The sequence below is a fragment of the Carassius carassius genome, chromosome 1 (assembly GCF_963082965.1).
Source record: "Carassius carassius chromosome 1, fCarCar2.1, whole genome shotgun sequence".
NCBI lineage: Eukaryota > Metazoa > Chordata > Actinopteri > Cypriniformes > Cyprinidae > Carassius > Carassius carassius.
This window is the reverse complement of record NC_081755.1, coordinates 52,820,405-52,964,583: the sequence shown is the minus strand read 5'-3', so window position 1 is coordinate 52,964,583 and position 144,179 is coordinate 52,820,405. Positions and strand designations below refer to the sequence as shown.

The following is a 144,179-nucleotide window of genomic DNA, read 5'->3' as shown; positions in this document are numbered from 1 at the left end:
AAAGATTTCAGTCTTTATTTATTATTTTTTTAAGGAAACAAATCAAATAAAAAAACTAATCTAATTCTACAGTTTCTAATATTCTGTATGTTGCTCAAAAACAAAATATATTGTCTCCAGTGTGAAAAAAAAAAATATTTTTACCCAGTCTTAAAAAAAATGAAAAAATAAAAATCATAAAATTTCAGAGCTGTAACAACAATACTTCAATATTTCTTCAAAAGCAGATTGTGGATAACATTTCGGTCACACACTTCAGGTATTCAGCCAAACACAATGCACTGAATAAAAAATATCATATAAAAAGTGGACTGTGAGTCTGTGTGTTATCTCTTTGCACACAGTATCAAGCTCTGTGTAAACCAGATCATTTTCTGCAGAGAATTAACGCAATACAAAGACAAAACTCTGTTTTGTTTTTCATTCTCCGTCTCTTAAATTGTTATTGAATTAGAATTTCCACGACACTTGTTAAAGTGCAATGAAATACTGTATATCTGCAGACGATGTACATCTGTTTGTGGATGGAGACTTTATAACGGCCAATTTGATGTATTTTGCATGCATCACATTATAGTACAGTGTGCCCTTTAAGAGACTGATCATTTAAATTCTAACGCACACTTAGAAGGACTACGTGAGAACCACAATGGATGATAACTTTGCTCTGCTGCCTTATTATTTTGTCTTTCCTTTATTTGTAATGCCAAGAAAGAGTTAATCTCTCTTGTATGAGAAGAGCGCATTGCTGTGTAGCAGCCATTAAATGTGTGGGACACCAACTCCTCGTTTTCTATTTCTTTCATTTCGTAGATTTAACAAGTCATCTGAGTCAAAGCGTTACAACTTATTCAGCTACTACAGGATCTAATACTATTTTACACGCACAAATTGTGTGTGTGTGAGTGTGTGTGTTTGTGTGTGTGTGTGTGTGTGTGTGTGTGTGTGTGTGTGTGTGTGTGTGTGTGTGTGTGTGTGTGTGTGTGTGTGTGTGTGTGTGTGAAATTTGGTGCTGAAGTGAAATAGCTGGGCATTTTGATAGCCGAATTATAATAGGCTGCCTATATGATTATAATTTAATACATTAATAGGAGAATTAGACTATTTCATCTTGACTAACGACAGAGACATCTGTATTATTACTAGGGATGGCCCGATACCGATACTGGCATCGGGTATCGGGTCGATACTGTCCTCATATACTCGTACTCGTACTCATAAAAATGAGCCGATACCACGCACCGATACCACGTGCGTTTTGTGAAACGAAACTGGCCGCTGCGAGCCGCCGCTTTATCTAGGTGAACGCCATATGAACGGAAAATGTCGGCGGTTTGGGCTCATTTCCAGATAAGGGATGATGGCAGCAGCAAGGCAGACTGTAAGTTATGTTCAGCTAAAGTGTCGAGAGGAGGAAAAGAAAGTACATCGTTTAACACCAGCAATCTAATTAAACATCTGAAGACGCATCATAGTGCTGAATACACACAGTTTAGTCAAGCTAAACAAGTAACTCAGCAGCCAACATTAACACAGGTTTTACAGAAGCGCGAGAAGATGTCCAGAGATAATCCATGGGCACTAAAAATAACAGAGGGAATTGCATACTTTATTGCACTTGATGACCAGCTATTGTCGGCTGTTGAAAATATAGGATTTCGACATCTTCTTGGCATACTGGAGCCGCGATACGAAATTCCGAGTCGCCATCACATTACAACCGCTATGCTACCGAAAGTGTTTCATGACGTGAAAAAGCACGTCAGTGGCCTGTTGCGTGACATTTCGACCGTCAGTTTTACAACAGATATTTGGTCAAGCAGTGTCTGCCCAATGTCGCTGCTTAGTTTAACTGTACAGTGGATTGATGACAACTTTACTCTTCGCCACGCCACCTTACAAGCAAAGCCGTTTCGGGGTTCACACACCAGCAAAGCCATAGCAGACGCGTTCGATGGGATGCTTCAGACCTGGTGCATTCCGAAAACCTCTGTCCACATTGTGCTACGAGACAACGCTAAAAATATGATTAAGGGCATGAATGATGCTGGACTCCCTAGCCTACCTTGTGCCGCTCACACTCTCCAGCTGGTGGTCCACGAAGGACTTTTGTCACAGAGAAGTGTTACTGATGCATTGGCTATCGGACGCACAATCGTTGGCCATTTTAAACATTCTCCCCTAGCCTACTCCTGCCTCGAAGACATTCAGTTAGAGATCGGTCAGCCTGCAAAACGACTACAGCAGGACGTACAGACCCGCTGAAACAGTACATTTTACATGATCCAGTCCCTGATTGAGCAGAAACGGGCACTAGGAGTTTTTGTGTCCGAACATGAACTCCCTGATAATCTCACGGCTCACCAGTGGGCACTGCTGGAGAAGGTTGTAACGGTTCTGGGTCCGTTTGAGGAGTTAACACGAAAAGTTAGCTCTTCTGAAGCCATGGCAGAAGATGTGATTCCTGCTGTCACTGTATTGCAGCGATTTCTGTCTAGAGAGACTGACGATGACCATGTCATCAAATCTATGAAAGTGACTTTAGCTGCAGCTGTCAGGAGGCGATTTTCTGATGTGGAAGAACAACCCCTCTACAGCAACGCTACTCTACTCGACCCCAGGTAGGTGTGTGTGTGTGTGTGTGTGTGTGTGTGTGTGCGTGCGTGTTTGTTTCTGTGTGTGTGTGTGTCTGTCTGTCTGTCTGTGTGCGTCTGTGTGTGTATCTGTGTCTGTGTGCGTGTGTGTGCTACACAGTAAATTCTGCAGTGTTGCATTAACTCTTTAAGAGTAAATTTTAACACTATTTCTGAGCATATATGGTCCCATTCAATTTAGTGTTAAAATTACTCTATTAACAGTAGGGGAGCTGACTGTCTTCTGAAAAGTTTACATGGTATATTTTCACAAAGCTTGTCTTAACATTCTGATTTAGGTTAAATAAAGATTTCAGTCTTTATTTATTATTTTTTTAAGGAAACAAATCAAATAAAAAAACTAATCTAATTCTACAGTTTCTAATATTCTGTATGTTGCTCAAAAACAAAATATATTGTCTCCAGTGTGAAAAAAAAAAATATTTTTACCCAGTCTTAAAAAAAATGAAAAAATAAAAATCATAAAATTTCAGAGCTGTAACAACAATACTTCAATATTTCTTCAAAAGCAGATTGTGGATAACATTTCGGTCACACACTTCAGGTATTCAGCCAAACACAATGCACTGAATAAAAAATATCATATAAAAAGTGGACTGTGAGTCTGTGTGTTATCTCTTTGCACACAGTATCAAGCTCTGTGTAAACCAGATCATTTTCTGCAGAGAATTAACGCAATACAAAGACAAAACTCTGTTTTGTTTTTCATTCTCCGTCTCTTAAATTGTTATTGAATTAGAATTTCCACGACACTTGTTAAAGTGCAATGAAATACTGTATATCTGCAGACGATGTACATCTGTTTGTGGATGGAGACTTTATAACGGCCAATTTGATGTATTTTGCATGCATCACATTATAGTACAGTGTGCCCTTTAAGAGACTGATCATTTAAATTCTAACGCACACTTAGAAGGACTACGTGAGAACCACAATGGATGATAACTTTGCTCTGCTGCCTTATTATTTTGTCTTTCCTTTATTTGTAATGCCAAGAAAGAGTTAATCTCTCTTGTATGAGAAGAGCGCATTGCTGTGTAGCAGCCATTAAATGTGTGGGACACCAACTCCTCGTTTTCTATTTCTTTCATTTCGTAGATTTAACAAGTCATCTGAGTCAAAGCGTTACAACTTATTCAGCTACTACAGGATCTAATACTATTTTACACGCACAAATTGTGTGTGTGTGAGTGTGTGTGTTTGTGTGTGTGTGTGTGTGTGTGTGTGTGTGTGTGTGTGTGTGTGTGTGTGTGTGAAATTTGGTGCTGAAGTGAAATAGCTGGGCATTTTGATAGCCGAATTATAATAGGCTGCCTATATGATTATAATTTAATACATTAATAGGAGAATTAGACTATTTCATCTTGACTAACGACAGAGACATCTGTATTATTACTAGGGATGGCCCGATACCGATACTGGCATCGGGTATCGGGTCGATACTGTCCTTATATACTCGTACTCGTACTCATAAAAATGAGCCGATACCACGCACCGATACCACGTGCGTTTTGTGAAACGAAACTGGCCGCTGCGAGCCGCCGCTTTATCTAGGTGAACGCCATATGAACGGAAAATGTCGGCGGTTTGGGCTCATTTCCAGATAAGGGATGATGGCAGCAGCAAGGCAGACTGTAAGTTATGTTCAGCTAAAGTGTCGAGAGGAGGAAAAGAAAGTACATCGTTTAACACCAGCAATCTAATTAAACATCTGAAGACGCATCATAGTGCTGAATACACACAGTTTAGTCAAGCTAAACAAGTAACTCAGCAGCCAACATTAACACAGGTTTTACAGAAGCGCGAGAAGATGTCCAGAGATAATCCATGGGCACTAAAAATAACAGAGGGAATTGCATACTTTATTGCACTTGATGACCAGCTATTGTCGGCTGTTGAAAATATAGGATTTCGACATCTTCTTGGCATACTGGAGCCGCGATACGAAATTCCGAGTCGCCATCACATTACAACCGCTATGCTACCGAAAGTGTTTCATGACGTGAAAAAGCACGTCAGTGGCCTGTTGCGTGACATTTCGACCGTCAGTTTTACAACAGATATTTGGTCAAGCAGTGTCTGCCCAATGTCGCTGCTTAGTTTAACTGTACAGTGGATTGATGACAACTTTACTCTTCGCCACGCCACCTTACAAGCAAAGCCGTTTCGGGGTTCACACACCAGCAAAGCCATAGCAGACGCGTTCGATGGGATGCTTCAGACCTGGTGCATTCCGAAAACCTCTGTCCACATTGTGCTACGAGACAACGCTAAAAATATGATTAAGGGCATGAATGATGCTGGACTCCCTAGCCTACCTTGTGCCGCTCACACTCTCCAGCTGGTGGTCCACGAAGGACTTTTGTCACAGAGAAGTGTTACTGATGCATTGGCTATCGGACGCACAATCGTTGGCCATTTTAAACATTCTCCCCTAGCCTACTCCTGCCTCGAAGACATTCAGTTAGAGATCGGTCAGCCTGCAAAACGACTACAGCAGGACGTACAGACCCGCTGAAACAGTACATTTTACATGATCCAGTCCCTGATTGAGCAGAAACGGGCACTAGGAGTTTTTGTGTCCGAACATGAACTCCCTGATAATCTCACGGCTCACCAGTGGGCACTGCTGGAGAAGGTTGTAACGGTTCTGGGTCCGTTTGAGGAGTTAACACGAAAAGTTAGCTCTTCTGAAGCCATGGCAGAAGATGTGATTCCTGCTGTCACTGTATTGCAGCGATTTCTGTCTAGAGAGACTGACGATGACCATGTCATCAAATCTATGAAAGTGACTTTAGCTGCAGCTGTCAGGAGGCGATTTTCTGATGTGGAAGAACAACCCCTCTACAGCAACGCTACTCTACTCGACCCCAGGTAGGTGTGTGTGTGTGTGTGTGTGTGTGTGTGTGTGTGTGTGTGCGTGCGTGTTTGTTTCTGTGTGTGTGTGTGTCTGTCTGTCTGTCTGTGTGCGTCTGTGTGTGTATCTGTGTCTGTGTGCGTGTGTGTGCTACACAGTAAATTCTGCAGTGTTGCATTAACTCTTTAAGAGTAAATTTTAACACTATTTCTGAGCATATATGGTCCCATTCAATTTAGTGTTAAAATTACTCTATTAACAGTGTTGAATGTGTAGTGTTATTTTTACACTGAAAAGTGTAAGAAAATTACACTACTAGTGTAAACAATTGCACTCTATATTGTTGATTTTATTTAACACTACTGCTATTTAACACTATTTTTGCCATTTTTAACTTTCCTAAGTGTAACACATTAAATGCTCTTACCAGTGTTGGTTTGCTTTGTGCACATGCTTACAGCAATTTAATGCCCACTATATTCTTCTTTATTCTAATACAATGCAATTCTTTGATTAAATAAGAAATTAATACACACACATACACATAAGTAGATGTCTTTCATCGTTTATTTATCAAATCATTACACAATATGGTACAACAAATAGCTGATGATCAGTTTTATCATAACTCATCTGAATATCAAAAGCTCTATAATAGATCAAATCACAAACTTCAACAACTTGTAATTTACAGGGTTTCGTCATGGTAGTAACCTTAAATGCATTAAAATGGCTGTCAAAACAAACTGTCTCCATGTTTTGCCCAAGAAAAAACACTCTTTCATTTTGAACAAGAATATCTTTGATCTGGTAAAATAAAGGTAAATCAGTATCCACTTTGACACAAACAAGAAAGTCTAAACGGTACTCAATGCCCTGGTGCTTGACCCATTTCACAGAGAGGACATTTGTATTCTCAAAATCTGTTAAATTCAGTTTGGCAGCAATGTCGGAGCCTTCTGCAAAGTCATCTAATGTTATCATCCTTCCTGGACCCATGGTTAAATTGGAAGAGCTTATCGATTCCCAACTATATGCCATAAACCTTTGGTGTTTTTTAGCTAGAGTCTTTGTGATATTTTTGAAACTTTTAAGTTGTCTTTTAAAATAGTTATGTTTCCCTTCGTAACGCATGCACCACATATGAATGACAGGCCCAATGTGTCTAATAGATCGAGGGTAATGTGTTAACAAATGGTGTTTTGGCAACAGAGACCTTTCTGGGAACAAAAGCTTGAATAGTCTATGATGCTCACCTATCAAATATTTCAGGTAGACTGTTAGGCCTTCAGTTAACACAGGGGAAAATACAATATTCACTATCTGTATCAACAATAAAAGAAGGGACCAATGTTTATTTCCGTCTGGGACAATGTCACCAAACATGAGTGGCAGATTGCGAAGTAAACACCAACATTGAATAGCATTTATACCCAAATCATTACGATCATCATCCAATTTAATAACAGGTGGGCGGTTTTTCCTTTCTGTGTAACCATAGTTGAAATGCTGTACTCTCAACCCAATTTCTCTGGAAGTAACAAAGTTTGCCTTCAAATACTGCAAAACAAGCTTAATCTCAAGCTGACCTATTCCCTCCAAAATGTCGTGCATAACATCGACAGAGAAATTTTCAGAGGTATTAAAGTACTGTAAAGTATTCAGTAAACAATGCCGCTTTACACCACAGACATGAGATAACATAGGATTTGATTGTGCTGAATTACAATGTTGTAAATGTTCGTCTTTTGTCCTGAACTTAACTGACGAGTCATCATCATAAAACACTCTTTGAAATTCTTGTTTTTCTAAAAGGCAGAAACGGCAGCAATAGGCGCAACTAAACGATTCAACCAATCCAAATAAACAGTTTAAGCCAAGGTTATCACCCACAACCTGAACAATGCTAACACGCACACGGCGAGATAGAGTGGGAATCTCAATACCCTCAGTCTCAAGCATCTTCAAATCTTGAACGAGTGGTTCAAGGATGGCATTAAATCCATATGTCTTAATGTCTTGTGAGTGGAAGAGTGCACATAAGTGAATGTTTGTTAAGGAAGAGTTAAATTTTGGTGGAAAGTTTCGTAATGTAAAATATATTGCCCCTAATTTGTAAATACCCTTCTTCGACCCTAATGGATTAGCCGTTTCAAAATCATCATAAAATAACTGAATTTGAAGTGCATGTTTGTCAGTGGAAAAAAGAGGGTGGTTCTTAATGTACAATCCATCATCTAAATCTGAATAAACACCATCTTTGGAGACATGGCCTGATTTCAGTAGAGAGAACACATGTGGATTACTAAAAATAGACTTTAGTGTTTCTAAAATGGGGACGTAGGAAAATTTATCAGTGACCACAACCTGATCATATGTCCCTGTACTCCTATTTTTCCTATTTTCAAACCTGGTACCTAGCACTTTATCCACAGGGTCAACAATACTCCATTTCTTTTTAAAGTACAAATCTCTTTTGGAAACTGAATTAAGTGAAGAGAAAGGGTTTTCGATTTCATTAAAGGATTGTTTAAGTTTTGAAACAGTTTCTGTATCATCAGAAGAAAGACATTTAAAAGCAACCTCCATTACTTGCGCTTGAATTTCATGGACAGCTTCTTCCATTGTATTGACAAATGAATTTACAACACATTGACCCACACCTGCCGTCTGTAACTGAGCTACAGCAGACCCACATAAATCAAAAGCTGACTGGTTTGTAATTGGTAAGTCACAGGAACTTGTACTAGGGCATGTAGCCAAATCAGTTGGCTGATCATCATCATCAGAATATTGCTGTCTACTAACGCACAAACAACTGTCTGCACATTATTTGGAATTTCACCGTGTACTCTGTTTAAATGTTTTCTGTACCCTGAAAAAGACCCAAATTCAAGGATACAGTCTGATTGACCACAACGAATACTTAAATTTCTGTCAGAGCACAAACCATGGGCCAATTTAAGGTGCCTAATCAGGAGATTTGAGTTGTCAAAAGTAGAGCCACAAACATAGCACAACATCTTTTTTGTATTGTTCCTCAATTGAGTAACCTTGCTCTTAGTTCTGCTACCCTAGGTGTTTCCTTGACCTGGCCGACGTCTATTTCGTAGATTGTTGTTTGGATAAAGGTGTACATATTGTGAAGTACTTTGTTGTAGGACGTACCGAACACAAAATGAATCTTGAACAGTTCATCAAAGGCGCCAACTGCACTTGCTGACATGCATGGGATGGCGTACTTGTCGAGAACAATGTAGTATGCATGGATGGTGTTCTTCTTGGGTCCAGCTGCAAGGAGGTATGGCTGCTTGCTCTCCTGTATGGCATCCAGATGTTCTTGTACACTGTTTCCAGTCTGTAAATGAATTGTTTCACATTAATGCAGGGCTTAAAGTGCCATATCAGATGATGAAAAAGACATTCAGAACATGTTCCATTGACAGTGGAGGTTATTATCCAATGTTTCTATGACAATATCAATAGTATGGTTCAAGAGTGTTGATGAGTGTAGCCTACTGTAAATCTGGATACAAGTGTAAATCTGGACAATGTAGTGTGATTTCAGAATGTTAAAAGTTGCATAAACTCTATTAGGAGGTGTATAAACTTAACTAGCTTAAACAAGGAAAAATTATGAGCCGTTAGTACTTTGAGAACATCTCAATACAAGCACCATGCACTGGTAGGCAAGTGGAGAAAATATTTTGACCAACACCGATTTTGGTTAAATTTCATTGTTTGAATGCTAGAAAGAAACAATGCAACAGAAGGCAACACTTTGACATGGGCCTAATCTAAAAGGCGACACATAGGGCTGGGCGATATATATCGCATGCGATTGTTATGCGCATCTCATCAGTATCGCCTGAGATAATTAATGCGATATGGCTCAGCTTGTCAGTTAACTAAGGCACTGTGTTGTAAATGCCGCTCCATCTGAAAGCAGGTGATGGCGATTTACTACTAATCAAGGAACTGGCTTTACTGACGAGATGCGCATAACAATCGCATGCGATATATATCGCCCAGCCCTAGCGGCACATATGCATAACTGATGGCGACAAGAATCATCCACCAACCTTTAAGAACATGACAACATGTTTCTCTGCCATGGATGCAGACATCTTCCCGGGTCTTTTGCGGCCTTGTGCAACCGGTGGAATGAGGTGGAGTAAGAGAAGTATCCCTGCAAGTTCATGATCCCATGCTATATGAAAAAGAGGCACAAAGATATGATTAGCAGCTTAGTCAAACTTCAATATTTCAACTGAGAGAAAATCTTTCAATTGTTTTTAAGTATCTGACCTGTGTCATTTTCTTCATCATCATTCCCCACACTCTCTGCTGCATCAATCAGCTCCTGAAGATCTCGTGACGGATGCAAGCCCTTGCTCTGGGCTATGGTCTTGTGCTTGAACGCAGTTGGCCACTTCTCCAAAAACTTGGCAGATACAACCCCGCCAAACAGCCGAGTAAAGTCTTGTTCAATCTTGCAACACAACAAACACAATTTTTTTCCTTGAGCACAATGTTTGACATAATGAACACTTTAAATTTTGCGCTATTGACTGCATTACAGTTCTGTTTACTTGTATGAAATAGTAAGGTATAGATAAACATTGTTCAGCTTCAACAACTTACAAGTCCTTTCATGTCTTTGAAACGTGGGAACTCCAACAGAACATCTCCATATTTGTTTGGGTCTTCAATCAAACGACGCCGGTACTGAAAAGTAGCTTGCATCTTCTGCTTGACTGTAGTCTCATCAGAGCAATGCTTCATGAAAGAGATGGCGTCTTTACACTCTTCTTCAGAAAGGTCATCAGAAATGTTGGATGCTCTTCTTTCAGCTGTTGGCCCTCCACAAAATGACTGGCTTGATTGACCCCGTTTCTGTGAGCAGTTTCTCTGGATATTCTTTATTTTCCAAGACAGATACCCTTCTCCACTTTGCGGATCAAAGTAATGCTCCTTCAGAAAGAGAAACGAGTAAGTTGTAGGCCACATTTCAACTGCCTGCACTAGAGAATGATAATACACCAGGGAAAGGTATGCGTTGTTCAATTACAATAGTAACAATATAAAGTACTCAAAATGATAGTTTATCACTTAACTATGTAAGTTGTTTAACAATACTTTGGAAAACATGTACCATCTTCATGACTTCATGACCGTACTTACATATCCTTTTTTGGAGAACGGGTCTCTCAAGCAGGGAAACAGGGCAATGATTCCTTCTGCATATCTCTCCCTGATATGCCTTGGTGGGGACGTCCTTAAAGAGATATCAAGAAGATTACAGTCGTCTTCAGAATTTCCCTGCAGTGCGTACATGTTTACATTAATCTGAATGCTCTTTCTTCTAATAGGTTGTTCTGTTTGCTTGTGAAATTTACCCATGCCTCTCCGTCATGTCTGCAACAAGAATTGTTATCATTTTCCTCCTTGTGCTGTCTGTCAAATATTTTGTTTTCCGGTATTCTTTGGAGATAATGTCTCCCCCTGGCTTTTTCTCCAATATGCTTTGGACCAACTGTGGAAAATGTTTTAATGTAATGCTCATGTATGAAGTTAACGCTAGACCACTATTAGTGGAGGAACTAACAGTTGACTAGTACAATTCAAATGATAAATCTTCTTTTACATAATACATTTAACTTTTCAGATTAGCTGTATCAACAGCAAGCATGTGACAGTGACTTACAGCTTTGGCATCCTCTCCAGGATGTTGTCTAGAGCATGGTGGACTTTCTATGACAATAGAGTCAGATGATCTATTGAAACTGCTGTTAGATGGTTCTTCGCTTTCAAATTCTAGGACAAAAGTACAGTAATTTGGTCTTTAGTGTGCACTTAATCTAATCAGTAGTTAAATGCAGGGTTCCCACTTTAAACCAAATGTCAAATTCCCTGACTTTTTCCTGACTTTCACTGACTAAAAAGATGAATTTTTAGACCTATAATGAACGGCAAAACACGCTGCTGTTTTGCGGAGCACCGAGCTGTTTTGTATTGTAGAAAGCCTTTCTTTAAAGTGAATTTCGTTTTGTATAAATTGTATCTTAATTTTAATAATTTTTTCATCAGCCAATTGCCTGTATTTAATAAATGAGAAGCAAATATATAGCAGACAATATAATCATGGAGGCGCCGGCGCGGTCACTTGCATTGCACGTGAACTGGAGTGCATCTCATCATAAATTAACCGAAACTCTGTGTGTGCCTCACATATAGGGCTGTAGTCAACCAAAGAAATGCTTAGTCGACCAAAGTCCTGTCCTACACAACGATTAGTCGACTAAAAAAAAAAAAAAACGCTATGTTTTGCATTTTTGACTGAACATTTATTAAACAATTGTCATAGAGCATTTATAAAACAACAACGAAAAAACGTTTTTTTTTATTTTTTTATTGACACCTGGGATCCCCGCAAAACGGTTCTCATTCGCGCTTGAATAAGGCCGGCGACACACTGGCTGTGTTGGGTGTCTGTTTTTATTTCGGCTCCCATGTTAACAGGTTGGAGTTCGCACACTGCCTGCTTGAGACACGCGTCTCAGGCACGGCTTGAGCCACGCGGAAAACGCGTACATGCTAGAAATAGAACCGAGGCCTGAGTGTTCCAGCAACGGGAGTGTTCTCTGGCTAGAACAGCGGAGTTTGTATGGACCAAAGTGCATGTCTGAGCTTGTATTGCTGCTGTTGCTTTGACATTGTGGAAAATAGAATAATAAAAACTAAATGTATTAAGACTTTTTACCTGTTATTATCAATCTAAATTAATTTCGTTTTTCTTTATTTAAATTTCGTTTTTTCTTTATTTAAATTTCATTTTTCTTTATTTAAATTATTTTTTTCTGTATTTAAATGTCGTGTTTTTATTTAAATTTCGTTTTTCTTTATTTAAATTTCGTTTTTCTTTATTTAAATATACCCTTTACTGTGTCAGTAATTTGTTAGTCAGAAAAATATTAGACTACCTTAAAAGTATTGCTTAAGTTAACAGACTGTGTGCGTTTTATATCACTAGTGCAGTGTCCGTTCTCGGAGAATATAAGCCCTGCTCGCGTGAGGTGCGCCGCTTCCCGCTCGCGCCGTTCTGTAGTTTACTATTAATTCTGAGCGTGTCGCGTCTCGCGTGTCTGTCTATATTGCACCAAATGCGACACTGCACTCCCTTGTGAAGTCGATTGGATGAACGGTTCTCGAAATAATCAAAATGCAAACGGACAGACAGACACATAGAGATTACTACCTATATTCCTTACTGAGCGCGAAGCAGCAGTGCAGCCAGCCACAGGTGTGGTTCCCGAGTGTTCTAGCCTACGTGGTGCGCTAAACTGAGGCGCTGTTACAAAATAGCCTAAATTAAAGCATTTAAAGTTGGGGATAAATATAGGCTAATTATATTTAGAATACAGTAATATATAACTGCATATAAAGGAATAAATATCAAGGAGTAAATCAATGAAAATTTCTTTATTGGTGAAAAAAAAAAAAAATTATGCGACTGGTCGACCAATGATAATGTCAGTCGACCAAGACGGCATCGACCGATTAGTCGACTAAACGAACGAATTATAAAAACGAACAAATAATGACACTATAACCAAACCGGAAATTGTAATGCGTGCGCACGCGAAACTTTCTCGTGAGCACGCAATAGTTTCGCATGCACACGTGAAAGTCCGTATTATTAATTTTTTTGCAAAGGTCCCTTCAGGGGCTCCTTAGAAAGATGTGTGAAACAGCGCGATAAAAAAAGCGGTATAGAAAAATTACATTTTGATAAATGGAAACTAAAATTTAAAGCAACAAACTAAATTCCCTGATATACCATGACTTGGACAAAAAATATATAAAATTCCCTGACTTTCAATGCCTGGAATAGACCTTTTAAAATTCCATGACATTCCAGAAATTCCATGACCCGTGGGAACCCTGTAAATAATATTACACAGAGCCACATTTACCTTGTCCATCAGCATCCAACTTCAGTAAGAGGACACCAACATCTGGCTGCTTCAGTACCTCCTCAAACACATCTTCATCCAATTCTGTGCCTGTTTGGTCGAGCAATTTTGCCATATGGCAAGGAGCGTCATTAATTCCAAACTTCAGGAAAGCTGAAACCAAAAGGAAATGCAAGAATCATTATTGCAACAAGAAGATAAATCAGCTCAATCATTTAATTCTACATGTCAGTCTGCAACCTTAAGTGCCAATTACGAACTGGGTAAAATGTTAAACTTGTCCATTTAGCTTTCCATCTACCCTACAAGGAGCGTTATATGTTGATGCACCTTGCGAATTTCGTCCATTGTCGTCTAATTGACCCTTCGCAAAGACGAAGACCCTTCGCCCACCTTAGTTACTGTCGCTATGTCCGACAAGCTACGCTGCTCGAGTCTCACGCCACACCATGTTCTCACGCAGTGAAAAATACATAGCGGAGCAGAGAGGAGACTGACAACACGCTAACAGACAGGACAGACCAGGTTACTTTTCGGTTACTTTTGATATTAAACATATTAAACAAAGTGTCACCTTTCAAATTTGGTCATTTTTTAAAAGAAATTGAAACGATACATACCGATTTGTGGCTCTTAAATGTGTCTGACAGATCGCTGTAGTGTAGAGCATCAGTTAAAGCTGCTCGTCAAACGATTATCTCTTCCTTCTAGTTCATTTATAGCATCAAATAAACATGAATGAACATAAGGAATGTTTTAAACCGCGGGAAGGCGTCAGTACACTGCGTTTTTCAAGTTAAAATCCTCCCATGTTAAATCTGCTATCTCTCCTGCCTGCTTTTTCGGACAAAATGGCGGATTATGATTGGTTAGATCGCCTGTCAATCAAGTTCCCTGCGAAGGGTCAATGATACGTGTGTGTGGACTAAATAAGCCATTCTAATCTAAAGTTGAGTAAGTTAACGTTATAACGTCCGCATACATTGAAGAACGATACAACGTCTACGTTTAAGAAATTAATCAATTAACGTTACTCGGAACCGTGCCTACACACAACATTAAGTATGCGCATCAAGGATTTATAGTTAAACACATACCATCATTCAGAAAAATTCTAAGCTTCGGCTCTGTAACACGAACAAACTTTTGTTCAGTCTTGAATCTGACTTTTATCAGCATCCTCTTGGGTTAGTCCTGTAGAGCAAATCAAATGATACACAATTAGGCAATGTGTTTGTAAGCCTATGCCTCACCTTGACCTTAACGTTACGTGACATCTTGCAACCATGATTGGTTTAAAAATGGTTTACTTTAACGTTATCGACGGACATCTCTTATTATTTTGGCAGCCCGTTTGCTTTCGAAATAAGTTCCGTCACACTAAAGAGTATAGAAAGTTAATGACGTTTGCTAACATTCGCGCCTAAAGTAGGTGCTTTTTAACGTTATCATGGACTAGCCAAGCTATTGCTAGCTAACTATTTTAAGCGCGAACAAAACCTAAGAACTAAATTATTAACAACGTAATCCAACCATTTTTTTAAATAAATCATGCCTTGTGGTCAATTTTCCAAACAACAATTGGCTTACACAAAATATTTTCATCAAACTCACCGTAACTCCCGTGCGACTGTAACTCCGTGGCAGACAGAAAATCCAACAGGAAAATTTGAAAGCAGTAGACTCGCGCGCAGAGCCGTTGGCCGTTTTTGGAGGCGTGGTTACCAACATACTTTCTTCAGAGCAAAGTGGCTGGTACACTGATGATCTACTCTTACTCTTTGGGTTATTTTACACTTGCATGATTAAAAGAAACTCTTTAAGTGCATATGTCATTTTACACTCCAAATTTTACACTGCTGATTTTACTGTGTAGATAGCGAGTTAAAAGTTGCCAATGTCTTGATGAAAAGTACATTTTAGTATTTCATTTTCATTAATAAATTATTTGATTAGGCTATGTTATTTTAATAAATACCTATTGTCAGATGCCTCATGTTTTTATTCCTCTGTTATAGGTATAAAAATCTTTTTTTCTCTAACACGAACACTGCTGCAAATGCCAAGGAGATGCTGATGCGTGAGCTGTTGAGGTTGTCTAGAGAAGAGGAGAATCATGACCTGCACGAACCTCCTGCCAGAAAACCACGCAGGGACCAGGCAAGCAGCAGCCTGGACAGTATATTTGATGAAATAGCAGATGAGCAAGCACCAGTCTCTCTAAACAGAGCTCAAGTAGGTTCTACTGCACAATTAGAGACATACCTAGGGGAGACCACAATTTCTCGAGAAGACAAACCACTACAATACTGGGCAGTTAACAAAGTGCGGTTCCCTACTCTGGCCAAAATGGCATCAGATACCTCTAAGCACCATGCAGTAGTGTTGACAGTGAAAGGCTGTTCAGCTCAGTGTCACATATTGTGAATGACGACAGAAACGGAATCACAGCTGATCATCCAGAGATGATTTTGTTCATCAAAAAGAACCTGCCTCTCTTTCTCCCAAAAAGTACCTAAGCTAGTTCAGATCACATTGCTGACTGAAATGTTTGTTTACAAGGGAGCTGTCACTGTGCCACATAGTTTAATTGTTGTTTAATTGAAATATGCAGTAGTTTAATTTAGACTTGCAATAGTTACATTGATGTTTTGTTTAATTGAAATATGTAAGTGTTTCATTGAGACTACACAATAGTTACATTGAAATTGAATTAAATTGAAAGCTGGAGACGTTGTCAAACATTTCATTGATATATTGTTGAGTTGACGGTGCTGACTGTACAAAACGTTTTATTTATATTTTGTCAGTTGTGAAGACAGTGCCAGTATTGAGGCTTTTTGTTTACACAGAAATATATATAATTTATTTTTTATTTGAAATTGCCTACATTTATTATTTTACTCATTATTTATTTTAGACTTGTTAAAACAAGCAGAGAACATAAAAACAGTCTTCTAACCTGTGTTCTAAAATAGTCTTCTGTCTTCTTTTCTGGTAGCCTGTAATTACTTTTGCGGTAGAAATATCGGTATCGGTACTCGGTATCGGCAAGTACACGAATGTTAATACTCGTACTCGTATCGGTTTGGAAAAAAATGGTATCGGGCCGTCCCTAATTATTACATTGAGCATGTTTGGGATGCTCTGGATTGGCGTATATGACAGCGTGATCCAACCTATCTATAATCTTTATATTTAAGTATGATTCAAATATTACTCGATATTGGTAGACCTATGAATTTTCTGATTCTCTACTGGAGATAATTATAAGCAATTCCAGGACCTATCTATCATGAATCAAGTAAAATAAATATTTTGGTGAGCTCATCAAAGGACTGCAGGTGGAAGAGAGCCCAAAAGTCAAGTGGAGCAAAAGTGGATTGGCGCCGCCAAACAAAGAAGAGACCTGGAAGAACCCAGCAGAACATGATTTTAAGATGAGAATTATAATAAAGTTGATGCGAAAACAGGAAACTTTGAATTAAAAAAATACTGAAACTCTTAAGAGAAATGGTTGAATACAATAAGTAAAAACTTGAGTTGCAAGCATTGGCTAGTGACTTAAAGCTCCAGAACTGAAAATACAGAAGTTACAGATGTATGTTTGATCACACATTCTGTTCCCCAAATCTATACGTGTTGATGGCTTGTGGTTTAAATTGCTATATGTATGCTTTGTTTTCTGAGATAGTGGAAAGAAAGGGGCTTCATCTTAGAACAAATTTGTGAGAATCTCTATCTGGCCGTACCAAATTTTTATGTGTCTGTATATGAGTGTGACTTGAGTCGTTGAGACCATATAAACTTATACAATGCATTTAAGGATGTTATAGATATTTTTGTGGGCTTAAATAAAGATGAGCATCTTCATGTTTTACTTAAAACCCCCTACAATTCTTCCATTTGAACTTTTGATACTCTGTGCTAGTATGATAAAGGTCACGTACCCTGTCTGTGAAGGAATGAAGAATACAGGGAGGATTCTGAGGAAGTGACGGTAAATGTTATCCAAGGCAATAAAATGCCAAGGAGAGGTTCAGGCGCTGCCGCACTCCGATGGTGAAGACTTATGGTGTTTTTGTGTAGTTTTCAGTCCAAAATGGTGGCAGCACAGTCACGTCATGGGCACAGCTGTTGCTGTGGAGCGTTCTATTGAGTTTTGCCTCTTGGGCTTCTTTTCTATATTTGCTACTACTACTACTAATAAAATGAAACATATTATTTTGTAAGATATCACACAACATTTATTCTTCAGGTTTAAACTTTAATAGTAAACCCCCTTTGTTTGCCAAAAAAATTAAGTTAGCTTAATTTTCAATAGTTAAAGGATGATTTAAATTCATATTTTATGCCTTTAACTGATAACCAGAAAAATGTAAATACACAATTTGTGAGAAAAAAAAATATCATTAGGCTACTTTAGGAACAAAGGATAAATTAAGTTGTTTTATGCATTCAAATAATTAGTCATGCTAAAACAATAAACATATATCATTTTTGAATTGTAACAATAAAAAAATATAAGAAAAAATTATTTGTTTGTGCCCTCATTTCCATGAGCTGAACTCAAAGATTTTAGACTTTTTCTATGTACACAAAAGGCATATTTCTGTCAAATACTGTTAACAAATCTAAGGAATGAATGGTGCTAAGCTAAACGCTAGTATAGTGGCGCCGTGTAGTGTGCTACAGCGATTGATTCCATGCACTGAGACAGGAGATTGGAGTTGAGGGAAGGACAGTGGAATATGGAAAAACAGTGGCGTGTTCCTTTCAACACTTTCAAGAACCTGTTTTTTTTTTTTTCAATTAGTACTTTACAGGCGTTGAATCCATATATCTGAAATTCAATTCAATACGAACGGCACGGACTAACCTCACAAGCGCAGCTGATTAGTTCAAAATATTTAATATGCGCGCACACAAATGATGTGACGTTACACTGCGAGAGAGTGAAAACGGCAGGTCTGGTAAGACTGATTTGATTTAAAGGGCATTAAAAAATGAGCAGTGGGTGGATTTTTATCATTGTAGTGTGGTTGTGCTTACATAAACACATTTAAGTCCAAAATGGATTTTGCATAATAGGTGCCCTTTTAAAGCAACTGTCTAATAGTTTATAGGCAAAATTAGGAAGTGATATTTCTCTTTGTGTTTTGCCCTTTTATTAATATAAAAGGAATAGTTCTCCCAAAAATATAAATTCTGTCATCTATCTGTCAGTTCTGTCACAGTGTTTTATTTTCATTCTTTTCATTTACTCACACAAAGCTGTTTAAAACCTGGATAAGTTTATTTCTTCTGCTGAACATAAATGCTGTTTTGAAGAATGTAAGAAAACTGAACAGTTACTGGTCCACAGTGACTTCCTATAGTGAAAAAAGAAAGAAACTGGAGGTTGCTGCTGATTTATTTCAGTGTAGTGACGTATTTCAACCTGAAACGGAATGGTGATTATTCACCTTATTTTCCCCGGGGAATGATGGCCTTACAGGTGAATTTTACAAGGTATTTCAAGGTTATATTTCTGAATTCTTATTATTAGTTTTTAAGGAGGCTTTGGAAACCTGTAGGCTTCCCCCAACAATGTGTCAAGGTTTAATTACATTGTTACCTAAATCCAATAAGGATTGTTTGCTTCTTGACAATTGGAGGCCCATGACCCTAATTAATAATGATGCAAAATTATTGGCTCATATTTTTGCGCAAAGAATAAAATTGTGTTTAGATACAATTATAGATGATAGCCAGTCTGGCTTTATGCAAGGACGGCATATTAGCAATAATATTCGATTAATCTTAGATTTAATTGATTATAAGGATTACATAACTGATAATAGTTACATTCTATTTATAGATATATACAAAGCCTTTGATACTGTGAAACATGATTTTTTATTTGATGTACTAGATGTTTTTGGTTTTGGTCAATATTTTAAAAGGGCAATACAAACTTTATATAGTGACTGCAATAGCTCAGTTAAACTTCCTTGCGGAACTACTCGTAGATTTAGCATCTCCCGGGGCATAAAACAAGGAGATCCAGCGGCTCCGTTCCTATTTCTTCTGGTCATGCAAACAATGGCTCTATATATACACATAATGATTCTTTTCAAGGCATCAAAATTATGGAAAAAGAAATTAAATGCTGTCAGCTTGCTGATGATACAGCTTTTTTTTTAAAAGATATATTACAGGTAAAAAAGGTTATATATTGTCTCAATATCTTTTCCAAAGCTTCAGGTTTATCTTTAAATGTAAAAAAATGTACTCTTTTTCCACTTAAAGAGAATGATACTCATTTAACCGAATTTGAAGGTATTCCAATTAGGGAGCAAGTTACATATCTTGGTATCAATATATGTAAAAATCAATCGGACAGAGTGCAATCCAATTTCCAACCCCTTATGGGAAAAATTAAAAAGAAATTTGATATGTGGCTCATGAGGGATTTGTCACTCAAAGGTAGAGTTCTTTTGTCCAAAACTGAGGGGTTGTCTCGTTTAGTCTATCCTGCAAAAGTATTAGATGTACCAAAATCTTTTAAAAAAAAAATTGATTCCACTTTATTTAACTTCATATGGAAAAACAAGTCACACTATTTAAATAAAAATATTTTATGTAATTCTTATAATCAAGGAGGTTTGAATGTGCTTGATTTTGGTACTTCTAATACAATTTTCAAGATGAATTGGATAAAAAATTATATTAAGAATACAGACAAACTATGGTACATAATTCCTAATCTTATTTTTGAAAAAGTTGGTGGTATAGAGTTCCTTTTAAAATGTGACTTTGAGGTTAACAAGCTCCCAATACAGCTATCCAATTTTCATAGACAGGCTCTTTTATGTTGGCTTCTTATATACAAACACAACTTTTCCCCCCACAAACAGTTTGTGACGAGTGGGGCGGGGCCGAGGGACATGGGAGCGAGGCCGGGGGAGTGATTGGAGATGAACTACACCTGTTCGTCCCACCGGTCTCGAGGCCCATGGAGGAGATGGAAGGATATAAAACTGGAGCGACGACAGTGAAGGACGAGAGAGGACCAGGCCTGGGCTTTTAGTTGTGTTTTGGGTTTTATTTTATGCGCACCAGTCGTCCGTGAGGGGCTGGTGCGCTGTTTTGTGTTTATTTTGTTATTAAAATGTTTTTGATTGTCCGCCGGTTCCCGCCTCCTTCTTCCGGATGAATATGAAGGTTGATATCGTTACACAGTTAATTTGGAATAATAAAACAGTTAAATATAAGAATAAATCAATCTTCTATGACAATTGGATTAAAAATGATATTCTAATGGTCTCACAACTGATAAATAAAGAGGGCTACTTATTTACAGATAAGTATACAGATAATATATACTGAATTTTTAAAGACATTTGGGATTCCAATATCTCCACGAGAATATCGCATTGTTTTTGATGCAATACCAGCAGGTTTTTTAAGCCTTTTGCGAGGTAGTAGTGAACCTTTTAGGCAATCAATGTTTAAAAAACAGGTTTTGCTAAATGGTGTTGATATTAAAGATAGGAAATGTAATAATACATTTTTCAGATGCCTAATTCATTGCCCTGCAACACCTCGAAATAAATACTTTTGGAATGACCATTTTGAAAATATTAATTGGAGATTGATTTGGACTTATAATAACAAATATTGTATCAATAATAAAGTTTATGAAATATACTTTAGAAATTATACATAAAATATATCCAACAAACCAGTTCCTAAAAAGATATAAAAATGACCTTCCTGAATCTTGTGCATTTTGCAAAAAGGATACTGAAACTATTTTGCATCTTTTCTTTGAATGTATCTATGTTAAATTCTTTTGGATTGATGTGGAATTTTGATTTAATAGGTTAAGTGGATTTAAAATTCACATAGAGAAAAGAGATGTTATTTTTTATTATGACAAAAAGGATATAGAAAAGAGTTACATTTTTATGTTAAATCTTATTATATTACTTGGTAAGTTCTATATACACAAATGTAAATGGTCTGAAAGGATACCCAACATCTTCCATTTTAAGGCTGACATGAAGATTTACTTTGAAACATTGCAAGGACTTTCCAACCGAAAAGCAACCAGAACTATGGACATCTACAAAGATTTAAACTCCTCCTCTGTATTTTGATAATACAAGTAGGCTATACCTCTTTCTGTTTCTATTTTGTTTTATTTCTTTCTCCTTTCTTTTAAGTAATACATAATGAGTATTATATGTGAGTGTGAAATATTTGTTTATATTGTATTATTACATGTACAATGTTGGAAATAATAATAATAATAAAAAAAAATTATTCACCTTATTTTCCATGGCAACAACGGTGCCACCATTGCGCTCGTTTTGTCATCTTACTTCCGACTGAATCATGCTTCTAGAATCTTTCATTATTATTATTACACTTGAGGTTTACCTCCACATTATTCATTGATTAGACTTAATGTACACCTACCAAAATCTTACCTTTACCTTACCTTTTGCATATACACTGTGCAGAATTAAGAGGCAAGTTGATTTTCTGATCATATTTTACCAATTCCAAACCACACCAATCTTAACTATTAATTCTGCAAACCAGCACCATGCTGAGAGGTTTAGACTGCTCGACTGGCTGGTTGCACGTTCAATTTTAAAAAGACGAAAAAACCCTCGCTTTGTAACAGTGCACGACCCACTGTCTCACTATGTAAATACTGGTAAGCCTCGGTACATTTTTTTTTAAAATCATTTTTCCTTGCTGCTCCATCAACTCCTTCTGACAGGGCAGTTAAATATATCGTCTAACATTACCCACGTGAACAGCGACGATAGATGGGACAATTTGAGACCATTTGATCGTCGTAAGACGTTTTCATCGTGCTACCAATTTATAACATAACGTTTTTTGTCATTTCGCCACAGTTACAACTACTAAACTAGTAACCAGACGTGCCGTATCGGTTTAGCGGAAGTCGGATGACAAAATGCGAAGTTTTAAAAGTGGGCAGGGCGGAATAAGGTGAATAGGGCAGGGTTTTATTTTTGCTTTCCTCGTCGGTCTCTCACTCACAGCAACCTTACAGTTGGAAGGGTGTATTTAAAGTTGCAGTTCATATGTTTTATATCTTTGTCGCCATCTCTGTTTGAAACTTGTAATTGCAGTTACATGCAGATTTATCTTCAGTAACACTTTCTATGAAGAGTCTATAACACATTATTAAGGTATTCTAAAGGCATCATAATGAATGAAACATAAAAACACTTATAATGTTACATCATCTTTTAAATAACCTTAACAACAATTATAATACATTATGATGCTTATACAATAGTGGTTATACATTTTAAGTGCGTGATTAATTATAAAACAATGAACATCATATTAAAACATTTATATTGGATTGTTCACTGTGAGGCTAATATTAATTCTGATGTGAGCTAGTTAATAATTTCAACTGAAATAATTATATATATATATATATATATACACACTGTGAACACACACCCGGAGCAGTGAACACACACACACACACACTGTGAACACACACCCGGAGCAGTGAACACACACACACACACACACACACACACACACACACACACACACTGTGAACACACACCCGGAGCAGTGAACACACACACACACACACTGTGAACACACACCCGGAGCAGTGAACACACACACACACACACACACACACACACACACACTGTGAACACACACCCGGAGCAGTGAACACACACACACACACTGTGAACACACACACACACACACACTGTGAACACACACCCGGAGCAGTGAACACACACACACACACACACACACACACACACACACTGTGAACACACACCCGGAGCAGTGAACACACACACACACACTGTGAACACACACCCGGAGCAGTGAACACACACACACACACACACACACACACACACACACACACACACACACACTGTGAACACACACCCGGAGCAGTGAACACACACACACACACTGTGAACACACACCCGGAGCAGTGAACACACACACACACACACACACACACACACACACACACACACACACACACACACACTGTGAACACACACCCGGAGCAGTGAACACACACACTGTGAACACACACCCGGAGCAGTGAACACACACACACACACACACACACACACTGTGAACACACACCCGGAGCAGTGAACACACACACACACACACACTGTGAACACACACCGGAGCAGTGAACACACACACACACACACACACACACACTGTGAACACACACCCGGAGCAGTGAACACACACACACACACACACACACACACACTGTGAACACACACCCGGAGCAGTGAACACACACACACACACACACACTGTGAACACACACCCGGAGCAGTGAACACACACACACACACACACACACACTGTGAACACACACCCGGAGCAGTGAACACACACACACACTGTGAACACACACCCGGAGCAGTGAACACACACACACACACACACTGTGAACACACACCCGGAGCAGTGAACACACACACACACACACACACACACACACACTGTGAACACACACCCGGAGCAGTGAACACACACACACACACACACACTGTGAACACACACCCGGAGCAGTGAACACACACCCGGAGCAGTGAACACACACACACACACACACACACACACACACACACACACACACACACACTGTGAACACACACCCGGAGCAGTGAACACACACACACACACACACACTGTGAACACACACCCGGAGCAGTGAACACACACCCGGAGCAGTGAACACACACACACACACACACACACACACACACACACACACACACACACACACACACTGTGAACACACACCCGGAGCAGTGAACAAACACACACACACACACACACTGTGAACACACACCCGGAGCAGTGAACACACACACACACACACACACACACACACACACACACACACACTGTGAACACACACCCGGAGCAGTGAACACACACATACACACACACTGTGAACACACACCCGGAGCAGTGAACACACACACACACACACTGTGAACACACACCCGGAGCAGTGAACACACACACACACACACACACACACACACACACACACACACACACACTGTGAACACACACCCGGAGCAGTGAACACACACACACACACTGTGAACACACACCCGGAGCAGTGAACACACACACACACACACACACACACACACACACACTGTGAACACACACCCGGAGCAGTGAACACACACACTGTGAACACACACCCGGAGCAGTGAACACACACACACACACTGTGAACACACACCCGGAGCAGTGAACACACACACACACACACTGTGAACACACACCCGGAGCAGTGAACACACACACACACACACACACTGTGAACACACACCCGGAGCAGTGAACACACACACACACACACACACACACACACACACTGTGAACACACACCCGGAGCAGTGAACACACACACACACACTGTGAACACACACACACACACACACACTGTGAACACACACCCGGAGCAGTCAACACACACACACACACTGTGAACACACACACACACACTGTGAACACACACCCGGAGCAGTCAACACACACACACACACACACACTGTGAACACACACCCGGAGCAGTCAACACACACACACACACACACTGTGAACACACACCCGGAGCAGTGAACACACACACACACACTGTGAACACACACACACACACACACACACACTGTGAACACACACCCGGAGCAGTCAACACACACACACACACTGTGAACACACACACACACACACACTGTGAACACACACCCGGAGCAGTCAACACACACACACACACACACACTGCACTGTAAAACATCATAGCCCAAAACTTTTCCTCTTTAAATTAAATCGTCATTTTAAGTTTTGGATACTGAACTTAAGTTTATAAGTTATTGAAAATGTAAACGTAAAGTAATGTGTTGTCTTGACTTCTTCTGAGTTTTGTCTGGTTGTAAAAGTTCATTTAACTCGTGTCTGTAAGTTATATGTTGGGGGAGGGGCGATACACGGAGAGCGCGAAATACAGAGAGAGGTCATCGCCATTTTGAGTTAATGCAGCTGCCTGGAGACCTTACACCAATTCGTGTCGAGAAACACAAAGAATGCGAGGAAGGTGTGTTTTTGTTTTTTTTATTTGTAATGATAAATGAATAATGTTACGATTTATTGCATGTTAGCCAATTTTACTGTGCTTCGAATGTAATACGACAACACAAGTTTTTCCCTGGTTAATTCACTGTTTTCCAGAGCCTCAAACGCTAAAATATTTATATCACTTTGGTTCACAGTGCTTATATTTTAATTGGTCTTCGGCCTGAAGTCTGCAGGTATTATTATTTATTGCATTGACCGTGCTCCGCGAGTGACCGTGGTCAGTTGAGCCGCCGTCTGTGAACGTCTTTTGCTGCACGTCTGTTTGTGGAATTAAAGTGTCGCGATACATTAAGCGTACAAAAAGCATCTTTCTCAGCTTTTTGGCCACGCCACGCATTTGTACTGTAATTAACAAATAAACATGTTCAAATCCAGGCAGCGGCTGCTTGACCGGGTGTACGTTACACAGATGAATATGCACTTGACTGGGGCAGTATAAGGACACTGTGTTTTCCCTCGCTGAGTTTACAGTTTCCTAGAGCCTCAAATGCTCGGTTTTCAGTGCTTATATTTTAGTTACTTTTAAACGTTTCTGACAGCTGTTCGTCTACTAATTTTTGTATAGCACAATTTCATATTCTTAGTTTATATTGCTTCTACTGATATGCTACTGCTTTTTCACTCCATTACAGCTCTTCCTCTTCAAAGTTATTGTCAGCTCAAGATATAAGGTTGTCATCCTGCAGAGTTTTCAAGAAGCTGATTTTAAGGACATTCATGTTACAATGAGGTACAGTTAACACATCCTTACTGATATTAAAATCGTTTGCTGTTTAACTTGTATATTTGTTGCAGGCCTAATGCAGTCACACAACATATTTAATGCAGACCATGCAATTATTTTTGTACAATTTAATATGCTTATTCTACATTGCTTCTGCTGATATCCTTCTACTTTTCTGCAGCTGTTGATTCCTCTTTAAAGTTATTGTCACCTCGAGATATAAAGTGTCACCCTACAAAGTTTTCAAGAAGCTGTGTGAAGGATGTTCATTTTACAATAAGGTAATTGTGAACTTGCTTATTTTTTAAAAATTCTTTATTCTTGATTTTATTACTTGTGACATGACCTCTATATATGACCTCTTTAATCATTTATGTCATAAGATGGCATGTGATTTACATATGTGATTATTTTTCATCTGTACTTGCTGCCCACTACTAGTCTCTTTGGCTCCATGTTTCCTCCTGTCTTGTGTCTGTTTCAGATGAGCACAGAGTTCACCATCGGTCGTCTGCAGTCATTCTTGGATGGACTAGATGCCTTGGTGTCTTTTAGAGCTGTACGAAGCATCTGTATCAAGCAGGAGCTTGAGCCTTAGCAGTTATACAGTGCCTTGATAAGGAGGTATGAATAAAAATGAACTCAATTTGATCAGTTTGCACTAATATAAGTGTTCTAATGTATATATATATATATATATATATATATTGGAGTCACTCAGTCTTGTTTATAATTGTATGTAGGACACAAATTGGAACAGAAGAAAAGCTGCGCTTCCTTTCAGAGGAGACTTCTGAGATAATCAAGATGTGTGATGTAAGAAAATATATTTAAATCTTGTGAATGTACTGATGATACTGAATTCATTTCAGCTTAACCATTACAATATATTTATTATTATTATTTTATCCCAGAATCAGTAATAATTTATGCTAAAATGCTTTTTTGACTGCCAGTTAATCTAAGTACTACACTATATATCGTGCCTAAACATGTCATCAATAATATCATGTACAAATCTAACAAAATATTAAAGTTTTTATTTTAATTTTAATTTTTTGCTTTATCAGGAATCTGAAATGCTGAATGTTGGTCAAGTGTTTACTATAAGGAAAAACCTTTGAGCATTTATTGGAAATAGACCAATTTCACATGTGTGTTCTTATTGCTTTTCGTGAGAGTTTACTACATGAGTATTGTGCAAATCATTCAAAGGTCAGAAAGCTACATGTACTTGTTTATATAGAGAACACTTACAATCTTTAAAGTGATCGATGAGCCGTTATTTTGCCTGCCACTCCTCATTTTTCCCTAATTCATGCCTTTTTCTTTCCCTCTCAGTTATATTTTCTATACCTCTTTTATACCACTCATCTACCTTTCTTCTAGTTCTGTATATTATTAGAGAAACTTTGATGTTTTGATGAAATGGATGTTTAAGCACTTGTGTTCCTAAATTACTTTTTAAAACCTGTTTTCCTACAAGAATTTGTATTTTCAAACCAATGTTAAACCTTGTACATTGCTTGAATTTATTTCAATAACTTTTTACATTTTTGAGCAGACCAGTTACAAGTTTATTTATTATGAGCTGATTTGAGTTTTCTTGAACTGATAATGTAACATAGTAAGTTGTTTTAACTCAGAGCATCAAGTTGAAACAACAAATGACCATTAGTTTAATAAATTGTAAAACTTAACTTCTTGAGTTGAAACAAAGAGTATCTGTAAGTTGAGTTAACTCACATTTTTAAGGCAGCAGGTGAACTTTCGTTTATAAGTTTAACCAACATGAGATGTTTTGCAGAAATACCACTACACATTAATCTATATCTGTATATCAAATATAACAGTTTATTATTAGTCAGCTAAAATTGCATCATGCCAACTACATAATGAAACAATTAGAAACCAATTTAGAAAAGAGAATGTAATTGTGAATCACATTATAGCCGGTGGAAACCTGCTCCTTCACAGAGACACTGTAGCCATATGAGAAACAGCCAAGACTTCCACGCAGGATACAAACAAATTGAACATAGTCACACATGTAACAGTTATCCTAATTTAAGACACATGGTCTAAAATGCATAGCAATTTTAAAATGCACAGCAGAACACAATTCTACACAAGTTCTCATAATATAAATGATCACTGTGAAATTAAGACCATTTTACCAATCGCACAGAGATCTTTAAAATGACACCAAACATGAAAAATGTATGAAAATACATTTCTGTCTCTGATTCTTGATTACAAAATCTGCTGGAGACCCCACATTAAACATGTGAGAGCAAAAGAAGCACAGAATATTAGAATAATTAGGAGAGCAAGACATGTATTGAATGAGAAAGCTCTTTATATTCTGTGTAGCTCACTTGTGTTGCCATCTTTTAAATACTGTTGAAGTATGGGACAACACAAACACACCACCTTACAAACATTAGGCAAACTACAAAAAGAGAGCAATTAGGATAGTTAATAAAGTAGGATCATATGAACATACCAGTTTATTGTTTTTAAAATGACACACTTCTGGTAGATTTTAAGACTGCACAAATAATGTGTGTGTACTTTGATTTGTGGCGATTTTGTGGAATAGCTTAAACAAAGTGTAAATACGTTGCACTTTAAAACATGATACAAAAGATGTGTGTGTGTTTGTGGTAAGTACAGAAGTGAGGAGTGGTAGTGATAATTAATTAATTCTTTCATTCATTCATTCTCTTAATTTTCCCTGATATCTCTCTGTCTGTCACTAATTTTCTCGTACCTGTCACTTTCTCATCAGCACATCTGCTGTTATGAACAGAACGGTCTCCACTTTACTGCAAAACTACCACCTCATTGTAATTTGCTTGCACTTTATACATTTATTTTAAATTAATATATACATTAAATATGCATTTATTTTAGTTACATACATTTTAAAGTATTACATTACTACCATGTGTTATTGTTTTATATTATTAACAAAACTGACAGTAAATGTCAAAATTAGTACAATAAACTTAATATATTTATAGAAAAGTCCAAAAACAAAGCATGCTATTACATTATATCACGAGTTACATTTTCCCTTTCCCAATGTACCATGGTTATATTATAGTAAAAGTATAATTACCTATTTTTGATTATTATTTTTTTTTTATTAATTATATTATTAATTTTTTTTGTTACTGCTCTTATGCAATAAAACAAATAACTAACTACAACCAAACTTATTTAAGAGGCGAACACTTGAACTTACATCAGCGTGACAAAAACTACATACAGAGTCAAAACTCATCTTTGTGAACAAATATAGTGAGTGTAATGTAATTATTTAGTGAGTCTCGCGCCCCGTTAGATCAGATGGAGGGGGCGGGGTTTGATCGAGACGCGCTGTCAATACACTGCTTAACAATGGCAGTTTGTCCCCCCTCCTCGTCAATTCCTTGCCTTCTTCATCACAGTTATGTTATACATTGCGTGCCACATAACGTTACATAACCGAATTTAGCTAGCTGCTGAACAATATCCCAATAATAACAGTCTAAAAAACGAAATATAATACCGAAAACACTCGACATGTCAACAAAACGATAACAGAACATCTTCCCAGACACATATCAAGCTTATTTAAAAACCTCGAAAGCATAAACACTCATTCAAAGTACCTGGAAAAGGGAGATGTAAATAACCATAACCGTAAGTTCCCGCCTCCTCAGCACGAGCCGACCGATAACACTCCAAGAGAGGCGGGACTTAAGGCAGAACAGCCAATCATGTTTGAGAGGGAGGGGGAGGGGGAGGAGGCAGCCGCAGCGAGCGCAGACACAGAGCGGCCTGAGAAACGGAGGAGCGACTGTAGTAAGGCGTTAGGCGTTTGTGCAAAACTGCGGGAAAACTGCAGAAAACGTGCGGGTGTTGAACCCTCTCACCGGGAAAAGTGTGGGTGGCCTCACGGGTGCGACTCGTGGGAATCACTCGGTGTGCGCATGCGCGAGAGTTGTATGGTGAGTGAAATTCCTCTTTGTCTGATTTTTATTCGCTATTATTTACTTATGGAGCCCGATAATTCACCTGTAGGAGAGAGAGACAAGCAATCCGTCCCCTCAGTTTATAAATCGTACTCACGAATTCTCAAATTGTTCCCTCTTTTAAACAAATCGTGCCCCCGGATTAAAAAAAACCATACCCACGTGGAACCATACCATGCCTGGAAGTTACTGCTGCGTTAAAAACTGCTCCAGTACCTCACACGATACATATGATATGGAAAACATAGGGACAATGGAATACAGTTTTTTTAGGTTATACCAAGCGCAAAACAGAGGTATTTGGAGAAGCTCTCAGGCATCCAAAATATCAACCCATATGAGCTCCCTGCAGCGGAACAGAGACCTGGACCATTTACCTCCATGCACACATATGGACATTGTGAATTATCTTTTTTACGGTGTAAGTTACTACACAATTCAGGAGTTTAAAAGCCACAAGTCTTTGGAAAGTTACAAGGCTTTCTGCTGTGGCTGGGTCCATCTAAGCCTCCCGGTTGGTGAAAACAGCGTTGTACTGGCCAAAGTAAGTTTCTTCACATGCGTTTTAGTGTGTTGTAATTACATTGCATTTAGCAGACACTTCTTGACCAAAATGACAAAGTCACTTAATTAACCGTGAATCTTTCGTAAACACTAGGTTGTAATGAGATGTTCAGTGTACACAAATGTTTCCAACATGTTTTGATGGAGGCTAAAGCTGTGTATGTTTAGTTATAATTAGATTTTAGCCCAATGACACATACTGTACCAGGTTTTTGTGTTGGGGGCTGCAAAGTGGACAAACCAGTTCTGGGTTAGCTAGGGTAGTTAAATGTGTGATCGCAAGATGTAAATGTTCTGGTTAGATTAAAGCCATTAACAGCGTGAATGCAAGGTGACTTACATCGTAAACTATGGAAGCATATGGGTAGCATTATTCAATTTGGGATGTAATATTCAAAATGACAATGCAATATGTAAAATGACAATGCTTTTCTGTATTTACATTTACATTTTCCAATACATTTGTGCAACGTTTGGTGCAAAATGAAAATGAAATTACATAATTTTCATTTGCCATGTCATACACCAGTTTTAATATGTAAAATGCAAAATGAAAATGTATTACAGAAATGATAAGATATGTCTAACATGTTACAAAAAAAAACTGTGGCAAAATGATAATTTAAATACTATTTTTCTTAAATGCATTAACACTCACAGTCAAGACACCTACGATTGCATTTTCATTCAGTGTCCCGCAATGAATGTAGCAAAATTCAATGTGCGCATTGAAAATGCATTCCAAGCCGATCACGTCTCCGCCCCCTCGAGCCATGTTAATCACTGCGTGAACAAGGCGGGGCTTGCAGAAGGTCAGAGACTCAAATCTCAAGAAGAGGATTCAAGTCAGAGAACATGGACAAGACAGTTAGCCCGTGTACGTTTTGATCATTTCGGTTTATGGCTTCAATATTTCATTCGCACATGTGGGCGGAGCTGAAATGCTGCTTTCATCTGATTGGTCGAATCGCTCCAGCTTCAGCTCGGTCTTTTCATTCTTTCAGACAGAATAAGAGTCAGAGCGAGTAAAGCACTGTAATGTCTGAAACTACACTCACTGTTAATTAGCATAATATTTGAATCAGATGTAGCTGGGCACATAATTCGTGCTGCTGCGACTTGCAAGAGACCCCGTTAAATTATTTCTAGGTTGTATACTGTATTGTATAAATATTGTCCCACTGATAAAAACAGTGCAAATAGTTCTTTTTTCATTTTGCACCAAACGTTGCACAAATGTATTGGAAAATGTAAATGTAAATACAGAAATGCATTGTCATTTTGAATATTACATTCCAAATTGAATAATGCTACCCATATGCTTCCATCGTAAACAAGATAATTCACAATGTCCATATGTGTGCATGGAGGTAAATGGTCCAGGTCTCTGTGCCGCTGCAGGGAGCTCATATGGGTCGATATTTTGGATGCCTGAGAGCTTCTCCAAACACCGCTGTTTTGCGCTTGGTGTGAGCTTGTTCCTGTAAGGTCCCCTTTCTTTCGCCTTATCTTTCTGAATTGCTTTACTTTCTTCATTTCTTTCTCGTATTCGTATATCCGTCTCTGTTCCACCGACATAATAAATGTACTAAAATGAAAGAGCTCTGGAATGTTTAGTCGCGCCTCTGTGAAGTTCTGAAGACGTTGCCCCTGGCAACCGAAAGCGTGTCCTACCATCATAGCTGACCGGCTCAGACCCCTCCCAAATCGGCACGTGACTCCTCACTTTCAATAGCTTTATCTTATATTTTATATTTATATTTGATCTAGATTTTTAGGCTCTAATGTTAGTGTTATCTGTATGCACCGGGGGTCTGAGAGTAACGTAATTTCGATTCTCTGTGTGTGTGTACTGTACATGTGGAAGAATTGAAAATAAAGCAGACTTGACTTGACTACTGGTAACTGATATAAATAATTGTAATTAATCATAACTAATTGTAATTATTTATATACATTTCCCTTTTGAACTGATTTGCTACACCATGAAAGAAGGTAAAATAATCATTAAAAGAAATCACAGAAATAAAACAAGAAATTTAAAAACATTGAAAATTTAAGTCTGAAAATGATTATACATAAAATACAATGCAATCACTTCCGACAATGCACAGTGCTCATTCAATAAAATATTAGTTCAATTTATAAAAAATTAGCCTGTTTAAAAGTTTACATCCCCTTGATTCTTAATACTTTGTTACCTGAATGATCCACAGCTGTGTTTTTTGTTTAGTTTAGTGATAGCTGTTAATGAGTCCTTTGTTTGTGATATGATGCTGCTAAAAAGAACATCATTTTTTATATTTGGTGTAATGTAATGTTTATGCGGTTTAAGGTTTTAAAAAACCCTTTATTTTCCACATAATGTACATTATTGTTGCTCTCTATGCTCCGCCTTTCTGAAACTTTTATACATGGCTTATCATTCAAAAAAAAAAAAAGCTAGGTGTGCTCTTGCCATACTATTCAGTGCATTGTGTTTGGCTGAATACCTGAAGTGTGTGACCGAAATGTTATCCACAATCTGCTTTTGAAGAAATATTGAAGTATTGTTGTTACAGCTCTGAAATTTTATGATTTTTATTTTTTCATTTTTTTTAAAGACTGGGTAAAAATATATATTTTTTTCACACTGGAGACAATATATTTTGTTTTTGAGCAACATACAGAATATTAGAAACTGTAGAATTAGTTTTTTATTTGATTTGTTTCCTTAAAAAAAAATAAAAATAAAGACTGAAATCTTTATTTAACCTAAATCAGAATGTTCTTTGTGAAATTATACCATGTAAACTTTTCAGAAGACAGTCAGCTCCCCTCAGAAACACATTCATATAAACCCCTCAAATCAATTTTGAGGATTTTCTTCCAATAGTTTGTGTATCATAAACAGTGAGTGATCTGCCTGCTACAGTATGTTTCTCTGTGCGTCTGTCTTCAGTGTCTCTGACCTGTGTTAACAGGCGTTAATAGACTTCATAATTTCACATAACTGATATTTTGGAAAGTTATTGCATTGTAATGGAGTTTGTGAAAGAAAAAAAAAGATCAGTCCTGTATCGTGATACATATCATATCGTGGCCTCTGTATCGTGATATGTATCGTATCGTGACTTTGCTGGTGATACACAGCCCTACTAGGCATAGTTTCCAATTATAATATTGTGTGTTAAAAAGGTTTCGCAGTGTAGCCAGTCACAGACTCAGCTGTAATGCAGTAGCCAATCAGAGGTGATTAAGTTAGAATATATTCTAACCGCAGTGCTGAAATTACATGCTCAAAAATCCTCTAATTTTAAGTAAAGTCAAGTCACCTTTATTTTAGGGATGCACTGGTCGACCGGCCATAAATCGGAACCAGCCGGTTTTTGCTTAAAAAACGTGATCGGCCGGTTTTTGGTCTTTTTCCGGCCAATGGTTCGCTATGTCATTTGTGTGGAAGTATTTCTAAATCTGTGCGCAGGACACGGGCAGCTGATCAGCACTGGAAGTGCAGAGCTACATGTCTGAGGCACAAATATGAAGCGAACAGCCGCTGTTGTACTGGCGCACAAAATATGAGTCCCTTTCCTGCGCGCACTGAAGCTGCGAGTGTTCTGTCCCTGCACAAGCGGAGACAGTGAAGCGATGTTCAGCTCAACTTCTTGCGTGTTGGATGAGAAATGAAAAGGACTAAACTGTGATAAAACTGAAATGTTTTTTTTTTTTTGTAAAGTAGAACTTGCATAGACGACATACATGACAGAAGTAATCATCAGTTCTGTATAGGATGATTATTTTTATTTTACCTTAAAATTACATTGACTTAATTTAATAAAAAAAAAATCACCTGCTCTAGCACATTGAAAAAAAAGTGTTTTATTCATCCAATTAAAACATTTTAGGGTAATGATTCACATCTATAATTTTTTTTAATTTGAGACAATAGTTATTCAATTTCGTTGGCTCAAGAAAAAAATATAGATGTGAAACATTTCCCTATTTGTTTAATTAATAAATAAATTTTATTTTAATTTTTAAAATGAAACACTTTGCATCTTTGTTTTATTGCATCAACATTATTTTATTTTAATGTATTTATATAGCATACTGTTATTTAGTCTAACTGGTAAAGACCTTTTTTAAACTTAAAACCAAATTTAAAAACTAAAATACTGAATGTTGATTAAGAAACCTCTTAATAATTAATTACAGTGAGGTGGTCTTTCTGCTGGACCTTGAGGCCTGTCGCACCTCCTACAGTGCCTATGGTGGACTATGCATGGCAGGGGCGTCCTTTTCCCTGAGGCAGGCCTAAACCAGACCGCATACCATGTGGTTTTGCTGCAGGGTCTTCAGCTGGGGACCACCGCTCATTGACGTTTCACCCCTTAACCCAGAACATCTCCTGGTGGCGGGGCAGTGAACAGGGACGTCTCCCTGACACCCCCTGCAGCAAAACCTAATTAGATGTTACTCCCCAAGCCTTATCACGTTGTTTCAGCCAGAGCCAATGGCTTGCTTTCTCCGCTTCCTCAGAGAGCTCTTTGGTGGATCTGCTCAGTGTGGTTCCCCGTAATCTCAGGTCCTTGAGCAGGCATGATATTGATCTGCCCATAAAACCTCTGGCTCCCACCTCCACCGGGTACAGCCTCACTCTCCATCCACTTTCTCTGCACTCTGCAACCAAGTCTGCATACTTTGCCTTCTTTCTCTCATAAGCAGCTTCCAGCCCTTCCTCCCATGGCACTGTCAGCTCGATCACTATCACTGACTTCACAGCTGCAGACCAGAGCACCACGTCTGGTCTTAATGTGGTGCTGCATATCTCCTGTGGGAACTGGAGCTGCCTTCCAAGGTCTACTTCCATCTTCCACGGTGCCCCTGGTGTTAATAACTTGGTAGGTGGTCTCTTTCTGGTATGCATTGCGGGTTCCCCCTCCCTAAGGAAGTGGATCCTACATTGACTCTTTACTGGACTCTGATTGTTTGCCTCCTGCCAACTTTTTTCCAGCACCTCTGCCAGCTTCCTTAGCACTTAATCATGACGCCATCTGAGCCGACCCTGTGTTAGTGCTGTTTTACAGCCGGACAGAACATGCTGGAGTGAGGCATTTATGGTCCCGCAGAGATCACAGGATTGCTTTGTTCCAAGCCATTGGTGGAGGTTTTTTGGGCTTGGTAGGGTATCGTATGTTGCCCTAATGAGGAAACTGAGCCGGGCTTGTGGCAGTTTCCAGAACTCTGCCCAGCTGATAGCTCGGCTTGCAACACCCTCCCAAGTTGTCCACCGCCCCTGCTGCCCCTGTGCCACAGACCTTACTCTGAGCTCCTCCTGCTCCATCCTGGTGACCTCTGCAACAACTAGGTCCTTCCTCTCCTTCCTACTTGCCTTGGACCATAGGATGGGTGGCTCCCTCCATCCAAGGCCTGTCCTCCCTGTCTGGACCGTGCCAGTACAATTTGTTGGTGTTGCAGCCTTCCTATCACCCTCTGCACCTCTTCCTTAGCCCTCCATTTGCTTCCAGTCTCAACTCTGGCATTTGCATCAGCCACTGCTCTGTCAGAGGAATCACTTAATTCCATCACCAGCCTTGCCTTCTCCTGCCGTTAGCCCAATGTGATGGATTTCAGAGTTAGTTGGAGTAAATTCCATCCATACAACCCAGCAGCTGAGAAGCACCGTGGTAGGCCAAGCCATTTGCGGATGAAAAAGTTAGCTTTTGCCTCCATCCAGCTTACTGCTGTTGAGGTGACTTCGCACAGCTTCAGAGCCCACATTACCCTTGGGTACAAAGTGAAGTGATAACACCATACCTTGTACTTTCCAGGTAGCTGACTTGCATCAATCTTGCACAGGCCCTCTGACAACTGCTGAAGGGATTTAATTTCCCCATATCCTTGTCTGAGAGACCGGATGTATAAAGTCTTACCAGGCTTCGGATGCGCTGATCCACGATGCGGGGGATATCTTCCCCACTGATGGTGAAGGTGACTGTCGTTTCTTTCCCAACGAGAGGCTCCTTGACTTCTGTGGCTTGAACTTCATTCTGGCCCAGGTGATCAGCTCATCCAACCTCCTGAGCAACCTGGTTGTACATGGGGCGGTTCATAACAGGCAGGTGATGTCGTCCATATAGCTCCTTAAGGGCGGGAGCCTCTGACCTATAGGCAGCTGGACTCCACCCACTACCTGCCTTGCTCCGATCAGGATGACCTCAAATGCTGCTACAAAGAGAATAGGAGAAATAGAGCATCCCATTGCGATCCCTACTTCCTGTTGTTGCCAACCAGTGGTGACTTTTTCAGTGCAAAACACATGTGCATGTCCTGGTAATAGTTCATGATCATGGTCCTGATGTTGTCTGGAATGTAGAAGAATTCCAAAGCATAGGCTATAAGCAGGTGTGGCACTGACCCATAGGCATTGGCTAGGTCTAGCCATATAACGTGCAGATCTTTCTTCTCCCTCTTGGTGGTTTGGATCTGTTCCCAAATCATGGAAGCATGCTCTACACAGCCAGGAAAGCCTGGGATCCTGGCTTTCTGACAGCTGGTATCAATGTAGTTGTTCTCCATAATGTAGGTGGTCATTCTTCTTGCCATGCTCCTGCTAGCTATGCTCCTGAACTGCTCGACAGTCTTAGCATTCTGTTGTTTGGGAATAGAGACTGTCACTGCCCTCTGCCACTCAGATGGTATAGTCTGCTTTGTCCAGGTGATTTTCATCAGGGACCATAACAGTTTCAGCACTGCTGGGCAGCACTTATACAGCCTGTACGGGATTCCATTCGGGCCTGGTGCTGAAGCAGATCTTGCCCGCCGGATCACCTGCCTGATTTCGCTGAACTTTGGTGGCGATGTGTCAAACAGGGCTGATAGTTCTGAGGGTCTGGGCACATACCCTGGTGAATCTAGTGGCTTGTTCCTTGCTGGGTCACTGTACTGAGTGCGGATGTGCTCCTGCAGTTCTTCTTTGGAGACATCCAGAATTCCACTTGTCTTCTCCTCGAGGAGCCCACGTGCATTCCTGAAGAAACTAGATCTTTCCTTCTCCTTCCTTTTTCTCAGTTTTCTGATGCGTTCAACCCTCCGGAGGTTAGCAAGGCGTCTTCTGATCTCATCCCACAGAGCTTTCAAGTCCTCCTTCTCAGACTCCTCTGCCTTCCTCGAACGCTTGCGGAGCTGCCTTCTGCATATCACCAGGTCATCTATCTCTTTCTCCCTACTGCTTTTTGATTTTATTAAGGCTTCTTTGATGGTCACCTCGCCGTACCTGTTGCTGCATTCTTCATACAGGATTTCCCCAAACAGGTTTAGCTTGGCTACCACTGAGCCACGCAGAGCTTTTTTCAGCAGCCCGCTCAGATGTTCATCCAACTTTATCCACTCCTCAGCCTCGTTGGCCTTTGGCCACTTGATCTTGTTCCTTCGGAGTGGGTTCTTCAGGTTCCTGTCCCTTTGGCTCCCCTCCATTCTTGGGGGTGCTCCTGAGTTTACTTCCTGGGGTTCATCAACATCCCTTTCTTCCTCCTCCTTCCTTTCCTCCTGCTCTACCTCTGCAACATTGGGCCTGTTGGCACTGTGGTTGTGAACCTGGCCTTGGATCCCATTTGTCTGACCTGCCCTTACAGGGTCAGTGCAATGTTGCATCAAGCTACCACCACCACACTTCTTCTTTCCCATGTGAAGTCCCCTCAAAGTTGTTTTTTCCCAGCCACACCCACACTTCCTTGGGATTTTGTCTTTTGCCGATATCCTTGTGTCCGTTACCGTGTGGTCCGTCCTTGATGGCCTTTCTCTCGAACGGCCTTCGGGTTGTTTTCTTTGTTTCTTCCTTGTAGTAAGCTTTGGGTGTCTTCCTCCTGGAAAATTTGAGGATTGAGTTACCAACCCGCCTCTCCCGGAGCAGTCTATCCTGCTGCCACCAGTCTTTCCTGGTTGTCCCCCTGTCTTCCCTGAATGCCAACTGCTCTATTCACAGTAGTCACTGTCTCCAGAAATGCATAATTCATTACAGTGTGTCCTTTTCCCTGATGCAGGCCTAAACCTGACCGCATACCATGTGGTTTTGCTGCAGGGTCTTCAGCTGGGGACCACTGCTCATTGACGTTTCACCCCTTAACCCAGAACATCTCCTGGTGGCTGGGCAGTGAACAGGGGCGTCTCCCTGACACCCCCTGCAGCAAAACCTAACTAGATGTTATTGAATGTGTGCTGATTGTGTTGATTGGACTTTAGAACTATGCAGTTGTTGCCTTTAATTTGGTTACAGAGAGTTAATCTTAAAGGCCAATTCTATGTAGTTTCAACCCAATTCAAAAACAAAAGCTAAATGCTGATGTCTGTACCATCTATGTTTGTATTGAATGTAGGCTACTTACTGCGCAGTTACTGCCGTTAATTTCAGATGGTTACGGTTATTGTTTTCAATAGCCAAAAGCTAGTTTGGCCTATAAAAAAAAAACATCTTGTGTATGCACACTTTCCTTCTTTCTTGTTTGTTGCTTGTAAAAAAATCGGTATCGGAATCGGCCAAGAAAAATCTTGATCTTGCATCCCTACTTTACATAGCGCTTTAAACAAAATACATTGCGTCAAAGCAACTAAACAACATTCACTAGGAAAACAGTGTGTCAATAATGCAAAATGATGAGTTCATCATTGAATTCATCTCTGTTCAGTTAAATAGTGTCTGTGCATTTATTTGTAATCAAGTCAACAATATCGCTGTAGATGAAGTGATCCCAACTAAGCAAGCCAGAGGCGACAGCGGCAAGGAACCGAAACTCCATCGGTGACAGAATGGAGAAAAAAACCTTGGGAGAAACCAGGCTCAGTTGGGGGGCCAGTTCTCCTCTGACCAGACGAAACCAGTAGTTCAATTCCAGGCTGCAGCAAAGTCAGATTGTGCAGAAGAATCATCTGTTTCCCGTGGTCTTGTCCTGGGTGGTCCTCTGAGACAAGGTCTTTACAGGGGATCTGTATCTGGGGCTTTAGTTGTCCTGGTCTCCGCTGTCTTTCAGGGACAACTATTTTTTAACACACGAGGTGTTGCGCACTGCACAACTCAGGTGTGCGTAAATGCAATGCTGCAAAAATATTTTTACCACTAAAACTTTGATGTGCATCGTCTCAGTTTAATACGTGAACATAGCAAATGATGCCATCCCAAAACAGGAAAAAAAATCAAAAACAAAATCAGAAAAAAAAGGCATTACATGCATTTTTTTTAATTATAACATGCAAATACATAGGCTTAGTTGCCAGTGGGACCTCAGCAGAAACTTAGAATTTAATAATTTTGGTCGCAAATGCAACCGTTTTAGTCGCAATTTAGAGTAGTGGTCTACCAATATTTTTTTAATATATACAGTACAGACCAAACGTTTGGACACACCTTCTCATTCAAAGAGTTTTCTTTATTTTCATGACTATGAAAATTGTACTGAGGGCATCAAAACTATGAATTAACACATGTGGAATTATATATGGAATTATATACATAACAAAAAAGTGTGAAACAATTGAAAATATGTCATATTGTAGGTTCTTCAAAGTAGCCACCTTTTGCTTTGATTACTGCTTTGCACACTCTTGGCATTCTCTTGATGAGCTTCAAGAGGTAGTCTCCTGAAATGGTCTTCCAACAGTCTTGAAGGAGTTCCCCGAGAGATGCTTAGCACTTGTTGGCCCTTTTGATGGCTTCAGTGTGACTGTACAATTTTCATAGTCATGAAAATAAAGAAAACTCTTTGAATGAGAAGGTGTGTCCAAACTTTTGGTCTGTACTGTATTATATCTTTTTATATATATTTTTATTTTATAGTTTTTGGGCATGTCCACACTAATATGTTTTTGTTTGAAAACGCATCTTTTTCTCTCCATTTTCGTTTTTATCAAGGAAAACTGAGCTTTTTAAAACACTCTCCAAAGTGGATAAATTTGAAAATGCCATTTACACGATGTTGTGTGGACTGTGAAAATGGAGGCTTTGGAAAAGGATGACACAAGTTTAGTCATGTGACGCATATTATACCAATAGATATCCGTGTTTATACTGGTATATTGTGCACGTTATGTGCTATGCACTTTCACACTATTGCTATAGATGTGTTACTCTGTACACTCTTCATATCACAGTCCTGCAAAGATGAAAGCAAATTTACTCATAATCGTGAGTAGTGTTGTCAAAAGACCCGGTACTTCGGTACCAAGTCGGTACTAAAAAAATTTAAATGTGACGGTACCAGTTTTCTTTAAGTACCGGCAGTACCGAGGTCCCGTTCAAACCCGGTTCAGTGCTATGATTTCCGCGAAGTCATCAGGACGGAATTTCAAATTCCAGTCATGAAAATGAAACTTACATTTTAATATGGACAGTCATAGAATTTGTCAAAGTTAGCATAAATTAATCAAATCAAATCTCCATATGGACCAGTATCTGTAAATGTTAAGCCGCAAATGTTGCTTGAAATATGAATCCGTGTTCTGTGTGAATTAATGAATGACAAAGACGTGCGGGTTTGTTTACTACATAGACTGAAGCGCATGACGCTTGCATTAATTTCAGCATCTGAGCTTCAGAGTTCTCTCTCCATCAAGCGATCTTTTCAGTTTCTCACACATGCAAAAGAGAGAGAGAGCGAGAGTCTTACCACGCTGAATCGACACGCTATATGTAAACTATTCTTTATTGTCTTTTCCTTTAATGGAGTTTTAATGGAGTTTAATTGAGTTCATTTAGAATTATTCATATTCATTTTTGAACAAGCAGAAGACATACCGGTTTCTCCGGTAGTGGGCGGAGCTAATGCGCAAATGGCAATTTCATTGGCTGGCGCTGATTTAGTACCGCCCCTGTTTTGATTTCAGCAAATCAGTTTGACCGAACGCAGACAACGTGATTAATATTCATGAACCCAGCAGCTCATCAATTCATAGTGCATTGGATATACATTAGTATGATAGTAGAATTAGTAGGAGTATTATTTTTTAATAATAATTAATATGAATAATAATTCATATGATCTATTACTATTTTTTTACAGAAACCATCAATGACCAAAAATATCTTAAGCATCACCACCAGTTTTAAGTTCAGTTAAAATGACAAATATGCATTCATTAGGCCTAAAAGTTAATTTTTACATAAAGGCATTGTGCTAGAAATATTACTATTATTTAGTAAAATGTATGTGATACTGCTACTACTGTTGAGAAAATAAAACTTTATTTTTTTAAAGAAATAAATCACAATATTTCTTAATTTTTTTTTTAATTTTTTAATTTTAATTTTAATAGAAAATCCCCTTTATTTACCAGAAATAAAATGTGTTTAAATTTCATAAATTAAAAGACAAATAAAATTTGGGTGAAACTTGTTTACTGTTTTTCATAATTATATAACTTCTAGAAAAACTTTAAACACAATTGTAAATAAGTATAAAGAATGGCATTGGTTTTACTTTTAGTGCTAAAAAGTTTTTTTTTAATTAGCATATTTTTGTGTTTTGCTTTGGTACCGAAATTGGTACCGAGAACCGTGGATTTTCACTGGTATCAGTACCGAATACTGAAATTTTGGTACTGTGACAACACTAATCGTGAGTTTCATTAAAGATCAGATGTACAATCCTGAGTGTTTGCGACCTGGACGCGTCAGTGAATGGTGAGTTCTTTTCGTAAATAAAATATATCAAATTTCCTGTCAGAAAAACTGCATGAACACGTTTCATGAAAAGCACCAAAAGTTGGTCAAATGACCATGGTGTTGGTGTGCTTGACTGGACAGTGAACTAACCAGACCTGAACCCCAGAGAGAATCTACAAGCTATTGTCAAGAGGAAGATGAGAAACAAGAGACCAAACAATGCAGATGAGCTGAAGGCCACTGTCAAAGAAACCTGTGCTTCCAGACCACCTCAGCAGTGCCACAAACTGATCACCTTCATGCCACGCTGAATTAACCATAATTAAAGCAGAAGGAGCCCCTACCAAGTATTGAGTACATGTACAGTAAATGAACATACTTTCCAACAGGCCAACAATTCACTAAAAATGTTTTTTTTTTATTATTATTATTATTGGTCTTAAGAAGTATTCTAATTTATTGAGATTGGTGAATTTATGGTTTTTGGTTAAAAATCATCACAATTAAAAGAACCAAAGACTTAAACTACTTCAGTCTGTGTGCACTGAAATTATTTAATACACAAGTTTCACAATTTGAGTTGAACTACTGAAATTAATGAACCAATATGGCACCGGTACATATGTAACCTGTATGACCCAAACTGAATCAGAATGCAGATTTTGGTGCCTCATTTCGGTGCCTCTTAAAAATGCTCAGTTCACTGCTCATCACACCACAGCTGTGTCCTCCAGTGGGAATCTAGCCCTTAACACACATTTAACGCATACTTTAATTATGCTTATTTACTGTGCAAAAGTCTTAGGCATGTTAGTAATTTCATCCCAAAGAATGGTGTTCGTCCAGTTATTTATATTTTTTGCTGTAGTGTGTCTGTTTGCTGTAGAGACATTTAGTTTGTCTCAGTTTCATCTGTTTCTTCATGCAATCACAGGCAGTGAAATCATATCTCTGTGTGGAGTATCCTCAACTAATGAGGTCTTATTGTCTTTATAGTTCTTTTGCACTTAAATTTTTTTTTAAAGTTTAAAGTTTTAACTTTATATATTTTTCTGTATTGGGTTATTGTATTTAAATGTTCAGTTATTTAAATGTTCATTAAATTTTATTAAACCTGTCAGGCTCTATTATGACCACTTTTAAGAGCTAAATTTCAATTAGCATTAGCAATTAATCACAACATAAAAATCGGATACTGTCATATCCCTATTCATTAGTCTTTTAAAGAAAGGGAGAATGTGAGCACTATGCACCATCAAAATAAATGTCAGGCGCGCCCTCAAAACAAAAGAACACATAGTCCAAGCAGAAAAATGTATCGGCCAATGGCGGTATTTGAAAATTCACTGTTATAGAAACAGCTTTTGTGTGTAGACGGCATTGTAGGCTACTCTCCCAGGTTCAGGAATATTTGGGTTGTTCTTGAACAGTGTTGTAAATAAAACACTGTGAAGTAGGCATGTGGGGGGGTGTTTAAACTTTAAATTTTGTAATGCAATTGTCTACTTTTCGCTGTTATAGCAGGGTTTGTTTTTATGTCCTTTCACTTTTTTTTAAGTTAATGTCAAATGTACAGTTTACATTTTTTTTTAGTTTATCATATGACCCTGTTAAAAAGTGCCCATTGTTCTTCAGAAAAATCCCTTCAGAAAACTCCCAAAAATGATTTGGTTTTCCAGCATTTTCGTGTATTTGAACCCTTTCCAACAATGACTGTATAATTTTGAGATCCATCTTTTCACACTGAGGATAACTGAGGGACTCATATGCAACTATAACAGAAGGTTCAAATGCTCACTGATGCTCCAGAAGGATAAACCATGCATTAAGAGCCGGGAGGTGAAAACTTTTGAACTTATTTTGCCTATATATATATATATATATACTAGTGTTGGGCGATATGGTCATTTTTCACATCGTCATATCGTCAGTCCGTGAAATTGACAATACACGATCTTATCGTGCTTGGGTGGAGCAAGAGAGAGACTTTTTTTTCTGGTGTTTTAAACCACGCAGGTGCGCGCGAGAGAGCCTATGGAATCACCAATAATTGAAAAAATATACTTTAAAACATACTGAAAATGACGTTAAATATAAAAATACTGTATTTAAAACAGCTAAGTTCATATATATAGTCGGACACAACTGTCATATCACTCGTCCTGTGACAAATCTGCCGCATCTGCGCACGGAAGTTAATGTTCGGAAAAATCAATCAACGGTGAAAATCAATAGTAGATTTCATTTAAAGTCCAACAGTTTAACACTAATACCGGGCATAAACGAACACGTTAAATATAAAGTATTTAAAACAGGTAAGTTCATATGTTTGGAGTAAAGTTGAATTGAACTGCTGCATCAGTCATACAGCGCTCTGGACCACGCGCCTCATGACCAGCTCGACGCACCGCCACAGAAACAAGAATGAGATGCGTTCTAACATAACTGTGGCATTAAACTCAGTGAGGGCTCGTTTAAAATAGTGCACATATATAGGCTGTTCAGATTACTTGTTAAAGTGCAATGAAATACCTTATATCTGCAGACGATGTACGTCTGTTTGTGGATGGAGACTTTGAAACAGCCAAAACTCTGTATTTTGCATGCATCACATTATAGTGAGGTGTGCAATAAAAAGGCTGCAGAGCGAACTTATGATCCATAGTGGTTCTCACGTAGTCCTTCTAGTGTGCGTTATAATGATCAGTCTTTAATAGAGGGTCTATGTGAGAACCACTATGGATGCTAAGTTCGCTCTGCCGCCTTGTTATTATTCTGTCTTTACTTGGTAAATGGACTGCATTTATTTTTTTTTTTTTATTTAACCCATATTTTACCAGGAATAATCCCTTGAGATAAAAATCTCTTCTACCAGGGAGTCCTGACCAAAATGGCAGCATACAAAATTTTACACATAAAATATTACAAGACAAGCATTAAAGGAAAACAAAACAAAAACAAAAAATCCTGTCACAAAAATGTCCAGCACTCAAGATTAATGTAATATATAAATGTTAAGTAAAACAGGAACATGATTCTTTCAAATGTGACGTCAAAAGGTTTCTAAAAATATTTAACGATGGCAGCATGTTTAGCTTCAAAGTACTCTGCATTTCATTCCATAGTCTGGGCGCATAACAGGAAAAGGCAGTTTTACCAAACTCGGTGTATGATCGAGGCACAGTTAAAAGTAATTTAAAAGACGATCTAGTTTTATAGCTACCAGAACAATAAGATAGGAGACTACAGATATACAGAGGCAGTTTACCTATTAGAGCTTTGGCAATAAACATCAACATATGCATTTTTCTCCTCTGATACAAGGAGGGCCAGCCAACCAAATCAAACAAAGTGCAATTATGGGTACATGTAGGAGCATTTGTCACAAATCGTATTGCAGCATGGTATATGCAATCTAATTTTTTTTAGTGAAGATACATTAGCATGCATATAAATCACATCACCATAGTCCAGCACAGAGAGAAAACAACTTTGAATAATTCTCTATTTGGCTTCAGATGGAAAACATTTCTTTAAACGAAAAAGAAACCCCAATTTGGGTCTGAGTTTTTTTGAAAGATTGTCAATATGAATATTAAAACCTAACCTTTCATCAAGCCATATGCCCAGGTATTTATAGGTATTTACTCTTTCTACACAGTCCCCTTCCAAAGTTAAAATGGGTGGAATCACGAGTGTGTTACGAGAGCGAGTAAACAGCATATATTTAGTTTTCTTAATATTTAAAACCAATTTTAAATTTAACAATGAAGATTGCAATACCTGGAAAGAATCTTGTAATAGCTCAACAGCTTTTTTTATGGACTGTGCAGACGTATAAATAATTGTATCATCGGCATATAAATGCAGTTTAGCTGAAGTTATATCTTGACCCAAACCATTTATATAAATTGAAAATAAAATTGGTGCTAAAATGGATCCCTGAGGAACACCTTTCTTGATTTCTAGTTTTTTTTAAATGTAATTTTCAACTGAGACACACTGCGATCTTTCGGATAAATAATTTTTAAACCAATTTATACTCATTTTACTAAAACCTAAGGACCTGAGTCTTTTTAAAAGAATTTTGTGATCTACAGAATCAAAAGCTTTAGAGAGATCTACAAATAAAGCAGCACAGTAATTTTTATTATCTAAAGAAGTAATAATATCATTTGTGACAAGAGTTGCCGCTGTTACAGTACTATGGGCTGACCTAAACCCCGATTGAAACTCATTTAAAATATTATTTTCTGTTAAAAACTGTTTAACCTGATCATTTACAAAAGACTCAAAAACTTTTGCCATAACTGATAACCTTGAAATAGGACGATAGTTATCCACTTTATGAGGGTCACCCCCTTTTAACAAAGGAAGAACCATGGCTGATTTCCATGCAAAGGGAATTACATTTGACGTTAAACTTAAATTAAAAATAGAAGTAATAGGTTCTGCTATAAAATCTGCTGCAATTTTTAAAAAATAAGGTTCAATATTATCAGGTCCTGTTGACTTTTTACAATCTAAATTTAGTAGGGCTTTATGAACTTGTGATACTAAAACAGCGTTAAATGTAAAAAGCTGAGTAGAGCGATATATTTCAGTTTCACCATTCCCTTTTATTATATCGTTGGTTAAATGACTAGGGTCAGGGGCTGAACCCGCAGTAATGAAAAAATTATTAAAAACCTCAACAATAATTTCTTTCCCTTTTATAATTTTTTCCTTTACTTTTAAATAATCAGGTAAACTCATAGAGGGTTTTAGACCAGAAACTGATTTGCACAACTTCCAAAATTTGGAGGGATCATTCAAATTTCCACTTATTGCATTTAAATAATATTCACATTTAGCTTTTTTTTTTTTTTTTTACCAATTTTGTACTATTATTTCTTAATGTCCTGTAATGTACCCAGTCCTGAAGATTATTTGTTTTCTTTGCTTTAACCCATGCCGCATCACGTTCTTTGATACGTGAGGAAATTAACTCTGTAAACCAGGGGTTATCTCTCCCTCTTACTCTGAATTTTTTAAAAGGAGCATGTTTATCACATATACTTAAAAAAGTACATTTGAAATGCTCCCATGCTAAATCTACATCAGGTATCAAAGAAACCACATGTAAACCACTATCATAAATATCTTGTAAAAAAGCTTGTTCGTTAAAATGCTTAAAATAGCGTCTTGAAATAATACGTGGTTTGCTTTTTGGGGTCTTACAATTTCTCACACATACTATAACACAATGGTTACTTATATCATTACAGAAAACTCCAGAAGCAGAAAATCTATGAGAAACATTAGTTAAAATGACATCAATTAATGAAGATTTGCTTGGGTCTATTTGATTCAACCGTGTTGGAGATTTTATCAATTGCTCCAAACAAAGAGAGTCACAAATTTCCTTGAATGGATCAGACAATTTTGATGACCAGTCCCAGTTTAAATCCCCAAGTAAAATCAATTCGGAGTTAGTCCAGTTATGAAGAAGATCAGTAAGTGAAGTGATAACTTCACTTGATGCTGACGGTGGACGATAGCATCCAATGACGATGATGTCATGACCATTTGAAAAATGAAGTTTGATTGCCACCAATTCAAAGAAATGTGGCTTACTAACAGAGTACAAACAGGTGCAGTTCCACTTTGACTTAACATAAACTGCAACTCCACCACCTTTCTTTGTGCGATCTGATCTAAAAACATTATATCCCTCAATATGTATCATGGAATTTGTAATGGATTTATTTAACCATGTCTCAGAGAGAACCATAATGTCAGAGTTCGTTGACTCAGCCCATATTCTTATGTAGTCCATTTTATTTATCAGACTGCGAACGTTAAGGTGGAAGAAGCGTAAACCATCACTAGATTTAAATTCATCAGGGGTTTGAAGCTGCATCATCTCTGGGCCAGGATTGGGGTGGATGTTACCCGAAATTAAAAGCAGAAGAACAACAAACCAGCTTTTCCTCACAGTGCCAGTGGTCGAATGATCACTGCAGATGGATGTCGCATAAGGAGACAGCTTTCCATTTCCATAGGCCCACAGACATCGCAAGCTTTTTGGCCTACCTCTCAAAATAAGCAGCCTCCAGTGAATAAGGTGAATCTTGAGGACCCAGGTCCTCATAACAGTATCTTTGTCCACCAACTCAGAGGAGGTCACGGTATTCGGAATGGTCCAAAAACATGGCACATATCCTGCTCTCCCTTCGGGGCTTGAGAGCATGCAGTCCATTAAAATCCACAGTTGCAAACAATTGAGCAGGCAAAAGAATATGGAGAAAGTCTTCATTTTGATGATAGTTTTAAACAGTCATAAAACAGATCTTAAGATTATAGAAAAAAATAAAATAAAAAATATAATGCTGGACAAGACAAACAGCGAGACGCCAACATACACATGCTACATGTAAGCCGCCATCTTGGATTTCTTCTTTTGATGAATTTATATAGCGCTTTCAACAGACCACATGGCCATCCAAAGCGCTTTACAATTTGCCTCACATTCACCCATTCACACACTCATTCACACACCGACTGCGGTGTCAGCCATTCAAGGCGCCATCCAACTCGTCGGGAGCAGCTGGGGTTAGGTGTCTTGCTCAAGGACACCTCGACACTTGGTCAGGTGGAGCCGGGGATTGAACCACCAACCTTCCGGTTTGTAGACGACCTACATGAATCACTGAGCCACTGCCGCCCCACATTACTTTATTTGTAATGCCAAGAAAGAGTTAATCTGTCATGTATGAGAAGAGCGTGGTGCCGTGGACCAGCCATTAAATGTGCGGGACACCAACTCCTCGTTTTCTATCTCTTTCATTTCATGGATTTAACGAGTTATCCGAGTCAAAGCGGACAACTTCAGTGACTACAGGCTCTTATCCTCCTGTGCTCGCGCGCTGTGCGTGTGTGTGAGAAATGCAGTGCAGAAGAGAAATAGCTGGGCAGTTTTATTTTAATAAGCAGCCTAATAAAAATAATAGTTATTATTATTATAATCTAATACATTAATAGGAAAATGAGCCTAATATCGTCTAATCGACAGAGAAATCTGCTTATGTCGATATCTCTGACTATCGTCGATACACGATACTATCGTCTATCGGCACAACCCTAGTATATACGTTTTGCTCATTTAGTACTGCCCTTCAGAAGCTATGGAAGATGATTGCATAATTACCCCCCTCTCATCACATCTGGGATCCACTGTGTGCACTTCATATAAAACAATGTGTGTGAATTTAAAAAATGTGCAGAGCAGTACTGTGTTTCTCGTCCAGTTTGTGACCACATTAAGGCTGGAATAGCGTCTTGTTTGAGAGGTGGAATCATCAAAGATGACTTTCAGAAGAAGACACTGTAAGCTAGGCTGGTAGTTTCCACCGATGAGGGTAGAGGGACAGTTCAAGAGCTCACTACTGTAATCTAATATAGTAATGTAATGATTTACAAAGAGACAACACTTAATGCCTCTTTGATTTATTGTTTATTTTGGCAAATCTGCTTTTCCACACAGAAATTCATGTTCAGTGAAACTCCTCTGACAACAATCTCACATTCATCAATTCACCAATAAATGCAGGAATATCTCCATCAGTTCTCAAGTGAAGAGGAGCATCAAACCATCCAAGAAGAGATGAAATCTGTAAAGATTGAGTTTATTAAAGAGGTAAGAGAGGAGATGGGAGATCCAGAACCCTGCAGAATCAAACACACTGAAGATACTGAAGAACAAACAGGTTGGTGTTTATTCTTCATTAATGAGGCTGACATTTCTAAAACTTCACACAGATTTATATTTTGTTTGTTGTAATTGGAAAGGTCTTAAGAGCTGCTGAATGATTTTACTGAAACATCAAATAATAAGGGACACTTCCTATAGACTGGCAGGTTTTCCCGCTCCAACAAAATGTATATTAGTTTTAGTCTCAACCATAGACTGTATAAAAACATAGACGTAGTGCCTGTGACCTAACCTGTTGACTCTTGAAGAGCGTTTTGTAGCTCAAAAGCCATAATGGCCACAGAGGAAACACTAACGATCACCCTTCTGAGCGCTAAAATGATAAATGGGACACCCAAAGTTCTTGTGGACTTAAGACCGCAAATGCACATGAAGTGGTCCATTTGAGAAAGACCATCGCCATCTTGGCAGCACGTCACTCCCGGATCATCGAAAATGGGCAAAGAGGAGGGAGTTGGTTGCTGAAACCACGTCCACCAAGATCGATGGCAGTGTCAGCAGCGGCAATCCACCTGTCACTCAAGTGGCCACACCCTTACTTTTGCAGAACATTAAGGCTTAATATAATTTAAACTGATGAGTTATAAAAAAAAAAAAATCACCCCCTCACAGTTGTCATGAAAGGCAAAATTTGCTATATAGACCAAAATTACTATTTTATACTAGGCTGTACACAACTTCTTTGTTGGCTTGGGAGTGGAAGGTTGCAACTTGGTCTCAACACCAGATAGCACCAGTTAAGATCCAGTCCCGGATGTCAGAAAATATCCAATTTGTTTGGTATCTGAACAAATATTCAGTAGGGTTGTCGATAACCAAAACCCATTAAAGGGGACCTCGAATGAAAATGATGTCATTAATGACTCACTCTCATGTCGTTCCAAACCCGTAAGACCTCCGTTCATCTTTGGAACACAGTTTAAGATATTTTAGATTTAGTCCGAGAGCTCTCAGTCCCTCCATTGAAAATGTGTGTACGGTCTACTGTCCATGTCCAGAAAGGTAAGAAAAACATCATCAAAGTAGTCCATGTGACATCAGAGGGTCAGTTAGAATATTTTGAAGCATCGAAAATACATTTTGGTCCAAAAATAGCAAAAACTACGACTTTATTCATCATTGTCTTCTCTTCCAGGTCTGAACGGAGGTCTCAGGGGTTTGGAACGACATGAGGGTGAGTCATTATTGACATAATTTTGATTTTTGGGTGAACTATCCCTTTAACATCAAGTCTTGTCTCTTGCCATCAACTGTCCTCTTGCCATCAAGCCTCCTATCAACCAAGAAGTTGACCGAGTAAAGCCAGAAAAGAGACTAAGCAAGAGAGATAGTGTGATGATGATAAAAAGGACCAGAGTTTATTGAAAAATCTTAGTTGTGTGTGTTTCAATCCTCACACTTCATCTGACCAGCACACATCCAACTATAAACAACCCATAAACCTTGAGTTTGCGTAAACATTACATTTTATCTCTTATTCATTCAGACAAAACAGTTAATGAAACCTAATCATAAGATTAAGCAAACAAACTAAACAAATTTTGCAATGCAATGGTCTACTTTTCGCTGTTATAGCAGGGTTTGATTTTATGTCCTGTCACTTTTTTGTAGTTAATGTCAAATGTACAGTTTTTTCTTTTCTTTTTTCAGGGTTGATTGAAGGTAATGAGGAGAGAGAAGAAGTGAGTGAATCTGAGGAGAAGAAACCTTACAAGTGTTCACACTGTGGCAAGAAATTCAGTCGGTTATCAAGTCTGAAAAGACATGAGAGGATCCACACTGGAGAGAAACCGCACACATGTGATCAGTGCGGGAAGAGTTTCACGATAAAAGCAAACCTTACATCACACATGAGAGTTCATACTGGAGAGAAACCATTCACTTGTGATCAGTGCGGGAAGAGTTTCTCACACTCATCAACTCTTAAGTTACACATGAACATCCACACTAGAGAGAAACTGTACACATGTGATCAGTGTGACAAAAAATGTTTGAGAGCTTCAGAACTGAAGCAACACCTGAGAGTTCATACAAAGGAGAAACCACATTCATGTCATTTGTGTGGAAAGAGTTTTTCATGTCCAGAACATTTAAAATGGCATCAGAAAATACATGCTGCTGTGAGAGATTACATGTGCTTTGAGTGTGAAAAGACTTTTACTACAGCAAACTGTTTAAAACAGCATGAGAGGATTCACACTGGAGAGAAACCTTACAAGTGTTCACACTGTGACAAGAGATTCAGTGTGTCATCAAGTCTGAAAACACATGAGAGGATTCACATTGGAGAGAAACTTTACAAGTGTTCACACTGTGACAAGAGATTCAGTGTGTCATCAAGTCTGAAAACACATGAGAGGATCCACACTGGAGATAAACTTTACAAGTGTTCACACTGTGACAAGAGATTCAGTCAGTCATCAAATCTGAAACTACATGAGAGGATCCACACTGGAGTGAAACCTTACAAGTGTTCACACTGTGACAAGAGATTCAGTCGGTCATCAAGTCTGAAACTACATGAGAGGATCCACACTGGAGAGAAACCTTACAAGTGTTCACACTGTGACAAGAAATTCAGTCGGTCAGGACACCTGATAACACATGAGATGACCCACACTGGAGAGAAACCTTACAAGTGTTCACACTGTGACAAGAAATTCAGTCAGTCAGGAAACTTTAAAACACATGAGATGACCCACACTGGAGAGAAACCTTACAAGTGTTCACACTGTGACAAGAGATTCAGTGTGTCATCAAGTCTGAAACTACATGAGAGGATCCACACTGGAGAGAAACTGCACACATGTGATCAGTGCGGGAAGAGTTTCACGATAAAAGCAAACCTTACATCACACATGAGAGTTCATACTGGAGAGAAACCATTCACTTGTGATCAGTGCGGGAAGAGTTTCTCACGATCAGAAAGCCTTATGACACACATGAACATCCACACTAGAGAGAAGCAGTACACATGTGATCAGTGTGACAAAACATTTTTGAGTGCTCCAGAACTGAAGCAACACCTGAGAGTTCATACAAAGGATAAGCCACATTCATGTCATTTGTGTGGAAAGAGTTTTTCATGTCCAAAACATTTAAAATTGCATCAGAAAATACATGCTGCTGTGAGAGATTACATGTGCTTTGAGTGTGAAAAGACTTTTACTACAGCGAGCCATTTAAAACAGCATGAGAGGATTCACACTGGAGAGAAACCTTACAAGTGTTCACACTGTGACAAGAGATTCAGTGTGTCATCAAGTCTGAAATCACATGAGAGGATTCACACTGGAGAGAAACCTTACAAGTGTTCACACTGTGACGAGAGATTCAGTGTGTCATCAAGTCTGAAAACACATGAGAGGATTCACACTGGAGAGAAACCTTACAAGTGTTCACACTGTGACAAGAGATTCAATCAGTCAGGACACCTGAAAACACATGAGAAGATTCACACTGGAGAGACATGTGGGAAGAGTTTCTGTCATTCAGTTTCTCTACACAATCATACAAAAAACTATCATAGTAAGTAGATCATCTTCAGATCTGATGCTGTATCCTCACCAAAAAAATCCTCTTAAATCGATTAACGCGTATACGCATTATGAGTCATTTTCTCCTGATAACCCCAAAAAGAATTTAAATTTCAGTTTTGATCGTACAGATAAGAGCAATACACGAATCTGTAAAGGGTCAACTTTTTTTGTATACAGACATAATAACAACAAAACTTGGTGCATTTATAAAATAAAGATAACAAACAAGGTGTGCTGTCTGCAGCTTTTGTCTATAAGATATATAAGATATCTATAGAAAGCTTGACATGTCTACTTTTAAACTGAACAAGTGCTGTCGAAAACAGATATTCTGTGATAAAGTAATCCATATGAAAACAACGCGATGTCCGTTTTTCACGTCTCCCTTCATCTAATGTGACCACGCCCCCGCGCTGAACGCGCTAGTCCGATTCCTTTTTTATGAATACATTGTTATCTTTACTTTTTATATTTCAACTTTTTATCAACAACTGTTATTGTCTGCTGATTGTATTTGAATCAGGGAAAAGTAATTTTATAATTGTAGTTTTAATATTTTAAAGCCACAAAGTATTATAAATGCTTTTGGGGCTTTTACATTTCTCAGTAAAGCTTTCATTTGCCTAATAAACTATGTTTTACTCCACACATGACTGACATTGAATGAGTTTGTCTACATTAGCAACCCTTCTCCTAGCTTTGGGCAGTTCGATCCTAATATCAATGGTATTAATTAGGTCTGGGATAAATGATTATTTTTTAAACGATTAATCTAGCGATTATTTTTTCGCTGCATCGATTAATCTAACGATTAATTTTTCAGACCGATTCGATTTCGATTATCTCCCCATCAATTGACTACTAACATTTTATACATGTTGATTTATATATCTGAAAGGAAAAAACATGAATTCCTTAACATTGCAATATATGTTTATTGCTCTTAAAATTACAAAATAAAACACTTACTAAGAATGCATTACTTTGCACTTGTATAGAGATAGCATTCAATAAAACCTTGAAGCCTTGAAAACACATAGCTTACTGAAACAAGCTTACTGAACACATGGGCCTAGCTTACTGAAAAAAAGTTCTTCTTTCAGATGAAAATAACAACTTGATGTCTAGCATTCAATAAAAAAGGTCACCCAAAATACTTGTTTAGAGCAATTGAAAGAATACAGTAACCAATGTAAACTAGAGGGCTTTAAGCTAATACAGAAAGTGCTTTTACAAAAACTAAATAAATAAAAATTAACAGTGGGAGCCAGCATCCTGTCATGGAGAAAAAAAATCTCAGAATGCTCCACGTGAAACTGTGGCGTTCCGCCCTTTTTCTATCATGTCTAATGATTTTGGTTAATATGCACGAGGGAGAGAGAGAGAGAGAGAGCAAGACAGCACTCGTATGGTTTGAAGACTGTGAGTGCGCGCGCACAGCCGGGGCTCTCTCTCGTACGCGCCCTGTCAGGCGCAGCAGTTCTATTCTACATCACTCACCGATCAAATAAGGCTTTGACAGCCGCCAAAAAAAAAGATCAATGCAGAAAACCCCTGGATTGGTTATATAACGTTGGACAGAATATATCCAACAAACAGACATCGCTTATATTCAGCGCACATAAGGTAAACGTTTTGCAAACGTTTTTTAGAGAAATAAAAACAGGTCGACAAATCGATGCGCATATTTTGCCTCGACGCGTTGTCCCAGCCGTAGTATTAATACCTGCAACCAATCACATACAATATAAATACGATACCCTAACCACCACTCAGGGCTGAGTATAGTTAGTGTTTATCACCATGTTAGCGATAGCTACATTACAGCGACAGTTCCTAGTCCTAGTTCTCAAATCAAGTCTAGTTTAGTCCTGTCCATTGCCTTATACATCCGTGTCTTGATCCTAGCATGTTTGCCTTGTTCTGCCTGTTCTCTGCCTGCCTTGGACTTTAGCCTTTCTTGGATTATCACTTTGTCTTGCTGTTTCAGACTTTGATTGTACCTCGCCTGAACTATTGCCTGTCTAAAGATTACCCATTTGCCTCGCCCTTTGGATTACATTACAGAGAGTAGTGAAAACAGCAGAGCTCATAATTGGACATAAACTCCCAGCCTTACAGGATATCTATCAAACTCACTGCTTGAAAAAGGCTCGCAGCATCATCAAGGACTGCACTCACCCTGCTCATCACCTGTTTGCCTCACTGCCATCTGGCAGACACTTACGATCCATCTGATAATGGACAACCAGACTGAAGAATAGCTTTTATCTTCAAGCCATCAGACTGCTTAACAGCCAACTATCCTTCATCTAAAACCGGAATACATGCTGCCTTTAAGTTTATTATTTATTGTACTTGCACTGCAACTTTTAATAGTTTTTTCTTGTAGCTCTGCGATATTCTACAAATACATTTTGGACACTGCTCTGCCCCAATATTCTATATTAGTATCTCAGGACTAGTTAAATCTCTTAACAATGTATACCCCTATTGTATCGGTTACTGCCACTTATTTTTATTTACTGCTCTGTCTGTGTCTATTGTTCTGACTTAAGTCACTCAATATCTCCATACCATCCATGTACGTTTATATCTGTATATGTTACATTTTTTTATGTGTGGGCCTGTTATTGTCCTTGTAGTCTGAGCCTTGTCACAATCATTTCAATGCCCAGTTTTTCCCAGTGTTACCTATGCAAATTATAAATAAATGACTCTTGACCTCTTGACATTCGCCATCGATTGATCCATGCCTGTCTCTGGATAACTTTTCTGCTGTGCCTGTGCTATACCTGTTGTTGCTGTTGACCCATCCCTGTTTTATGACTCCTTGCCAGTAAAGGCGGCCACAAAATTTAGTCAACCACAAGACATTCAAGAATGCTTATCGCTACTCTGTTGATTAAACTTGCTTGTGTTATGGTGGCCACTGTGACAGCAGAGCACGTTCATGGTATGTAACTGCTGCCATCCTTGAATCAAGTCAAGTCACAGCTGCTCTTCCTGAGTCAAGTCACTGCTGATCGTCCTGAGTCATATCACATCACAGTTGATCTTCCAGAGGCTTGTGTCATTTGACATCCCATTTAATCATCTTAAGTCATGTTACAGTTGGTCATCCAGAGTCTTGTCACGTCACAGCTGATCTTCCAGGTCCTGGGCACATCTCAGCTGATATTGAGGGGTTTGGTCATGTCACAGCTGATCTTCCATAGTCTCGTCACTTTACAGTTGATCGTCCAGACTGTCGTAATGACCCAGCTGATCTTATCTCCCAGAGTCATGTCACGTCCCAGTTGATCATCCAGAGTCACTTCACATCACAGCTGATCATCCAGTTTCGTCTTGACACAACTGATCATCCAGAGTCACGTCACATTACAGCTGATGTCCAGAGTCTCGACACATCACAGTTGATCGTCCAGAGTCATGTGACTTTACTGTGTTATTCCTGCTTCCTGATGGCCTTGCTGGTGTTTGTGATCGTAGCTCCATGTTGCTTTGTTTTCAATAGAATCTTACTATCACTCTCTGTTGTTTAAAGTAGTAAAATATAACTTAATACCCACCATATTTCTGATATTATCTATCAATCTAATCTGACTAATTTGATAGTTCACTTTTATTTGAAATCCGTGAGTGCGGTGCACCTGTATTAGCGTTTTCATTCGTGCCTATCGCTGTTTTCTTTTCTCCTCTCCTCTCTCTCACTACTCTCTCTCTCTCCAGTTTTTTTACAAGTTCATCAAAAAACTGTGGTAAGAATATTTCATCAAGCACGGTGAGTAATGGCTTCTCCTGCTATTGTTATTTGCACCTCTTGCCACATGTACAGTTTATCTATCTCTGTCGCAGATGAGGGATTCACATGTGATAAATGCAGGGAAATAGTTAGGCTGACAGAGAAGATTTCAGAATTAAAGACACACATCCAAACTTTAATTGAGGACAGTAGGAATGTTAGGGCTCTAGATACGGCTTTGGATGCGTCTAGCTCAGGGATTCCTGTACATTGTTCGGTTCCGGCAAAGCCCCTGCAGCAGGGCAACTGGGTGACGGTGAGGCAGCGTAGTCGTGGGTCAAAACACAGCTCTTCTGATCCAATCAAAACATTAAACAGGTTCTCCCCACTCAGTGATGCACCCACTGAGAAACCTGATGAAAGTGCTCTAGTTATTGGTTATTCTATTGTACGGAAAGTGAATATAGAGACACCAGCCCCCATAGTCAAATGTTTACCGGTAGCAAAAGCGCCTGACATCTTGGCAAATTTAAAAGTGCTGGCTAATGTTAAACGTAAACACAGTAAGATAGTTGTTCATGCCGACGCTAATGATTTTCGACTTCTCCAGTCAGAGATCACAAAAAAAAACATTAAAAGAGGTGTGTGAACTTGCAACCACAATGTCAGGCACTGTAATATACTCTGGTCCCCTCCCTGCTTACCGTGGTGACGAGATGCATAGCAGATTGTCATCACTCAATGGCTGGATGTCTAAGTGGTGCCTGCAGAATAACAAAGGTTTCATAGACAATTGGACAAGCTTTGGGGCAGACCTGACCTGTTGAAAAGAGATGGTCTTCATCCCTCCTGGGGTGGTGCCGCTCTTCTCTCTTGAAATATGGCACATAGTCTTAGAGTTTGTACTTGACTTACTGGGGCCCAGGTCAGGAAGCAGACAGACTGGCTAAACCGACCGTCTGCTAGCTGCCTCACGTCACAGAGGTCAGCTAATTCTCAGCACATAGAGACTCTTTCACCTAGATATCACACTATAGACACTGTGTCTGCTCCCCGAACTAGAAAATACACAAAAATGTCCAAACCAATGTAAGAGTAACAATTTAATTGAGGTTCAACAAATATAAAACGATGGAATATAGACAAACAAATGATAAAGCTTGGCTTATTGAATATCAGGTCCCTTTCTACGAAAGCACTTTTTTGTAAATATGATCACTGATCATAATCTAGATGTGCTCAGTTTGACAGAGGAAAATAGCAGTAGCCATGGTCAGCTGACTGAATCAAGTACGCTGCTGTTTGCAGATTTACTGGACTTGCGTCGTCACGGACATCACACTCCCGAGTCGAATGCACAAAGTCCGCACTACCAAGAATGCACGTCCAAAATAAGCGTACTTTGTATTGAGAAACGCGCGCAGACCTACGTCACCAGTCTATTGACGTATTCTAACAGAAACTATGGACTCTCTCTTTTCTAGCATTTTAAATACAGTTGCTCCTTTACGCTTAAGGAAGGTTAAAGAAACCAGTCTGACACCATGGTATAATGAGCACACTCGCACCCTAAAGAGAGCAGCTCGAAAAATGGAGCGCAGCTGGAGGAAAACAAAACTAGAGGTATTTCGTATTGCTTGGCAGGAAAGTAACCTATCCTACAGAAAAACATTAAAAACTGCTAGATCTCTTTTAGAAGAAAACAAACATAACCCCAGGTATTTATTCAATAAAGTGGCTAAAAAAAAAGAATCAACAAGTGTTGACATTTCCCAACATCACAGCAGTAATAAATTTATGAACTACTTTACATGTAAAATCGATACTATTAGAGATAAATTTGCTACCATTCAGCCGTCAGCTACAGTATCGGATCAGACAGTGCACTATAAGACCCCCTGAGGAACAGTTTCACTCATTCTCTACTATAGGAGAGGAAGAATTGTATAAACTTGTCTAAACCAACAACATGTATGTTAGACCCTATACCATCTAGGCTCCTAAAAGAGGTGCTTCCAGAAGTCATAGATCCTCTTCTGACTATTATTAATTCCTCATTGTCATTAGGATATGTCCCCAAAACCTTCAAACTGGCTGTTATTAAGCCTCTCATCAAAAAAACACAACTTGAACCCAAAGAACTAGTTAATTATAGACTGATCTCGAATCTCCCTTTTCTGTCCAAGATACTAGAAAAGGTAGTATCCTCACAATTATATTCCTTCTTAGAGAAAAATGGTATCTTTGAAGATTTCCGTTCAGGATTTAGACCGTATCATAGTACTGAGACTCAGTACTTAGTGTTACAAATGATCTGCTCTTATCATCTGATCGTGGGTGTATCTCTCTATTAGTTTTATTGGATCTTAGTGCTGCGTTTGACACAATTGACCACAACATTCTTTTGCACAGACTAGAACACTTTGTTGGCATTAATGGAAGTGCATTAGCATGATTTAAATCGTACTTATATGACTACCATCAATTCGTAGCAGTGAATGAAGAGGTATCATATCAATCACAAGTGCAGTATGGATTCAGTACTAGGGCCGTTACTCTTCACGCTTTACATATTACCCTTGGTAAATATCAGCAGGAAACATGGTGTTAGCTTTCACTGTTATGCTGATGATACTCAGCTATATATTTCTTTGCGACCCAGTGAAACACACCAATATGAAAAACTAATGGAATGCATAGTTGATATAAAAAACTGGATGACGAGTAATTTCTTACTACTAAATTCTGAAAAAACAGAGGTGTTGATTATAGGACCTAAAAACTCTGCATGTAATAACCTTGAATGCTGTCTAAGACTTGATGGTTGCTCTGTCAATTCTTCGTCATCAGTTAGGAACTTAGGTGTGCTATTTGATCGCAATCTTTCCTTAGAAAGCCACGTTTCTAGCATTTGTAAAACTGCATTTTTCCATCTCAAAAATATTTCTAAATTACGGCCTATGCTTTCAATGTAAAATGCAGAAATGTTAATCCATGCATTTATGACCTCAAGGTTAGATTATTGTAATGCTTTATTGGGTGGTTTTTCTGCACGCTTCGTAAACAAACTACAGCTAGTCCAAAATGCAGCAGCAAGAGTTCTTACTAGAACCAGGAAGTATGACCCTATTAGCCCGGCAGGGGCGCTGGACTGGGGGTGAAACCAGTACTGATTACCAGGGCCCAAAGGAAGAGAGGGCCCTTGAAAAGTCTGAAATATATATTTTCAAGGGGAGGGGGGCCCATTAGGACTGCCTATGCATAGGGCCCGGGATCTTGTGTAGCACCCCTGTAGCCCGGTCCTGTCAACACTGCACTGGCTCCCTATTAAACAGCATATATATTTTAAAATCTTGCTTATTACTTATAAAGCCCTGAATGGTTTATTACCTCAGTATTTAAATGAGCTCCTGTTACATTACAGTCCTTCACGTCTCGTCATGTCAAAGCTGGTCATCCAGAGACTCATCACATCACAGCTGATCATCCAGCGTCACGTCAGGTCACAGCTGATTGTCCAGAGTCACATAACGTCCCAGTTGATCCTCCAGAGTCACGTCTCAGCTGATCTTCCAGAGCCTCGTACGACAACTGATCGTCCAGAGGCACGTAATGTCCCAGTTGATCATCCAGAGTCACTTCAGGTCACAGCTGATCATCCAGAGTCTCGTAATGTCCCAGCTGGTCATCCAGACTCACGTAATGTCACAGTTGATCATCCAGAGTCACTTCAGGTCACAGCTGATCATCCAGAGTCTCGTAATGTCCCAGCTGGTCATCCAGAGTCACTTCAGGTCGCAGCTGACATCCAGAGTCACGTAACATTCTAGCTGATATTATCCAGAGGTGATGGCGCACAGTATGATTTATCCAGAGGTGGCGGCGGATGCTGCAAAACTTCCCGTGGCAGAAAAAAAATCTGAAGTGAAGTGACATACAGCCAAGTATGGTGACCCATACACAGAATTCATGCTCTGCATTTAACCCATCCAAAGTGCACAAACACACACAGCAATGAACACACACACACACACAGTGAAAACACACCCAGAGCAGTGGGCATCATTTATGCTGCGGCACCCGGGGAGTAGTTGGGGGTTCGGTGCCTTGCTCAAGGGCACCTAAGTCGTGGTTTTGCTGGCCCGAGACTGGAACCCACAGCCCTAGAGTTAGTAGTCAAACTCTCTAACCATTAGGCCACGACTTCCCCATCCTGAAGAGGTCATGGAGACGGTCATTGAATCCCCTTTAAAAAATATTTCAGCCTTAGAAGCCAATCATGGACTCTCAGCCCTGCCCATTACAGTCACAAAGACCACCTTAAAACTCTTAGTCTGTTCTGTTATGGCCACGGAGGCCAATTATGAGCTATTGTCCTGTCCCAACATGGCCGCAAAGGCTGTTTGTGAATATTGTTGTTACTCAGCCAGTGTTTTTGGGTCTGGTTGACCCATTGCAGTTTTGGATTTTTAATTTAAATCAATCAAATATTAAATGTTAATATACTCAACAAATGTTTAATTCATCCCAATTTCAAGCAATATAAACTGCATATTTGGTTGATATTTGCCCTTTAAATTAATTAGATCACATTTATATATTAAAGTGCTACAACATTGTGCAGGGGCAGAAGCACAAAAATCCCACATAAATAAACATACCCATACTAATAGCAGTCCCAGACAATAGGAGGACAGAGGGAAGGTACATAGGACCGGAACAACTTGTATGTAATATAAATGTGTAGGGTGGGATGGTGGGGGGGGGGGGGGGGGTGTACAGTGAGTGGTCATTTAGCATTTGTTTTTAGAAATGTTCTTCACAGAAAATGAGCCAAGGCCAATGAGTCTGAGTTTGGAAAAGTTAATAATAGTATCATTTTTATTTTGATAAAAAAAACACTAAACAAGGGTTAAGATCCAAATTCATGACTTAGAATAACATTGGCTGCATAACTTCATTTTCTATATATTTTAGCAATGCTTTCACCACACTCACAAACTGCCGGAGTTATCTTTAGTACTGACTAGTATGAAATGATACTATCCCCTGAGCTTTCTGCATTAGCACACTCACTGAACACTGTTCTGAGTTTTCACATCCAAGTCATTCTTCTTTATTGGATTTTCCTATACTTCTTTTTAATTTCTGGTTTTTTTTTTTAAATATTATTCATTCATAACTCTATTCTATATTATAATATAATATTCTGAAGCTCCCTGCAACTTTAAATCAAAGCTGTAAAATCAAACAAAGCACGAGCCTTGCAACACAAAGCAAGTTTGATTTACTTCTTGTGAGAGACCCCGAGAGATTCAAAACTAATTTTTGAATCTCGCTGTTAACTTTTGTTAAGTTAGTTTATACATCTGAAATTACACTCACCTAAATGATTATTAGGAACACCACACTAATACTGTGTTTGACCCCGTTTCGTCTTCAGAACTGCCTTAAATCTACGTGGCATTGATTCAACGAGGTGCTGAAAGCATTCTTTAGAAATGTTGGCCCATATTGATATGATAGCATCTTGCAGTTGATGGAGATTTGTGGGATGCACATCCAGGGCACGAAGCTCCCATTCCACCACATCCCAAAGATGCTCTATTGGGTTGAGATCTGGTGACTGTGGGGGCCATTTTAGTACAGTGAACTCATTGCCATGTTCAAGAAACCAATTTGAAATGATTCGAGCTTTGTGACATGGTGCATTATCCTGCTGGAAGTAGCCATCAGAGGATGGGTACATGGTGGTCATAAAGGGATGGACATGGTCAGAAACAATGCTCAGGTAGGCCGTGGCATTTAAACGATGCCCAATTGGCATTAAGGGGCCTAAAGTGTGCCAAGAAAACATCCCCCACACCATTACACCAGCACCAGCAGCCTGCACAGTGGTAACAAGGCATGATAGATCCATGTTCTCATTCTGTTTATGCCAAATTCTGACTCTACCATCTGAATGTCTCAACAGAAATCATCAGAGACTCATCAGACCAGGCAACATTTTTCCAGTCTTCAACAGTCCAATTTTGGTGAACTTCAAATTATAGCCTCTTTTTCCTATTTGTAGTGGAGATGAGTGGTAACCGGTGGGATCTTCTGCTGTTGTAGCCCATCTGCCTCAAGGTTGTGTGTGTTGTGGCTTCACAAATGCTTTGCTGCATAACTCGGTTGTAACGAGTGGTTATTTCAGTCAAAGTTGCTCTTCTATCAGCTTGAATCAGTCGGCCCATTCTCCTCTGACCTCTAGCATCAACAAGGCATTTTCACCCACAGGACTGCCGCATACTGGATGTTTTTCCCTTTTCACAGCATTCTTTGTAAACCCTAGAAATGGTTGTGCATGAAAATCCCAGTAACTGAGCAGATTGTGAAATACTCAGACCGGCCCGTCTGGCACCAACAACAATGCCACGCTCAAAATAGCTTAAATCACCTTTCTTTCCCATTCTGACATTCAGTTTGGAGTTCAGGAAATTGTCTTGACCAGGACCAGACCCCAAAATGCATTGAAGCAACTGCCATGTGATTGGTTGATTAGATAATTGCATTAATGAGAAATTGAACAGGTGTTCCTAATAATTCTTTAGGTGAGTGTATATAGTGATAGAGACTTGAACATGTAAGGTCAGATTTATTTTTTTTAAAATAGTGCAATCTATTGATACCACAGATTATTTATATAACATGATCTGTATACATTAATATTTATTTAAAATAAATGATTTATAATAACTGTTAAACTAAAATTGCTTGTAATAGATAAATAATAATAATAATAATATGAATCATAATAATTATCTAAACCTAAAATGGCTCAGTAACTATCATTAAAGCCAGAACCTTTTTTTTAGCATTAGTGATGAATAAATAGGAAACCAAGATGGCGCCGCACATGGCTGCTTCAGTGCTTGGCTCTCCAGTGTTTGTACTGTTTTTGTTCGTTTTTCCTGTTTTTTGTTTAATAAACACGATCAGTTTCACCAGGGATGAATTGCTGAACATTTGGCAGAACACACCACATGATATTTTTCCGGATTTCTATTATACAGACGTTTTACTGAACATTGTTATCGGAGGAGCAGCGGCGCTGATCAAGCGCTTCAGGACGCGCAGACGGGGAAAGCGAGCGGGAGCGCTCGTCAGACTCAGGAAGCGCGGATTTCGAACGCCGTTGCCTAGCATCCATCTCGCAAATCTCCGCTCTCTACCCAACAAAACGGACGAACTCCTTCTGCTCTCTCGGACAAATAAGGATCTGCTGCTCTGTGTTTCACGGAAACTTGGCTGAATGACACCATACCGGACAGCTCACTCCATCTGCCGGGCTTTCAGCTGTTCAGAGCGGACCGCGAAACAGAATCAACGGGGAAATCGCGCGGCGGCGGGACAAGCTTTTACATCAATGAACGGTGGTGTACAGATGTAACTGTGTTAAAGAAGATGTGCTGTCCTGATCTAGAAACGCAGTTTATCAACTGCAAGCTGTTCTATTTGCCGCGGGAGTTTCACTCGTTCATTCTGGTTAGTGTTTACATCCCTCCTCAAGCGCATGTGAGCTCAGCTTTACAGAAACTCGCTGATCAGATCACAGACACAGAACAACAACACCCGGACTCTGTTTTAATAATTCTTGGGGACTTTAATAAAGCCAATCTCTCCCGTGAACTGCCAAAATACAGACAGCATGTTACCTGTCCCACCAGAGACAGTAATATACTGGATCACTGTTACACCACAATAAAGGATGCATGGTTCATCTTATACCGACCTACAAGCAGAAACTTAAATCTGCTAAACCTGTAGTAAAGACTGTGAAGAGATGGACCAGCGAAACAGAGCAGGATTTACAATCTTGTTTTGACATCACAGACTGGAGCGTTTTTGAAGCTGCTACCACCGATCTGGACGAACTCACAGAGACTGTAACATCCTATATTAGTTTCTGTGAGGATATATGCATTCCTACCAGGACTTATTTAACATTTAACAATGATAAGCCATGGTTTACAGTAAAACTCAGACACCTTCGTCAGGCCAAAGAGAATGCCTACAGAAATGGGGACAGGGTCTTGTACAATCAGGCCAGGAACACACTGAACAAAGAGATTAGAGCGGCTAAAAATACCTACGCTAAAAAGTTGGAAGACCAGTTTACTTCCAACGACTCTACTTCAGTTTGGAGAGGACTGAGAGCCATCACAAACTACAAGACACCATCCCCTTGCACTGAGGCTAATCAACGACTTGCTAACGACCTGAAGGAGTTTTATTGTAGATTTGAAACCCCCAACACCCACTCTGACCATCTCCCTACACAACCATTAACACCTCCTGCAATCCCCCTCTCCATACCTCCTGCTCTTCAAATCTGTGAAGATGATGTGCGCCAGGTCTTCAAGAAAAACAAAAGAAGAAAAGCACCAGGCCCAGATGGCGTTACACCAGCCTGTCTGAAAATCTGTGCTGACCAGCTGGCCCCCATCTTTTCACAGATCTTCAACAGATCTCTGGAGTTGTGTGAAGTGCCTTCCTGCTTCAAACGCTCCACCATAATCCCCATTCCAAAGAAACCCAAGATAACAGGACTTAACGACTACAGACCTGTGGCTCTAACGTCTGTCGTCATGAAGTCGTTTGAAAAACTGGTTCTGGCTTATCTGAAGGACATCACTGGACCCTTACTGGACCCCCTGCAGTTTGCGTACCGAGCAAACAGGTCCGTGGATGATGCAATCAACATGGCATTGCACTTCATCCTGCAACATCTGGACAAAACAGGGACTTATGTGAGGATCCTGTTTGTGGACTTTAGTTCGGCTTTCAACACCATCATCCCAACAACCCTCCAGACCAAACTGACCCAGCTCTCTGTTCCTGGCTCTATCTGTCAGTGGATCACCAGCTTTCTCACATCCAAGTCACCCCATCTTTGAACATTTGCCATCTGGCCGGCGCCTCAGAGCCGCAAATACAAGAACAGCAAGGCACAAGAATAGTTTCTTCCCCCAGGCAATCTACCTCATGAACAGTTAAATGTTTCCCACTTATGCTTATGCAAAAATGTGCAATATCCCTATATTTATTTGTTACCCCTCCATCCTAGAACATTCCTGCATCTCACTCAATCCTATTCCATTATCATTTATAGCACAATTGTTTATACACTTATTTATTTGCCAATTTGTAAATCTCCTGTAATTTTTTTTTTGTCTGTGTGTTGTTGTCTCTGTTTACTGGAAGCTTATGTCACTAAAACAAATTCCTTGTATGCGCAAGCATACTTGGCAATAAAGCTCTTTCTGATTCTGATTCTGATTCTGATAAATAAACTGGGGGAGGAACTTTGTGTCATGTGTCACTCTTCTTACATCTGATTGGTCCAGCTTCACTTTGAGATCTCTAACCCAGAACATAACCTGCCCTGGAGCAGGTTAGTCATGGAGTGTAAGTTACTATGGCAATGAATGCCGCTAAAAGCCAAGCCACTTACATGGTACCTAAAACCCAGGATTGGTGCAAACTAGGGCTTGAAAACGGAAAAAAAATTCAATCAGTTCACTCCGAGCAGAATCGATATTCTCTCTCTCTCTCTTTATATATATATATATATATATATATATATACACGCTGTAAGGATGAAAGAACATGAGATACTTTGATCTCCTGAGAAACAGACAATACAAACATACACGAGCATCTTCGAGACACTCCACAGAGTGGAGGAGCAGGAGACCTCCTTCCCTTCTGTCCATTTGTTTCATTTTAAATCCCTTCACCCATTCTTCCTTCTACTCAATCTGCTCAAAATGATTACATGAAAATGTCAATGCTAGTGAATTAACACTCATGTCTAGTATCGTTGGAAATGTCTCAGTGCAACTGGTACAATGGTCTCAATCTAACAAAGGTAGATTAGAAGATAATACAGATCCGAAGAGTCAGGAGATATCTTGATTACTGTGATGGGAGTGTCCTTTCCCAGGGTCTTCCATGTGAATTACCCTCTATTCTCTTTGGGTCGTAAAACCACCCAGGCTTGGGACCTGAGTTAATGCAAATTCCAATGGTTAGTTCCTGTCTCCATCTCGAGGGATGTTTGTCTTGGTCTGAGGTATATAAACGATTGCAGCAAGAGGATCACGGCGATTCTGTAGCCAGAAAGCCTGTAGTGTGTAGGGGTGTAACGATTCACTCGTTTTCTCGATGCATCGATTACAAACCCTGTCGATTCATATGCATCGATCTTGAAACATGATTTTTGAATCGTGAATCGCCGATCTTGGACAGTAATCGATTCAAAATGCTAAGAATCGAATGAATCCCGATTTCTATAGCGATTCAATGCTTTCAAAATGTATACACATTAAATTACTACACGCACCAATTAATGGAGACCTTGAAGAGTGTTCGTGAATCGTGCCTCTTATCTGTCCTTCACGAGCTCCACTGTTTACCGCCTGAACAGACTGTCACAGGATTGCGCTCGCGCTCCGTTCGTCTCTGACGCAGCTGACGTGTGATCTATAGGACTCGTGGCCAGTAGTTTTACTTTTCTGTAGTTTGTCAATGGCTCTCTGCATCTTACCGACAGAGTTACCGGAGCCGTCGACAGCTGTATTTATTGCATGGACGGAGCAGAAATGTAAGTGTCTAAATCATACGCACAGTTCCATTGAATTATAAATGTGTTTAAACAATGCGGATTAATCGAATATACAAAGGAAACTTTTAAAATTAACCACATCATTAACAACGACCTTGAAATAAGAGCGCGAGATTTATCTGATAATATGCATGAAAGTAGCGTTTGTTTCATTAGCAAACAGACATCTGGCGCGTTTTCTCTCAGGATCATTCGCTGATGGAGTGGAAAAGTTAAATAGAGATGAAGATGTTTTCACACTGAAAGAGAAGCGATCTCGCTCTCATAGACGTGCCAGGCTATATCTGCAGCTAAACTGAATAAAAGCAGAATGAACTGATGAAACTATAAAAAAAACAATTTATGAATGATGCAGTGCTAATTGACATTTATTACAGTACAGAAACTATAAAGTATATTTTCTACCTTATTCTGTGCAGAAAATTTAAATAATTGCTAATTAAATGTAGCCTAGTATATAAAACAATCATAAAATTGCCATTAGGAAAAAAATATCGATTACAAATGATTGATTATTGTCCAGCAGTGTATTTGATTTATTACAGCTAATTAAAAGTAATTAAAAAAGAAGACAATTCCTTGAAAAAAAAAAAGATAATAATAATAATAATAATTATTATTATTAGTATTATATAGGCTACATACATAAAATGATTGTATTTGACATTTCTGTCACTTCTGAAATTATGGCTACGCCCCTGGTGTGACAAAATGTTAGCTTATACATAATACTCTTTAAGCTCTTTTTTAAAAACTTGGCTTACATACATTTTTACGTATGCCATGTCACATCATTAAACTAGCATTTAACAATGGGCAAAAGTTTTTTTTTTTTTTTTTTTAACCTATGGTTCTCTAACCATAATTGCTACTGTAATTTGCCCCCTGACTAAGCATTTAAAGAATTTAGTAGAAGCATTTAAATAATCCCATGAATGCACTTAAAGAATGCAGAATCGAATCGTTATAATCGAATCGAATCAAATTGAATCGTTCTAAATTTGCAAAAATCGTTCTTGAATCGAATCGAATCGCTGCCTTGCCAAAGATTCACAGCCCTAGTAGTGTGTTGTGTCTCTTGACTCCATACTATGTATTTTCTAAGGTCAGGTATGCATATTTTACTTTCAGATTCTTCTTTGAGAATTTGATGTTTTGTATTGATATGATTTGATGTGTTTCAATTGGATATGTGTAACGGAGTTTAAATAATGCTGTTAAATTCATGCATTAATTGGGGGAAACTCGACATTGGCTGGATGTTGAGTCACTCGCACTTGTGTGCGTGTTATTGTGGGTGGAGCTACGTAATTAGCAGCAGAGTCTCACATCTCTCTCGCTGCTGGTAAGTCGCATCAATAAGCGCTGTGTCATAAACAGAGTTTAGATTCTTTTCAAGTGCAAGGTTAGACTTTAATACTACGCACAAGTTTACTTCAATTGCCTGTCAGTTCCTGGTTCTGTCAGTCGAGTCAAATGTGTTATTTGGTATGATTAAAATGAGTGTGTGTGTATGTGTTAACCTGCTTGTGAACTCCGAATCTCTGTTGATTTCATTTAAGATTTATGAGGAACATTGATGCATTGATGTAACCTACACTAACCAGCTTTTGGTCGTGTTTGTCCCAGGTATGTTTTATATTCCCATTTGTCATGTTCTGTGTAAAAATATATTAGCCGAATTGAGTGTTAGCATTAACACATGTGCTACACCTTCAATACCACGACTTAGGTGCCCTTGAGCAAGGCATTGAACCCCCAACTGCTCCCCGGGCGCCGCAGCATAAATGGCTGCCCACTGCTCCGGGTGTGTGTTCACAGTGTGTGTGTGTGTGTTCACTGCTCTGTGTGTGTGCACTTTGGATGGGTTAAATGCAGAGCACAAATTCTGAGTATGGGTCACCATACTTGGCTGAATGTCACGTCACTTTCACTTTCACTATAGGCTTGCACGTGCTTAACTGAGTAACTGCACCATTTTAGGTCCGAGTTCTTCTCTTTCTGTATTTCATTTATACAAAAATATGCAAAATGATGGTTACGTAAGTTTATAGTTCTCTGTATTTATGTGAAGTGATGAGAAATGAGAACAGAGACAGTGATTTATATTTTATTTCTTTGATATATGTTTTATTTTGAATTTTATTCCACTATATGTTCACGATCACTTTGTAAAAATGTGTATCCAGCAGAGTCTCATATCTCTCGCTGCTGATTTATGAGCAACATTGATGCATTGATGTAACCTACACTAACCAGCTTTTGGTCGTGTTTGTCCCAGGCCCAGTAAAGCAAGATTTGAGTAACCATCCAACTGCTCTCAGTGTGATTCCATTCACACAAACACAGTCACATTGGTGCCGTGACCCGTTGTTTCTTCAATCAAGATGGCTCCTGAAGCGGCCGAGGGTTCATCTTAAAGCTTTCACTGGAGTCAGGTGGACACAATTTTGCTCAGGAACGACGTCTTTTTGTTGTTGTTTTTTTTTATATAGTGACTGAACTTAAGAAATTTGCAACATTTCTTAAGGACAATTTGCTATACAGACAACAGCACATTTTAGTTTTTTAATTTATCGTATTGATTGTATCGTATCACACTCCAGTCTGTGGAGGTAAAGGTAGAGGATGGTTTTTTTGAAAGTGCCAAAGTCTCTACAGTTCAGTGGGCCTGATGTACAGAGTGATGCTCATGTAGTCATAGACAGTAACACTTCAGATTCTGATTCGTTAGTTTGTGATGGTCCTTCCACAAGTTTTGCATTGGATGCTTTAAAAGAACAAAAGGGTGTGTTTTCCTCTACTCCATACCCTAATGCACAGCCGCCAAATGTAATCACTGAAATGACTGACATAATCAGCCAGGTCGGTCAGCAAATTGCTGACAGGATAGTTACCACAATAAGCCCAGCACATAAAGTTGACGCACATTCAGTTGATAATTCCTCCAAAAATGTGACAGCAGACGGAACAGCTTCACAAATGCTGGACCTGATACAAAGCCAGTTGTCCTTATCTAGAAATGTGAGAGAACCTCCTAAGTTCAGGGGAGAAGTTTCTGATGCTGTTGACTTAAATGAGTGGATAGATATCATGAGAGACTATGTAAAACGCAGTAATTTGAGAAAAGAGCATCAAGCGGAGGAGATTATGGTCCATCTAAGAGGCAAAGCAAGGGATGTGGTCAAGTTTGGCATAAGAAACTGTGGCATTGACATTGTGCATAACCCTGATGCAATCTTTAGTATTCTTAGAAAACACTTTGAAGCTGCTCCTTGCTCTCCTCTTCCACTGGCTGACTTTTACACCACCTTACCCAGACCAGATGAGGACGCCTTCGGGTACTGGATCAGGCTAAATCGTGCAGTTGACATCGCTGCTGAGCGCTTGAAAGAACAGGATAAAGTACTGGATTGTCCAGGAACAGAGGTAACCCGCATGTTCATCAGACACTGTCCGTGTAGGGAGCTTGCCATCACTTTTCGATCTAAAACAATTGGCGCATGGTCTGTGAGAGAAGTTCAAGATATTTTGAATGAATATCACTCCGATTCCAGTCTTGTATCTGCAGTAAGGAATGCAGCACCCACTACAATTCCTGTGAACAGAACTGAAGTGGAACTGTCGTCTGCAGCACTTCCAGTTTCTTCTGATGTCCAGCAGTCCAGGTCTCTGGAAGCGTCTGCATTGGAGCGAGTCATGAGTTTGTTGGAAAAGGTCTTATTAAAAGAGTATGCGAGCAGAGAGCCAAGTTCACGTGTGAAGCCCAAAGTAAATCTACCTAGAGTTAAAGGCCTTAATGACCTGCCATGCACTGTCTGCTCAAGCCCTGATCATTCTGGCCTCACGCATTGTCTTGAAAAAAGGTCGTGCTTCCAGTGTCACTCTCCTGACCATTCCCGCATTGTCTGTCCTGAGAGAATGAAATCTCCGTCTTCTCAAGGGCTGGGAAACTAGAAGATCTGCACTTAAGGGAGGACCGTGTAGATCGTGAGTTTATTCCTCCAAACCAGTGTTGTATGAATGACCCAACCTCAGTTTATGGTCTTTCTAGTTCTGTTGAGCCTGCAGGGAAAACTATAATTTTTCAGAACACACACAGAGTACAGCGAATTGATAGTCTGTTTTACACACCAGCAACAGTATGGGTTGACCTTCAACTGAAAGCTATGGTTGACAGTGGCTCCATGGTGTGCACAATGAGTGAAGCTGCTGAACGTCTCTTGTTACAGCACAAGCCCAATTTACAAAAGTTCCCTGCCAGTGATGTTGTCATAATTGGTTGTGGCGGGCAGCGTGTTCCCCTAAAGTTGATGTATGAGCTTGAGCTCTCAGTTTATGCATGCAAGATGGTTGTTCCAGTTTTAGTAGTTCCAGGCCAAACCGACGATTTGATCCTGGGCAGCAATGCTATCAAGTGGCTGATTAAAAAAATGAAAGAGACCGACGATACTGGAGGCTTGTGTCCAGCCCAGTTAACTCAGAGGATGTTGAATGTCATCAATTCCTGTCTCTACTTTCGAATGTAGAACGATGGAAGGGTGAAAACATGCCTGACAGAGTGGGGACAGCTAAGTTGAAGGAGAAAGTTACTTTAGAACCGCATCATGAACATCTCGCTTGGGCACAGCTTCCGGAGTCAACAGCTGTTTCTGTGGGGAGCACAGTCATTGTCGAGCCAACCCTCTGTAAATGCCGTCCAAGGAACGTGATCATAGGGAGAGTCATCACACCTATGTGGGGCAGCAGATGGGTGCCATTCAAAATAATGAACCCTACAGACAAAGTAATGATTCTTAAGAAAAATGTAAAGATCGTGGATGTTTTCACTTGTATAGCCATAGAGGAGTTGTCTTCACCGGAGTCCCTGAAGAGTAACGTTCAGTGTGCTGTAAGTCATGTACGGACCAGTTATGGAAGGAGAAACGTGTTGGATAACTTAGGACTGCGGGATCTGGATGATTGTGAAGTGTCAGAGGAGTGGAAGGATAGGCTTCTGAATCTCATTGAGAAGTATGAGTCAACCTTTTCACGTGGAAAAATGGATTGTGGGGAAGCCACTGACTTTGTCCACAAAATCCACTTGGTGGACGAGAAGCCATTTCGACTCCCTTATCGACGTGTAGCCCCCAGCCACTATGATAAGCTGCACACTGCCTTGAATGAGATGGAAGTTAAAGGCATTATAAGGAAGTCTCAGAGTGAATATGCATCTCCGCCAGTTTTAGTGTGGAAAAGGAATGGTGACCTTCGTATTTGTACAGATTTTAGATGGCTGAATGCGAAGACAGTGAAGGACGCTCACCCACTCCCACATCAAGCTGATGCACTCGCAGCTTTGGGGGGCAACGTTTTCTTTTCGACCATGGACTTGTCCTCTGGCATTTATAATGTTCCCTTGTTTGAAGAGCATAAGAAGTATACTGCTTTTTCCTCTCCTTTCGGCCTTCATGAGTACAATCGTCTACCTCAGAGTTTGACCAACAGTCCGGCAACCTTTATGAGGATGATGATGTCCATTTTCGGGGATGAAAATTTCACAAGCCTTCTCTGCTACTTGGATGATCTGATGGTCTTTGCTCCAAGTGAGCAAGTAGCTCTTGACCGCCTAGAACTGGTTTTCTCACGCCTGTCTAAGCACAACTTAAAGCTAGCACCAAGGAAGTGCATGTTCCTCAGGAGATCTGTCAGGTTCTTGGGACACATTGTCACTGGAAATGGTGTCCAGACCGACCCGGAAAAGGTGAAGTTGATCAGTGACGTCCAGACTACCGACCTCATGGAAGTGGATGACATAACCCCTTCTCAAAAGAAGATCAGATCTTTCCTGGGTATGGTTTTATATTATCAGCATTTCATTATAGACTGTTCTGCTAAGGCAAAACCTCTTTTCAGTCTCCTATCAGATCGGTCACAAAAAAGAGCTCAGAGGACGTGTGGTCGGATGAGGAAGCCACTCAGTGTTGTGAAGCTTTCACCCGAGGATTGGACTAGTGAGTGTCGTACTGCTTTTGAGACTCTAAAGCAAGACCTACTGCACAGTGTGACTCTAGCACACCCAGATTTCAGTCATGCATTTATTCTCTCTGTTGATGCTTCATTTGATGGCATAGGAGCTGTGTTATCTCAGCTTCCCCCAGGAGAGAAAATTGCACGTCCAGTTGCTTTTGCCAGCAAAACACTCTCCAAGTCTCAGATGAACTACCCAGCACATAGACTTGAATTTCTGGCTTTAAAGTGGGCTGTTTGTGACAAGTTTAGCCACTGGCTAAAAGGGAGACATTTCACTGCATGGTCTGATAATAATCCTTTGACCTATATTCTAACCAAACCCAGATTGGATGCGTGTGAACAGCGATGGGTGGCGAAGCTTGCAGCATACGGCTTTGACCTAAAGTTTGTGCCAGGCACAAAGAACATTGTTGCAGATGCTTTGAGCAGAGAGCCCTTTGTCAAGTCTTGTGTCAGCCATCGTCTGTTGAAAGAACCGTACGTTTCTCTCTTGGATGAGGTAAATGGTGTTGTTAACGGGACAGTGCAAAATGCTTTCCGTGTCACTAACAACTGTCAGAATTTGCAGGCTACCAGTGATGATGGAACTGAGAATGAACTAGAGGATAACGTGAACGACTCCTGTCCTGGATCCATTGATGCTGCTGAAGTTTCTGCTTTTTTGGGTGCTCACTGCGATGGCGGAGTTAGCCCAATGCCCGTGACAAGTCCTACGTCACTCCAGCTCCCTGATGATGATCCATCTGTTGCAATTCCGTTTTCCAGACTAGCAAATCTTCAAGAGCAGGACAAAATAGTCAGTAGGGTAATCAACTATGTTCTGAGACATAAACGTCCTTCAAAGAGTGAGAAAGCAAAGTTACCTAGCTCAGTGACAAGCCTTTTGAAGCACTGGAAAGAGCTAAAGATTCGTAATCGTGTGCTGTACAGAGTAAAGACAGATCGACTGATGAATAAAAAATTCTTTCAATACGTTGTTCCAGATTCTCTAAAGCATGACGTTCTCCAAGGTGTTCATGACTTAGCTGGATATCAGGGTAGTGCAAGAACTCTCTCTTTCGCAGTTGAAAGGTTCTTTTGGCCAGGAATGAGTAAAGACATCAAGCTTTATGTGAAAAACTGCAAGAGGTGTGTTGTCGGATAAACTCCAGAACCAAATGCTTGTGCGCCCCTTGAACATATTCGCACCGCTGAGCCTATGGAACTAGTATGCATCGACTTTTGGAGTGCTGAACAGACTTCAGGGAAGGTTGTTGATGTCCTAGTAGTGACAGATCATTTTTCCAAAATCGCACACGCCTTCCCCTGTCACAACCAGTCAGCTAAGCAAGTTGCCCATCGCCTTTGGAATGACCTCTTCTGCATCTATGGATTTCCAAAGAGAATACATTCAGACCAGGGGGCAAATTTTGAAAGCAACATCATTAAAAACTTGTTTGAGATGGCTGGTGTTCAAAAATCGCACACCACACCATACCACCCTGTTACGAACCTCACTATTAGTCTAGGGGTTAAATGAAGTCGTAACAAAATGTAAAGATAAAAAGAAAGTCTGACGGTCACATCAATCCCCTGATCCAGAAAAGCACTAACACAAAATTAAGCAAAATAACTTAATTTATTAATAACAAAGGAAGCAAATCTCCAGGAGAGGGCCAGGCCAACATAACAAACAAAAACCTCTAACTAAACACGGAAACTCTAAATAACCTTAACTAAAAAAAAGAAATGACAGAGTCTTACCTATCTCCCTGTCTACCATAAACATATCTCTGTAGCGTTCACTCAGTACTGATGAATGATGGACATCAGCTGGAATCCAATTAGCGATCTATAACGGAGAGAGAGACAGAAAGAGCAAGAGAAGAAAACATGCAATGCCTATCTTGCCCAGTAGGTGACACTCTCCCAAGAGCGCACAATTCACAAATACGTCCACAGGGCATAACACCCCCACCACTAAGAATGCAAAAATAAATAAATAAAAATAAGAAACAAAATAAAAAATGTCAACCCAAACATCTCCTAGATGGTGGATACATTAATCGGGTACCACTCTTAACTTCTTGAAAGGGCATCTGCCATAACATTCTCCACCCCCTTCTTGTGACGAATATCTAAGCTGTACTCTTGTAGAGTAAGAGACCACCGTAACAACCGTTGATTAGCACCTGACATACGAGAAAGGAATACCAGGGGATTATGATCAGTATATACCACAATAGGACTAATACTACTACCCAGGTACACATCAAAATGCTTGAGAGCTAATAACAGTGCAAGGGCCTCTTTTTCAATTACACTATAATTCCGTTGAGCTCCAATGAACTTTCTAGAAAAATAGGAGACAGGATGTTTAACACAAGCTTGATCCTCCTGTAACAATACAGCTCCAGCACCATTGTCACTCGCATCCACCTGTAATTTGAAAGTCCTTGTAAAATCAGGTGCAGAGAGAACAGGAGCCTGACAAAGAAGATCCTTTGCTGCTTCAAAGGCAAGTTGACATTCGGTAGACCACACAAACTCTTGTTTTATACTGAGGAGATCTGTGAGTGGACAGACCAAGGTGGAAAAATTTTAACAAAAAGCTCGATAGTAACCACTCATCCCCAGAAAACGTCTTAGTTCACGTTTATTAGATGGAACAGGAAACTGAAGAATAGCTGCTATTTTAGCATCAATTGGTTTTACCAGTCCCTGACCAACTTGCTTACCCAAATAGGTAATTGTACCTTTAGCAAATTCACACTTTGCCAGATTTAGTGTCAATGAAGCAGTCCTTAAACGACTACAAACTTCTCTAAGAGTTTCTAAGTGTTGTACCCAATCATCTGAATGAATCACAATGTCATCTAGGTACACTTCACAATTTGAGACTCCCAAAAGAACTTGATGCATCATCCTCTGAAATGTAGCAGGTGCATTTCTCATCCCAAAAGCTAAAACAGTGTATTGTAGAAAGGTATCAGGGGTTACAAATGCAGATATCTCAGAGGCTCGTTTAGTGAGGGGCACCTGCCAATATCCCTTCAATAAATCCAACTTAGTAACATATTTAGCTGAACCTACTTTATCCACGCAGTCTTCAATTCTAGGAAGAGGAAAGGAGTCAGGCTTTGTTACATTATTGACTTTACGGTAATCCGTACAAAATCGAAAGGTTGTATCTGGTTTAGGTACCAGCAAGCAGGGAGAGCTCCATGGGCTCTGACTGGGCACGGCCATACCATGTTTTAACAGGTAGTCAACTTCTACTTTTATAACTTCCCGCTTTCGTGGATTTAGTCTGTAAGGGTGTTGTTTTATTGGTTTGGCATTCCCCACATCAATGTCATGAGCACAGACAGATGTTCTACCGGGGACATCACTAAACAAGATAGAAAAAGTACTCAACAACTCCAACAAGTCATGAGACTGTTCTGCAGTCAGATGTGAAAGAAAACATGAGGGATCTTGTAATATAGCAGAATTCTGAAGGAGGGTGGGAGAAATAGGAAAGCCTCCGCCTTGCAGTTCATCCTCGTCCGTAGAGAACATGGCTATTACACTCACAGTAGCAGTAGCACAAGTTAAGAGAGAATCAACCTGCTTGCTATTGTTATCAGATGATGTTCTACTCACATAAGCTTTAAGGCGATTCACATGACATACACGATTCTTGCACTTTCGGTCCAGTGTAGCAACAACATAGTTGGTTTGATTCAACCTCCTTTCAATCAAATACGGACCAGCAAATTTGGCATGCAGAATCGACCCAGGCATTGGCAGCAAAACTAAAACCTGATCACCAGGTGAAAAGTTTCGTTTTACACTTTTTACATCAAACTGTTCTTTCATTTTTAACTGGGTTTCAGACAGATGTAACTTAGCCAGGTCTCGTGCTTTACCTAGCTTTTCACGGATGGAGGTAACATACTCATCAACAGGCACAGGTCTAGATGGCTGGCTTAACAACTGATCACTTAGTAATTTTAACGGACCCCGCATAGTGTGCCCAAACACGAGTTCAGCAGGGCTGAAACCAAGAGACTCCTGTACAGTCTCTCTGGTTGCAAACATCAAATAAGGAAGACCCTCAGCCCAGTCTTTACCAGTCTCGATACAATAACGTCGCAACATCGCTTTGAGGGTTTGGTGAAACCTTTCCAAGCTCCCCTGGGATTCGGGATGATAGGCACTAGACATTTGGTGGCCAATACCCAGCATCCCTAGAGCCTGCCTGAAAACCTTGGAGGTAAAATTCGAGCCCTGATCACTCTGTATAATCCTTGGTAATCCAAACGTAGTACAGAACTTAAGAAGCTCTTTTACCACCACCTTAGCCCTCAATGTACGTAATGGAATTGCTTCAACAAAACGGGTTGTCGCACACATTATTGTGAAAATATACTGATGTCCTGCTTTCCCTTTTGGCAGTGGTCCGACACAGTCAATAATCAGTCGGTCAAATGGATCATCTACAACAGGAATCGGACAAAGGGGTGCGGGAGGAATTTTCTGATTCGGCTTGCTTGCCATCTGGCAGACATGGCATGACTTACAGTATTTAGAAACAGAGTTCTTAAGTCCAGGCCAGAAAAAGTATCTAGAAATGTGGTAATAGGTTTTAGTTATACCAACATGTCCAGAAAGAAAATTCTCATGGGCAAGTTTCAAAACCTGTTGCCGATAAGTAGATGGCAAAACTATTTGCTGCACCTCCTGCCAGCCAAGCTCTTCCTTCTGTGGTTTCCATCTGCGCATCAGCAAGCCCTCCTCCCAAAAGTAAACCACCCCTGAATTAGAATCATGGACACTATTCTCAACAGCCTTTACGCACTTGGCCAAAGAAGGGTCTGCTCTCTGTGCAACAGCTAAAGAGTCTCTCCCCACCTTCAAGGAAGTCTCCATTTCACTCTCCTCCCTCCCAGAAGGTACATCAACATCAGAATCTGGTGGTATAAACAGAGCACATTCCACAGTCTTAGGCACGTCATTAGCTATAAAAGAGGTTGACAGATCTACGATTTCTTTAAACTTCTGTGCTTGAGCACGAGTAACCACACAAGAGGGGAACACAGACGGAAACTTCTCAGCTAAATCATCGTTTTGGGAAGTATTAGGCATGCAGGTCACAATAGGTGTAGGGAAAACTATGCCACCTGCAAGATCATTCCCCAGTATCAAGTCAACACCCTCTACAGGTAACTGTTCACGCACAGCCAAGTTGACTACCCCACTAACAATATCAGATTTCAAGTATGCAATATGAAGTGGTACATTCACACAACGCATCTCAATTCCACGTACCAATACTTCCTGACCAGTAAAAGTAGTATCGGAAAAAGGCAAAATTCCTGCAGATATAAACGATTGAGCTGCCCCCGTATCACGCAGAATTGTTACAGGCTTAAACTCAGAATGACACGATAATGAGACAGTACCCCAAAACAAAAAAAGCTGATACATCGCTTTTTCTGTGTTAGATTTTACGGAATCAACAAGTGCAACATTTTTAGTCTTATAAGCACCACTCTTCTGCTTCCATGCTCTACAATCCGCAATCAGATGATTTGAATCGAGGCAAAAGAAACAAACTCGCTTGTCAGCACCCCCATTTGATTTACGAGTTATTTCATTTTTAAACGGACGTGCAACACGTTGCTCCGAATTTTCCGCCTGCATTTTGACAGTTGCACCAAAAGAAAAAACATTCTTGTGTGTCAGCACAAATTCGTCTGCAAAAACTGCAGCATCAGCTAGAGAAGTGACCTTCTGTTCGTTTAAATACACAACAATGTTAGCCGGAACGCAATTTTTAAACTCTTCTAACAAGATTAACTCCTGTATTTCCTCCAGAGATGTAACCTTGCTAGAAAGACACCACTTTTCAAAAAGCACTCTTTTTTCTCTCACAAATTCAACAAAAGTTTGTTTGACTGTTTTCATATGCCCCGAAACTTCTGCCGATAAGCCTCTGGGACCAACTCATATGCCCTCAAAACAGCAGACTTTACCGTTTCATAGTCAAGGGAACCTTCAATAGGTAAGGCCGAGCAAACCTCTTGAGCTTTCCCTGTTAGACTGCATTGCAACAGCAAAGCCCACATCTCTTTTGGCCATTTTAGTTTACTAGCAATTCTCTCAAACGCAACAAAGTAAGAATCGACTTCAGCCTCCCTTAATGGAGGTACCAGTCTAATATACCTACTAACGTGAAATGAATCACTCGCAGTAGATCTAGAAAAATCTTCAGTTACAGTGCTATTTACGGGTGAGGATATGGAACTACCCCGAATACGTGGAACTGGAATTGGCTTTTGGGCCAACCGCTCAGATTCCAAATCCAATTTACGGATCTCAATATCTCTCTCCGCCTGTTTTTCTAATATGCGAAACCTAATCATCTCCGCCTCGCATTCTTGCTTCTTAATTTAAAGATCCATCTCTTACAATTTTAAAGCAATCTTTGGATCCTGAGGCACAGAATCAAAATTTGGACTTGCCTCTTCAGGAACCACTACCAACTCATCCTCATCACCAGATTGTTTAGGTAAAATACCTGCAGTTGCCAATTTCTCATGAAGATCTTGTTTAAGCACTTGTTTAGTGGCCTCCCTCTCAATACGAATATCGAAGAATTCCGCAATTAAAACCAAATCTTTTTTTCTACATCTATTAAAGACTTCGATCGTGGGCATGAGAGTAAACGCTGTTAAATCGAATTCCATTATTTCTACGTTTCCCTTCTTTACTCCTTCCCCACCCACAGATGAAAACAGTCAAAACGTTAGAGGAAGAGAGAAAAAAAATACTCACTATACACAAACTGCGACCCATCGAATCACGATCGTACAAACAGACTTCAGTTTTGGACAAACAGAGAAAACTTCCAATTTGCGATCCGAAAAATAAACGAACTCACTTCACAAAAAAAAACAGACGAGCCCCCATTTGTTACGAACCTCAATATTAGTCTAGGGGTTAAATGAAGTCGTAACAAAATGTAAAGATAAAAAGAAAGTCTGACGGTCACATCAATCCCCTGATCCAGAAAAGCACAAACACAAAATTAAGCAAAATAACTTAATTTATTAATAACAAAGGAAGCAAATCTCCAGGAGAGGGCCAGGCCAACATTACAAACAAAAACCTCTAACTAAACACGGAAACTCTAAATAACCTTAACTAAAAAAAAGAAATGACAGAGTCTTACCTATCTCCCTGTCTACCATAAACATAAACAAAATTTTATACTCAAAGAAAATGGCACCCTCTCCCTACCGCTTCCTAAGAAAGATAAACAAAGGTATTTACATAACTTAGAAAATAACACAAAAGAATCATAAACACACCCACCATAACGTTCACACGTTCTCTCATAGTTTGTAATTGACAAGTTCATTCACAAAGTTAAGAGGTAATAAAGACCACACTTGGTCACACTGAGATACACAAAATAACACCAATCTGGATCAGGACAAAGAGTGAGTGCGTAGCCGTCAGTCCTCCAGCATTGTTTCTTTGGCATCTTATACACCTTGGATCTCTGTAGCGTTCACTCAGTACTGATGAATGATGGACATCAGCTGGAATCCAATTAGCGATCTATAACGGAGAGAGAGACAGAAAGAGCAAGAGAAGAAAACATGCAATGCCTAACTTGCCCAGTAGGTGACACTCTCCCAAGAGCGCACAATTCACAAATACGTCCACAGGGCGTAACAACCCTATGGGTAACGGTCTGGCAGAACGTTTCAATAGGACCTTGGGTAATATGATAAGAGCTCTCCCAGTGAAATCAAAGGCGAGGTGGCCACAGCTTCTAAGAACATTAACCTTTAGCTACAATTGTACTGTGCATGAAACAACCGGTTTCGCCCCTTTTTATCTTATATTTGGGCGTGTCCCAAGGCTGCCAATCGACGTAATGTTTCAGCATGTCCTTTGCGATGAGAGGGTGGTCAGTCACCATGAGTTTGTCACTGCACTGAGAAGAGATCTGAGTGCAGCAGCAGAAATTGCCCGGAAACACAGTCTCAAAGAGCAGAACCGCCATGTCATTCTTTACAATCGGAAGGTCAGAGGTTTACCCTTAGCAGTGGGAGATAGAGTTTTGCTAGCTAACTGTGGAGAGAAAGGCAAAAGGAAAGTTGCGGACAAGTGGGACTCTGTTTTGTATGAGGTTCAGTCAGTGAAACCAGAAGTCAATGTGAGCAGGATTAAGGATGTTCAGACTGGCAAAGAGAAAGTGGTGCACATACATTTGTTGCTTCCAGTGAATTTCTTATCCTGGGATGAAGGTGAGGGAGAATCAGTTCGATCAGATTCCACTGGTGCTACCTGTGACAGTGCTCTCGATTCTGCTCTGATGGATGGTCCTGATCCTGTTTCAAAGACTTCAGAATGGTTATTACAGATGGATGGGACACATGACAGTGACGAAATGCAGGATGCCACTTGTAGTGGTGTTTCAGACATTCCTGGAGAGATGACTCTTGAGTATTCTGGCAATGATCAGTACAGTGCAGAACCGGAGCATATTCCTGAAGAGATGACTAAATGAAGACTTGCAAGAACAGTATGATTCAGAATCACAACAGAATACCATAATTAATATGCAAGATCAAGTGCTATGGTTTGAAATTGATGGACTAAATGATTCCATGGATGTTACCAGTGAAAGTATCTCAGAGCTAGCTTTGTCTCTGGAGAAAAAGCTGTCTGAGTGGGCAATGAAATTCAACATCTCCATGACCTCTTTCCATCATTCGCTTAAGATTTTGAAGGAACATGACATTGATGTTCCAGCAGACGGACGAACACTATTGAAAACACCTCGTTCTGGCAGTTTGAGAATAACTGAAAAATCAGGTACATTTTAACTTTGAAAATGTCCATGCACTCATTCGGCAATATTATTCAGAAATTTCACTGAACTGTAAAATCTTGTTTTTGATAGGTGGCAAATACACATATTTTGGATTAAAGGAAGGTCTTACGCATACTCTGTCTGAGCAAGACACTTCAAAATACGACCACTTTGAGATTTCTTTGAATATTTATGGCCTACCCATTTTCAAGTCCAAAAACCTCACAATGTGGCCACTTCAGTGTGCTGTCATCAGCATTGATGAAGTGAAAAACATTCCTGTTGTTGTTGCTCTGTTTTCTGGAGCAAAGAAACCAAATGATTTAGAGTTTTTGAGGGATTTTATGGAGGAGCTGCAAGAACAGATGGAAACAGGCTTTAAAGGAAAGAGAATTGTCCTAAAAACATCATATGTGATGCACCAGCACGAGCCCTCATCAAAGGAATAGTTCAGTTTAATGGCCGCTATGGCTGTGACTTTTGTGATGTAAAGGGAGTTCACGAGAGCAAAATGCTTTTTTTGTATAAAGGAAATCTAAAGGAGTCATTTAGACAGAAGACAAATCATGAACATCACAAAACAGATAGCATTCTTTTGAATCTGGACATTGATATGATCAGGCAGTTCCCAATAGATCCCATGCATTGTGTAGATCTAGGAGTGACTAAGCGCATGTTGATGCTGTGGAAAGAAGGACCTTTGGCCCATAGATTATCAGCTGGACATCTTAGCACCATTACTTATTTTCATCAAGCTGTCCGACATCACCTACCTCCTGAATTCAATAGGAAACCCAGGGGGTTAGATGAACTGAAGCACTGGAAAGCAACTGAATTCCGAACATTTTTGCTTTATACTGGACCAGTGATTTTGAAATATGTTCTCGATAAGGAGAAGTATATTCACTTCCTTTCACTTAGTATTGGAATGCGCATCTTGTACAGTGAAAACCTAATGGAGCATCGTGATTATGCAGATGAGCTGTTAACATATTTTGTTGAAAAAGGTAGCAGCCTGTATAGCATGAGTTTCATCTCATATAATGTGCATTGCTTGCTACATCTCACTGATGTTGCAAATTACAACAGATCATTACACTATTGTTCAGCGTACAAGTTTGAGAACAATATGGGTCAAATCAAGAGGTTTATCCGCGGTTCAAGTGATCCACTGATTCAAGTAACTAACAGATTGGCAGAGAGGCAAGCAATATCAAGTTCTAAGAAATCAAATGTTAACTCTGGTACGCCAAAGACAAAAGAATGTTACAGAATGACCAATGATAGCTACTGCCTTATACATGGAGTTCAAGAAAATCTGTTTTTTTGTGAGGTTTTTTGCAGAATGGAACCTTTGTACACTAAACCATGTGACTCCAGAATAATTGGCATATTCAAAGGATTTCGGAATCACACTAAAATGTTACATACTGGCACCACTCAACTGAGACATAAAGCAATCATGATACCTTTGTCATTGATTGATAAAGATGAATACAATGCGGTAGCGCTTATACTGCTCATGCATTCAGTTTGATTAGTTTGTCAAGTAAGTCAGTAAGGCAGGGTTTTTGTCTTTTTTTATTGCATGTTATCCTGATTTTGATCCAAAGACTATGAATAATGTGTGCGTGTGTGTGCGTGTGTCTTTCAGTATCGAATTTGTTTATTCGGTGATGGACAGACATCTGTTGTACCAATCAGTTGGATTTTTGATGACAATGGAACATTGAAGTGTCGATGGACATCATCACTCTCAAACATTAAAAACAATTCTCCACCAAACCCTAACTGGAAGGTTTATAACATTGTGAAGATCGTTGGACCATCAATTGGTAAGAAATTGCAATAATGGTGCATTTGAATTGAAAATGAATGTGATGCTGAAATGTGGGTATAAGAACACAAATTCAAGTTGTTGTGCCTAATATAAGACAATCCCAATTTTAGTTTTACATAAGTATTTAATATTTCTGGAAGATTTTTTTCTCAATATTATGATAGGTGGTCTTATAAATTTTTTAATCATTGTTTGAATATATTAATATTTATGTTTTTTATGAATTTTATGAAGACCCTCTGGAGGCCTGTTGTGGGTCCCCTGACCCCGGTTAGAAAACCCATGCATTCATGTATTGATGTACATTAAGCCACTTACTTCTATATCTTCCTCTCAGAATTTCATGATCTTCAACAACATCACATGACTTATAAAGAAATTACAGTGCAAACCAGGATACCAGGTTTATTCATTGTGTATACAAGGTTTGTTATGGCAAAAGATTAGGTGATCATACTAATTTTAATGTGATAAACAGATGATGTGCATTTAAAGAAGTCAAGAAATGCAATGAAGCGAGTTGGTCTGAAGACAAAGAATGTTCAGCTGGCCAAAACTCCCAGATACCATGGTAAGCTTGTGTTTTAACATATCTAAGGAACTTAGCAGAATCAGCTTTATCATTTTATTTGCAGATTTTGAATGTCTTATGTCTTTTCTTGAAAGTAGTCAAGAGTCCACTTATTCAGAAAGATTTGTGTCAAAACATCTGGTGAGTATGAAACACTTTTTCTCTTAAATAGAATCTGGTTAAGCTAATTTGATCATTCTAATTCACATTGTTCAGGTGACTGTCTGGATGATAACAATGAAAGCCCTGATGACAGTTATTTAAACTCAAGCCAGCCCAACCCAGTATTCTTAGGTGAGACAATAGATATTCCCTTTAACACATGCAAACACATCACAAGGTACCTTATAAGAGAATTTTGTGTCATGACTCTCACAGATACTCTTCAGGGAAATGTGGCAATGCATGAGGATGATCATCCCAAAAGCTCTGCTTCTTCAGGTGAGTTATAATTTAATATAATTTAGTGTGTGTGTGTGTGCGTGTGTGTGTGTTTTTTTTTTTTTACACTGTACCAAATGTCCCCACAATTAAAGTGAACCACCTACATGTGCATTGTGGATAAAACGATCAGGAAAAAACGGTTTAATTGATGTAGAAAAATATAGAAACAATATAACTGATTTAGATAAATGCAATTTCACTGACCTTATGTATGTAATTTTGATAACAGGGAAGGAACCAAAGGAAACAAAATGCAAAGTCACCATGGAGAAATTGTTTGGTATGTGATATATCAATTAGACATTATTTATTTATACAGACATAAAACATCCTTTGCTATATAACAATCTAACTTTACAATTTTTCAGATCTGAATACTAAGATTCTCCAACAAATTCAAATGCTGGAACAGAGACAAGCTGTCATCATGAATGACTTGGCAAAAGTTAAGTCTGTTCTCATGAAGCGGGCAGAAGAAGATGCCCATGAGGAACTTTTTAAACAACAACAGTGCTCCAGCTTTGAAACGTTTGAAGCCTTCTGTCAGAGGCTTGAAGAAGACAAAAACAACAAAGCCACAGTTTTATTTTTTTATTTTATTGCAGCAGATACCATGTAAAAGAAATGTTGAAGCCTGGTATATTTTAATCATGACAATATTATGTATGTTTTTGTCAGGTACACTATCTCATCCATACTCACGGCAGCTGCAATATAGATGAGATGGTGAGACAGGCTTTAAAAAGCATAGCGTCAGACAATGTTCTCTGTCTGTATAACAGAACGGGGAAAGATGGGAAGAAGGTGTTGCCACCTGTGCTCCTGACATGTTTGAAAAGTAAGTGTTTAAGTTTTGGTTTGTGCATCTGGATGCTGCTATAGAAATTGTAATGTTAACACCTTGCTCTTTGTGTTTTTAGAATGTGTCAGGTCTTTTCACAAACAAAATGAAATAGAGGTGAAGAAGCTAAAAGTAACCACCAGAACAACACCAGACGCGGAATGTATTCGCCAAGTAGAATTTTTTTTGTCCAACGCCAACACCAGGCTGAAAAGGAAACCAAATAAAGGAAAAAGCTGACTTTTTGTTTGATTGTTTTTATTGATGGAAATAAAGAATGTGGGTGTAAAAGTTGAGTTGAGTGAGTTAACTGAATCATTTTAGATAACAGTGAACTAACACAATTATTGCATAGTGGTGTTATATGGTGATCTCACAGTATGAGCACACAGTGAGTGCGCAGTGACCTCACAGTGATCACAGTATGAGCACACAGTATGAGCACACAGTGACCACAGTATGAGCACACAGTGACCACAGTATGAGTACACAGTGACCACAGTATGAGCACACAGTGACCACAGTATGAGCACACAGTGACCACAGTATGAGCACACAGTGATCACAGTATGAGCACACAGTGACCACAGTATGAGCAACACAGTGAGTGCGCAGTGACCTCACAGTGACCACAGTATGAGCACACAGTGAGTGCGCAGTGACCTCACAGTGACCACAGTATGAGCACACAGTGACCACAGTATGAGCACACAGTATGAGCACAGTATGAGCACACAGTATGAGCACAGTATGAGCACACAGTGATCATAGTAAGAGCAACACAGTGAGTGCGCAGTGACCTCACAGTGACCACAGTATGAGCACACAGTGATCACAGTATGAGCAACACAGTGATCACAGTATGAGCACACAGTGACCACAGTATGAGCACACAGTGACCACAGTATGAGCACATAGTGAGTGCGCAGTGACCTCACAGTGACCACAGTATGATCACACAGTGATCACAGTATGAGCACACAGTATGAGCACAGTGTGAGCACACAGTGACCACAGTATGAGCACACAGTGAGTGCGCAGTGACCTCACAGTGATCACAGTATGAGCACACAGTGACCACAGTATGATCACACAGTGATCACAGTATGAGCACACAGTATGAGCACAGTGTGAGCACACAGTATGAGCACAGTATGAGCACAGTATGAGCACACAGTGATCACAGTATGAGCACACAGTGAGTGTGCAGTGACCTCACAGTGATCACAGTATGAGCACACAGTGACCACAGTATGAGCACACAGTGACCACAATATGAGCACACAGTGATCACAGTATGATCACACAGTGAGTGTGCAGTGACCTCACAGTGATCACAGTATGAGCACACAGTGACCACAGTATGAGCACACAGTGAGTGCGCAGTGACCTCACAGTGATCACAGTATGAGCACACAGTGACCACAGTATGAGCACACAGTGATCACAGTATGAGCACACAGTGACCAGAGTATGAGCACACAGTGACCACAGTATGACCACACAGTTATCACAGTATGAGCACACAGTGACCACAGTATGAGCACACAGTGAGTGCGCAGTGACCTCACAGTGATCAAAGTATGAGCACACAGTATGAGCACAGTATGAGCACAGTATGAGCACACAGTATGAGCACAGTATGAGCACACAGTGATCACAGTATGAGCACACAGTGACCACAATATGAGCACACAGTGAGTGTGCATTGACCTCACAGTGATCACAGTATGAGCACACAGTGACCACAGTATGAGCACACAGTGATCACAGTATGAGCACACAGTGACCAGAGTATGAGCACACAGTTATCACAGTATGAGCACACAGTGACCACAGTATGAGCACACAGTGATCACAGTATGAGCACACATTGAGTGCACAGTGACCTCACAGTGATCAAAGTATGAGCACACAATGAGTGTGCAGTGACCTCACAGTGATCACAGTATGAGCACACAGTAACCACAGTATGAGCACACAGTGACAACAGTATGAGCACACAGTGACCACAGTATGAGCACACAGTGATCACAGTATGAGCACACAGTGATCACAGTATGAGCACACAGTGACCACAGTATGAGCACACAGTGACCACAGTATGAGCACACAGTGATCACAGTATGAGCACACAGTGACCACAGTATGAGCACACAGTGATCACAGTATGAGCTAACAGTGACCACAGTTTGAGCACACAGTGATCACAGTATGAGCACACAGTGACCACAGTATGAGCACACAGTGACCACAGTATGAGCAACACAGTGAGTGCGCAGTGACCTCAGTGACCACAGTATGAGCACACAGTGACCACAGTATGAGCACACAGTGAGTGCACAGTGACCTCACAGTGATCACAGTATGAGCACACAGTGATCACAGTATGAGCTAACAGTGACCACAGTATGAGCACACAGTGATCACAGTATGAGCTAACAGTGACCACAGTATGAGCACACAGTGATCACAGTATGAGCACACAGTGAGTGTGATGTGACCTCATATTTCGACCACAGTATGAGTGCACTGTGATTGTGCAGTGACCTCATGTTGTGAACAAAGTATGAGCACACAGTGAGAGCTCTGTGTGGTTACACTTTTAGTTCACTGTGACACTCACATTATGACCGCACCATGAGAATATTGTGAGCTCATAGTGACATCATTGTGAGATCAAATTGTTGACTGAGAATAGAGAAATTCCAGTCTTAATCAGCGAAAGAAAACAAGCCACACTGCACTTAATCAATCATTATATGAAATAGGAGAACATGAGTCTGGACTTTGTGTTAAATGTGATCTTCCTGAAACAGTTGAACATATTTTAGTTAAATGTAAAGGACATGAGAATGAAAGATTACAACTTGCAGAAGCACTTAATATAGGAATTAATCCGATCTCACTTAACAAATTGTTCAGTAAAGATGCAACTATAGACATGTTTTACATACTGTTTAAATATCTCAAAGACACCGAATTAATGAACAGGATTTAGGGAACTGCACATATATATACATACATATATATATATATATATATATATATATATATAAATTCTTTGTTTACCCTTTCAGTTTTTCCTTTAACTCGATTTACAACACTCCATCCTGGTAGGTGGCGGTATATTCACCCAAAGATAGTTTGCCAACCGCCATAAGAAAAAAGTCGAAGAAGAAGAACCGAAGCGGAGGATCCCTCGGTGTGCGCATGCGCGAGTAAATATTGGGAGCTGGCGTGAGAGTTGAATGTGAGACCTCTTTTCTGCTTTTCCTTCACTATTTATTTGCTGTTTGGTGTCATGCATGGATTGTTTTGCGTAATTAGGTTTGAGGTCAAGTCAGATTCTCGTATGAATAGCGCTGGAGTGATTTACTTTAATAACTTGTGTTCTGTGCAGAAAGAGACTTTTACTCTAGAAATGCTCTTCGTTCAAAAACGATCATATTGTGTCTAATGTTCATAAAAGATGTTCAGTTGTAAGATGTAAAGTTGTTCAGGACAAATTGTTTCACAAATGAGGAAAGTAAATTTAAACACGTATCTCTCAGATTCTTTTGCAAACAAACATTTACATTTTGCAAAACAAACAAAAAACTTTTGTTGGTATTTGGGGTAAAAAAATATATATATAAGCAGAGAATAGCCTACAAAAACTTTTGCTAAAGTGATTGTTTTGAACAAGTATTAACCTTAGACGTTAATATATATAGGTCATTCCTGGCATGCGGTAACATTTTGGCTTCATAAGTGTTGGGAAAAGGTTACATTTATTTTATTTTTTTTTGCATTATACCAAAGTAGTGTCATGTTTAATGTGTGATACTGCACCTATATATTATTTTCAAAACAATACCAAAAAAATAAAAAAAATAGCTATGTGTTTCCTTATTACTATCATTCATGGTGGAAAAACAATTATCTGTTCAGATGGCTAGAGAAATTGTCCAAAATTTCACTGTAAACTAATATTCATTACACAGAAGCAAGATGAAAGGAAAAACTATAGTATAAACTTTTCTAAAGACAGCAAGCTCTCATCAGACATACATTTATATAAACTCCTACCGCGATTCATTTAAGCGTCTCAACCAATTTGAATCGACACATATTCAAATCGATTTTCAACCAGCTCACAGATAATCGTTACATCCCTAGAGCTGAAGGATTTTTCTGAAGAACAGCAGGAAGTTTAACTGTTCAGAACAAGCAAGGGACTCATGAACAACTATCACTTAAAAACAGCTGTGGATCAATCAGGTAACAACACTGTGTTAGGAATCAAGGGGATGTAAACTTTTGAAAAGGGGTCATTTTCAAAAATTCAACTATTCGTTTCTCTTGTAGACTATATGTAAACAACTTTTATTTGAAATATCGTATTTAGGTCAGTACTACTAATAATAATAATAATAAAATACACTATTAATGTAAGATAATTAACATTTTGCATAGGCTTTTGGCATTTGAAAGGTGTCCAGAGTTGGTTTGTGATCGCATTAAGTCTGGAATAGCTTCTTGTTTCAGAGGTGTTACTGTCAGAGATGAGTTTTAGAAGACAACACAACACTGTAAAGCTAGGCTGGTAGTTTTTCAAGGTTCAAGAGTCACAATTCACTACTGTGGTATAATATAGTAATGATTTAAAAAGAGACAGCACTTAATGCATCTTTGATTTATTGTTTATTTAAATCTGCTTCTTCCACACAGAAATTCATGTTCAGTGACACTCCTCTGACAACAATCTCACATTCATCGATTCAACAATAAATGCAGGAATATCTGCATCAGTTCTCAAGTGAAGAGGAGCATCAAACCATCAGGAAGAGATGAAATCTGTAAAGATTGAGTTTATTAAAGAGGAAAGAGAGGAGATGAGAGATCCAGAACCATGCAGAATCAAACACACTGAAGATACTGAAGAACAAAAAGGTTGGTGTTTATTCTTCATTAATTCATTAACCCATTAACCTCCTCCTGAATGCTATTACTAGGCAAGTCTCTAGCCAACGTGCAGCACTGGGTAGCTTTTCAATACTTTCTTCTTTGTGTGGTTAAGAGGAAAATGCATGTCTTTTTTATCATCTAATAACTTTTAAGGTTGACAAATATATATATATATATATACACACACACAGGTGGGTAGAGTACCCAAAAACTGTACTCAAGTAAAAGTACTAGTCTGAATAGTTACTTGAGTAAGAGTAAAAGAGTATCGGATAACAAATCTACTCAAGTAGTTAGTTACTAGTTACTTTGGGTCATATATACTGAGCCTATTTTTATTTAGATATATAGATAAAATGTATGTTATATGTGTGTGTATAAATATATATATTTCATCAGCCTTTACTCCAGTCTTCAATGTCACATAATCCTTCAGGAATCATTCCAATATGTTGATTTACTATCAATGATGTTCTTTTTATCATAATCTTAACAAAATATCACAGGTTCTAAAAAAATATTGAGCAGCAAAACTGTTTCCAGCACTGGTAATAAATCAATATATTAGATTTATATTTTGAAGGATCATAACTCTGAAAACTGGAGTAACAGCTGATGAAAATTCGGATTTGCATCATGAAATAAATGATATTTTAAAGTATGTATTATATATGTATAAATAACCTCTGACACAGAGAAGAGAGAGAAAACTCCTCACATGACCGTTAAGTTACAGAACATCTGTCTGTTTACTTAAGTCACAGATATAGGTGTCATGCCATAACATATTTTTAATACGACTGACTTTATATTAAATGTGAATTTAACATTGAAAGTTAATGTGATATAAAAACTGCTACTAATATTTCATTGTTCATAAAGAGACCAAATAATATTACATTATCAAAAATCATTTTCACTGACAGTCTAGAGTTCAATCACTCTCAGAAACTCCCATTAAAATCAATGAAACTGTTAACACTGTGAAATCAATATCTTAATTATAGATTCGTACACACATCTGCACTTTGTTGTTTCTGACGAGAGAATTCGCCAGAAAGAGGTATTCAGTCAGTGAGCGAGTGAAGGAAGCACCGGCATTTTAGCGATGACTCACCTGAACACCTATGATTGGCCATTGCATTCAAAAGCTCAACAGAATCGTGTGTGATTGGTTATAATGCGCAGTGCTGTAAAAACACATCTATCTCTGGCTCAGCACGTACTTCACACGTACAACAAACTAATGTCACAGTGGTATCGTGTACTGTAATCGAATGTAGCCCAAGTTATTACCTGTTAAACAGTAGACAGCACACGCGGTGTTCATCTAATAAGGATCTTCATCGCTAGCAAATAATAGTCTTTGAACATTTGCCACGTTTTCAACGCTGCTGATGTTAAACGTTACAACTCTGAGTGAACCACTTCAGACGCTCAGCGCGTGCGGCAGGGAACTGAACGAATCATTCAAACTGATTCATGAACCAATTCACTCGTTTGCCAATTGGCTTGATCAATCCTTTGAACAGAGTGGACTCAAAAGAATGAATCATTCGCGAATGAGCATCGCTCATTGTCCAAAGAAAAGGAGACGTCGTCTTTGGAATAAACTGAAGCATTTATAACATTTATTGCATTAAGATAAAGTAACGAGAGGAGCGTGGCCCACAGTAACGAAGTAAAGACACAGATTTTTTCCAAATAATTTACTCAAGCAAGAGTAAAAGTACCCATCTTTAAACATACTCAAAAAAGTATTAGTTGCCCAAAAAATTTACATAAGTAAATGTAAAGAAGTAAATGTAACTCGTTACTACCCACCTCTGTTTATATATATATATATATATATATATATATATAAAAGGTCCATTTCTTGCTATGTGCTTTGGGTGAACATGTTGCTAGGGTAGTCAAAAAAAAATGCTAAATCTGAACAACAAATGACTAAATTTGCAACCGTGCAGGCTACTCTGGGATTTCAGCATTTCCCGTCAAAATGTTACAAACCACTCTTTCCCGATGCCTGCAGCCGAGGAAAGCGCAAGGCTGCCTCCACTTGTAGTACAGACTCACACATCTCAGTCTTTTTCCTCCTGCCGCTAATAACCCCTTTTTTCCTTTTCAGTGGCTTCCATCTCCCAAATCAGACACCAGTGCGAGGCTGCCTCTGCTCACAACACAGACCAATACATTTTTCTTTTCTCCATTTTTCTTGCGCTTCTCTCAGTTTCCCACCTCAAGCCCCAGAGGTCGATATTAAACACGAGGCGGCCCCTGCTCCAATCTCCCAGTTGGGTTTTACTTTTCTGTTTCCCTGCCTGGCTAGGCTTACCCATCTGATAATGAAAAATTAATTAGTTTAACCCAAGCTAAAGAAAAATAATGAACATTTGATCAGATACAACTGCAGTCACAATTTAAGAGATACATTATTCGAATGCTTGGCAAAAGAGATGCGTTTTTAATCTAGATTTAAACAGAGAGAGTGTGTCTGAATATCAGTTAAGCTACATAGGTATTAAAGTATAAAAGAATTGAGTTGCTTTTAAAATTTCCCCGACTCCTTTTCCTCTGATCAAGTCAAGTATGGAGTAATTTCAGGTCGTGTCTGAGTCAAGTCTGAAATATATAAAAAATGCGACTCGAGTCCGAGTCACTAGTCTCAGCTTCAGACGTCATGCCCAAGGACTGTTGGCTAAATGTCTGATGCATATGGGACACAAAAGTGGAAACACTTCAGCAGTGTCGAAATCCTCATCACATTGGTTGAATTTTACATGATTTCTGGTAGACGTGCATATCGTTCTTTAACATTCTGCCTGGAAACAAAGATACTGTGGTGCCAAACCACCTTAAGAAAGAAGAAAGCTGTCGTGTTTACAGCTATGACGATGAGTGCTTATCAGGATCAACACTGGAGTTTCAAAAGTATGTGTAAAAGACAAAGTTTGTGGCATAAAGTCTTTACAATATGTCCAAGAGTTTTACACATCTCCACATCCCAAAATGTGACGCTGAAACAAAACAAACTGAGATTAGTTGTATGACATGTCAGTCAAATGGACTCATGGGTGGGCCTTGGCCAATGAAAGCTGCGATAGATTCCAGACCTTCAGCCAACAGTCTGAAGATCTGGCTATGCAAGACACCGAGTCACTAACTCGAGTGCCTATCTCTGGCTTGAAGCATCAGAAATCTGCACTTGGTATCGGCTGCAAAATCCTTATCGGAGCATCCCAAATTTTGATCTTTGCATTGATCAATTAATGAAAAGACTTTACTATATTGGTTTGTTTTAATATCTTTATTAAAAGTCAGTGCCCAGACTTCATTATTTGGCTTAAGATTAAAACATTAAAACCAGTTAAAATCCATCTAAACTACTGTTCAAAACAGTTAAAATTGTTCAATTTTTGATTAAGATGACTTGAAATATTTGATACCTGGTGTGTGCCTAGAGACACACGGTTCGTTCCGAAAGGGATATATCACACTCTGTAGGGCACTTAGGATTGAAAACAATCATGGCCTCCATATTGAAGGGTCGTTTCAAACCGAAGTAATTCTTGTGGCAGATCCATCACACTGACAAATGTACTGTTTTTACTTTTGTTTCAGAGTTGATTGAAGATAATGTGGTGAAAGAAGAACTGAGTGAATCTGAGAAGAAAAATCATGTTAGAAGTGGAGAGAAACCTGAACAGAATGATTTAAAGAAAAAAAGAACCAATAAATCTTTCACCTGCACTCAGTGTGGAAAGAGTTTCTCACGATCATCAAAGCTTAAGGATCACATGAACATCCACACTGAAGAGAAACCATACACATGTGATCAATGCGGGAAGAGCTTCACAATAAAAAGATACCTTGCATCACATGTGAGAATTCACACTGGAGAGAAGCCGTTCACTTGTGATCAATGCGGGAAAACATTTTTGTTTGCTTCAGAACTGAAGAGACACCTGAGAGTTCATACAAAGGAGAGACCACATTCATGTCATTTTTGTGGAAAGAGGTTTTCACATCTAAAAAATTTGAAAGAACATGAGAAAATACATACTGGTGTGAGAGAGTACATGTGCTTTGAGTGTGAGAAGACCTTTACTTCAGCAAAGTATTTAAAACAGCATGAGAGGATTCACACTGAAAAGAAACCTTACAAGTGTTCACACTGTGACAAGCGATTCAGTCAGACAAGAGACCTGAAAAGACATGAGAGGATTCACACTGGAGAGAAACCTTACCAATGTTCACACTGTGGCAAGAGATTCAGAGATTTAGGAAACCTGAAAACGCATGAGATGATTCACACTGGAGAGAAACCGCACACATGTGATCAGTGCGGGAAGAGTTTCACACTAAAAGCAAACCTTACAAGACACATGAGAGTTCATACTGGAGAGAAACCATTCACTTGTGATCAGTGCGGGAAGAGTTTCTCACAATCATCAAACCTTCAGCTACACATGAACATCCACACTAGAGAGAAGCTGTACACATGTGATCAATGCGGGAAAACATTTTTGAGGGATTCAGAACTGAAGAAACACTTGAAAGTTCATACAAAGGAGAAGCCACATTCATGTCATTTGTGTGGAAAGAGTTTTTCATTTCTACAAAGTTTGAAAATACATCAGAAAATACATTCTGCTGTGAGAGAGTACATGTGCTTTGAGTGTGAAAAGACTTTTACTACAGCAAAGTGTTTAAAACAGCACGAGAGGATTCACACTGGAGAGAAACCTTACAAGTGTTCTCACTGTGACAAGAGATTCAGTCGGTCATCAAATCTGAAACTACATGAGAGGATTCACACTGGAGAGAAACCGTGTCACTGCACTGCATGTGAAAACTATCACAGTAAGTAATCATCTTCAGATCCAGCACTTTCAGACTTTATGCTATGTCCTCCCCAAATGTGACACAATTATGCATCAAGCATAAATATTTCACCTTCATGTTCAACTTTTGTGTGTCTCCCTAATCAAACACACCTGATTCAACTCAGTAGCTCATTAAAAGAAACTCCAGGAACTGAAATAGGTGTGTCAAAAAAGGGAGACATACAAAATGTTCAGTGTTGGGGGATGTCTAGGACCAGAGTTGAGAAACTGATATAGTGCTTTTAACAATTAAGATTATCTAAGCAGCTTTGCAGTATGAAATAGGAAAATAGTGTTTCAATAATTTCAAACACTCAATTTTCAGTTAAAATATTATCTGGATAAATCTGTAATTACAAGTGACACAACATAAAAACATTATCTAAGGTTTTCACAATAAATAAAATTCATCTTCATCTTTAAAACCATGAGATTCGACTGAGATTCAGACCAACTTAATGACTTTGAGTTTCTCCTCAAAGAATAATGTCTAAAAGTTTTATTCCTCTGTCATTTAATGGCAACATAATATGATGATTCTGGGTTACTTTTAAATGAACATTTATTAATAAAACAAAATATCTTCTTTGGCCATAAAGATTAGACTACTCAATAGCATTAACACAGGCCTTGCTCCTTTCCATTCAGGTGAACAAACACACACACATAAAATTGTCCGCCTGTTAAAAAACATATCTAAAATGTAGTTAATATTTGCAGGACAGAATAAATAGAAACATTTAAAATCCAACATGGAGAAGTCTGATGTAACATATAAATTAGGATATTTAAGTATTTAAGGATAAAAGACTGCAGTTGCTTTTAAAATATTAATGTCCTTTTCCTCCTGTCAAGTCAAGTCTGGAGTCATTTCAGGTAGAGTCTGTCAAGTCTATAAAAAGTGTCCAGAGTCCCAGTCACTAGTCTCAGCCTCAGATGTCATGCCCACAGACTGTTGGCCAAATATCTGATGCTTATGGTACACATAAGTGGAAATACTTCAGCAGTGTCATGTGTCGTACATGTAGACGTGCATATAGCGTTCTTTAACGTCCCAAATGGAAACAAAGATACCGTGCTGCCAAACCCCCTCACCAAAGAAAAAAAGCCGTCGTGTTTACAGCTGTGACGATGAGTTTTCATCGGGATCAACTAATCTAGAGCTTCAAAAGTATATGAAAAATTCAAAGTTTGCGGCATAGAGTCTTTATGTCACAAACCATGATGTAGTCAGAGGGTTTAGTGCAAGTGAACTGTTTATTTACAAGTGGTAATGTGACAAGGTGTTGTTGAGTTGTAGAGTGGAGCACTTCCAGAGTTCTGGAGATTAACACACGGAGAGTAAGCTTAGGAATGTCAATGCATATCGTCATGGGGATATCTGAGGACCTAGGAACGACAGGTAAGAGAGAGGTCGGGAACCAGTTCATAGTAGTGAATTGTAGACCAGATCCCTGAGTACTAAAGTGGTGAAGGCTTTATGTTTTTATGATGGGTGCAGGTGCAGGTTATCAGTACTTTGGTGATTGGGATCTGAAGTGATAGGAATCAGGTCCAGGTGATGAATGGGGTGGCTGTGATGGTGAATCCCTGACATGACGCTCCCATAGACTGTAAAAAAAGATGGACGACTCGCCTTCGCTCTCTTCCATTGGTCAAAACTGAAGCCGCCAGTGTCCCGATATGGCGCTGACATCTTGGACTTGCGCCTGCGCAGATAGCGATCTAGGGACCAGTTCTGCGCAGTAGCTATGCGCAGTAGCAAGCAGGAGGTAAAGCCTTAAAGCCGCGAAATCAACGGCCCCGCCCCTGTGCCCCGCCCTCACTCTCCCTCGCAGAATGCACATACCGTAATCTGCACTGTTTTGGAAGTGGAGTCCTGCTCCTGTGAACTCTGTCTGCTCCGTTCCACTCCAATCTCATTAAAATAAGGTAAATACAATCTCCTCAGTCCTCCGAAGATCATGAAAAAAGCCTGTTGACGCTTCAGTGCCTCCTCGAGAGCTGTCAATCACAGCTGTCAATCACGACATCACACCACCGTTTTTAGAGCATTAAATAACTATCTAAAAAACAACTTATTTTAAAACCGAACACTTGAATTTACATTAGCGTGATACAAACTACAGTAAATGACAAAAAACAGCTTCGGAAAAAAGATATTTGAAGGGTAATTTAATTGTTTAGTTGGTCTCGCGTTCCATTGAATAACATGGGGAGGCGGGGTTTGACCTATACTAGGACCACTCACCAGGGGGCGATCGCGACATTTTGGCTTCACTTTTCAGGGCTTGTGCGGCACGCTTGGACGCTCCCCTCTGGAAGGCGCGACATCTTGCCATACAACATCCAAGGGGTTGGAAGGTGGGCCGCTTGGAGACCCCTATGGACCTACTTAGATGGGAAGGTGTTACAAGGCAATCCCAGATCCGGGCACCACGCTGGAGACGAGTGTGAGGATGGAGGCCCGGGACTGGGCTTAACTGGGGATCATAAGCCCTCCCTGGGTTTAACGGAAGGATGGGAGCCCCTCCTGGGCTTAACTGGGGATCAGGAGACCTTGTTTAGGTCGGAGTGAGTGCGGTGGCATCACCCAGTGGGCCTGCATCTTTTTATCGGATTTTATCGAGGCACAGATCTGGGGAATAGCACAGAAAAATTTCTGCAGCATTCAAGGTTCACAAAATGCATATAGTCTCTGTTACCCTTAATGGGTGAAGTTTGAAACAACCAGGACTCTTCCTAGAACTGGCCAAACTGAGCACCTGATGGAGATGGGCCTTGGTTAGATTGTTGACCAAGAACTTGATCATTCTCCATCTCTATGATCCAACCATCTTCTTCCGCTTATCCGGGGCAGGGTCGCGGGGGTAGCAGTCTAAGCAGAGAACCCCAGACTTCCCTCTCCCTAGACACTTCCTCCAGCTCTTCTGGGGGGACACCGAGGCGTTCCCAGGCCAGCCGGGAGACATAGTCTCTCCAGCGTGTCCTAGGTCTTCCCCGGGGTCTCCTCCCAGTGGGACGCGCCCGGAACACCTTCCCGGGAAGGCGTCCAGGAGGCATCCGGAACAGATGCCCGAGCCACCTCAGCTTACCACTCTCGATGTGGAGGAGCAGCGGCTCTACTCTGAGCTCCTCCCGGGTGACTGAGCTTCTCACCCTATCTCTAAGGGATAGCCCAGCCACCCTGCGGAGAAAGCTCATTTCGGCCGCCTGTATCCAGGATCTTGTCCTTTCGGTCATGACCCAAAGCTCATGACCATAGGTGAGAGTAGGAACGTAGATTGACCGGTAAATCGAGAGCTTCGCCTTGCGGCTCAGCTCTTTCTTCACCACGACAGACCGGTACATCGACCGCATTACTGCAGAAGCTGCACCGATCCGTCTGTCAATCTCCCGTTCCATCCTTCCCTCACTCGTGAACAAGACCCCAAGATACTTAAACTCCTCCACTTGAGGCAGGAACTATCCACCAACCTGGAGTGGGCAAGCCACCCTTTTCCGACTGAGGACCATGGCCTCGGATTTGGAGGTGCTGATTCTCATCCCAGTCACTTCACACTCGGCTGCAAACCGTCCCAGTGCATGCTGAAGGTCCTGGCTTGATGAGGCCAACACAACAACATCATCCGCAAAGAGCAGAGACGAAATCGTGTTGTCACCAAACCTGACCCCCTCCGGCCCCTGGCTGCGCCTAGAAATTCTGTCCATAAAAATCATGAACAGAACCGGCGACAAAGGGCAGCCCTGCCGGAGTCCAACACGCACCGGGAACAAGTCTGACTTACTGCTGGCAATACGAACCAAGCTCCTGCTCCGGTCGTACAGGGACCGGATAGCCCTTAGCAAAGGGCCCCGGACCCCATACTCCCGGAGCACCCTCCACAGGCCGCCGTGAGGGACACAGTCGAATGCCTTCTCCAAATCCACAAAGCACATGTGGACTGGTTGGGCAAACTCCCATGAACCCTCCAGCACCCTGTAGAGGGTATAGAGCTGGTCCAGTGTTCCACGGCCTGGACGAAAACCACACTGTTCCTCCTGAATCCGAGGTTCTACTATTGGCCGGATTCTCCTCTCCAGTACCCTGGCATAGACTTTCCCAAGGAGGCTGAGAAGTGTGATCCCCCTGCAGTTGGAACACACCCTCCGGTCCCCCTTCTTAAAAAGAGGGACCACCACCCCGGTCTGCCATCCCAGAGGCACCGTCCCCGACTGCCACACGATGCTGCAGAGGCTTGTCAACCAAGACAGCCCCACAACATCCAGAGACTTGAGGTACTCAGGGCGGATCTCATCCACCCCCGGTGCCTTGCCACCAAGGAGTTTCTTGACTACCTCGGTGACTTCAGCTTGGGTGATGAATGAGTCCACATCTGAGCCCTCAGCCTCTGCTTCCTCAATGGAAGACGTGACAGCGGGATTGAGGAGATCCTCGAAGTATTCCTTCCACCGTCCAACGACATGCCCAGTTGAGGTCAACAGCTCCCCACCTCTAATGTAAACAGCGTTGGTAGGGCACTGCTTCCCTCTCCTGAGGCGCCGGACGGTTTGCCAGAATCTCTTCGAGGCCGACCGATAGTCCTTCTCCATGGCCTCACCGAACTCCTCCCAGGCCCGAGTTTTTGCCTCCCCAACCACCCGGGCTGCAGTCCGCTTGGCCTGCCGGTACCTGTCAGCTGCCTCAGGAGTCCCACAAGCCAACCAGGCCCGATAGGACTCCTTTTTCAGCTTGACGGCATCCCTTACTTGCGGTGTCCACCACCGGGTTCGGGGATTGCCGCCTCGACAGGCACCGGAGACCTTACGGCCACAGCTCCGAGCGGCCGCTTCGACAATGGAGGTGGAGAACATGGTCCACTCGGACTCAATATCTCCAGCCTCCCTCGGGATCCGGTCGAAGCTCTGCCGGAGGTGGGAGTTGAAGATCTCTCTGACAGGAGACCCGGCCAAACGTTCCCAGCAGACCCTCACAGTACGTTTGAGGGTCTCTATGATCAACATGGCAATCATCACTGCAACAGTCCACCGATCTGGGCTTTATCACAATGTCACAAGAGTCAACCCCCTCCTCAGTGAAGACACATGAAAACACACCTGGCATCTGAAAAAAATGTAGTGTATAACAGGAGAGCACATGGTACGCATTATATTAAGAAATCATGTATATTATTAAAATAACAAAGTAATTGTGATATTTAAGTGAATAGTATAATGTATGGATATTTGTATTATTCATATCCCAAGTGCACTTTCATAGAAAGCCACGAGGGCAAGAATAAAAATAGATGGTGTCCACTGAAAACAAACAAAACAAGATAATTTCAGATTATATTATTACCAGCAATAGGCTGGCCACAATAAAAGGCAACTCTAAAATGTGCAGTTTAACTGTATTGCGGGGTCCAAAAACCAGTCAGTTTCTGGTGTGACCACCATTTGCCTCATGCAGTGCAACACATCTCCTTCACATAGAGTTGATCAGGTGGTTGATTGTGGCCCGTGGAATGATGGTCCACTCCACTTTAATGGCTGTGTGAAGTTGCTGGATATTGGCAGGAACTGAAACACACGGTTGTATATGCCAATCCAGAGCATCCGAAATGTGCTCAATGGGTGACATGTCCAGTGAGTATGCTGGCCATGCAAGAACTGGGATGTTTTCAGCTTCCAGGAATTGTGTACAGATCCTTGTAGCATGGGGCCATGCATTATCATGCTGCAACATGAGGTGATGGTTGTGGATGAATGGCACAAAAATGGGACTCAGTATCTCGTCAGGGTATCTCTGTGCATTCAAAATACCTTATTAAAATACACATAACATACACCTGACCATACCATGACCCCTCCGCCACCACGGGCCACTATATCCACAACGCTGACATCAGCAAACTGCTCACCCACACGACACCATACACGCTGTCTGCCATCTGCCCTCTGCCCTGTAGAGTGAAAACCGGAATTCATCCATGAAGAGAACATGTCTCCAAAGTGCCAGACACCATCGAATGTGAGCATTTGCCCACTCAAGTCGGTTATGACAATGAACTACAGTCAGGTTGATACCCCAATGAGGATGACGAGCATAAAGATGAGCTTCCCTGAGAGGGTTTCTTAGAGTTTGTGCAGAAATTCTTTGGTTATGCAAACCGATTGTTGACACATCTGTCCGGGTGGCTGGTCTCAGATGATCTTGGAGGAGAAGATGCTTGGTTTGAAGGTCTTGGTGTAATGGAGGCCAGCGAGTAGTGCTGTGCAGGTAAACCTCACTCCCCGATCTCAAGAGACGCACTAGCGACAGACGCTAGTGGCTGTAGCCATTTAGCCTCCTTGTTAGTGCATCCCGGGTTCGAGCCCCGCTCGGAGTGAGTGCGAGTAGTGGCGTAGAGGACCCAGTAGAGAGGGGTTACATTGGCTGGTGTGGTTACACATGGTCTGCAGTTGTGAGGCCAGTTGGATGTACTGCCAAATTCTCTGAAACGCCTTTGGAGATGGCTTATGGTAGAGAAATTAACATAAAATTCACGGGCAACAATTGTGGTGGACATTCCTGCAGTCAGCATGCCAATTGCACACTTCCTCAAAACTTGCAACATGTGTTGCATTGTGCTGTGTGATTAAACTGCATACTTTAGAGTGGCCTTTTATTGTGGTCAGCCTATGACACACCTGTGCAAAAATCATGCTATCTAATAATGAGCTTGATATGTCACACCTGTGAAGTGGATGGAGTGCTCACTAACACAGATTTAGACAGATTTGTGAACAACGTTTTAGCGAAATAGGCCTTTTGTGTACCGTATTTTCCGGACTATAAGTCGCACTTTTTTTCTTGGTTTGCCTGGTCCTGCGACTTATAGTCAGGTGCGACTTATTTATCAAAATTAATTTGACATGAACCGTGAGAAATGAACCAAGAGAAAACATTACCGTCTACAGCCACAAGAGGGCGCTCTATGCTGCTCTGTGCTGCTCTGTGCTCCTGTAGTCTACACTGAAAACATAGAGCACCCTCTCGTGGCTGTAGACTGTTATGTTTTCCCTTGGTTCTTGGTTCTAAATAAATGCGACTTATAGTCCAGTGCGACTTATACATGTTTTTTTCCTCGTCATGACGTATTTTTGAACTGATGCGACTTATACTCAGGTGCGACTTATAGTCCAAAAAATACGGTACTTAGAAAAAGTCTTAGATCTTTGAGTTAAGCTAATGAAAAATGGTGGCAAAAACAAAATTAGTTGCGTTTATAATTTTGTATGTAGATACAATGTATGTCTTGTTTTTTAACATTATATAAAGGAGTCAATTCAATTCAAGTTTATTTGTATAGTGCTTTTTACGATACAAATCATTACAAAGGAACTTTACAGAAAAATTACATTTCGACAACATTTAGTAGTAGCTTATAAGTGGTGACTGTCAATTTGTGAGTATATGACAGGATTGTTCAGAAAAAACTAATACAAGACTTAATCAACCAGACGATGAACATTATAACAGAAATTATTATTATATGATGCAGTCACACTTGTAGCAATATTTGTTAGTTCTGTTTGTTGATTCAGGGTTAGCATCATCTGGGGTCCTCTGAGGGTCAACATCATCTCTTCTCAGGTGTTCTGGATCCAGACTGGAGCTTGTGTAAATCCTAGTTAACACGGGATGTAAATCCCGTGGCAAAACATAGAAACAAATAGAGACATCATTAGCATCAGATTTTTGACTGTAGAGGAAGTAACAGTACATCCGTTTAGTTGCAAGTTGTAATCTACAAGATTCCGTGTACTGTTTTTTTTGGTCAAATAATTAATATATCTGTCTTATCCGAATTTCATAGAAGAATATTATTTGTCGTCTAATCTTTTAGATTTTTAACACACTCTGTTAGCTTAGATCATTTAGAAGTTTCATCTGGTCTCGTTGAGATATATAGCTATAGAGTATCATCAGCATAACAGTGGAAACTAATCCCATATTTTCTCATAATATTACCAATGGGCAACATGTATATTGAAAATAGAAGGGGATCTAGGACGGATCCTTGTGGCACTCAATATTTTACTGGTGAAAAATGAGAGGACTCCCCATTTAAATAAAAAAATGGTAGCTATCAGACAGGTAGGATCTAAACCATCTTAGAGCCTGCCCTTGAAATACCTGTATAGTTTTGTAATCTATCTATGAATATGTCATAATTTATGGTGTCGAACGCAGCACTAAGATCAAGTAAAACTAGCAATGAGATGCAACCTTGATCTGACACAAGAAGCAGGTCATTTGTAATTTTAACAAGTGCAGTTTCTGTGTTATGTTGGGGCCTGAAACCTGATTGAAAATCTTCATACAGATCTTTTTTTTTTTATGCAGGAAGGAGATACAACTTTTTCTAAAATTTTAGACATAAATGGAAGATTTGAAATAAGCCTATAATTTGCCCAGTTCACTAGTTTTGGTTTCGTAAGAGGCTTATTAACCGCCAGCTTAAATGGTTTTGGGACGTGACCTAAAGATAACGATGAGTTAATAATATTGAGAAGTGGTTCTTCGGCTACAGGTAACAACTCTTTCAGTAATTTAGTGGGTACAGGATCTAATAAACATGTTGTTGGTTTAGATAGTGATACGTTTATTAAGCTGGCCTATAGTTGTAATGCACTGCAGTGTATCTTTGGGTGCGATGGATAAAAACTGAAGTGTTAGACGCTGTAGAATCTACATTCGCTATTGTATTTTTAATGTTATCTATTTTAGCAGTGAAGAAGTTCATAAAGTCATTACTATTAAACGTTGATGGAATATTTGAATCAGGTGGCATCTGGTTATTTGTTAATTTAGCCACTGTACTAAATAAAAACCTTGGATTGTTTGGGTTATTTTCTATGAGTTTGTGGATATGCTCTGCCCTTGCAGATTTTAGAGCCTGTCTATAGCTGGACATACTGTTTTTCCTTGCAATTCTAAAAACTTCCAAGTTAGTTTTTCTCCATTTGCATTCAAGGCTACAAGTTTCTTTCTTGAGAGAGTGAGTATTACTGTTATACCATGGCACAGTATGTGTTTCTCTAACCTTTTTCAATTTGATGGGAGCAACAAGTTTCTTATGTATTAGAGAAAATAGTGCCCATGTTTTCAGTCATTTCGTCTAATTCATGTGTATTTTTGGGTACAAATAGCATTTGAGATAAATCAGGTAGGTTATTTGCGAATCTGTCTTTGGTGGCTGGAACAATAATTCTGCCCAGACGGTAACGCTGAGACATATAGTTAATATCAGTTATAGGCAGCATGCACGATACAAGGAAATGGTCTGTAACATCATCACTTTGAGGTACGATATCTATATCAATAAGATAGATTCCATGTGATATAATTAAATCTAGTGTATGATTAAAATGATGAGTGGCCCCGGTGACATTTTGCTTGACTCCAAAAGAGTTTATTAGTTCAGTAAACACAAGTCCTAATGCATCATTTGTATTATCAACATGAATATTAAAATCTCCCATGATTAGCGCTTTATCAACTATAACCAGAAGGTCTGAGAGGAAATCTGCTAATTCTTTTAAGAATTCTGTATATGGCCCTGGTGGTCTATACACAGAAGTCAAGTCAAGTCACCTTTATTTATATAACGCTTTAAACACAATACATTGCGTCTAAGCAACTGAACAACATTTATTAGGAAACCAGTGTGTCAATAATGCAAAATGACAGTTAAAGACAGTTCATCATTGAATTCAGTGATGTCATCTCTGTTCAGTTTAAATGGTGTTTGTGCATTTATTTGCAATCAAGTCAACGATATCGCTGTAGATGAAGTGACCCAACTAAGCAAGTCAGAGCCGACAGCGGCAAGGAACCGAAACTCCATCGGACAGAATGGAGAAAAAACCTTGGGAGAAACCAGGCTCAGTTGGGGGGCCAGTTCTCCTCTGACCAGACGAAACCAGTAGTTCAATTCCAGGCTGCAGCAAAGTCAGATTGTGCAGAAGAATCATCTGTTTCCTGTGGTCTTGTCCTGGTGGTCATCTGAGACGAGGTCTTTACTGGGGATCTGTATCTGGGGCACTAGTTGTTCTGGTCTCCACTGTCTTTGTCCTTTGTCTCTGTAGAGGTCCTTTCTAGGTGCCAATCCACCATCTGGTCTGGATACATACTGGATCCGGGTGACTGCAGTGACCCTCTGATCTGGATACAGACTGGATCTGGTGGCTATGGTGACCTCAGAATAAGAGAGAAACAGACTAATATTAGCGTAGATGCTATTCTTCTAATGATGTAGCAAGTACATCGGGTGTTATGGGAAGTGTTCCCGGTTCTGGTTTACCTAATTAATGCGGCCTAAAAATCCTTTAACAGATTTGGATATTAAAAGCATATTAGTGTGTTATGTGTAAGCAAGCTTAAAGAGATGGGTCTTTAATCTAGATTTAAACTGCAAGAGTGTGTCTTCCTCCCGAACAATGTTAAGTAGGTTATTCCAGAGTTAAGGCGCCAAATAAGAAAAGGATCTGCCGCCCGCAGATGATTTTGATATTCTAGGTATTATTGTCATGGTGAAATGGAGGACAGGAGGCAAATGCAAGTAAATGATGTTTATTGAAGGAAGGTTATGGTGAGTGGATGTTGGAGAGTGACACAGGGACCTTGACGGCAGCACAGACAGGTGAGTGGGTATCTTGAGTGCGTTGGTGGAGGTGGTGATGGTGATAGATCCGTGGATGATGGTGATAATCCAGAAGCGACCGAACAGAAAACAGAGCATGAGCAGGAACGCTGGAGGACGAACAGACATGAACCACGAGGACCTCAAACAACGATCTGACAAACAAGAGACGAAAGACAGGGCATTAAGTAGGCTGTTGGAATGAGCTGCAGCTGCCGCTGATCAGATGATCAGCGGTAACACCCACATGAAACAATCAACATGACGTAACATGAACCAAGCAGGGGACGGTGAATTCATGAACCGTGACAGTACCCCTCTTCCTAAGGACGCCTCCTGGCGTCCCCAGAATCCCTTACCTGTCGATTGTAATCATCGATAAGGGAGTGATCCAGGATGTCCCTAGCTGGTACCCAACTTCTCTCCTCCGGACCGTAACCCTCCCAGTCCACCAAGTACTGAAATCCGCGTCCCCTCCGTCTATAGTCCATAATGCGATTGACCGAATAAGTGGCTGACTGCCAACAATTCTTGGTTACCAATATCATAATTTCGTTCGGCAGGAGATAAACGATAAGAAAAATACGTGCATGGGTGGACCTTGTCGTCTGAGGGAGAACGTTGAGAAAACACCGTTCCAACCCCCACCTCCATCGCATCGACCTCCACCACAAACTGACGTGCTGGGTCAGGGGTGATCAAGATAGGGGCTGAAACAAAGCAGCTCTTCAGTTTGGCAAACACAGCCTCGGCTGTGTCTGACCACCTGAACATAGTTTTGGCGGAGGTCAAGGCGGTCAGAGGTGCGGCTAGTTGGCTGAAGTTGCGAATAAAACGCCGGTAGAAGTTGACGAACCCCAGAAACCTCTGTAGGGCCTTACGGGAATCTGGACTTGGCCACTCTACCACAGCCTTAACCTTCTCGGGATCCATGCGTATTCCCTCAGTCGACACGATATACCCCAGAAATGGAACCGACTGTGCATGAAATTCACATTTCTCTGCTTTGACAAAAAGCCCATTTTCTAGCAACCTCTGAAGCACTCGTCGGACGTGCTGCACATGTTCCTGGAGAGAAAAAGAAAAAATCAATATGTCGTCCAGGTAGACATATATGAACTGATCAATCATATCTTGCAGCACGTCGTTGACGAGTGCCTGGAAGACCGCTGGGGAGTTGGAAAGCCCGAAGGGTATGACCAAGTATTCAAAGTGCCCTCTGGGGGTATTAAAAGCGGTCTTCCTTTCATCCCCCTCCCTGGTACGGACCAAATGATAAGCATTATGTAAGTCCAGTTTTGTGAAAATCGACGCTCCCTGCAACCTCTCGAAGGCTGAAGACATCAACGGCAAAGGATAAGTATTCTTTACCGTGATGTTGTTCAGTCCCCGGTAATCAATACAAGGTCGCAGTGATCCGTCCCTCTTCCCCACAAAAAAGAACCCCGCCCCCGCTGGAGAAGAGGAAGGGTGGATGAACTTCAAAGCTAGAGAATCAGAAATATATTTCTCCATAGCCTCCCTTTGCGGAACAGAAAGTGAATATAATTTCCCTTTAGGCGGAGACTTACCTGACAGTAATTCTATGGCACAGTCGTAGGGACGATGCGGAAGAAGAGAAGCAGCACAAGACTTACTGAACACTTCCTTCAGGTGGAGGTACTCGGCGGGCACGTTAGACAAATCCACCGCTTCCTCCTGTAACACAGACATAGAAACAGACGGACAGGCAGACACTAAACAAGACTCATGGCATCTGTTACACCAAGTTAGAATGGAGTTTGAGGACCAGTCTATTTTGGGGTTGTGGAGGAGGAGCCAGGGGTGACCGAGGACTATGGGTGCCAGAGGAGAGTCAAGGATGTGGAAGGAAATGGTTTCAGAGTGATTGCCTGATGTGAAGAGGGTGATGTCTTCAGTGACGTGAGATATGACTGGAATTTTCTGTCCATTGAGGGCCTGAACCGTGATGTGGTGCAGAAGGGCTCTGAGGGGAATGTGTAGTCTGTGTGCCAGTGTACTGTCCATGAAATTACCTTCTGCCCCTGAGTCCAGTAGTGCTTGACAGTCGTGGGTCTTTGCTGACCATCTTAGTCTTACCGGAAGGAGCGTAGATGATGATGAGGTCTTCTCGGCGGAGATCCCACCCGATAGTAGCCTCATACGTACTACCGGGCTTGGCCTTTTACCGGACAGGTGTAAGCGTGATGTCCAGTTCCCCCGCAGTTGAGGCATAGGCCCAGGGACCTCCACCTCTCCTTCTCCTCCCTGGAAAGCCGAGGTCGCCCTACCTGCATGGGCTCGTGATCGTAGGAGGGGCTGGCCGCGTCCCCGCCGCTGAACCGCACTTCAGTCTGTGTCCTGGATGTGGAACTGGGTAAGCTCCGCCTCTCCATCCGCGTCAGACGTGCGTCGACCCGCAAAGCCAGTTCTATAAGCCCATTCAGTGAAGTAGGGAGATCCAGGGCGTAGATCTCCTTCTGGACGCGGTCAGCCAGCCCATGCAGGAACATGTCCCACTTCGCCTCCTCGTTCCAATGACACTCCACCGCCAGGGTTCGGAACTCGATGAATTAGTCTGAGACGGATCTCTCGTGCTGACGTAGCTCAGCGAGTCTCCTGGCCGGCTCTCTCCCGGCGACGGCCCGATCAAAGACCCGTCTCATCTCAGCGGAGAGGCGCAGCATGGTCAAACAACGATCTGACAAACAAGAGACGAAAGACAGGGCATTTAGTAAGCTGTTGGAATGAGCTGCATGGGTAACACCCTGCGTGGGTAACACCCACATGAAACAATCAACATGACGTAACATGAACCCAGCAGGAGACGGTGAATTCATGAACCGTGACAATTATCAAATTGCCTGAGTTTTGAGAGCGTAGTGGACTTAAAGGATTATAATGTGAAAGGAGCTCACTCAAATACTGAGGTGCTGAACCGTTCAGGGCTTTATAAGTAATAAGCAATATTTTAAAATCTATACGATGTTTGATAGAGAGCCAGTGCAGTGTTGACAGGACCGGGCTAATATGGTCATACTTCCTGGTTCTAGTAAGAACTCTTGCTGCTGCATTTTGGACTAGCTGTAGTTTGTTTACTAAGCGTGCAGACCAACCACCCAATAAAGCATTACAATAATCTAACCTTGAGGTCATAAATGCATGGATTAGCATTTCTGCATTTGACATTGAGAGCATAGGCCGTAATTTAGATATATTTTTGAGATGGAAAAATGCAGTTTTACAAATGCTAGAAATGTGGCTTTCTAAGGAAAGATTGCAATCAAATAGCACACCTAGGTTCCTAACTGATGACGAAGAATTGACAGAGCAGCCATCAAGTCTTAGAGTTGCAGAGATTTTAAGAGCAGGTCATTTGTAACTCTAAGGAGAGCAGTCTCAGTACTATGATATGGTCTAAATCCTGACTGGAAATCCTCACATATACCATTTTTCTCTAAGAAGGAATATAATTGTGAGGCTACCACCTTTTCTAGTATCTTGGACAGAAAAAGGAGATTTGAGATTGGTCTATGATTAACTAGTTATTTGGGGTCAAGTTGTGGTTTTTTGATGAGAGTCTTAATAACAGCCAGTTTGAAGGTTTTGGGGACATATCTTCATCGCAAGATCGCAATCTTTCCTTAGAAAGCCACGTTTCTAGCATTTGTAAAACTGCATTTTTCCATCTCAAAAATATATCTAAATTACGGCCTATGCTCTCAATGTCAAATGCAGAAATGTTAATCCATGCATTTATGACCTCAAGGTTAGATTATTGTAATGCTTTATTGGGTGGTTGTTCTGCACGCTTAGTAAACAAACTACAGCTAGTCCAAAATGCAGCAGCAAGAGTTCTTACTAGAACCAGGAAGTATGACCATATTAGCCCGGTCCTGTCAACACTGCACTGGCTCCCTATCAAGCATCGCATAGATTTTAAAATATTGCTTATTACTTATAAAGCCCTGAATGGTTTAGCACCTCAGTATTTGAATGAGCTCCTTTTACATTATAATCCTCTACGTCCGCTACGTTCTCAAAACTCAGGCAATTTGATAATACCTAGAATATCAAAATCTACTGCAGGCGGCAGATCCTTTTCCTATTTGGCGCCCAAACTCTGGAATAACCTACCTAACATTGTTCGGGAGGCAGACACACTCTTGCAGTTTAAATCTAGATTAAAGACCCATCTCTTTAACCTGGCATACACATAACATACTAATATGCTTTTATTATCCAAATCCGTTAAAGGATTTTTAGGCTGCATTAATTAGGTAAACCGGAACCGGAAACACTTCCCATAACAACCTATGTACTTGCTACATCATTAGGAGAATGGCATCTACGCTAATATTTGTCTGTTTCTCTCTTGTTCCGAGGTCACCATGGCCACCAGATCCAGTCTGTGTCCAGATCAGAGGGTCACTGCAGTCACCCGGATCCAGTACGTATCCAGACCAGATGGTGGATCAGCACCTAGAAAGGACCTCTACATCCCTGAAAGACAGCGGAGACCAGGACAACTAGAGCCCCAGATACAGATCCCCTGTAAAGACCTTGTCTCAGAGGAGCACCAGGACAAGACCACAGGAAACAGATGATTCTTCTGCACAATCTGACTTTGCTGCAGCCTGGAATTGAACTACTGGTTTCGTCTGGTCAGAGGAGAACTGGCCCCCCAACTGAGCCTGGTTTCTCCCAAGGTTTTTTTCTCCATTCTGTCACCGATGGAGTTTCGGTTCCTTGCCGCTGTCGCCTCTGGCTTGCTTAGTTGGGGACACTTCATCTACAGCGATATCGTTGACTTGATTGCAAATAAATGCACAGACACTATTTAACTGAACAGAGATGACATAACTGAATCCAATGATGAACTGCCTTTAACTCTCATTTTTGCATTATTGACACTGTTTTCCTAATGAATGTTGTTCAGTTGCTTTGACGCAATGTATTTTGTTTAAAGCGCTATATAAATAAAGGTGACATTGACATTGACATATCCTAATGACAATGAGGAATTAATAATAGTCAGAAGAGGATCTATAATTTCTGGAAGCACCTCTTTTAGGAGCTTAGATGGTATAGGGTCTAACATACATCAGTGATGCAATGTATAAACAACCCGCACCCGACCGATGTTTTCAACTAATCCAACTGCAACTCGGACCGCAAAAAAAGAAAAAGAAAATATTGTAACCGACCCGCTTCCTGACCCACATATTTTAAAAGTAGTAAATGCGTCGCCCCTTTATATTAATTTAATTACTTAAATAGGCTATAGCCTACAGGATAATAAGTGTTATGACCGCACACAAGGCTTGCCACAAAGAACCGTAATGATTATGACTTTATCTAAATTAGCAAGGAGACATTTAATTGTTTAGTAATAAACTGGTGTTTTCTGTGTCGCTGCAATGATTAAGTTGATGATGCGGGCTCACCATGGACGCCAGAGAGAAATGCACATTTCATATGGATTACATATTCAGATTATAGCCTATATATTTTGGTTTGAATATTTTCATTTAAAAGTAGACATTTCAAGCTTTCCATAATATATCGCCTATATTTTTTTTGAACCCACCAACTAAAAGTTTAAGACACTGCCTGACCCAAAATATCACCCAAAGCTTCTACAGCTTTTTTTTTTTTTTAGCTATTTCAGAATCTTGTTACTGCAGTCGGTAGAACGATATGAATGTGTGTGATGTATGGCATGATAAATGCTCGTCACTTCTGCTCCTGAAACTTTGTCAGCCTGTGGGTCATTTGGTTTATTGAAAAACGATTGCACTGATTTGCATGTTTCTTGATGATGTGCTTTTTTTCTGTGGTATTCACATGCACCATGTCTCCCACGTCGTATTTCTTCACCATGTCCCACAGAAAAACTGCTTTTGCATAAAATGCAAAAAGCTCTCTTTGCTTCGCCATCTACAGGTTTAACCAAGAGTATGTTGCAGTCCATTCGCTTTTAAAAGTGCATCTTCTTTTTTTCATGGCCACACTGGCCATGGCTGCTTAACCTGACCGAACAGCGTGCGCGCTTTCCAATTTGAGATTGTTGAATGTTGAGGAGGCTTCGTGCACCAGTCAACAGTTTGATTGACGTATGACTCAGCCTATCGACCAACGCTTTTATTGCTCTCCTCTGAACTATTGGACATAAGTTGACAGTACGTCTATGGACGTATCTGTGTATTTATTAGGCAGGGTCGAATGAAAAAGCGGGACAGATGCTCAGTTTGCGTGAGGCGGGACAAAGGGTAAAATTGCTGTACAGTACAACGTAAAGCAGGACAGGTGTTCACTCTATTCATGGCAGTTATTCAGCCAATAAAGTGTAGGCCAATGTATTTCAAAATTGTGTCTAGTACCTTATAAATTACAAAGGTTTAATTGGCATCTTTATTTCAAACGACCCGACCGACCGCGACCTGAATTTCATTAAAAATATTTTTATTTCACAGTCTGATGCGTCTTTCATAGCAAATGAACACATGCTGTTGTGAATAATTAAGCGAAGCGTCTTCTCATAGGATAAACACGCAATCTCATGAATAATTGAATAGACACCGACGCGTCATCAATGTACTATAGTCCATTGCCACATCAAAAATCGTGACGTCAACACAATGTAGATTCTAAATCCGGAAGATGAAAATAGAGCAAAAAAGCTTAAAATTAACCAATTTCTCCAACAGTTAAAATAAGCGGATGCTAACATTGTCTTCTATGATGTGCAACACAAACACCTCTGCTAAAATCTTAGAATAAGTAGTCTGGGGTTTCATGACCCTTTAACAAGTTTATACAATTCTTCCTTTCCTATAGTAGAGAATGAGTGGAACTGTTCCTCAGGGGTCTATAGTGCACTGTCTGATGTGATACTGTAGCTGACGGCTGAATGGTTACAATTTTATCTCTAATAGTATCGATTTTAGAAGTAAAGTAGTTCATAAAGTCATTACTGCTGTGATGTTGGGTAATATCAACACTTGTTGAGGCTTTATTTTTTGTTAATTTAGCCACTGTATTGAATAAATACCTGGGGTTATGTTTGTTTTCTTCTAAAAGAATATAAAAGTAATCGGATCTAGCAGTTTTTAATGCTTTTCTGTAGGATAGGTTACTTTCCCGCCAAGCAATACAAAATACCTCTAGTTTTGTTTATATATATATATATATATATATATATATATATATATATATCTCAAAGATTTCGGTGACCCAATAGATAAAATACACTTAAAAAGGCCAGAGGGACACAATTCCACAGTTTCAAAGAATGACTCTTATAAATTCAGTGTATGTCTTGTCTAGTAAGTCTTATGTGATGTATCCTGGAAAGGTGGTGAAGTTTTATGGTCCTCGGTCAGGTTGAGAGGCTCTAGCATGATTATGCCCTTGGGAATGCTTTATGTTCCCTGTGATTGAACCTAAATGGAACATGACTTGACCTTTTTAAACTGTTAACGTTTTTGTACCTCTGATGAGGCTTGATCACTTTTTTTCTTGTTTCAACAAGATTCAATACAGACTGTCACAATTGAAGACTGCTTTGCTGCAGTTTGTGGCTATGGACTTTTTGTTGTTGTTGTGATTTGCTAATTCTTGTGGCAGATCCATCACACTGACATATGTACTGTTTTTACTTTTGTTTCAGAGTTGATTAAAGACAATGAGGAAAAAGAAGAATTGAGTGAATCTGAGAAGAAAAATCATGTCAGAAGTGGAGAAAAACCCAAACAGAAAGATTTAAAGAAAAAAAGAACCAATAAATCTTTCACCTGCACTCAATGTGGAAAGAGTTTCTCACGATCATCAAACCTTAAGGATCACATGAACATCCACACGGAAGAGAAACCATACACATGTGATCAATGCGGGAAGAGCTTCACAATAAAAAGATACCTTACATCACATATGAGAATTCACACTGGAGAGAAGCCGTTCACTTGTGGAGCTATTATTATGACAAAATGATTTGAAATTGAATTGTTCCATTCGTTTGCACGTTGTTTCAAGGACACGCTCACAATAAGGGAACTAATGAATGTTCATGTTAACTCCACCAACGGGAACAGTTTTTCACAGGAACCGAATATTACACAACACCGGGCGATTCATGATAAGAGTCAGAGAGTGGCAACCTCTTGAACCACCACCACGTTCGCGCTGGAAAACTTCCGCAGTCCCCAATTGGCCAAAATGCTCTGTTCGACTTTTCTGAGATCATCTACTCTTCCCTGTGGATGACCTGTGACCTACTTTCTGTAAGATCTGAATTTTTGACATTGAATTTTAGAAAACTGAATTTGAAGTTCCGAATTTCTTCATCTTGAAAACTTGAATCTGAATTTGTTTTAAATGAATATTTGCAGTATAAGAATTCAGAACAAAAAAACTAGCTGTTTGAAAATACATGTCTATAAAATTCAGCCATAAAAACATTTCAGTTTGTTAAATTTCAAATGTTCAATATTCGTTTAAAAAAATCAAATTCAGAACTATTTAAACTACCACTTAAAATTCAATTTTGTTAGATTACACTTGCAAATAATTCAAATTTACACAATTAAAATTCAAATAATTTTGTCATAATAATAGCTCCATATTCACTTGTGATCAATGCGTGAAAACATTTTTGAGTGCTCCAGAACTGAAGCAGCACCTGAGAGTTTATACAAAGGAGAAGCCACATTCATGTCATTTGTGTGGAAAGAGGTTTTCACATCTACAAAATTTGAAAGAACATGAGAAAATACATACTGGTGTGAGAGATTACATGTGCTTTGAGTGTGGGAAGACTTTTACTACAGCAAAGTGTTTAAAACACCATGAGATGATCCACACTGGAGAGAAACCAGACAAGAGAGTGCCTCTTACTGTGGAGGATTTAGGACCAGTGGATATCATCAGCCTCTAAAAGATAATGTAGGACTAATATATTGTATAAAAAGAAAACATTAAATGTATCTGCTTTAGATAAATGTGCAGGTTATTTTATTTTACATTTCACTTGTTCCAATTTTTTTCTTCTTTCACAAGAGTGAATAAAATAAAGCTATACAAAATGAATACTGGCAAGAAAAAATATGTAGGTATTGATTAAATTGTGTGTGTTATGAAATCAAATTAGATTTGCTGATGCAGATTTTGTATATATATATATGTATTTAGGATTTAATTAGGGATTTAAAACAGAACATTTCTCATAGGATTATTCAGATGTTCAAAAACTCTTTCTCTGGCCCTTCGCTCTAACAAGCTGGATTTCTAAGGCAAGTTTCCGTTCCTCTAGCTCAAGCTCCTCCTTTCTACCCTTAACTTCTCTGTGTCCATCTACATTCTCTAAATGTCTTTCTACAGTAACGGCCTGAAGATCCAGTCCCCTTGTCCTTCGAGGAAGTAACGCTGTTGTGTTTTTGGAGCTGTCCGTGGTGCTAAAGGCAGATTGGGATTATCAGCAAAAGTTTAATGCATTAATTGTGTAGGTGAAGCTAACTCTTTATTAGCCCACTATTTTCATGTTACCTTCATAACTGGTGTCTGATGACCTTATTATTAACAGGATTCAGGAGGAGTGCGTCAGATGCTTAGCGTTATTAACACTGGAGCACACTTAAGTTAATCAACACTAGGGTATAAATACAGGCGACCTACCTCTGTCCATTGACGGTTTATCAGAAATCCAAATTCAATGTATATGACACCAACTGAAGAAAAGGAGATTATTGAAATTGTTATTAAATGGAACAATAAAATATCCACAGACTGGAACGACACTGATTTGGCTTTAATCAAGGAAATCAATGGTCTAATTGTAAAAATGTAAGTATTGGAAAAATTGTTAATAGACTGGAAAGTTTATGGAGAAGCATGAATTGTAATTTGATTGTCATTATGTATTTAGTAACAGATCTACATCCATGACATTAATATAGTTAATTGAACACTTAACTAGTTCTGTAGATAACAAGAAAAATGCAGTGAGAATATTTATAGATGAAAAAAAGGCTTTTGTAAGACAAACAAAACTGATAATGTACTGGCAGAAAATTACCAGGGCATTTACTTTTAAATTTATGTACACTTCCTTCTACAATAAAACGGACAATTCTGTAGATGAACATTTTCTTCTGTATCATAAATGGAAAATCCTTTATGCAGAGATTCCTCAAAAAAAAAAAGTATAGCATAGGTCTATCTTTCGCAGCAAATAAATCCAGCACAATATATAAAATGGTTTATTTTTGCATCATGTAAACATTCTTAAAAGTATGTTCAGTTGTGTTTATTTGCCTCAAACAGGTGAAGACAAAAATATTATCACATCAATTAATTTAACAATGTGTAAAGCAACATTGAAAATTCTTGTATTATAGAACACATTTTAGTTTTAAACCACAGCATGCAGAAAAAAACTCGACATTTCAATGTTAAACTAAGAGAACTATACAAGTGTTAGTCTGCTTCATCCATTGGTGCTGCAGTATGAGCGGCCCTGGACACAGATTTGCAGAAATACCACTACACATTAATCTATATCTGTATATCAAATATAACAGTTTATTATTAGTCAGCTAAAATTGCATCATGCCAACTACATAATGAAACAATTAGAAACCAATTTAGAAAAGAGAATGTAATTGTGAATCACATTATAGCCGGTGGAAACCTGCTCCTTCACAGAGACACTGTAGCCATATGAGAAACAGCCAAGACTTCCACGCAGGATACAAACAAATTGAACATAGTCACACATGTAACAGTTATCCTAATTTAAGACACATGGTCTAAAATGCATAGCAATTTTAAAATGCACAGCAGAACACAATTCTACACAAGTTCTCATAATATAAATGATCACTGTGAAATTAAGACCATTTTACCAATCGCACAGAGATCTTTAAAATGACACCAAACATGAAAAATGTATGAAAATACATTTCTGTCTCTGATTCTTGATTACAAAATCTGCTGGAGACCCCACATTAAACATGTGAGAGCAAAAGAAGCACAGAATATTAGAATAATTAGGAGAGCAAGACATGTATTGAATGAGAAAGCTCTTTATATTCTGTGTAGCTCACTTGTGTTGCCATCTTTTAAATACTGTTGAAGTATGGGACAACACAAACACACCACCTTACAAACATTAGGCACACTACAAAAAGAGAGCAATTAGGATAGTTAATAAAGTAGGATCATATGAACATACCAGTTTATTGTTTTTAAAATGACACACTTCATGATCAGCGTGACAAAAACTACATACAGAGTCAAAACTCATCTTTGTAAACAAATATTGTGAGTGTAATGTAATTATTTAGTGAGTCTCGCGCCCCGTTAGATCAGATGGAGGGGGCGGGGTTTGATCGAGACGCGCTGTCTTGACGTCACTGCAGCAGCGCTCGTAGGAATCTCTCGGTGTGCGCATGCGCGAGTAAATGAGCGGAGCTGCGCGAAGTTGTATGGTGAGTGAAACTCCTCTTTTTATTCGCTATTATTTACTTATGGAGCCCGATAATTCACCTGTAGGAGAGAGAGAGAGAGAGAGAGAGAGAAGCAATCCGTCCCCTCAGTTTATAAATCGTACTCACGAATTCTCAAATTGTTCCCTCTTTTAAACAAATCGTGCCCCCGGATTAAAAAACCATACCCAAACCATACGAATTTGCGCTCATATTTTGTAAACCGTACTCACGGATTCATGCAGCAAGCTAATAGGTAGCCTGTGTCAACGAATCATATTGTATATTGTTTTATTTGGCGTTATTAATGACAAATGTGAGGAGTTTTGAGAGTTTCACAGGACACAGTCTTTGTGCTGGCTAAGGTTAAGCGAGAGGAGAGAAGCGTTGTAAATGCGCGCACTCGCTCGGGTCAAGAGCAGCGTGTATTGAGAGTGAGGAGTCACGTGCCGATTTGATTTTAGCCCAATGACACATACTGTACCAGGTTTTTGTGTTGGGGGCTGCAAAGTGGACAAACCAGTTCTGGGTTAGCTAGGGTAGTTAAATGTACATTTCCCTTTTGAACTGATTTGCTACACCATGAAAGAAGGTAAAATAATCATTAAAAGAAATCACAGAAATAAAACAAGAAATTTAAAAACATTGAAAATTATTTAAAATGAATTTAAGTCTGAAAATGATTATACATAAAATACAATGCAATCACTTCCGACAATGCACAGTGCTCATTCAATAAAATATTAGTTAAATTTATAAAAAATTAACCTAAAGTTTACATCCCCTTGATTCTTAATACTTTGTTACCTGAATGATCCACAGCTGTGTTTTTTGTTTAGTTTAGTGATAGCTGTTAATGAGTCCTTTGTTTGTGATATGATGCTGCTAAAAAGAACATCATTTTTTATATTTGGTGTAATGTAATGTTTATGCGGTTTAAGGTTTTAAAAAACCCATTATTTTCCACATAATGTACATTATTGTTGCTCTCTATGCTCCGCCTTTCTGAAACTTTTTTACATGGCTTATCATTCAAAAAAAAAAAAAGCTAGGTGTGCTCTTGCCATACTATTCAGTGCATTGTGTTTGGCTGAGACCATCATTAAAAATATTTTGGTTTGCAGTAACAGTAATTTAAAAAAAAAGGGTCGGTAGGTCGGTCTATATTTTTTTTTTCAAGTTTCAATGTAAAAAAAAAAGTACATTTTTTGTGATGGTGATGACGTCGGTATGAATTTAAACAAATTAGCATATCATGACGTCACTGACTGGGTCTTCAACCCGTGCCTTCGGGCGCATAATTGTAAACCTAATTTTGATGTAGGCTATATAGACCACAACGAAATTGAAATCTTTGTCAAAAACATGTTTATTGCATGAATTTCAGGTGAGAAAAAAATGAGGTACTGTTTTACTTGCATCCACCGCTACGTATCAATGCAACCTACAAATGAGAGAACATTTACTTTGCTTTCTTGGGTTGTCACTTTTGTGAAAAAATCCTGTTTGATTTGAGTGACGAGTGTTCATTGAATCGGTTATAAAATCGATTTTGCATGTCTAAAGTTTTATACGGCAAATAACACCAAATATAGGTAAATCCACGGACAACAGGCAGGAGGAATGTAAAGATTCAATATATTGGTAAAGACCAATATTTCTGATGATTTATTGGCATGAAGTTACGTGCGCAATGACAAACAGGAGTGCAACATTTTCGAAAAACAATAAGCAGAGTGGACTGCCATAATGCAAAACATTTACTGCAGGCTTCAACATGGCTGTGTTTACGATTAAATTTCAACAACAAAAAAAATCGCCTAGGCGAATATTCGAATATTCGTCGAATTTAAAATAAAAATCCACATTCGAATGCACATTCGAATTTTAGGTGTGCATTAAGGAAGCTGCCTTATGAGCCCTGGTACGTGTTCCATTGCATCTCGCCGCGCGCAGCTGTGTCTACACAACTTTCAAAGGTGGACACAACTTTCAAAGGTTACTTATATTTAAGTAAAAAAAATTTGAATTTAGTTTTTCAGCTATTTTGACAGCCCTAGGCGATTCTAACCCGAATCTGTATCTGTATGCATGAGACTGTCTGAATACCGGCATAATTCACATTTCTGTTGTAAAAAGAGAAACAGTGTGCAAAAGTATTATTTGCTGTTATTAGGGCTTGGTATCGATTCAGATGTTCCAGATCGATTCGATTTCGATTAACAAACTCTCAAATCGATTCGATTCTCGATTCGATTTCGATTTTCTATTCGATTTTCTATTAAAACCGACAGATTAAAAGTTAAGACCGACAGATTTCGGCCCGAGCCCGACAAGTACATTTTGATTGACAGCTTTTTAAAAGCCCGAACCCATTTACAGCCCGACATTATTCAAATGTACACGCACGCAGCTCTTTTGCCTTTTGTCAGGAATGAGTCATTTTACATGGTTTAACATAATTTATACATGACTAACGTAATAGGCCACTTGGAAGTTTGAACAAAGAAATAAAATAAGTCCTCTGTAACATCGTAACATCTCAGCACTCTATAAATAGCCCTAGGTATTGGCTCATTTAGCATATAAATAGGCCAACGCACCAATAAATACAAGTCTTTCTTAAAAAATTTAATTAAGATAAATTCTAAATTAAGATGGGTATTTGGCAACAACTAAATGAATTAAGATAAAGGCTCTGCCGGATTTGCTTCGCCATAGCAGCTGACATAACAAAATAATAATGCCAACATTAGCTTATATAGCCTACTCTGTCTACATTATGCATTTAAGACTCAAATAATATTTAGTTTTTATTTGAAAAACATTTACTCACCAAGATTAGGTAAGGCCTACCTGTTTTTGTGGAGGAAAATGATTGAATCCACTGTAGATGTCTTCAGCGCGTTCCTGCGCTCACTGATGGTGCGTCATTATTCACTCATTATTCTCATTATAAACAAGGTCAAAACTTTTCCAAACCTCAGACTTTGCTTTAGTTGCTGGTCCTACAAAAAAACGTAATCGTCAGAGAAAAGCCTCTGTTTCAACTACTCAGCATACATTTTCGCATCTTTCTCGCTGTTGGGGTTTGCCCCACTGAAACTGGTGGATTATATTATTGACCGCTGCAGAACTCTGGTCAGGGAGTCGGAGTCATCAGATAGAGTTTAACTGTTTATTGCACAAGAGTGACCATATACACATACTACTTGAGGTAGTCTCTGAAACAAATAATATAACAGAAATAAATATTCACAGTCTAAAATTATTCAACAACTTAAGAGATTGCAAACCCAAATATAAACATATCTGTAAAGTGCACTGATGCATGAAATATAAATCGAGAAATATATTAGTATGAGTCTGTAATAAACTGCATAATAAATTGACAAACACCAAAATGTGGATTATAGAAATTGGACTGTCTCAGTAATACAGGCAGTAATAAATGACAACCAGTGAAAGATATTATCCACGGAGAAATTCACTTCAAAGTAATAACTAGTAGGCTAAACATGAACAATACGAGCCGCGATGCTAGCGGGATAATCCGCTCGTTAAGCAGTATCAAATTACACTCAGACAGATCGCTAAACATCAACCACACCACAAACATGGTCTAAATTAGCGCAGTTGGGATACAGTATGACAATCTGTTATTCACAACATACAGAAAGGAGAACTTACTTTGTCATAAACTTTCTCTTGCACATAAACACTGCACATGAATGCGTGCACGCGATATGATCGCTCAACTGGAGTAGCTTAGTGAATAGCCAATTACGCTGAGTCCGTATGTGCTGAGAACGCTGCACTACGTTATTTGCTTACAAGGCAACTTAAAATATCACACACGCAACCAACTTAATATTTAAAGCGACAGAATTCACAACAGCCGCCCCCACATTTGAGTAGCAAATGGGTAATCAAGGGAATTCTCTAAATGTCTTTGGGGTTACCTTCTAGAGCAGGCAACTGTATCAAGCGAGCAACTGGTCTAATGTAAGCTTTACCGTCAATGACAACTTCAACAGTTCGCACACATCCATCACTGCTAGGCAATGTCTTCCGAACTCTACCTATGGGCCACTGAGCTCTTGGGAGTTGCGGATCCACAATCAGTACAACAGAGTCGACCTCCAGGTTTTCTGACGCTTTATGCCACTTCTGCCTGGTCTGAGGCGTAGGCAAGTAGTTTCTGGTGAACTGTATCCAGAATTGGTCCGCCATGTTTTGACAGTGACGCCACCTCCGCCGCCCCATGTCTCCTGGAGCATACGCCACCTGAGGGAGAGATGCATCCCGCCGCCCCATAAGGAGAAGGTTAGGAGTAATTGGATCGATGTCGGCGACATCTGTTGAGGCGTATCCCAGAGGTTTTGAATTGAGAATCCCCTCCACTTCCACTAGGATTGTGGACAGAACATCCTCTGTGACTGCTTGGTTACCAACGGCTACCTGAAGAGCATTTTTTATAGAGCGGACCTCGCGCTCCCATATTCCGCCAAAATGTGGAGCGCTGGGCGGGTTAAGCTTGAACTCAATTTGGTGGTCTGCAACACGGATTTGGAGTTCTGACTCCATGCTTAAGAAGGCTTCCCGTAGCTCTCTTTCTGCCCCGCGGAAGTTGGTGCCACAATCTGAGCGAATCTCGCGGGGTTGACCTCTTCTGGCTATGAGCCGGCGGAGTGCAAGGAGGACGGCATCAACATCCATCGAATTAAGAAGCTCGATGTGAGCTGCCCTTGTTGTGAGACATTTGAAGATCAGGCCCCAGCGTTTCTCATTCCGCCTTCCTATTTTGACCAGGTATGGGCCAAAGCAGTCAACACCCGTTGAATAAAAGGGTGGACAGAGCAGACGGAGGCGTTCTGGTGGCAAATCTGCCATTTGAGGTACCTTTGGCTGCGCTCTCCAGCGCTGACAGGACTGACAATGGAGTTGATGGTGCTTGATAGCCTGACGTCCTCTGAGAATCCAGTACTGCCTCCGTACCTCAGCGTAGACTCTCTCAGCTCCCGGATGTAACAGACGCTCATCAAATTCTTGAATAAGGAGCTTTGTTACTGCGTGTCTTGGGTCCAATACAATGGGATGGATTTGTTCTGGGTCTGAGTTTGCCAGCCTTCTTAGACGCCCCCCAACTCGTATCATGTTGGTCAGGGGGTCCCACTCTGGAGCGAGGTTAACTAATCGACTGTGCACAGGAATCAATTTCTGTGCTCTAAGGGCAGCTACCTCTTCCGGGAAGCTCTGAGCTTGACATTCCCTCAGCAGGACAGCTTCCGCCTCCCTGTTAGTCATTATTACACTATTCGATGCGGCTGCCCCTTGACAGGCTCGCAGAGTTGCCCCCACTAACTCTCGCCAGGTCTTGAATTGCGTAACATCGGGGAGGTTGGACTCTGTTACAACTGCCATTACGGAGTAGCAGGTTAGGCCTTTCAATTCGGAAACTACTTCTGACTGTGCAACTTCAGGTCTTTTAGGCCAGTGCTCTGGGTTCTGTTTCAAGAATGGAGGCCCTTGACTCCATCGACTGGGCTCGGCCAAACTTTGGAGGGTTTTACCTCTCGTAATGTCATCAGCTGGGTTATCCTGCGTATTAACATATCTCCATGAGCTGTGGTCTGTTAATTCTTGGATCTCGGTGACTCGTGTCCCAACGAACACCTTGTACCGGCAGGAGTCTGACTGAATCCACTCTAGCACAGTCATGGAGTCCGTCCACAGAATTGTCTCACTAATGGAGAGTGTCAGCTCATCCCTCACCAGTTTGGCCAGCTGAGCTCCAGCCAAGGCAGCGCAAAGCTCCAGGCGAGGTATAGACTGCTGCCTCTTAGGAGCAACCCGTGATCTGGCCATTATGAAGGAAACATGAATGTCACCACTGGTTTGAACAGCCAAATATGCCACTGCCCCGTATGCTCTTTCAGAGGCGTCGCAGAACACATGAAGGGATCTGTGCTGTTCTGCTGCAGTTGTAGAGGCTGGTGTGTAACAGCGAGGAATGGAAACTGCACTGAGTTGTTTTAGCTCGCTTTCCCAGTCGGTCCAGGCGGCCTGAAGGTTTGGTGGTAGATCTGGGTCATCCCAGTCTCTCTTTTTAGCCCATAACTGTTGGATGATCACCTTTGCTCTGGTGGTAAAGGGTAGTATGAACCCCAGTGGATCATATTGGGAAGCCAACACCTGGTAAGCAGCTCTCATAGTCAGTTCTGCATGCTCAATGAGCCGATAATGGTAGCCGAGGGTATCAGCTGCGCAATTCCACCTGAGGCCTAATGTGGGCTCCATAAGGTCAACACGGTTTTGCACTAACCACTGCTCTGTGGCTGATGACTGGGCTTCCGTCGGAAGATGAGCTACCACCGTTGGATGACTGCTAGCCCACTGTCTTAGGTCGAACCCTCCTTCTGCTAACATGCTGCGTAACTGATCCACAGTTTGCTTGGCTGCTGAGACAGTAGGGAAGCTTGTCAGGCAGTTATCCACATAGAAGCTTTGGTGGACTAGCTGTTGTAGCCCTGGATATTTGGCTTCAGAATTGCAAGTATGGTGTTGCAGAGCAAAGATTGCACAGCATGGACTGCTTGTCGTGCCGAATGGCAGAACCTGCCACTCGTATACATCTGGAAGGTTTTCACTCTGCAAATCTCTCCAAATGAAACGGAGAAAGGGCCTGTCCTTCGACAACAGACGGACCTGATGGAACATGCCCTTGATATCTGAGCTTACTGCCACAGGATGCTGTCTGAATCTCAGGAGTACTCCTAACAGGGATGGTCCAAGTGTGGGACCTGGGAGGAGCTGATCATTCAAGGACCGACCATGGTATCTGAAAGAACAGTCGAACACCAGTCGTTGCTTATCGTTATGACTCACGAGATGATGGGGCAGGTACCATGCCTCTGTTTGTGTCGCTTCCGTTTGGTTGAGCTTGACTACGTAACCTGCCTCGATGAGTTTGGCAATCTCTCCTGAATAGATTGAGGCCTTGTCAGGGTCCTTCTGGAGTCTCCTTTCAGTGTTCCTCAGATTTGCAAGGACGGATTGCATGGAGCCCTTAAGTTCTGGAGCACCTGAGTTCCACAGAAGAGGGGTGGCGTAACGCTGTACTCCCTTGACATTGACTCGCTGAGTTTGAGACTCAAGCAACTGCATGGCCTCTTTGTCTTGCCTAGACCGGACAACCAGTTTCTCGTTGCGAAAGGGCAGCACATCCAGTTGCCATAACCGCTCCACATTTCTGTAAAGAAGATCATCTGGGTGGTCGGTGGAAACGAAGAAACACTGCTGCACTGGTCCTCGGCCGGTAGTACTCATTTCCGCCCCTTGAAGTGCCCAGCCGAGAGCTGTACAAACTGCCACGGGTCCCCCTTTGGTGCCTTGACGAATAGGCTCTTTAGCAGTGATAAGATGAACTTGGTCTGAACCTATGAGCACCAGCGGACGTACCTTGTGAAATGGCTGTAGTGGAACTCCTCTTAGATGTGCATACCGTCTCTGAAGAGTCTGAACTGGGTATGACTGTTCCACCAGATCAATGCCAGAAGCTGTGAATGCTCCAAACACTTGATAGCGTTTCTCTGGTTTACCTCGTGGAGAGATATCGAAGGTGACTTTTGAGCCATTGAGGTGAGTAGTGTCCGGTCGGACTGTACGAAGTGCTAGAGTCTCAGGTTCACCTTCAAGCTGGAGCTGTTGGACAGCAGTAGGTAGGATCATGGTGCGCTGAGCTCCGTCATCTAATATTGCATAAGTCTCTATTGTCTTTGATTTGTGGTGCAGCAGCACAGGCACCACTTTCAGAAGGACTCTGCCAGATGCAATGGATGGCAAGAGGTAGATGCGGCTCTCCAAGGAAGCTGATGATGTATCAGTTGCACGACTTCGGGCAACGCCATGAAGCACTTGAAGGTGAATACCACCACAGTCACTGCAGGGTTTCTTCAGATTACAGGTCTCATGCGCATGGGAACGGGCACATTTCCAGCAGCGCTTCCCCTCTGAAATCCACTTACAAAGATCAGACACTGACTGTTCTTTAATACTACTGCATCGAGTGATGTAGTGGTCTTTACTGCCACAGAAAAGGCAGTTGACTTTGAGGGGGGTCTTCTTCCAAGACACCTTAGGACTGGGGAATGCTTTATCCTCAGTGGGTGCTGCACCATGATACAAGGCTGTACTTTGGCTTTTTTGTTTAGCAGCACTCTTCTCCTTTGAACCATTGTGATCTCTTTCATACTGATAGCGTTGCACTAACCTACTAGACAATCTCTGTTGCTGAGCTTTGATGTCGAGCCACCCTGTGAAGTCTTGTAGGTTGTACGGGTTAATACTGGGGGAGTTGAGCTTCCCTTGTAGCTGGAGAAACTCTATGAAACCATCTCGCAAGTACTTCGGCAGCTTACTAAGCAAACGATCCACATGCGAGCAGCAGTTCAACTCCATCCCTCTGGGTCCCTCCAAAGATAACAGCATGCTCACTAAGAGGTGGACACGGAGAGCGAAACTCTGAAAACTGCGTGCATCGTTTGGTTTTACCTCTGGTGCTGTGAGGATTGCTGCTATTTCGCTCTGCGCCAGCTGATGGGGTTGCCATATTGTAACTGAAGAGCTTGCATAGCTGCAGAGTACGGGTAGGGATGATGGCGGCAGGACTGGCCAATCATTTGTGCCTCAGGCAATTTAAGGTGTTCCAGCAAGATGTGATACTTGTATTTTTCATCTAGCTCTGCATGAGGTTCCAGAAGATTGTCCAAAGCTAACTTCAGGTTAGCGAATTCCCTTTCATTGTCATTCACAAAATCAGGAATCTTTGGCTGGGGGACAGCATGCAAAGGGCGGTGAGGCACCAAGTATTCTGGTCGCTTCAGTGGCTGGCTCAATGGCTTTAGAGAAGTGTCTGCGAGAGCAGGAATGTTCATGGCAGGAACTGAAGCACTGTGCAGGGTTAGAGGCACTGATGCTACTGGAGGCATTGTAGTATAGTGAGGAACTGAAAAACTGGGTGCAGATGGAGCCGCGACAGGTTGTCGAGGAGAAGGTGCCACTGTTGTATAGATGTAAGGCACACTGGGATGCTGGTAGGTTGGCGTGGGAGCTACTAACTGTGGCTGCACCCGAGGCTGAAAGGCAGTTCCAGCATCATCATATGGGCAAAACTGTGTATTAAGCAGTAGTGGCACAGTATCTGCTCTTGTGCCATACTGATGTTGGCGCACGGCGGCAGGTAACGTACCAGACGAAATTGGTGAGTACAAGGGGAGTGAAGTGGCTGGCTTTATTGGTACGAAACCAGAGTTAAAGTGCTCTGCCTCTGCAGTAGGTGTGCTTACATTTATTCGTGTGGCACTCACATGTCCTTGTCCTTTGGTATGTAACTCAATGTCAGGTGACTGTGATGAATAGGAAGAATGACTTGATGAAGGGGTCGGATGAGGTGAGTTTTCTGGAGGTGATCTCATCGGTGGTGTGGCAGGCTTTACACTTTGCACCTCTTCATCCCCTTCTTCCTTCAGGAATGATGTGATATGTTTCATCAGATCCTGACGCCGACGCTGTCGTTTTTCGTACTGCTTGAGTTTGCTCTGAAGTGCAGCCATATCAGCAGCTTCATCTCTTTCCTTCTCGGAGATAGACTTCATTAATTCCCTCAGTGAACTCATGCTTAATAAGTCTGTGGAGCTTGTGGCTGGATGCTCACCCTGGCTGGAGACTGGTCGTGATTGATTAATTATGCCCACTGCGGCTGCTGCTCCTCTCTGCTCCGCTGGCACCTCTGCTGTAGGTGGGGAGGAAAGAGCAGGTCGGTGATGGCTGTAATCAAGGAGATACTCCTCCAGATGCTTAGGTGTGCGACGATGCCGTGAGGGTCTGTCTGACGTCTCAACATGAGGGAGAGAGGTTGATCGCTCTTCCAATGACATCACTGCAGTAGTCAATAGATCCGGCTCGAAGGACCATATGTTGGGGTTTGCCCCACTGAAACTGGTGGATTATATTATTGACCGCTGCAGAACTCTGGTCAGGGAGTCGGAGTCATCAGATAGAGTTTAACTGTTTATTGCACAAGAGTGACCATATACACATAATAGTGTACTTGAGGTAGTCTCTGAAACAAATAATATAACAGAAATAAATATTCACAGTCTAAAATTATTCAACAACTTAAGAGATTGCAAACCCAAATATAAACATATCTGTAAAGTGCACTGATGCATGAAATATAAATCGAGAAATATATTAGTATGAGTCTGTAATAAACTGCATAATAAATTGACAAACACCAAAATGTGGATTATAGAAATTGGACTGTCTCAGTAATACAGGCAGTAATAAATGACAACCAGTGAAAGATATTATCCACGGAGAAATTCACTTCAAAGTAATAACTAGTAGGCTAAACATGAACAATACGAGCCGCGATGCTAGCGGGATAATCCGCTCGTTAAGCAGTATCAAATTACACTCAGACAGATCGCTAAACATCAACCACACCACAAACATGGTCTAAATTAGCGCAGTTGGGATACAGTATGACAATCTGTTATTCACAACATACAGAAAGGAGAACTTACTTTGTCATAAACTTTCTCTTGCACATAAACACTGCACATGAATGCGTGCACGCGATATGATCGCTCAACTGGAGTAGCTTAGTGAATAGCCAATTACGCTGAGTCCGTATGTGCTGAGAACGCTGCACTACGTTATTTGCTTACAAGGCAACTTAAAATATCACACACGCAACCAACTTAATATTTAAAGCGACAGAATTCACAACACTCGCTCTAATCGAAACACATTACATGACCGCTCATTTACCGCACAAGCCCGAGCCCGGCCCGATTGGTTCGATTGGCAATGGGCTTCTTCACACTGCCTGACCATGTGCAATTGTGCTTTTGAAGACTACTGACCACGCGCACCTGTCCACGCGGTCGTCTGCTCAGAGCCTCGGTACACACTCTCCGATGGCGATGATTACATCATGCCTGCCTAGCGGTCCATAGCGGACTCGCGGACGCAAGATGCAGTCTGGACGCGAACGGGAGCATGACCTGACGCGAGACATTGCAGAAAAAGTGCGTTCATGATGGGTTCAGAACCACTGCTTTAAACTGAAGGAATGAATGACATTCGTTGGTAACATCGCACAAGGCACATAAGAGGGTGACATCTAGTTATGCGTGTTTGTCTGAAGCTGCAGTTGCTGTGTGACGCCTGTTCAAAAAAAAAAAAAAAAAAAAACCTGGACGTGCTCTGAGAGAAGGTCGTTAAAATCAATTTCTTATTTTCGTTTTCTAAACTTGTGTTGGTTGATTCGTGCAACAGATTTTCGAAGATAAAGTGACAGTCGACACGGTCACGGTTTTAGACTAGAGCAGGGGCGGAGTGGGACCAAAAAATCTACCAACATTTACTAGCTTGTGCTAGTTCACGGGCGGCTAGCAATAATTTACGTTAATGCTTGAGCGGCGCCACTGTTTTTTCTGTCAATTCACCTGTTGACACCTGGTTTCGGAATAAATCCGTAATTTTTGAGCACTTTGATGCATTCTCCTCCAGCATCCGCTTCTTCTTCATTCTGGCCTTTTCGGCCCCTCCTTTGTCCTTTCTCTTCTTGCCTTCAATGGGGGTATCGTTAAATGTTATGCAACCACGCTAATCCTTCCTGACTGTCAATTTTTTTTTTCTAGAATTTGCACGCTTTCTCTCTCTCTCTCTAGTCTGGCATGTGCCATTTTTGGGTCATGCCACTAGACGAGGGGGCAGGGGGCGCTCATTATCTCCCTACATTTCTGTAAACACGCTTGACCTGCAATCAGTTCATTGGATAAACGAATTCCCCATTCCCAGGAGGTTTTAGTCCATTCTATGTTAATTTAAGAACAAACAATTGAATTAAATACTCGTTTTTTGTTTGTTTTTTGTGACCATGAAAGTTCTGTATGAAGAATATGACAGGGGAGATGAGATGAGTGTGCAGGGGGGTAACTATGACTGAGAAATACAGTGCCGGCCGCCGCGCTCCCACTCCCGCTCCGGCCACTCTCACGGCCGTTATGAATAATTTATAATCGGGAAAAGTCCCGATCGTCCCGATTGCCACTCCGCCCCTGGACTAGAGAGGAGAAGGGATGGGAAAAGATCTGGGCACAGTTTTTCCAGAACTTCGTGCCAAGTTAAAGCGGTGTCGAGCTGTTTCAATAAATTTTTTTAGATGTATTATGGTGCCCGAACCCGTATGACTTTGAACAATGACCGTGAACATTTAGTTTACTGCAGCCGCAGCCATCATTATACCAAGCGCGACCCGTTACAGAGAATGAGAGGAACGGAAGCGAACGTACAGGCCATAGTGTGACATCCGTGTAAACACAGATGACGTCAAGGGTTTTTTTTAATTAAAGAAGATAGCCTTCATTTGTATGTAGGCCAAGGCAATTTATAAATTTAAAAATACTTACTTAAATATAATTAATAGTATTTATGTTGCGTTTGTTTGAAGAGTAAAAAAAATAATTGGTCGGTCTTAACGCAAATTTACAATCGGCAATTCGGTCGGACTAAAAGAATTTTTTTTTTAAATTGAGTCTGTGCTAAATTGACAGGGTCGGACGAGTTATGGCAAACAAGAATATTTTTAAGGATGGCCCGAATACCTGAAGTGTGTGACCGAAATGTTATCCACAATCTGCTTTTGAAGAAATATCGAAGTATTGTTGTTACAGCTCTGAAATTTGAATTTTTTTTTTTTTAAGACTGGGTAAAAATATATATTTTTTTCACACTGGAGACAATATATTTTGTTTTTGAGCAACATACAGAATATTAGAAACTAGAATTAGTTTAGTTTTTTATTTGATTTGTTTCCTTAAAAAAATAATAAATCAAGACTGAAATCTTTATTTAACCTAAATCAGAATGTTCAGACAAGCTTTGTGAAATTATACCATGTAAACTTTTCAGAAGACAGTCAGCTCCCCTCAGAAACACATTCATATAAACCCCTCAAATCAATTTTGAGGATTTTCTTCCAATAGTTTGTGTATCATAAACAGTGAGTGATCTGCCTGCTACAGTATGTTTCTCTGTGCGTCCGTCTTCAGTGTCTCTGGCCTGTGTTAACAGGCGTTAATAGACTTAATTTCACATAACTGATATTTTGGAAAATTATTGCATTGTAATGGAGTTTGTGCAAGTCCAGAACAGAGAGTTGCAATAAGACAGAAAACGTCCGGTTCCTGATCGCGTAAAGGCCAGAGTATATATCGGCTGTAGGGCTTGCGGACAGCCGTGCACCCCGTGGTAGAGACCTACTCTTGGGAGTACCATGGGATGGGAAGAGTCTCGTGTGTGTGCGAGATGCAGGAGAAAAAAATGAAAGAAAAACATAGATCAGTCCTCTATCGTGATACATATCGTATCGTGGCCTTTGTATCGTGATATGTATCGTATCGTGACTTTGCTGGGGATACACAGCACTACTAGGCATAGTTTCTATTTATATTATGTGTTAAAAAGGTTTCGCAGTGTAGCCAGTCACAGACTCAGCTGTAATGCAGTAAAGTCAAGTCACCTTTATTTTAGGGATGCACCGGTTGACCGGCCATAAATCGGAACCGGACGGTTTTTGCTTAAAATACGCGATCGGCCGTTTTTTGGTCTTTTTCTGGCCAGTTTTTTCGGAAGTGCGTCCGTGTGTGCAGATTTTATTGTAATGGTTCGCTATGTCATTTGTGTGGAAGTATTTCTAAATCTGTGCGCAGGACACGGGCAGCTGATCAGCACTGGAAGTGCAGAGCTACATGTCTGAGGCACAAATATGAAGCGAACAGCTGCTGTTGTACTGGCGCACAAAATATGAGTCCCTTTCCTGCGCGCACTGAAGCTGTGAGTGTTCTGTCCCTGCACAAGCGGAGACAGTGAAGCGATGTTCAGCTCAACTTCTCGCGTGTTGGATGAGAAATGAAAAGGACTAAACTGTGACAAAACTGAAATGTTTTTTTTTTTTTTTTGTAAAGTAGAACTTGCATAGACGACATACATGACAGAAGTGATCATTAGTTCTGTATAGGATGATTATTTTTATTTTACCTTAAAATTACATTGACTTAATTTAATAAAAAAAAATCACCTGCTCTAGCACACTGAAAAAAAAGTGTTTTATTCATCCAATTAAAACATTTTAGGGTAATGATTCACATCGATTAATTTTTTTTAACTTGAGACAATAGTTATTCAATTTCGTTGGCTCAAGTAAAAATATAGATGTGAATCATTTCCCTATTTTTTTAATTGATAAATACATTTTATTTTAATTTTTAAATGAAACACTTTGCATCTTTGTTTTATTGCATCAACATTATTTTATTTCAACATTTTGGAATAATGTATTTATATAGCATACTGTTATTTAGTCTAACTGGTAAAGACCTTTTTAAATTTAAAACCAAATTTAAAAACTAAAATACTGAATGTTTATTAAGAAACCTGTAAATAATTCATTACAGTGAGGTGGTCTTTCTGCTGGACCTTGAGGCCTGTCGCACCTCCTACAGTGCCTATGGTGGACTATGCATGGCAGGGGCGTCCTTTTCCCTGAGGCAGGCCTAAACCTGACCGCATACCATGTGGTTTTGCTGCAGGGTCTTCAGCTGGGGACCACCGCTCATTGACGTTTCGCCCCTTAACCCAGAACATCTCCTGGTGGCGGGGCAGTGAACAGGGACGTCTCCCTGACACCCCCTGCAGCAAAACCTAACTAGATGTTACTCCCCAAGCCTTATCACGTTGTTTCAGCCAGAGCCAATGGCTTGCTTTCTCCGCTTCCTCAGAGAACTCTTTGGTGGATCTGCTCAGTGTGGTTCCCCGTAATCCCAGGTCCTTGAGCAGGCATGATATTGATCTGCCCATAAAACCTCTGGCTCCCACCTCCACCGGGTACAGCCTCACTCTCCATCCACTTTCTCTGCACTCCGCAACCAATTCTGCTTACTTTGCCTTCTTTCTCTAGTAAGCAGCTTCCAGCCCTTCCTCCCATGGCACTGTCGGCTCGATCACTGTCACTGACTTCACAGCTGCAGACCAGAGCACCACGTCTGGTCTTAATGTGGTGCTGCATATCTCCTGTGGGAACTGGAGCTGCCTTCCGAGTAGGGCTGCACGATATTGGGAAAAAATTACATTGCGATATTTTATTTTTCTGCGATATATATTGCAATATTTTTTCTTACAAACAAAAATGGGGTGAGCACACTTACATTCTCATTTTAAATGATTTAAACATCGACACCATCGCGTCAATTGATTAATATGCGGGAGGGAGAGAGAGCAAGACAGTGCTCGTGTTGTTTGAAGATGGCTCGCTCTCTCTCTCTCTCTTCTCGCGCGCGCTCTCTCTGTCTCTCTCTCGCGTGCGCTCTCTCTCTCTCTCTCTCTCTCTCTCTCTCTCTGTCTCTTTGTCTCTTCTCGCGCGCACGCTCTCTCTCTCTCTGTCTCTCTCTGTCTCTCTCGTGCTCTCTCTCTCTCCGTCTCTCTCTTGCGCACTCTCTCTCTCTCTCCGTCTCTCTCGCGCGCGCGCTCTCTCTCTCTCTCTGTCTTTCTCGCGCGCTCTCTCTCTTTCTTTCTCTCTGTCTCTCTCTCGAGCGCGCTCTCTCTCTCTCTCTGTCTCTCTCGCGTGCTCTCTCTCTCTCTGTGTCTCTCTCGCGCTCTCTCTTTCTCTCTGCCCTGTTAAACTTGCATGTGTTTTTCAGTCCTGTCAATGAAAAAACTTTCACTCTATGATGGTTAAGCTGTGCAATTAATCTACGAATCACATTCGTCAAGGGCCGGGGAGCAGCTGGCCCATACAGTTAATGAATAACAGATCAACTACCACAGCCTACATCGCACATCCTGCGATGTGACCATCGTGGATTCGTACATCGCGATATCGATGCTTAAACGACACATCGTGCAGCCCTACTTCCGAGGTCTACTTCCATCTTCCACGCTGCCCCTGGTGTTAATAACTTGGTAGGTGGTCTCTTGCTGGTATGCATTGCGGGTTCCACCTCCCTAAGGAAGTGGATCCTACATTGACTCTTTACTGGACTCTGATTGTTTGCCTCCTGCCAACTTTTTTCCAGCACCTCTGCCAGCTTCCTAAGCACTAGGTCATGCCGCCATCTGAGCCGACCCTGTGTTAGTGCTGTTTTACAGCCGGACAGAACATGCTGGAGTGAGGCATTTATGGTCCCGCAGAGATCACAGGATTGCTCTGGTCCAAGCCATTGGTGGAGGTTCTTTGGGCTTGGTAGGGTATCGTATGTTGCCCTAATGAGGAAACTGAGCCGGGCTTGTGGCAGTTTCCAGAACTCTGCCCAGCTGATAGCTCGGCTTGCAACACCCTCCCAAGTTGTCCACCGCCCCTGCTGCCCCTATGCCACAGACCTTACTCTGAGCTCCTCCTGCTCCATCCTGGTGACCTCTGCAACAACTAGGTCCTTCCTCTCCTTCCTACTTGCCTTGGACCATAGGATGGGTGGCTCCTTCCATCCAAGGCCTGTCCTCCCTGTCTGGACCGTGCCTACAATTTGTTGGTGTTGCAGCCTTCCTATCACCCTCTGCACCTCTTCCTTAGCCCTCCATTTCCTTCCAGTCTCAACTCTGGCATTTGCATCAGCCACTGCTCTGTCAGAGGAATCACTTAATTCCATCACCAGCCTTGCCTTCTCCTGCCTGTAGCCCAATGTGATGGATTTCAGGGGTAGCTGGAGTAAATTCCATCCATACAACCCCGCAGCTGAGAAGAACCGTGGTAGGCCAAGCCATTTGCGGATGAAAAAGTTAGCTTTTGCCTCCATCCTGCTTACTGCTGTTGAGGTGACTTCGCACAGCTTCAGAGGCCAAATCACCCTTGGGTACAAAGTGAAGTGATAACACCGCACCTTGTTCTTTCCAGGTAGCTGGCTTGCATCAATCTTGGACAGGCCCTCTGACAACTGCTGAATGATGAATTTCCCCATATCCTTGTCTGAGAGACTGGATGTATAAAGTCTTCCCAGGCTTCGGATGGGCTGATCCACGATGCGGGGGATATCTTCCCCACTGATGGTGAAGGTGCCTCTGTCATTTCTTTCCCCCTTTCCCAACGAGAGGCTCCTTGACTTCTGTGGCTTGAACTTCATTCTGGCCCAGGTGATCAGCTCATCCAACCTCCTGAGCAACCTGGTTGTACTTGGGGCGGTTCGTAACGGGCAGGTGATGTCGTCCATATAGCTCCTTAAGGGCGGGAGCCTCTGACCTGCAGGCAGCCAGACTCCACCCACCACCTGCCTTGCTCCGATCAGGATGACCTCAAATGCTGCTACAAAGAGAATGGGAGAAATGGCGCATCCCATTGCGATCCCTACTTCCAGTTGTTGCCAACCAGTGGTGACTTTCTTCAGTGCAAAACACATGTGCATGTCCTGGTAATAGTTCATGATAATGGTCCTGATGTTGACTGGAATGTAGAAGAATTCCAAAGCATAGGCTATGATCAGGTGTGGCACTGACCCATAGGCATTGGCTAGGTCTAGCCATATAATGTGCAGATCTTTCTTCTCCCTCTTGGTGGTTTGGATCTGTTCCCATATCATGGAAGCTTGCTCTACACAGCCAGGAAAGCCTGGGATCCCGGCTTTCTGACAGCTGGTATCAATGTAGTTGTTCTCCATAAGGTAGGTGGTCATTCTTCTTGCCATCACGGAGAAGATTTTCCCCTCCACATTCAGTAGAGCTATGCTCCTGAACTGCTCGATGGTCTTAGCATTCTGTTGTTTGGGAATATAGACTGCCACTGCCCTCTGCCACTCAGATGGTATAGTCTGCTTAGTCCAGGTGATTTTCATCAGGGACCATAACAGTTTCAGCACTGCTGGGCAGCACTTATACAGCCTGTACGGGATTCCATTCGGGCCTGGTGCTGAAGCAGATCTTGCCCGCCGGATCACCTGCCTGATTTCGCTGAACTTTGGTGGCGATGTGTCAAACAGGGCTGATGGTTCTGAGGGTCTGGGCACATACCCTGGTGAATCTAGTGGCTTGTTCCTTGCTGGGTCACTGTACTGAGTGCGGATGTGCTCCTGCAGTTCTTCTTTGGAGACATCCAGAATTCCACTTGTCTTCTCCTCGAGGAGCCCACGTGCATACCGGAATGGATTCCTGAAGAAACTAGATCTTTCCTTCTCCTTAATTTTTCTCCGTTTTCTGATGCGTTCTACCCTTCGGAGGTTAGCAAGGCGTCTTCTGATCTCATCTCACAGAGCTTTCAAGTCCTCCTTCTCAGACTCCTCTGCCTTCCTCAAACGCTTGCGGAGCTGCCTTCTGCATATCACCAGGTCATCGATCTCTTTCTCCCTCCTGCTTTTTGATTTTATTAAGGCTTCTTTAATGGTCACCTCGCCGTACCTGTTGCTGCATTCTTCATACAGGATTTCCCCAAAAAGGTTTAGCTTGGCTACCACTGAGCCACGAAGAGCTTTTTTCAGCAGCCTGCTCAGATGTTCATCCAACTTTCTCCACTCCTCAGGCTCGTTGGCCTTTGGCCACTTGATCTTGTTCCTTCGGAGTGGGTTCTTCAGGTTTCCTGTCCCTTTGGTTCCTGAGTTTACTTCCTGGGGTTCATCAACATCCCTTTCTTCCTCCTCCTTCCTTTCCTCCTGCTCTACCTCTGCAACATTGGGCCTGTTGGCACTGTGGTTGTGAACCTGGCCTTGGATCCCATTTGTCTGACCTGCCCTTACAGGGTCAGTGCAATGTTGCATCAAGCTACCACCACCACACTTCTTCTTTTCCATGTGAATGTGAAGTCCCCTCAAAGTTGTTGTTTTTTCCCAGCCACACCCACACTTCCTTGGGATTTTCTCTTTTGCCGATATCCTTGTGTCTGTTACCGTGTGATCCATCCTTGATGGCCCTTCTCTCGGAGGGCCTTCGGGTTGCTTTCTTTGTTTCTTCCTTGTAGTAAGCTTTGGGTGTCTTCCTCCTGGAAAAATTGAGGATTGGGTTACCAACCCGCCTCTCCCAGAGCAGTCTATCCTGCTGCCACCAGTCTTTCCTGGTTGTCCTCCAGTCTTCCCTGAATGCCAACTGCTCTATTCACAGTAGTCACTGTCTCCAAAAATGCATAATTCATTACAGTGAGGTGGTCTTTCCGCTGGACCTTGAGGCCTGTCGCACCTCCTACAGAGCCTATGGTGGACTATGCATGGCAGGGGCATCCTTTTCCCTGAGGCAGGCCTAAACCTGACCGCATACCATGGGGTTTTGCTGCAGGGTCTTCAGCTGGGGACCACCGCTCATTGACGTTTCGCCCCTTAACCCAGAACATCTCCTGGTGGAGGGGCAGTGAACAGGGACGTCTCCCTGACACCCCCTGCAGCAAAACCTAACTAGATGTTATTGAATGTGTCTTGATTGTGTTGATTGGACTTTAGAACTATGCATTTGTTGCCTTTAATTTGGTTACAGAGAGTTAATCTTTTAATTTAAGACCAATTCTATGTAGTTTCATCCCAATTCAAAAACAAAAGCTAAATGCTGATGTCTGTACCATCTGTTTGTATTGAATGTAGGCTACTTACTGCGCAGTTACTGCCGTTAATTTCAGATGGTTACGGTTATTGTTTTCAATAGCCAAAAGCCAGTTTGGTCTATAAAAAAAAAAAAAACACATCTTGTGTATGCACAATTTCCTTCTTTCTTGTTTGTTGCTTGTAAAAAATCTTGATCTTGCATCCCTACTTTATATAGCGCTTTAAACAAAATACATTGCGTCAAAGCAACTAAACAACATTCATTAGGAAAACAGTGTGTCAATAATGCAAAATGATAGTTTAAAGTTCATCATTGAATTCATCTCTGTTCAGTTAAATAGTGTCTGTGCATTTATTTGTAATCAAGTCAACGATATCGCTGTAGATGAAGTGACCCCAACTAAGCAAGCCAGAGGTGACAGCGGCAAGGAACCGAAACTCAATCGGTGACAGAATGGAGAAAAAACCTTGGGAGAAACCAGGCTCAGTTGGGGGGCCAGTTCTCCTCTGACCAGATGAAACCAGTAGTTCAATTCCAGGCTGCAGCAAAGTCAGATTGTGCAGAAGAATCATCTGTTTCCTGTGGTCTTGTCCTGGTGGTCCTATGAGACAAGGTCTTTACAGGGGATCTGTATCTGTGGCTTTAGTTGTCCTGGTCTCCGCTGTCTTTCAGGGACAACTATTTTTTAACACACGAGGTGTTGCGCACTGCACAACTCAGATGTGCGTAAATGCAATGCTGCAGAAATATTTTTACCACTAAAACTTTGATGTGCATCGTCTCAGTTTAATACGTGAACATAGCAAATGATGCCATCCCAAAACAGGAAAAAAATCAAAATCAAAATCAGAAAAAAAAGGCATTACATGATAATTTTTTAATTATAACATGCAAATACATAGGCTTAGTTGCCAGTGGGACCTCAGCAGGAACGTAGAATTTAATACTTTTGGTCGCAAATGCAACCGTTTTAGTCGCAATTTAGAGTAGTGGTCGACCAATATTTTTTTAATATACAGTACAGACCAAAAGTTTGGACACACCTTCTCATTCAAAGAGTTTTCTTTATTTTCATGACTATGAAAATTGTACTGAAGGCATCAAAACTATGAATTAACACATGTGGAATTATATATGGAATTATATACATAACAAAAAAGTGTGAAACAACTGAAAATATGTCATATTCTAGGTTCTTCAAAGTAGCCACCTTTTGCTTTGATTACTGCTTTGCACACTCTTGGCATTCTCTTGATGAGCTTCAAGAGGTAGTCACCTGAAATGGTCTTCCAACAGTCTTGAAGGAGTTCCCCGAGAGATGCTTAGCACTTGTTTGCCCTTTTGCCTTCTGTCTGCGGTCCAGCTCACCCCTAAACCATCTCGATTGGGTTCAGGTCCGGTGACTGTGGAGGCCAGGTCATCTGGCGCAGCACCCCATCACTCTCCTTCTTGGTCAAATAGCACTTGATGCCTTTAGTGTGACTCTACAATTTTCATAGTCATGAAAATAAAGAAAACTCTTTGTATGAGAAGGTGTGTCCAAACTTTTGATCTGTACTGTATTATATCTTTTTATATATATTTTTATTTGATAGTTTTTGGGCATGTCCACACTAATATGTTTTCGTTTGAAAACGCATCTTTTTCTCTCCATTTTGGCCTTCCGTCCACACTGATATGGCGTTTTTATCAAGGAAAACTGAGCTTTTTAAAATACTCTCCAAAGTGGATAAATTTGAAAATGCCATTTACACGATGTAGTGTGGACTGTGTAAATGGAGGCTTTTGAAAAGGATGACACAAGTTTAGTCATGTGACACATATTATACCAATAGATATCCGTGTTTATACTGGTATATTGTGCACGTTATGTGCTATGCACTTTCACACTATTGCTATAGATATGTTACTCTGTACACTCTTCATATCACAGTCCTGCAAAGATAAAAGCAAATTTACTCATAATCGTGAGTTTCATTAAAGATCAGATGTGCAATCGTGAGTGTTTGTGACCTGGACGCGTCAGTGAATGGTGAGTTCTTTTCGTAAATAAAATATATCAAATTTCCTGTCAGAAAAACTGCATGAACACGTTTCATGAAAAGCACCAAAAGTTGGTCAAATGACCATGGTGTTGGTGTGCTTGAGTGGCCAGTGAACTCACCAGACCTGAACCCCAGAGAGAATCTACAAGCCATTGTCAAGAGGAAGATGAGAAACAAGAGACCAAACAATGCAGATGAGCTGAAGGCCACTGTCAAAGAAACCTGTGCTTCCAGACCACCTCAGCAGTGCCACAAACTGATCACCTTCATGCCACGCTGAATTAACCATAATTAAAGCAGAAGGAGCCCCTACCAAGTATTGAGTACATGCACAGTAAATGAACATACTTTCCCACAGGCCAACAATTCACTAAAAATGTTTTTTTTTATTATTATTATTATTGGTCTTAAGAAGTATTCTAATTTGTTGAGATTGGTGAATTTATGGTTTTTGGTTAAAAATCATCACAATTAAAAGAACCAAAGACTTAAACTACTTCAGTCTATGTACATATGTAACCTGTATGACCCAAACTGAATCAGAATGCAAATTTTGGTGCCTCATTTCGGTGCCTCTTAAAAATGCTCCGTTCACTGCTCATCACACCACAGCTGTGTCCTCCAGTGGAAATCTAGCCCTTAACACACATTTAACGCATACTTGAATTATACTTATTTACTGTGCAAAAGTCTAAGGCGTGTTAATAATTTCATCCCAAAGAATGGTGTTCGCCCAGTTATTTATATTTTTTGCTGTAGTGTGTCTGTTTGCTGTAGAGACATTTAGTTTGTCTCAGTTTCATCTGTTTCTTCATGCAATCACAGGCAGTGAAATCATATCTCTGTGTGGAGTATCCCTTTAACTAATGAGGTTATTCACAATGCCGGCATTTGAAAATTCCCTGTTATAGAAACAGCTTTTGTGTGTAGACGGCAGTGTAGGCTACTCTCCCAGGTTCAGGAATATTTGGGTTGTTCTTGAACAGTGTTGTAAATAAAACGTAACCACTGATTTCTTTTGTGAACATTTGGCCGGTGTTATGCAAATCTTCCCACACTGTGAAGTAGACATGTGGGGGGTGTTTAAACTTTAAATTTTGTAATGCAATTGTCTACTTTTCGCTCTTTCAGCAGGGTTTGTTTTTATGTCCTTTCACTTTTTTTTAAGTTAATGTCAAATGTACAGTTTACATTTTTTTTTAGTTTATCATATGACCCTGTTAAAAAGTGCCCATTGTTCTTCAGAAAAATCTCTTCAGAAAACTCCCAAAAATGATTTGGTTTTCCCGCATTTTCGTGTATTTGAACCCTTTCCAACAATGACTGTATGATTTTGAGATCCATCTTTTCACACTGAGGATTACTGAGGGACTCATATACAACTATAACAGAAGGTTCAAATGCTCACTGATGCTCCAGAAGGATAAACCATGCATTTAGAGCCGGGAGGTGAAAACTTTTAAACTTATTTTGCCTATATAATAAGATGAGATGAAAGCTTCCGTCTATATAATATATATTTTGGCTATATAATATATATATTTATATATTTTTCCTATATAATAAGATGAGATGAAAGCTTCCGGCTTTGCTACCGTTCGGACGTTCTAGCTTACTGCTCTGCGCTTTGCTTCTTATTTCTGTACTTTTCTCTGATTTTTCTAAGATTTCTACATCAGCAGATCAGCACAGTGCTCAAAAACAGATTTTCTGGCACAAACGCTAAAACTAAAAACTCTTTGGGACTGGAATAACACTACAAAAAGAAAACTTTGCCTCCCACTGCCAGCTGCTTACATTCCAGAGAGGGGAAAACAACTGCCTAGATTCGAACAAATGCCTCCTGTTGGATCTACTTGTTGCATGAACTGCTGCAAACTTCTACAAAGGATTGTGATTCTTGAACCAAAGTTTTTGGAATTCCAAAACAGACGGAACACTTAGTAGACCGTCGTCATGGACCTTCTCAGCATACAGCCGATGAGTCCCATGAATCTTATGAATCTCAACAGTTTATACCAAGTGTAGAGGAACAAGCCGAAACTGATCGCCACACTAATCGATGGCACAAACAGGGAGCGAGACCCAAAGGAACACGAAATATCAGATTGTCACGAGTTTCTCGAATTGCTGCCGTAGCTTCCTCTACCCCAGATTCGACTATGACAAGGCTTGTGAATACTGGCATTCAACCACCCCCTATACATCTTGAGAACAGATTTGAAACATTATTTAATGTGGGTGAGGAATCCCCAAATGTATTTAAACATGGATCTGATCAGCCAGCAGCTAACACTGCTACTAATAGGCGCTCAAGGACGAGCAGACAGCGGCTTTCAACTCAGAGCGCAGCCGAGCCAAGGACTCTGATAGTGGGTGACTCTGTTATCAGAAACATCCGTAGCAGGACTACAACAACACGCTGCCTTCCTCAAGCAACGGTCTCTGATGTGAACAAGGAACTTCAGAACATTCTGATGAAGCACAAGACTGCAAATCGAATCATCATCCATGTGGGGAAGAATGATATTCGGAAAGAGCAGTCAGAACTCCTTAAGAAGGACTTCAGTGAACTCTTTGAAACACTACGAAGACTTAAAGTTCAGTCGTTCATCAGTGGACCACTCCCAGCAAGGGGAACAAATATGTTTCCACGGTTGCTTGGGCTGAAAACATGGCTACAAAGATCTTGAAATATAAAAGGAGTGAATTTCATTGACAACTTCTATCTTTTCTGGGGCCATAGACAATTGTTTAAACCGGATGGCCTCCACCCAAACAAACTTGGTGCTAGAGTGTTTAAGGACAATATCTACTTTTCCCTCCGTCATCCTTCAGCAGAGTGTGTCAATCCATTCAGCACACACACACCGGGTCCGAGTCATCATGTGGTTGACATATCCCACAAGGACATGGATAACACCACACAGCCAAAACAAGCACTGCTCGTGGACACTATCCCGACTGAACCCTGCCCACAGACCTCCTCACAGACTGACTGTGATGTATCAAAACAGCTGCAAGATTCAGCACCCAGGGATTACTTTCTGGAAAACAGCCAGGGAAGCCAGGACAACATATCACAGCCACCGGAAACACCAGAGACACAGCCCATCTCACCAGAAACATTATCACTTTCTCCAGCATCTCCACTTCTGTGCTTCTCACAGAAAATGGAGGAATTGGTGTATGCTGGGAATAAACTCTCTCACTCATTTGCTGCAAGCCCGCAGATATCACAAAAAAAAAACGGCAGGCCCCAAAACCACCAAAGCCTGTGGTCCCTGCTCCTGCGAGAGCTCTTCGACCACTGCCACAACGCCAGGGCCCAAACCCTCTATCTGCTGAAGGTGAACTAAAAACAACTGATAGCAGCTCTCAGTGATATGTATCAGGTCCCCGCTATAATAACAGCAACATTCACAGATGCCTACTGAACAAGCGGGAACCCAGTGTGCCTGTAGCTTTCTCTATTTCAGTTTTATCACGTGATAGAAAGTCTAAGGCCATCTCAAGCCGAAGGGCAAACTCATCTAATCTGCGGCCTATTATGCATCAAACTAAAATTGATGTAAAGACACAAAGCACAGCCATCAAGTTAGCATCTTTAAACATTCGCTCACTAAAAAATAAATCATTTCTAATCAATGACTTTATAACCACAAACAA

General features: G+C 40.6%; 2 protein-coding genes across 3 annotated transcripts; both read left to right on the top strand.

The window, feature by feature from the left end:
* Nucleotides 1-4,058: 4,058 nt before the first annotated feature.
* Nucleotides 4,059-16,001, top strand: LOC132095642 (zinc finger BED domain-containing protein 4-like). 2 transcript variants are annotated; one of them, XM_059500823.1, is made up of 2 exons: nt 4,059-5,528; nt 15,506-16,001. In XM_059500823.1, the coding sequence occupies exons 1-2, from the start codon at nt 5,188-5,190 to the stop codon at nt 15,912-15,914; spliced, it is 750 nt and encodes a 249-aa protein (XP_059356806.1). In that variant the 5' UTR covers nt 4,059-5,187; the 3' UTR covers nt 15,915-16,001. The 2 variants fall into 2 exon arrangements, 1 of the variants encoding a protein (XP_059356806.1); XR_009422473.1 differs by having other exon boundaries at nt 4,063-5,528.
* Nucleotides 16,002-50,156: 34,155 nt separating this feature from the next.
* LOC132159307 (gastrula zinc finger protein XlCGF57.1-like) lies at nt 50,157-115,406 on the top strand. Its single transcript, XM_059568855.1, has 3 exons — nt 50,157-50,378; nt 95,470-96,711; nt 115,077-115,406. The coding sequence occupies exons 1-3, from the start codon at nt 50,216-50,218 to the stop codon at nt 115,394-115,396; spliced, it is 1,725 nt and encodes a 574-aa protein (XP_059424838.1). The 5' UTR covers nt 50,157-50,215; the 3' UTR covers nt 115,397-115,406.
* Nucleotides 115,407-144,179: the final 28,773 nt, after the last annotated feature.

What these genes read in the sequence shown, in the direction of transcription:
- LOC132095642 (XM_059500823.1), top strand. Translation starts at nt 5,188, where the DNA reads ATGATCCAGTCCCTGATTGAGCAGAAACGGGCACTAGGAGTTTTTGTG. An exon ending in GCTACTCTACTCGACCCCAG is followed by an intron (nt 5,529 to 15,505) that starts GTAGGTGTGTGT and finishes CCTCTGTTATAG; the next exon opens with GTATAAAAATCTTTTTTTCT.
- LOC132159307 (XM_059568855.1), top strand. Translation starts at nt 50,216, where the DNA reads ATGCAGGAATATCTCCATCAGTTCTCAAGTGAAGAGGAGCATCAAACC. An exon ending in AGATACTGAAGAACAAACAG is followed by an intron (nt 50,379 to 95,469) that starts GTTGGTGTTTAT and finishes CTTTTGTTTCAG; the next exon opens with AGTTGATTGAAGATAATGTG. An exon ending in TGCATGTGAAAACTATCACA is followed by an intron (nt 96,712 to 115,076) that starts GTAAGTAATCAT and finishes CTTTTGTTTCAG; the next exon opens with AGTTGATTAAAGACAATGAG.